The sequence below is a fragment of the Martes martes genome (assembly GCF_963455335.1).
Source record: "Martes martes genome assembly, chromosome: 10".
Classification (NCBI taxonomy): domain Eukaryota; kingdom Metazoa; phylum Chordata; class Mammalia; order Carnivora; family Mustelidae; genus Martes; species Martes martes.
The window spans coordinates 77,585,787-77,707,239 of record NC_137898.1 but is presented as its reverse complement, the minus strand read 5'-3'; the positions used below and the strand labels follow the sequence as shown (position 1 = coordinate 77,707,239).

Genomic DNA, 121,453 nt, shown 5'->3' with positions numbered 1-121,453 from the left:
CCGTGCGGGGTCCCTGGGATCCGCCTCCGCAGAGGCATCTTCGCACTGAGCACTACGTCCGAATTGCTCGCGCCCCCCTCGGCCTCAGCCTCCCCCGTTCCTAGCCTAGGATTTTTGGAAATCATTTCTGAAAGCGGCTTTTCACCCTGTGGACAGGACGGTCCCCCTTGACGCTCCGCTAACAACTCTACACGGTGGAACCAGCTTAAAAGGAGCTGCAAACGCTTCAAAGGGCAATGGCCGCCATAAAAGCCAGCCCAAGGGTGTAGAAGAGGGGACTCTGGACCCTTCCGGGGAGCTTGTGCGAGTGGACGCGCGAGGTCTGTGGGGAGCTCTGCGTGCGCCAGAGTCTCACACTTCTATGATCGCCGCCCCGGTCCGCGCTTTTCCTCCGGCGCTGGTGGGCCGAGCCTTGATGCGGGAGCGGGCCCCCGGCTGTCCGCCGGTGGGTGGGATTAGGGGCTGCAGGCAGCTGCTTCTGAACCCCGTACAGGAAGTGGAGAGACAGGAGGAGATGCTCTAGCCCACAATCTTTGCAGCTGACGGGACCTTTAAACAGGAGGCTGCTTGGGCTGGGCTGCCTACTCTGCCCTTTGTTGCTGGGCGGGCCCAGGCTAACCTCCTCGTCTGCCCTCGAGTCCCTCAGGCGTATCTCCATCTTGACCTGTCCTTTGAACGCTCATCCAGCAGTTTACACAGCTTTGCACTGGGGTGGCTCACAGGACTTTGGACTCACTTTGGCTGGGACTGCAGTCGTCCTCACCTCCAGCTGAACTCCTGTCTTCCGTATCTATCTGGCTGAATGCACTACCATCCACCCATCCACCCAACCCAGAAGCCTCCAGCACTATCTTTACCGCTTCCATTTCTCCCAGCTGCCACAACCAATTTCCAAATTCGCTTGCTCCTCTCTCCTAATATACAAAATCTGATGGTTGATCAAATTACATTAATAATACAGTAATAATAATAATGAAAATCTAGTTTATTCGTATCTCCTCAATGTTTACCTTGTATCCTTTTTTGTTGTTGTTGTTCTAGGATCCCATCGAAGGATGCCACACTGTGTTTAGTTGTCACATCTCCTTAGTTCCTCCTAGCTGTGACAATTTCTTAGACTTATTTTTGATGACATTGCTTTTTTAAAAATTAATTGTAAAGTGCATTTAGGGATTGAATAATACATGCTCTTCCCCGACCTTGTTCCAGTGTCATTTATTAGAAGGAAGCCAAAGCAGCTGCGGACCTCACAGCAAGCATCCCAGAATCTGTTTTGTTTTAGATCCTTGACATTTGAATATGAGACTTTTTGCAACCGAAATAGTCAAAATCAGACTAGTCCAGCCCACTACACCATCTGTTCTGCTTATACATTCAATCAAGTAATATTTGCTGAACAACTATTATGTATCTGCACTGAGGTCTGGGCTGGGGATGCAGCAATGAGCAAAAAAAAAAAAAGTCAGGGGTGGGGCGCCTGGGTGGCTCGGTGGGTTAAGCCACTGCCTTTGGCTCAGGTCATGATCTCAGGGTCCTGGGATCGAGTCCTGCATCGGGCTCTCTGCTCAGCAGGGAGCCTGCTTCCCTCTCTCTCTCTCTTTGTCTGCCTATCTGCCTACTTGTGATCTCTCTCTCTGTCAAATAAATAAATGAATAAATCTTTAAAAAAAAAAAAAGTCCGGGGTCTTTGCTTCCATGAAGCCTACATTGCAGCCAAAGAGGCAGAAGAAAATCAAACTAACAGAAAGATAAAATGGTCATGTCTTGTGATAAGCACTAAAAAGGAAAACAGTGACTCTGGGAAATAACAGAGGAAAGTCTGGGGAGCTCAAAGATGGCCAGGAAAGGTAGGAAGAGGGATGAGAGTGCTGGAGAGGAAGAGTACTCCAGGCACAGAAGGCAGCGTGTGCAAAGGTCCTGAGGCAGAAAAGAACTAGCAGGACACAAGAACTGATCAAAGCTCGAGCAGGGAAGAGTTGGAGATCAAGTTGGAGAGGTGTGCATTGGCCAAATCAGGCTGGGTCCCAGACCAAGGTAAACAATTTGGATATAATTAAAAGTGAAATGGATGAAATAACATATGGAGAAGGCTGTAAAAAATGACCACAAACTTGATGGCTCCCATGTATTCTCTAACAGTTCCAGAGCTCTTAAATCCAAAATCATATTCACTGGAATACAAGATGCTGGCAGGGCCAAGCTCCCTCTGAAGGCTCTGGAGGAGAATCTGTTCCCTTGCCTTTCCCAGGTTTTACAGCAGCATTCCTTGGCTTGTGGCCCCTTCCTCCAACTCCAAAGCCGTGGCACAGTGTCCTTCTTCAGTTGTCACATGGCCTTCTTCCGTAGACAAACCTCCCTCTGCCTCTCTTAGAAGGGCGCTGTGACTTTTATTTATGGACAACCTGAGTAGTCTGTCTCAGGATCCTTCACTTCACTGCATAGTCCTTTTTGCCATATAAAATAACACAGGTTCAGGGATGAGGACACAAAATCTTTGGGGACATTATTAAAGCCTACCCCTGAGGGCAAAAGAGAGAAGAGGGCCCAGTGGCAAGCCCTGAGGCATGCCAACACTTAAGTTAGATGGGAGAGAAGGAACTAGCAAGAGACTGAGAAGGAAGAGCTGAAGGAAGAAGGAAGGCTGGCAAGGGGTCATGGTGATGAGCCAGGGGACCATGGGGTATTTTGAAAGAAGGAGCCATCAGTTGTTATGGACAGGTTGAGTGAGATCAAGGTGAGGAAGCCATTAGAAATGGCTTCGTGGTTGTTGATTTTGACAACAGCAGACTGGGAGGTGGGAGCAAGGCACACTGAGTTGGAAGTCGCTGGAATGGGTTGAAGAATTCATGAGGTGAGGTGGTACAGGCAAAAAGTTCTGCTATGAAGGGAACAGAGAAACTGGGTTAGAGAGGGATATGAAATTAAGGAGAGCAGCGCTCTGTCTTTTAATAGTGGGTGCTGCCGATGACTTCATGCAGTAGAAAAAGCTGAACACTGAGGGAATGAAGTTCTTGAGAGAGCAAGAAGGTATAAGTCAAGAGCTAAGGAAGACACCTGCTCTGGTAGGAGCAGAGATACTTCTTCATTGTAACAGGAGATGTATCTAATTGTAATTGATTTTTTCAAGGACTGAGGCAGAGGAAGAAGTATAGTACATTTGAGGAAACAATGTTTGAGGATAGTCATATTCTTTGGGAGACATATTGTTATTCTGTTTCATTTTCCTTAGCAGGTATAACAAGGATAATTGCTGAATATCTAAAAGACTATTCTCCTTTAACCAACCCTGCCCTAGGTCTAGTGATCAGGTAATAGTAAAAAAAAAAAAAAATGCAAGTAGCCATCTCATAATCTGTGAAACTTTATTAAAAAGAGAAATGGTGTGTAATCAAACTACATTATGGTTTCATTTTCATTAAAAAAAATAGACTAAGAGAAAAGGAAAAAAAACTAAATAATTTGTTATCTAGGTGAGTTATAAATAAGGCATTTAACATAATCATCACTATGAAATTATACAGCCTACACATGTATGAAAACCATAGAACACATACTACAAAATCACATTGTCAGTGGTTAGCAGGCTGGAATTCAGAATCCTTTGGGTACACTGTTGGATATGACGTTCAAGCCAACTAAGAACAGAACTATTAGCATCTGCATCCTGTTTCATGTAAGACTATAACTTCTATCAAATTACCCATTTTCCCTCACCAAGATGAAGATGAGAAAGTAGGAAAGGTCCCTCCACCAGAGTATTTTTTTAGGTTCTACTTGTTCATCTGGACAGCCAAATGATCTGCTAAGGCAGATGTACCGATATCACTCATCTGGCATTGACATTGGCATCGCAGGGCATCTGGCCCTGAGTTAAGGGCAATTTCTCAGTCTAGTAATAAGCAAAGTTGCTTTTATCAATCTTAACCTAATGTTTAGGCATGTATACAGAGAGTGTGGATCACCTTGTAATGGGTTGAGTTTAATTGTCTGATAATTTATTTTTGCATTTGAACCTTGAAAACTGTAATGCATGTCTTCAAAACCAATTTAATGATTTAAAAGCTTACAACTGGGACTCTCTTTTTGCTAGCCTTTTCTTTTCTGTTTTTTTTTTTTCTCCTCCCCCAAAGGGCTGTCTTTAAGAGGCATGGAATTAAGAATTTTGTGAGAGTTGTTCTCCCCACTAGTCAGCTGCACTGATGACTTCCTCCTGGTGTTGCTCACATGATGAGACTGTTTTTATTTCCTAGAGGATGCAGACTTTGAAAGATCCGCTAGGTGAATAAAAAATCAGACTCAAGTCTCAAGTCCAGATTCGCCTTCTGTAAAGCTTCCCTCCCACGCAGGAGCTCCCACTAAACTTTTAGGAAGTCGCTGCTTCACGGTGGGAGATCATATCCTTCTCTTGTAGAACTTCCGGCCCTCCACATTCTAAAATACAATACAAATTCTCTGGATGATTTTTTGGAGGGCAAAAAAACCTGTTGCCATGGAAACTTTGTAAAAACATATAATATGACGTGAGTTGTAAACATCAAAGTATCTCTGCAGGTTTGCATAAAAACAGCAGCAATTTTTTTTTTTAAATGCTGATAACTTTGCCTTCTGTAGCAAACAGAGCACAGGCTATTTATATTAAAGTTGAAAAGCCCAGGAGATCTGGCTAAGGCCTCCAAAAGCTTCATTTGGTCAAATTCTATCAGCAGATAGTGGTTTAGACATTTTCATGAACTCCTCGAGAAGTTATTTTCCCTGAAATGACTAAGGGAAACATCTTAGGTAACATAATATAGTGTTGAAAAATCAGTGCCATTCCACTTAGGTGCCCGAAGCAGTATAACTCCCAAAGTCGTCCATCTAGAAACTTGGATGGTTAGCTGAGGAAGCACAGTCTAATCTAAGAATTTAAAAAAAAAAAAGGAAAATAGAGATATCTTTCAGAGGGTTGTCCCACTTCAGCAAACTCTTTCAGAGAACAGACGGTGTTTTCTCAGTCACACCTGTTCTTCTTCCTGTATTTTATACCTGAGGATTATTCACAGCCCAGTAAAAAAAATAAATAAGTAAAAGCAAATTGCTATGATTGTGTTCAGGAGGATCAAAGCCTGATCCAAGATATAATGTAAACCTGTCTTGATGAACGATGCCTTGTCCAGTTTCCCTGCTGAGGACGACCAGCTGGTTCACAGAGCATCCGTGGGGAGTGCGCAGGACTGGACTTCCCGGTATGCGACCTGTTTCCTTGCCGACCGCAGTCTGAGGGAGAGAATCACTGTGGAGATCAGGAGGAGGAGTCCAAGGAGGAAGAGGATGACCAGGGCTGCTTTGGCTCCCCGAGGACCCAGATTCTTGCCAAAGAAATAGAGCTGCTCCTTGCCAGGTTCTTCTGTGAAAAGAAAAGTGAGGTGTCAGTCCTCTGCCCTTCCCCAGGGAGTGAATGCTGACCATTTGCATGAGGGATTCAGGGAGAGTATCATTACCATTGGGGGGCACTGTGGCTGGGTGGGATGCTCCTCCGGATGGAGATTTCGTGGAGTAAGGGATCCTGTTGTCTGGATGAAGATGACAAAATTGATTGTTTTATAAACAACAAAAATAGATTCTTTTCATGACATGAGTTATTTCAAGGGTTATGCCATTTTACCAAGGAGGACTTTATCCTGTTTGTATCTGCAGGGCTTTCTTAAGTTCTTACTGTTTTACATACCTATACATGTGCTGTCCTTACCCCATCTACCTTTCAAGCTTCTGCTCACCCATTAAGATCCATCTGAAGCATTATAGCTTCTAGAATGTTTGTTTATGTCCCTACATTATTAACCATTATCTCCATTATCTCCACAGAGCCTGTACTCTGCATTCTATGTTGGCACGTATCATATTCTATAATAGTTACTGTTTATATGTCTGTCTCTGTTACTTGACTCTGAGCCCTTGGGGGCTCTTAAGTCCCCTATTTTCAGGGCCTACAGGAAACCCGGTGCTATCACCCATCATCCCTGACAGAAAGCAGTACCTATGTTCCGAAGGACTGTGTAGGTTGTTTCCATGCCAGCATGGATGTGGTCAGACACGTGACAGTGCAACAACCATGTTCCTGGGTGATCAGCAAACAGCTCAATGGTTTGGAATGTCCCAGGAAAGAGATCATAAACATCTCCTCGGTAAGATTTATCTATCTGCAGAAAGAAGGTAATAAAGATAAGAGCAGAAATCAATAAAATGGAGAATAGAAAAATAATAGAGATAAATCAAAGAAAACAAAAACTGATTCTTTGAACAGGTCATTAAGATGTGATACCATCCTCCACGATGCCCCCCAGTGATCCCTGCCTCCTGCTATTCATAACCTTTGTAGTCCCCTTCTATATTGTATGAAAGTTGGTCTGTGAGATCAATAGCATGTGGAAGAAGTGATGGCATTCTACTTCTAAAAGACTTGGATTGGGATGCCTGGGTGGCTTAGTTGGTTAAGCTGCTGCCTTTGGCTCAGGTCATGATCCCGGGGTCCTGGGATCGAGTCCCTCATCGGGCTCCTTGCTTGGCGGGGAGCCTGCTTCTCTGGCTGCCTCTGCCTGTCTCTCTGCCTGCTTGTGTGTACTCTCTCTCTCTCTCTCTCTCTGGCAAATAAATAAAATCTTAAAAAAAAAAAAAATAAAAGACTTGGACTCTCTCTCTTGCTCTCTTCTCTTGGATCACTCACCCCGGGGGGAAGTCCGCTCCCATGGCATACCCATGTGGTGAAGAAATGAAGCTTTCAGTCAATAGCTCCATGAGTGAGTTTTGGTGTGGATCCTCCGGTCCCAGTCAAACCTGACGACTAGTGCTCCAGCTGACATCTTGATTATAGCCTTATGAGAAATGCTGGGTCAGAACTGACTAGCTAAACTACTCCCAGATTTCTGACCCAGAAAAACTGTGAGTTAGCATCTGTTGTTTTAGGACACTAAGTTTTGGGGTAATTTGTTATAAAACAATAACTAATACAAACCCGTAGAAGAACCGACCAAGAAAAAAAAGACACAAATTACAAATATTAGGAATGAAAGAGGGGACATCACTAAGACCTTCCATGCATTGGAAAGGATAATAAAGGAATATTATGAATAACTGTCTGTGAATTCTACAACTTGGATGGTATGGGCAAATTCCTTAAGATGAAAATTACCTAGGTTCACTATGCAGATTATCTATTAAAGAAACTGGAATTATGTTAAGACTTTCTAATAAATTAAAACTCCGGGTCCAGATGGCTTCATTGGCAAATTCTACCAACATTTAAAGAAGAAATAATGCCAGTACTAAACAAATCCTACTGGAAAAATAGAAGAGGACAGAGCACTTCCAACTCATGAGCTAACATTACCCTGACACCATAATACTTTTTATCTATACATTACCCTAATACTATATGAGAAGAGAAAGCTACAACCAATGTTTTTCATGAACATAAATGTGAAATCCTTAAAAAATACTAGCATGAATCCAACAATATATACAAAAGCTAATGCATTGTGACAAAGTATGATTGACCCTGAGATAGAAAACTGGTTCAATATTTGAAAATTAATCTATGTCAATGACAAATATACTAAAGAAAATCATCCAGAAACTAAAGAAGAAAAATGTGATCATCTCAATAGATGCAGAAAACACATTTGATAGAATTTAACATCTGTTTATGATAAAAAACCATCAGCAAACTAAGAATAGAAAAAAAACTCCTTCCACTTACTAATAGGAACTACAAAAACCCTAAAGCAAACTTTATATTCAGTGATGAGTAACTGAGTACTTCCCCCCACCCCCCATCAAGACTAAGGTGAGGATATTCCCTTTCACCACTCAGATACAACATTAGAGGTCCTAGCCAGTGCAATAAGGCAAGACAGGAAATAAAAGGCATACAGATTGAATAAAGAAATAAAACCATCCCAATTCACAGAAAAGAAGATTGTCTATGTAGGAAACCATCACCCCAAAATCTACAAAAAAGCTACTAGAACTATTTAGCAAAGTTGTAGGATACATGATCAATTATACAAAAATCAATTATACTTCTATATATTGGTAATTAAAAATTAGAAATTGAAATAGAGACAATGCAACTTATACTATCACCAAAACCCATGTTATTACTTAGGTAATAACCCAACAAAATGTATTCAAGATCTGTATGCTGAGATGGAAAAAAATTCCATGCTCATGGATTGGAAGAATAAACATTGTTAAAATATCTATACTGCCCAGAGCAATCTACACATTCAAAGCAATCATATCAAAATACCATCAACATTTTTCACATGGCTGAAACAAACAATCCTAAAATTTGTATGGAACCAGAAAAGACTCTGAATATCCAGGGGTATGTTGAAAAAGAAAACCAAAGCTGGGGGCCCACACAGTGCTTGACTTCAAGCAATATTACAAGGCTGTGATCATCAAGACAGCATGGTACTGGCACAAAAACAGACACATAGATCAATAGAACAGAATAGGGATTCCAGAAATGGACTCTCAACTCTATGGTCAACTAGTCTTCGACAAAGTAGGAAAGAATATCTGATGGAAAAAAGACAGTCTCTTCAATAAATGGTGCTGGGAAAATTGGACAGCCACATGCAGAAGAATGAGACTGGGCCATTCTTTTACACCATACACAAAGATAAACTCAAAATGGGTGAAAGACCTAAATGTGAGACAGGAATCAATCAAAATCCTAGAGGAGAACATAGGCAGTAACCTCTTCGACCTTGGTCACAGCAACTTCTTGCAAGACACATCTCTAAAGGCAAGGGAAACAAAGGCAAAAAATGAACTATTGGGACTTCATAAAGATAAAAACCTGCAAGGCAAAGGAAACAGTCATCAAAACTAAAAGGCAACCTAGAGAATGGGAGAAGATATTTGCAAATGACATAACAAACAAAGGGCTGGTATCCAAGATCTATAAAGAACTCAAACTCAACACCCAAAAGTAAATAATCCAGTCAAAAAATTGGCAGAATACATGAACAGACACTTCTCCAAAGAAGAAATACAAATGGGCAACAGACACAAGAAAAATTGTTCCACATTACTTATCATCAGGGAAATACAAATCAAAACCACAATGAGATACCACCTTATACCAGTTAGAAGGGCTAAAATTAACAAGACAGGAAAAACAAATGTTGGCAAGGATGTGGAGGAAGGGGAACACTCTTTCATTGTTGGTGGGAATGCAAGCTGGTACAGCCACTCTGGAAAACAGTATGAAGGTTCCTCAAGAAGTTGAAAATAGAGCCATCCTATGACCCAGCAATTGCACTACTGGGTATTTACCCTAAAGGTACAGATGTAGTGAAAAGAAGGGGCAGCTGCACCCCAATGTTCATTGTAGCAATGTCCACAAGAGCCAAACTGTGGAAGGAGCTGAGATGTCTTTCAGCAGATGAATGGTTAAAGAAGATGTGTTTTGTATATACAGTATAATATTACCCAGCCATCAGAAAGGATGACTACCTACCATTAACATCGACTTGGTTGGAGCTGGAGGGTATTATGGTAAGTGAAATAAGTCAATCAGAGAAAGACAATTATCTTGTGGTTTCACTCATATGTGGAATATAAGAAATAGTACAGAGGATCATAGGGAAAGGGAGGGGAAACAATGACTTTATTTGTGATAACTAAAACCCAGAAAGAACCCAAATGCCCCTCAATGGGAAAGTGGATTAACAAACTGCAATATGTTCACACATTGGAATACTGCTCAACAATCGAACAGGACAAAGTACTGATAACACACAAGATGGATGAAGTTCAAACCTCTTTCCTAAGTGAAACAAGCCAGTTTCAAAATGCTATAGATGGTGTGATTCCATTGATTTGACATTTCAGGAAAGGCAAAACTACAGAGACAGAAAGTAGATCAGTGGTTGCCAAAGGTTAAGCATGAGAAATTACCTTCCTCTAGAAAGTGCAACAAGGACATTTAAGGGGGTAATGGGGATGTTAATCAGTATTGATTACGCTATCGTATGTGCTGCCCCAAATAGAACTGTACACTAAATAAAGGGGCTTTTGCTCAATGGCAATTGTACTTAAATTTTTGAAGTTTATATGTGTACAAAATAACTGTATAGGCATATAGAATGATTTTTATAGTTTTATTAAATTTTATACATTTTTAATATATTTTTAAAGATGTGAGTTGAAAAAGGCAAGTTCTGAAAAGCAGCAAAGCCTTTTAATATGTAAATTGTAGTCATTGTAGGCTAATATTTGGTGTCTTAACTATGTTAAATAAATATACAGAGGGGAAAAATTAGGCGTTTGTTAAAGTTACTATTTATTGCGGTTTAACCATAAAAGGACCAATGCAGGTTCTTCCACAGATCAGATGTGATCATTCTTTTCTATTCTTTCTCCCTATAGACTTCACTAAGCTCTTGGGACCGTGGCCTATTTATTTATTTATTTATTTATTTTTAAAGATTTGACTTATTTATTTTCAAGAGTGAGAGAATGAGCAGTGGGAGGTGCAGAGGGAGAAGGGGAGGGACAAGCAGACTCCCCACGGAGCACAGAGCCAGAAGCAGGGCTTGATAGCAGGACCCCAATATCATGACCTGAGCTGAAGTCAAACGCTTAACTGACTAAGCCACCCAAGCACCCCAGGATGATGGCCGATTTAGATCTTATTCCTGGCATGCTGATTCCTCAGGACAGGGGTGGGGCCTGGCAATCTCTTCCTTAAACAGCCCTCCTGGGGTGATTCTGTATAGTCAGTGTCACCAAGATGGGACAGCTTGATGCTAGGCAGGCACACCACACATGGGCCAGCCCAGCTCAGTTGCAAGGGGAAAAAAAAAAAAGACAAGATAAAGTTTTGGAGCCAGCTTGAAGTATCTACTGAATAGGGCTTTTCTGTTAGCAAATGACATAGAAAACAAAGGAAATTAAAAAAAGTAAAAAGAAAAGGGGGGAGGGAGGTTAAGGATAAGGAACAGACTACTACAGGGGCTTTTATATGTAGTATTAACAGCATCTTCCAGAGTGGTAAAAATTATCCCCGTACAACTGATGGGAAAACTCCCCTCTGAAGCTCGGAAAGTTTCTCTCAAGCACAACAAAATATATACACATATTAAGAAATATCTACCGGGGGAGGGTATAATCACGTTATTCTCTTCCATTTTCTAATATGAACCTCACAAGTCATCTTTATTCACAGTGAACATACATTGACTCTTTGAGTTCAAAAAGTCTTCCCCAAAGTGTATTCCTAATACTTACTTTGAAAAGAAAGCTCTCGGCGTGATAATGGATGGTATGTATGTCCACTTCACTTCCCATTCCCAACAGATACCAGTTTGTCATCGTATCTTCATTCATGATAAGGCCATGGAGATTCCCAAAAATCTTTCCATTGATAGCTAAGAAGATGAAAAGAAAACAGTCTTTGATTAGTGGTCATTACTTAATCTGGTTTTAGAAGTGGTTCAAGATCTTCAAGTTACCCATATTTTCATCTACCTAATAAACACATAACCATCTTACTCACACCAATGTTCCCACCATTCTCGACCCAAAATCCAGGTTATGAAGAAATCCTTACAAAAGAGAGCCGGAAAAGAGAAGTCACAGTTTATTTTCAAAAGCTACGTCTTGGGTAGCAGGTTGTTGTCCGTGTGCTTGCTGGTTTGGCACATTCTCTTTATGGAGTGGATTACAGGCTTATTTCTGAAGCAGCCCTTATTTATACCATTCTACAGACGAGTGAACTAAAGCACAGAGAATCAAGGTCCTATAAGTCAAAACTGAATGACTTAGAAGCTATTTCCTTAACTCTTTGCTTTCTGAGAACTAGTTTGAGGCAAGTTTCTAAGCATGACTGAATTGCCAAAAGGAGGAAAGCTTCACACGGACTGAGCCCATGCCCTCACAATGACCAAAGCAAACTCCAGCTGGGTTGACATGATAGGGACTCTCCCCCTGCTTTCTACTAACTTTTTATTCTGTGCATTGTGCCACAGCTAAATGAGTTACATTTATTAAAAATAGCATACTCAGAAACTTTGGGGAAGGAAAGCAAAATTGTAGGGGAAGGAGTAGCTGAATCAGAAATCAGCCTATGTATTCTAATCAGTGTTAGCAATAATAAGCTTTGTGACCTTGGGAAAGGCCTATCTTTTCGTATATTTTGCTCAGAAGTAGATCTTGGTATGATAGTACAAATGTGTCAATTAGAACATATTACTCTCACTTTAAAAAAAAAACTACCTTAAAGTACATAGAATTAAATAAATAGCATATTAAAAATAAATAAATAAATAAATAAATAGCATAGACACATTAAAAGAGAAATTTGGTGATGGAATTTCATGTCCCCGAGTTAGTTAAACCAGGTCCTTAAATTTGATTAGCTTGATGTTATGATGTATTTTTATAGAAATATACCCATAAGTGATAATTCATTTTTTAAGAATTACTTTACAATCTTAATAGTTTAGGGATCCCAGACTTCTGAGATAGAGCTCCCTACATAATTGATCCAAAGTTGCACTGGACCTTGCTGGCAGCCAATCAATGGCTTAGTTCATTCCCTCTGAAGGAAAGGTATAGAGGACTTTCTCTAGTCCAGGTGCCCCTGGGAATGGGGAAGGGTTCAGAGAAGGAGGTTGGGGACCTACTACAGTTATAGGAATTTCTATAAGCTTATATCAACAAGGGTCTTCTTTTTAAACCTCTGATATACCATGCATTCTGTTGCTCTCTTCAAAATCATCAGTGCGCTTAAAATGTCGTGGATCTTTATTGAGATACTTCTTAATATTGTCATCCAGATACCAGGATTCATTCTCATTAAATACCAAAAACAAGAGAACGAATTCATAGTCAACATCACTTCTTCTTCCCTTTTCATTCAACACTCCTTCTCTGCAAATAATCAGAGGACCCATCAAACCGCTATATGTATCCTGAAAGAAAAATAAACTGAATTAGAGGAGCCTTTAAATAATTTAACAAGACAGATTAAGTTAGCAGGAAGGCCACTGGGAAAAGACTGTTGACTGCAAAATAATTATTTTTTTGAAGATTTATTTATTAAGTTGTGAAGGGAGAGGCAGAGGAAGAGGGAGAGAGAGAACCTCAAGCAGACTCCATGCTGGGTGTGGAGCCACATATGGGGCTCGATCTCACGAATCTGAGATCACAACCTGAGTGGAAACCAAGAGTCAGCCACCTAACCTACTGTGTCACCCAGTCCCCTACCACAAAATAATTAAGGAGCCCTGAAGATGTGGGAGTGTTCCTAAAAATGAGCTACAGCAACCTCTTTGAGGGCTGAGTTGGTGTCCCTCCCTCATCACTGAGTCACCAGAGCACAGCCCAGTGATTAGTACCTAAAAGATGCTCAATAAATATTTGTTGAATAATTGAATGCTTATTTCTATTTCCCTGTTCACTTTCCAAGTGAGAGTATATAACTATATACGGGTCTTATATTCCACTTTCTATGGGTAATTAGAAGATGATTTGGGACCATGGATGACTGCCATGTCAAATTGTTCAGCCCTACACTTTCTTTGGGAGGAAAACTCCCACATTTCCAATTGCCTATTTAGATATTCCATCTGGATGTGCTTCCAGCAACAGTTCAATCCACTGAGCATTTTTAAAGTGGGTTTTATTATTTCCCTCAAAACACTTCCTTCTCCTGAACTCTCTATTTCTGTTGATAGTACTATGCTGTTTCCTGTCATTTAGGTCAGGAAACGATTTCAGTGTTTAATTCTTTTTTCTTCCTCACTTCGTCCCATCTTGTTTACTGTCAAATCTTACATTTCTTTTCCCTTCATAATACCTCTCCATTCTGTGACTTTTTTCCCATTCCATCCACCATGGTTCTAGTGTTGGATCTTAATCCCTCACCCTGGACTAGAAATTGGGTCCTCTCTGGTCTCTGGCTCACCTCACATCCAGCCTATCCTTTTGACTACCATCAGGTCAATCTCATCACTCCCATATCTAGCAGTCTTCAGCGTTTTTCCAGTGATATTCCTGTTGGATAAATACAAACTCTCGACAGGTCCTTAAGCTCCTCATGTGCTCCCCCAGTGGATTTTTCTACCTTAAGTTCCTTCAAACTACTTTCCTTTTGTACCTTAGATGGTGGCCAGTAGGATGCTGAACATTTCCCAAACACAACTTCTATTTTCCTATTTTCAGCTTTACTCATAATGTTCTTTCTTCTTGGACTCTCTTTCTAATGCTCCCTCTATAGCCCTGTATTCCTACTGAACTCACCAGACTACAAGTTGTATTATAATTATTGGTGTGCACATGTATTATTTTCCCCAAAGATGATAAATTCTTTCAAGACAGGAATATTTGCATCCTTCATAGAGCTTGGTAGGACCATTTGCATATCACAAGTGCTCAATAAATATTTATTGGGAGGCACAAAGGAATAAACAAATGTGGGTTTCCCATAATTCCAATATGTAATTTTATTTTTTCGGGTGTCTTGTATTTCTCTCCTGAACTCGTGCACTGTCCAGTACAACTCAGGGATGTTAATACAGCATCTAAAATATAAGTTTAGATAATCCTTTATCTTTTTAAAAATAATGGACAATGCTTACATTATATATCAGATATGACTTTAGTTTGGATTTTGATTATGACATGTAATTAGACACCAGTTGTTTTATATACACATATCTGACTTGAATTCAGTATTGAATCTTTAATTGCTAAGTAAAGTTAATCTACTTATTATTCAAATAGTTTGCAGTTTCAGTTATGTTTGGAGTGTGCTTTCTTTCCCAAGTCCAATGGCAATGGCAATACCTTTACAAATGATAGATTTCTCACATCAAAAGCCATGATATAAATTACATTAAAATATATTTTTATTTTATGATTACCTATTTACATATCCTCTTTTGCTTCCAGCTACCTTGTAAGTTATTTTATTATTATTATTATGTTCAATTAGCCAATATGTAGTAGATCATTAATTTTTGATGTAGTGTAAGTTCTAAATTTGGTAACTGACACACGGGGATCTTATTTGTTGTTTTTTTTTAACCCATACTTTAGATCGAGGTTTGGCAAACTTTTTTTGGTAAAGCACCAGATAGTAAATATTTTTTTTACTTTGCTGGCCATACTGTTTCTGTAATAACTACTGTTTACAAAGAAATGATAGACTCCAAATGGAGTCACTTATGCAAAGCCCACAACACTAAACTGAGATTTAATACCTGACTTAATTACCATTTCAACCTCTCCCCGGAGTGGAGTCTTAATCTGGAGTTACCTGGTCATGACCAATGAGGTAATCTGCTTCTTAGACCTCTGCCATCCCCTAAAGGAAGGTGACCTTGCCACAAATAATCCATTTTTCACTAGTAACTTCCTTATCCCATCCCTTTCTGCCTATGAAAGTCTTTCATTCTGTGCAGCTCTTTGGAGCTCTGATCTACCTGCTAGGTGGGATGCTCCTTGGTTCATAAGTTATTGAATAAAGCCTGTAGGACTCTAGAGTGTACTCAGTTGAGTTTTATTTTTTAAGAGAATTGGTAGCAGTGATGGAATCCAAAGAACACTCCTGATGGCTTTCAGGAACAGTGAGAAACAGGCATGATACCTGCAGACCCTCTGAATTCTCTTTCTTACCATTTCTGAGGGCTGTGGATAAGTTCTCCTTGGTTCTGAGCTCCATTCTCTTTGCGTCAAGCTCCCACTCTAATTAGCTTTCCACAGTTCTCCATTGGACTGGACTCCCCAGCCCTTGGTTCAGTCCCCAAATTCTACATTGGGAACTGCTGGTCGTTACTGGTTGGAGTTGGACTGGATCTAACTTGAAAGCTGGGCTGAGTCCAAAATAGAATTTTGTTTTACTTGTTTTGTGTAGATAAAGGCTATTGCTAATGGAATCTTGGAAGCCAAAACCTACAAAATTGGTGGGCATGGATTGAGCACTTAAAAGTTGCTAAAGCATCTGCTACTAAACTCTAAGACTCTCTTGGTAGAATAAGTTGGTCACAGAACAGGTTAGATTGACTCTCGGTCATTCATAAACCTCAAGAAAATGTCCGAATAACAAGGCACAGTGTAAAACACCACATAATCCCCAACCCAGTGGCACAGCCCCCTTGGGTATTAGTTTGACTCCAAGAGACCCAAAGGCTTAGCTGAAAAAAAAAAAAAAAAAGAGAGAGAGAGAGATCCTCAAATTTCAAAGAGTTGAGCATACCACCTTCTGGGACATCTACTTATTTTATGTCTTGGAACTACAGCCCCAGAAGCTATAAATACTACTAAAATGGCAAAATCTAACTAAAGACAACCTAGAATTACAATGGCCATCATGGGGAACATTCCAATGAGACAAGATCATTGATTTAAGAAGTACACTTACAAACAAGGGTTTCCAAATCAAGCAAACAGAATGGGATACCTATTTTAATTGGTATGTAAAAGCTTCCAAAAGGCTTTAAGATTCCAAAATAACTTCATGCAAAGTGTCTTTGCAAAAGTCTAATGAAAAATTAAAGATGCAAAATGTATCTGAAACAATACTTAGGACTTCTTCATTACATGCTCCCTGGAGTCCATCATCAAAACACTGGCCCAGAAATTGATGTCTCATTTGTAATCAACTGAGACATAAGGAGAAAGACATAAGGAGAAATACAAAACCGTCCTCACAGGTTTTGTGCAAATTCTTCAATAGCCACTCAAATGCCCCATATTTACCTACAAAAGAGAGCCCCTCATAACGCCCCCCACCCCCAGAGTTGATAAGACCCTGACAGATTTTTTTGTAAACTGTTACGTTATTCCCTTAAAAAGCTCAGGGGAAACTAAAATTAAAATGAATGAAAAACCTTGCCAAATCCTAATAGACAGTGGAGTCTGCAGTGGCGATCCTGAGAAAACTGGCAAAAGTCAGAAAAGGGTAAGAATTCTTACCAAGAGTCAGGTCTCCTGAACATCTGTCTGTAGTGTCCAGTTAAGAAAGGAAAATAAAACTTCACATTGTCCTTTCCTTTCCAAATCCACACCTGTTGGTTATTGATCATTTCTCTCCCAGGGACAACTATTGCCTTCCTGTTTCTTTTATGTCCTAAGAACTTGACTTGGCTTTCTCCCTGCCTGGGACATGCAGGTTGCCATTTCTTTCTCTTGCCTATCTTTGCATGTGACTTTGGATCTTGGGAAATTAGTATCTTTTACCCTCTTCAGGGACTGCTTTTCTATACAAGGAGTATTCAGTACTGCCAGAAATATTTTCCTGGCTGAAAGGTGACAAGATATTTACAAGAATTTTTTAAATAGTTCTGTGGCAAGAAGTTGACCAGATTGGAAGCTGATAATGAGACCCTGAGAGAAATTTTTTTAGATCTCCTGGCAAAAATGAAATGATGTAGCCAGAGGGAAAGAAAAACATCTCAAGCATTTGTAGAAGGATTTACTAAAACATTCCAGAGACAAACAGTTCTAAATCCATAGAAATTTTTTGATTTTCATCTTAGCTGGAAATCCTCTTCTGACATATATTTTTAAAAAGCCAAATTGAAAATAATGAGGTTAGATGGGTACATCATCCCTTTGATATCATTTAGGCTGCAACCCAATTCTTTGAGGAATTAAAGCAACTACCCTTATTTCACAAATCTTGACAAAACCAAAAATGCAGCTCTAGAAACAATTCAAAATCCACCTATTACCAATTTACCAATCCCGCAAACCTCATCGACTTATTACAAAAAGCTTTCAAATACTGTAAAAATTCTGACCTCAGGAAATAGTTCTGCCCAGTTCTTTTGGAAAAACTGGCATTCTTTCCCTGTGCCTTTGAGACTGGAAATATTCTACCTGGTGTTCTCCAGGAACTCTTATCTAGTCATCTCTTTGAAATACAAACTTCATGGAGGTAATTCTTATCAGAAGAAAAACAAGGAGGTGGGGAGTTTCTTTGGAACTTGGGCAAATGAAAAATCGTGTCTTCTCCACAAATAGTAATAAAAAGCTTTGACCATCTTAATGGGTAACCTTAACTTCTTCCATCTATCAGTAACACAATTTAGATCTAACTTCTTTTATAACTATTGGATTTTGTATTATTGTGCTTGATTCATGGCAACATTTTAGAACAGAATCTATAAGATCTGTTTATATCTGTGTGTGTGTGTGTGTTTTGTGTGTGTGTGTGTGTTTTAGATAGTATTGCCAAAATGAATTTGTAAAAGAGCTCTATTTAATTGACTTAAAGAAAATTAAATACTTAAATGAATTAAGTATTTATAAAATTCTGAAAAATATAATAGAAATTAACCCAAATGCTTTCTGGGTTCATGTGATCTGGGAAAAGTATTCAGTATTAAAGCTAATTAAGTCTGATAGCTTAATTAAAATGTACATGTCTTTAGAATTATTAACATTCAATAATGCAGACCTGCAACTTTTATTCTACATGGGTTTATTAATTAAGTCCACATTACCTCTGTTAAGAATTTTGTTAACAAGAAAAATAATTTGTATGATGAAATTTTCATAAGTATTCTAAACATGATTGTTAAAAAACAAGTGAATTTAATAGATGTAACTAGAATTAGAGTTTTTGGGTGAACTTTTTTAATGTTTGAAGTTTTTATTTAAATTCTAGTTAGTTAACATATAGTGTAATATTGTTTTGGGAGCAGAATTCAGGGATTCATCACTTATATATAACACCCAGTACTCATCATGACAAGTGCCCTCCTTCATACCCATCACCTATTTGACCGTTTCCTTTGCTCCCCTCCATCAACTTTCAGTTTGTTCTCTATCATTAAGAGTCTCTTATGGTTTGCTTCCCTCTCTCTCTTTCCCCCCTTCCCTTATGCTCATCTGTTTTGTTTCTTAAGTTCCACATCTGAGTGAAATCATAGGTATTTTTCTTTCTCCGACTGACTTATTTCCCTTAGCATAATACTCTCTAGCTCCAGCCATGTCATTATAAATGACAAGGTTTCATTCTTTTTGATGGTCAAGTAATATTCCATCACACACACACACACACACACACACACACACACATATCACGTCTTCTTTATCCATTCATTAATCAAATGGACATTTGGGCTTTTTCCTTAGTTTGGCTATTGTTGATCATGCTCCTATAAACATTGGATGGCATGCACTCCTTTGAATCTGTATTTTTATATCCTTTAGATAAATAACTAGCAGTGCAATTGCTGGATCATAAAGTAGTTCTATTTTTAAGTTTTTGAGGAACCTCCATACTGTTTTCCAGAATGACTGTACCAGCTTGTATTCCCACCTACAGTGCAAGAGGGTTTCCCTTTTCCACGTCCCTGCCAAAATCTGGGGTTTCCTGTGTTGTTGATTTTAGCCATTCTGACAGGTGAGGGGTGGTATCTCATCCTGGTTTTGATTTGTATTTCCCTGATGACGAGTGATATGGAGTATCTTTCCATGTGTCTGTTGGCCGTCTGTATGTCTTCTGTGAAAGAATGTCTGTTCATGTTTTCTGACCATTTCTTAACTGGATTATTTGGTTTTTGGGTGTTGGTTTGGGTAAGTTTTTATATATTTTGGATACTAACCCTTTATCAGAGATGTGAATTTGCATTTTCTCCCATTCCGTAGGTTGTCTTTTAGTTCTGTTGTTTCCTTTGCCTTTTTTTAAAACAAAGATTTTATTTATTTATTTATTTATTTAGGATAGTAGGAGGACGGGTGGATGGAGAGAAAGAGAGAGAGAGAAAGAATCTCAAGCAGATTCTACACTGAGCATGGAGACTAATGGGGGGACTCAATCTCACAATACTGAGATCATGACCTGAGCCAAAATCAAGAGTCAGATGTTTAACCAACTAAGCCACCCAGGTACCCCCAAAAGCTTTTTATCTTGGTGAAATCCCAGCCTTTGTTTCCCTTGCCTCCAGAGACCTGTCTAGTAAGCAGTTGCTACGGATGATGTCAAAGAGGTTGCTGCCTGTGTTCTCTGGGATTTTGATGGTTCCTTGTCTCACATTTAGGTCTTTCATCCATTTTTGAATTTAATTTTGTGTATGATGTAAAAAAGTGGTCAAGTTTCATTCTTTTGCATGTGGCTGTCCAGTTTTCCCAACACCATTTGTTGAAGAGATTGTCTTTTTTCCACTGGATACTCTTTCCTTTTCTGTCAAAGATTAGTTGACCTTATAGTTCTGGATCCATTTCTGGGTTTTTTATTCTGTTCCATGGATCTATGTGTCTGTTTTTTGTGCCAGTACCATGGTGTCTTGATGACTACAGCTTTGTAATAGTGTTCAAAGTCCAGAATTGTGGTACTGGCAGCTTTGTTTTTCTTTTTCAAGATTCTTTGGCTACTTAGGGTCTTTTGTGTTTCCATACACATTTTAGGACTGTTTGTTTTAATTCTGTGAAAAATGCTGGTGATATTTAGGTGAACCTTTAAGCAATAGTGGTATTTTATGGTATGTCTACTTAAATAGTCTTCTCACATCTTTTTGATAACTTAAAACTTTAGAGTTTTGCTAAGTGAAATGAAATGATGAATAATAACTTAATATCTAGATCATTTCCAGATAAAATACAGAAATGCTAATTACTGAACGTGGGTTTACTTACTTTTTTTTACTTCTTATGAGCAAGAAACTTAAGATATTTGGGTTTATTAATAAACAAGTTGTATGCCCCATTGAAAAGTTTACTATGAGGTAGAATATATTTCTATAAATTTTGAAATGCATTTATAAATTTGTCAAACCACAGAATGCTAGTGTAAAAGACAGTTAACAATTGTTTACTTTTTTATTTTCACTAGAAATTATGGTGATTAATGGTTAAAAATTCAATATATTCAAGCTACTAGAAACAATAAGGGAAATGACTCTGTTTGTAAGGAAACTAGCCTGTGTGTTTTTGGTAAAAGAAGGTATGAGAAATGGAGATGCATTTTTGTTGAGGGAAAAGAAAGTAATTTTGTCCTAGAGTGAGGCTGATTATTTCAGAATAAGGAAGAGGAAAAGCAAAGGACAAAATTTGGATGTAAAAAAGGAAGTTGTAGATGGCTTGTAGAAGGTAATCTGAGGAAAGACATTTTATGTGAGTCAAGCTGGCTTAGACTATAATAAATTTAAGTAAAAAAAAATTTAATATCAAAACAAAACAAAACAAAACAAAATTTTAATATCAAAAGTACACAATATATGGGTAATGCTGACCTTGTAGAGTGAGTTTGGAAGTTTCCCTTCCTCTTCTATTTTTGGAATAGTTTGAGAAGAATAGATATTAATTTTCATTTAAATGTATCATAGAATTCACATGTGAAGTCACAGACTTTCGTTTGTTGGGAGTATTTTGATTACAGATTCAATTTCATTACCAGTAATTGGTCTGTTAAAATTTCCTATTTTTCTGATTCAGTTTTGGAAGATTATATGTTTCCAGGAATTTATCCATTTCTTCTAGGTTGTCCAATTTTTCCAGTAATTTTTCATAATATTCTCCTATAATCTTTTATATTTCTGTGATGTCAGTTGTTATGTCTCTTTTTTCATTTCTGATTTTATTTGAGTCCTCTCTCTTTTTCTCTTAATGTGTCTGGCTAAAGGTTTATCAATTTTGTCAATCTTTTCAAAGAACCAGCTCCAGGGTTCATTGATCTTTTCTATTTATTTATTTATTTATTTAAGTCTCTAATTCACTTATTTCTACTCTGATCTGTATTATTTCCTTTCTTCTACTAGTGTTGGTCATTGTTCTTTTTCTAGTTTCTTTAGGGGTAAGGATAAATTATTTGAGATTTTTCTTGCTTCTTGAGGTATTGCTATAAACTTCCCTCTTAAAATTGCTATGGCTGCATCACAAAGATTTTGGGCCATTGTATCTTCATTTTCATTTGTCTCCATTTATTTTTTGTATTTCCTCTTTGACTTCTTGATTGACTCATTTATTGTTTGGTATCATATTTTTAGCTTCCATGTAATTGCATTCTTTTCAGGATTTTTTTCTTGTACTTGACTTCTAGTTTCATATAGTTGTGGTCAGAAAGGATGCTTGATATGATTTCAATCTTCTTAAATTTATTGAGACATGTTTTGTGTCCTAATATGTGATCTGTCCTGGAGAATATTCCATGTGCACTTAAAAAGAATGTGTATTCTGCTGTTTGGGTTTAAAATGTTCTGTACATATCTGTTAGTTCTAGCTGGTCTAATGTGTTGTTCAAAGCCAACATTTCCTTGTTGATTTTCTGTTTGGGTGATCTATCCACTGATGTAAGTGGGGTACTAGAGTCCCCTTCTCTTATTGTATTATGTCAATTTCTCTTTTTATGTCTGTTGCTTTATTTATTTAGGTACTCTATGTTCAGTGCATAAATATTTACATTATTTTATCCTCTTGTTGGATTGTTTCCTCTATCATTGTGTAATGACCTTCTTTGCCTCTTACTACAGTCTTTCTTTTGAAGTCTATATATCTGTCCAAAGAAAAAAAAGTATATATATCTGATATAAGTATTGCCTGTCCTTTTTTTGTTGTTGTTCACTTCTATTTGCTTGTTATGCTTTTCTAGCTCTTTGCTTTCAGTTTCTGTATGTCTTTAGGTGTGAAGTGAATCTCTTGTAAGCAGCATATGGATGGGTCTTTTTTTTTTTTATCCATTCAGGCATCCTATGTCTTTAATTGGAACATTTATCATCTATATTTTAAGAAATTATTGATAGGTGTGTACTTATTACCCTTTTGTTAACTGTTTTCTGGCTGTTTTTTAGTTCTTTTGCATTCTTTCTTCTCTTCCTTTCTTCCCTTATAGTTTGATGGCTTTCTTTAGTGTTGTTTGGATTCCTTTCTCTTCATTTTTTAAATCGATTATAGGTTTTTTATTTGTGGTTACCATTAGAGTTATATATGATATCTTATGTACATAGCAGTTTATGTTGTTGATGGTTGCTTAAATTCAAACATATTCTAAAAGCAATATATTTCTACTGCCTTCCACATATAATGTATATGATTTCATATTTTGCATCTTTTTAGTTTGTGTTTCTTTTGACTAATTTTTGTAGATATAATCAATTTTGCTACTTCTCTGTTTTAACCTTCACAATGACTTTGTAAGTGATTAATCTACTACCTATAATATATGTTTGCTATTACCTGTGAAAGTCTTTCCTTTCAGAGTTTTCCTCTGGTTATGCCTTTTCTTTTCATTCAAAGAATTTCCTTCAACATTTCTCCTAAAGCTGGTTTAATGGTGATAAACTTCTTAACTTTTGTTTGTCTGGGAAACACTTTATCTCTCCTTCTACTGTGAATGATAACTTTTCTGGGTAGTGTATTCTTAGTTGCAGGTTTTTTTCCTTTTAGCACTTTGACTATATCATGCCATTCTCTTCTGGCCTGGGAAGTTTCTGCTGAAAAACCAGGTGAGAGCCTTATGGAATTTCCCTTGTATGTAACTATTTTCTTTTCTCTTGATGCTTTTAAAATCTCCTTTTTATCATTACTTTTGCCATTTTAATTATTGTGTGTCTTGCTGTGGACTTCCTTGGGTTAATCTTACTAGAAGCATCTGTGCTTTTTAGTTCAGGATGTCCATTTTCTTCCCCAGATTTGGGAAGTTTTCAGCTATTATTTCTTCAATTAATTTTTCAGCTCCCCTTTCTCTTTTTTCTCTGAGATCCTTATAATGTGAGTAGTATCATGTTTGATGTTGTCGTTGGGTTTCCATAACATATCCTCATTTTTACTATTCTTTTTATTCTTTTTAAAATTTTTCTGCTTGGTTGCTTTCCATTCTCTGTCCTCCAGATCACTGACCCATTTTTCTGCATCCTGTAATCTGTTGTTGATTCCCTGTAGTGTATAGATATATATTTTTAATTTCAGTTATTGAATTCTTCATTGCTGACTGTTTCCTTTTTGTATTTTCTATCTCTTTTTTGAAGTGTTCATTGAGTTCATCTGCTCTTAAATCCAGTATCTTTATGACCATTAGTTTGAATTCTTTATTAGGCATATTGCTTATCTCATTTCATTTAGCTCTTTTGCTGTGATTGTGTCTTATTCTTTCATTTGGCCCATATTTCTCTCTCTCTTCATTTTGTCTAACACTCTGTGTTTGTTTCTATGTAGTAGGGAAGCCAACCACATCCCTGCTCTTGAAGTAGTGGCCTTTGTAGAAGAGGTCCTGTAGCACACCCTGGTGATACAGGTGATACAGGGGTGTCTCCTATGTGGGTTGTGTGCTGTACTGTTGTGGCAGAAATGTGTGTGCCCTCAGAGAAGTGAGCTGCAAGGATCTGCTTTGCCTGCTATGGATGCACAGGGGAGGGTTTGTCCCTGTAAAGTTGAGGGGCCTGCCTGAGGCTGCCATGGGTTCATAAGTGGACAAGATCTGTATGTTATCCTGATGCCAAAACTAGACGAAGACACTATAAAACAAAGCAAAACAAAACAAAAACCTACACCCCAGTATCTCTGATGAACATGGTTATAAAAATCCTTAACAACATGTTAGCAAACAGAATTCAACATTAAAGTTAAAATCATTCCCCACAGTCAAGCGGAATTTACTCCAGGAATGCAAGGATGGTTCAATATTTGCAAATCAATCAATGTGATATATCATATTATAAGAGAAAGGATAAAAACCATATAATCATCTCAATAGATGCAGAAAAAGCATTTGACAAGATTCAACATTCATTTATGATAAAAACTCTGAACAAAGTTCAGAGTTAGTTCATGAACCTAACATCATGAACAAGACAAAAAAAAATCCATTCTCACCATTTCTACTCAACATAGTACCAGAAGCCCTGGCCATAGCAATGAGATGAGAAGAAGAAATAAAAAGCATCCAAATTGATAAGGAAGAAGTACAATTGTCACTATTTACAGATCCCATGATGTTACATATAGGAAACCCTAAAGGCTCCACCAAAGAACTATTAGAACTGATAAACGAATTCAGCAAAGTTGCAGAAAGCAAAGTTAATATACAGGAAACTGGTGCATATCTATACACTAATAATGAAGTAGCAGAAAGAGAAATTAAGAAAATAATCCCATTTACAATTGTACCAAAAAAGAGCAAAATATTTAGGAATAAATTTAACCAAGGATGTGTGAGACCAGTACTCTGAAAACTATAAAGCATCGATGAAGGAACCCAAGGATGACACAACTGGAAAGGTATTCCATGCCCATGGATTAGAAGAATAAATATTGTTAAAATGTCTATACTACCCAAAGCAATCTACATATTCAATGCAATCTCTATCAAAATACTAATAGCATTTTTTACAGAACTAGTACAAATGAACTAAAATCTGTATGTAACCACAAAGTACTACAAATCAAAGCAATGTTGAGAAAGAACAAAACTTTAGATATCACAATCCCAGATTTCACGCTATATTACAAAGCTGTAGTAATCAAAGTAGTATGATATTGGCACAGAAATAGAGACATAGACCAATAGAACAGAACAGAGAGACAGAAATAAACTTATGATTATATGATCAATTAATCTAGGATAAAGGAGGGAAAAATATACAATGAGGAAAAGACAGTCTCTTCAATAAATGGTGTTGGGAAAACCAAACAGCTACATGCAAAAGAATGAAACTGGGACACATTCTTATACCACACAGAAAAATGAACTGAAATGGATTAAAGACCTAAATGTGAGATGAACCCATAAGAATCCTTAAAGAGAGCACAGGCAGTAAAATCTCTGACATCAGCCATAGCACATTTTTCTAGGTATATCTCTCAGGTAAGGGGAACAAAAGCAAAAAATTAAAAAATTGGAATTACACCAAAATAAAAAGCTTTCGTACAATCAATGAAACCAATAACAAAATGAAAAGGCAACCTATTAAATGGGAGAAGATATTTGCAAATCATCTTTAATAAGGAGTTAATATTAAAAATATATAAGGAACTTAACTCAACACCAAAAAGCAAATAATCAAATTTAAAGATGTGCAGAGGATTTGAGTAGACATTTTTTCAAAGAAGATATACAGATGGACTACAGACACATGAAAGATGCTCAAAATCACTAGTCATCAAGGAAATGCAAATCAAAACAATGATGAGATATCACCTTACAACTGTCAGAAGGGCTAGAATCAAAAAGCTAAGAAATAACAAGTGTTGGTGAGGATGTGGAGAAGTAGGAACCCTCTTGCACCATTGGTGGGAATGTAAATTGGTGCAGCCACTGTGGAAAACGGTAAGGAGGTTCCTCATAATTAAAACCAGAAATGCTGTATGTTCCAGTAATTCCACTACTGGGTATCAAAAAGATACATACACCCCTATGTTTATTGCATCATATTCACGATAGTCAAGATTTGAAAGCAACCCAAGTGCCTATTTATAGATGAACGGGTAAAGAAGATTTTATATATATATACACACACACACACACACACACACACACACACATATCTAGGCCTGTAAAAAAGATTTGTGAGACCTTGTCATTTATGACAACATGGATGAAACTGGAGGGTAATATGCTAAGAAAAATATGTCAGAGAAATTAAAATACCATATGATTTCACTTCTAGAAAGTAAGAAAAAATATCTAAAAAACAAAACAAATGAACAGAGAAAGAAAGAACAAATAAGCAAATAAACAAAAACTGAGACCCTTAAATACAGAAAATAAACTGGTAGTTGTCAGAGAGACAATGGGGGGGGTTGGGTGAACTAGATGAAGGAGATTATGAGGAACAAAATTCCAGTTATAGAATAAATAAATCTAGGAGATGAAGAATACAGCATAGGAAATGTTACATACATTTTATCACAAACATTATTACAATAGTATTGGAATAATGTTGTAGGGTGACAGGTGGTGACTAATACTTATTGTGGTGAGCACTGAGTGATACATAGAATTGTTGAGTCAATATATTGTACCCTATAACTAATAGTATGTTAATCACACTTTTAAAAAAAATACACTGGTATGAAGTTAGAATTTGGTTTCCTCTCTGTTAAAAAGACAAAGTTTTCTTGGATAACTGGTTTGCTCTTGATAAACAATAGTATGGTTGTGTGCGTATGTGTTTTACCTTTGAAGTAATCTGCCTAGAAAACAGAGATTCTGTCTTACCAAAATAATATTCCGTATTTAATGTTGTCTTTATCAAGTCTTTGATTATGTAAGAGAACTGAGTGTTCTCTACTAAAAGAGCTAAGATTTTCTTAGAACTATTTAGCATTCTGTATTTGCCTCATGAAGACTTATGACTCTGGTTAAATGGATAACTACTCATTGTTTCACAGCAAACTATGATCCTATTTAGCCAAGTATTTTTTTTAAGGTTTTATTTATTTATTTGACAGAGAGAGAGACACTGAGAGAGGAGACACAAGCAGGGGGAGTGGAGGGAGAAGCAGGCTTCCTGTCTAGCAGGGAGCCTGACACAGGGCTCGATCCTGAGACCCTGAGATCATGACCTGAGCTGAGGGCAGACGCTGAACAACCGAGCCACCCAGGAGCCCCTGGCCAAGTATTTTTTAACCTTTTGATATTTTTGAGAAACTTTCCCTGAATCAAATTTTAAATGGAGTCTTTTTGGCCATGAACCAACTTTTAAGATATTTTGAGAGGGTCCCTGGAACATTTCAAAAGATTTGTTCTTGGGACACCTGGGTGGCTCAGTCAGTTGAGCATCCGACTCTTGGTTTTGGCTCACGTTGTGATCTCAGGGTCATGAGACTGAGCCATGCATCAGGCTCTGCACTCAGTGGGGAGTCTGCTTGGGGTTCTCCCTCTGCCCCTCCCCTTTCACCCTCTCTCGCTCTCAAGTAAATAAATAGATCTTTAAAAAAAAAAAAAGATTTGTTCTCTCTCCTTATTAGAAGAGAGATGTTGCACTAATTTGATACATTAAATCACATGGGAAACATAACAAAATAAGAAGTAATGCTAAGACTTCTTTATATTATATTTGTACAAATACATATTATAAATGTTCTAGAAATTGTGTAAAATTCCTAGAAATTTGATACATCCTAATATCATGTTATCAGTATAATTCCAGTTATTATTTTTAAAATGTTGTATGTTACAGAAATAACCAAATTTCCTTGTGAATTCCATGATAATGAACTCTCATTATACCTTTAACCATGGATAATGTTAAAGTCTTTTATTATTCACAGAGAGTTATTATTGTACTCTGATATTTTTGTAAGACTGAGGCTCAAGGGAAGTGCTTATCAAGTGCTCCTGACTACTGAGCTGAAGAAGGATCTACCTGTCATCTGATTCTGTACAAAGGTTGGAGATTTCCAAATCAAATTGACTAGGAAAAGAAATAACCAATGTTGAGGTAGACTGTTCCCATTGAAGATACCACATCAAAGCTTCATACTTTAACTAAACATGAAACTCTTCCTTCTCTTTCTTTCCTTTGCTCTGGCATTGGTCTGGAAAGATAACACCATCATCTATATCTTCCAGGCCCTTGTTAAGGTGGGGTTAAGGTTCCAGACTGCTGGATTTGTCATCAAAGACTATGATGCTAAAGACCCTGTGGTACACCCTCTGACCAGTTTTTCTTCTATTCCTAATTGACCACCACCACCACCACTTTGGAATCACTTACAAAGTCCAACTTTTATGGTCAGAATATCCATGTCTTATTTTTCCTTTCTCCAGTTATGACCGTACTTTGTTCAGTTACACACAAATGCATATACAAATCATAGCACATTTGCCCCCCTACATTCTTCTGATTATCTGAATCATATCAGCCCCAATCACAAAAAGATCTCATGAGCAGTCCCCATCTTTGCAAGGTCAAAGTTGTCCTGGATCATAGGATAGCCTTTTATTACCTTTTAGCTGAACAAGGAGGTGTTTGTGCTGTGGCCACCGCCACTTGCACCTGGATAGCATTTCTTGGGAAGTTGAAACTCAGATACACAAAACCACTGAATAAGCCACTTGGTTTTAGAAAGTGACTCCTTCAACCTGGTCTTTCTTTGACTTATTTGATTTTGATTGGTTTGCCTTGGGGATCCTGGCTCCAAAGTGCACACCAGAAAGTGGGGATTGTTCTGCTTATAATCATCACAGTAGTCTCCCTGGTGCACTGTATTCCTTCAAAAGCTTGAAATGCATGTTCATAGCTGCTAAATGAGCAAATGGTCTCGCGAAGACTGGAACATTGAAAAAAGAATGAAGAGAATGACCAACTTAAGAAATGTAAACCTGAATCTGTGACCTATGAATACCACAGAGATTCAACAAAAAGCATGACGACAGGGGCACCTGGGTGGCTCAGTGGGTTAAAGCCTCTGCCCTTGGCTCAGGTCATGATCCCAGGGTCCTGGGATCGAGCCCCGCATCGGGCTCTCAGCTCAGGAGGGAGCCTGCTTCCTCCTCTCTCTCTGCCAGCCTCTGCCTACTTGTGATCTCTGTCTGTCAAATAAATAAATAAAATCTTAAAAAAAAAAAGACAACAGGTACATAATGGAGTCACTTGTGCTAAGCCCATATCACCAAACCAAGACTTACTTCCTAGGTTAATTCCAGTTTCAATCTCTCCCAGGAACAGAATCTTAAACTAGTCGATCACTAGCACTAGGTAATCTGCTTGACAGACCCCTGCTATCCCTTAAAGGAAGGTGACCTTGCCATAAACAATCCACTCTTTGCTAGTAACTTCCTTGTTTTGCCCCCTTCTGCCTATACAAGTCTTTCATTTTGTACAGTTCTTCAGAGATCCTTTCTATGTGTAGAAGGGAAGCTGCCCAAATCATGAATTGTTGAATAAAGCCAATGAAATCTCTAAAATTTACTCATTTGAATTTTGTTTTCTTAATACCACTCAACTCAACCATAGACAATGTTAACAAATGTGCATGGCCATCATTTGAAATTCCTGCTCTCGACCATTACACCCTTACATATACCCATCCAAGTTGTGATAACTTGAATATTTGGTTTAAAGCCATATTACTTAAGGCATTTTGGTTTATTTCTCAGTCTTACCTTTACAAAGTTTACTGTTGAATAGTAAACTGATGGAATACAATTTGGGTCATTTGGTCCTGGACCAGATCTTTTAGGAACATTCCACCTGTAGGTGTTTATTTCTCCTGAAACAAATGAGAAGAAATAGAAAGAATTTATTAGTGTTACCTTTGTTTCAGATGTTTTACCTGAAGAAATAACAAACAGATTTTTATACATTTTGGTTAATGTTCATTGCTAGGGAAGAATTACTCATCCATTAGAAATGTTCCAATTAAGCCTACAGCTTGATTTTCTGAATTTGCAAAATGGCAGATTTTTCATTCCAGACTACAAATTTCTTTCCAATTTGACCTTTCTGTTATCAACGGATGTTTACTCAAGACATGAAAACTTATTGTATTCCTCACTGTTTTTTCTCCTCAAATTTCATATCTCCCTCCCAAGAGCTAGGCTTGAGCACACTTGAGTTACTGTGGGACCCAGCCTTGATTTCTGATTGACTCACCAAGGAGCTTTATAAACTCTTGCTGCTGAGGTCTCATTGCAAACCCATGAAATTAAAGTATCTAGAGTCTAGGAATAGGGCATCAGTATTTTTTTTAAAAGCTTCTCAGTTGATTCTATTGTGCAGACCTGTGACATCTAGTTAGAACCAGAGAGAATCAGAGACTTAGTTCCAAATCTCAACCCTATCACTTCCTATTTATCTAACTTTTTTTTTTATTTGACAGAGAGAGAGAGAGAATCACAAGTAGGCAGAGCAGCAGGCAGAGAGAGAGGGAGAAGCAGGCTCCCCACTGAGCAGAGAGCCCAATGTGGGGCTCGATCCCAGGACCCTGAGATCATGACCTGAGCTGAAGGCAGAGGCTTAACCCACTGAGCCACCCAGGCGCCCCCTATTTATCTAACTTTTGACAAACTACTTAACTTCGCTGACCTTTAGTCTCCTCACTTGTAAACGGGATTAGTCATCCCACTTTTCAGATTGCTGTTAAGATTAAATAAAATAAAATACCTAGGTTAGTGCCTCACATCGAAGGCAGTTAATAAATGTTCATTCATACGTATGCTACAACAAATGAATGCCAGGCACCACATCTATGCATCCCCTGTGGCTGACCCAGAACCTTGCAGTGGAGTCACAAATAAACTCACATACTCACATAAATTAGCAAGATAATCACATTGTAAAAGTCTCAAATGAAAGTCACATTTAAAGTGCTATCTCCTTGTGGTGTGTATATATGTGTATATATATATATATATATATATATATATATATATATACACATATATACAATGGAATACTATGCAGCCATCAAAAGAAATGAAATCTTGCCATTTGCAACAACGTGGATGGAGCTAGAGGATATTATGCTGACTGAAATAAGTCAGTCAGAGAAAGACAATTATCATATGATCTCCCTGATAGAGGAATTTGAGAGGCAGAGTGGGGCGTTTGCGGGGTAGGGAAGGAAAAAATGAAACAAGATGAGATCAGGAGAGAGACAAACAATCAGAGACTCTTTTTTTTTTAAAATATTTTATTTATTTGACAGACAGAGATCACAAGTAGGCAGAGAGGCAGGCAGAGAGAGAGAGGGGGAAGCAAGCTCCCTGCTGAGCAGAGAGCCCGATGCAGGGCTCAATCCCAGGGCCCTGAGATCATGACCTGAGCTGAAGGCAGAGGCTTAACCCACTGAGCCACCCAGGCGCCCCCATAAGAAACTCTTAATCTCACAAAACAAACTGAGGGTTACTTGGGGAAGGGAGTTATGGAGAGGATGTTTGGGTTATGGACATTGCGGAGGGTATGTGTTATGGTGAGTGCTGTGTCGTGTGTAAACCTGACGATTCACAGACCTGTACCCCTGGGGCAAATAATACATTATATGTTAATAAAAACAATTAATAAAAAATAAATAAAAATTGCTATCTCTTTTTGAAGTGTCTAGGTCCCATCCCTCGCCATCCGGACATACAGCCTATAGCTGAGTGCAAGCCATAAGGCAAAACAAAAATGATGCTTGTATGTCACTCCTCCGTATTTGCTGATCCACCAGTAGGTTAGCAATATAACCTTGGGTCTAATTTCCATTACCTTTCATAATAGCCCCTCTGCCTTGTTAATTGCAAGATAAACCACTGATATTTAGCTTCCTCAATGCGAGTGGCTAAGGGGAGGTATTATTAAAGTTGGAATGATCCATTATTCACCCCACTGGAGAGCCCAGTTCTAAACAAAAGAAGATGCTCAGGACATGCATGTTGAGTGGCGGCATGAAAAAGGAGAAGAAGACATTTGAGAGGGATTGCTTTGCTTATCTCATGCATGCCTGAATTAACCATTCTCCAACCTGTCTGGATTTTGTGCAAGAAATTAATTTCTTTCTCCTACCCACCCCCCGGGCTCTCCCGAGCCTTTCAACCTTGTCAGACAGAGACCCTTGTGGGGATTCTCTCCCTCCGAGTTCCAGTGAGGAAAAGGCTCCTTTGCTATGTTCTAATCATTCTTCCCTCTACCCCCATAACTCCATTAAGGACGCCTAGAAGGCCAGTCAGCACAGAAGAACTATGTCCCTTGCCAGTTCTCACCATCAGGGCATAGCAGCCTGTGAGGGTTCACCCCAGTTGGCCCACAGCCCTGTTGGACCCTTCCCCATGCCTGATTGGCACCTTCTTCCTCCCTCCTGAGTTACTTTTTGCCGTCAAAAATGAATAATTTTAGTTGCTCTTTTGACCCAACTAAAACCGGTTCCGTCTTCATAAAAGCGAGACATCCAATACAGAAAATGTAGAAAGTACAAACAAGGTCAAGATGTAGAAAGGAGCTTCACCCTATTACTTAAAATACTATCTCAAAGATGCAACCATTATGGACATTTTGGTTTATTTCCTGTTTAACCTTTGTTCTATACCTGTATTTTGCTTAACATGATACCACAAGTTTTCCCCATGTCATTAAAACCTTCTTAAACATCATTTAATGGCTGTGTAACAGTTCATCAGAGGGATAGTCCAAAATGTGTTTAAGTATCTCCCTATAGATAGACATTTAGAATGTTCATGAGAGATTTCTTGAAGCAGCAAAAGACACATTTCTGAATTGGGGGAAGTGTGGGGTGTGGAGCAGCAAGAGAGGTTGGAATTGTGGCCAGTGAAGATTTCTTTTCCTCAACCCCATCCTTGTAGGAATATCTTGCTAATTTTTTCTCATGATGCATTAGATTGTTTTCTTTTCTTCCTTCTATGCATCTTTAACATTTTACAGGTTTATATGACCTTTATTGCAATAACTATAGTATTTAGTAGTATATATATGTATGTATGTATATATACATATATATATGAGAAGTAAAATAGAATGTAATTCCCCTCTAATTATTCTTATGATTGCTCTCAATTTTGTAACTGAAGGTCACAGAGGATCTTGACATTTACTACAACCATGTCTCAACTGTGTAAATGTTATGAGAAGCTCTTTAAATTATGAGACCTTCTCTCCCTTCAGTATATATTTTATTTTATTTTTTTAAGATTTTATTTATTTATTTGACAGACAGAGATCACAAGTAGGCAGAGAGGCAGGCAGAGAGAGAGAGAGGGGGAAGCAGGCTCCGCGCTGAGCAGAGAGCCTGATGCGAAGCTCGATCCCAGGACCCTGGGATCATGACCTGAGGTCCTGGGATCATGACCTGAGCCGAAGGCAGAGGCTTAACCCACTGAGCCACCCAGGCACCCCTTCAGTACAAATTTTAAAACGCAGCTAGAGTTCTGCCTCTTTTAGAAAGCTTTCCCTAATTACTACTTTCTTTATTTGCTCTGAATCAATCAATCAATCAATCAATCTTTATGGATTTTCCTTCTCTGAAACTTTTGTAAACATTCCCAGATACATTCTTGAAACTCTTCACCACTTAGGCATAATCTGCATTACTACCGAAATGATTCATCTTGTTTGTCTTTTTTTCTTCCAAATTCATTTTAAGCAACTCAAAAGAAACATATGGCTAAGAGCAGAGGTTCTAAGTCCAACAAATTGAGGTTTCACTGTTACTAATGGATGACCCGGTCAAGTTCTTTATCCCTCTGTTCTTCAGTCATCTGTTAAATGGACATAACAATATCGTATTTCCCTCAATTGTAGGATGTGCATTTTTTACATTTTAACATAACTCAAATCAAGATGCATCTTTCTTTTTCTTTTTAATTAATTTATTTATTTTAATAAACATATAATGTATTTTTATCCCCAGGGGTACAGGTCTGTGAATCGCCAGGTTTACACATTTCACAGCACTCATCATAGCCCATACCCTCCCCAATGTCCATTTCCCCACCACCCTCTCCCGTCACCCCTACCCCCAGCAACCCTCAGTCTGTTTTTTGAGATTGAGTCTTTTATGGTTTGTCTCCCTCCCGATCCCATCTTCTTTCATTTTTTCTTTTCCTACCTGCCCCCAACGCCCCCCACATTGCATCTCCACTTCCTCATATCAAAGAGATCATAATATAGTTGTCTTTCTCCGATTGACTTATTTCGCTAAGCATGATACCCTCTAGTTCCATCCACATCATCGCAAATGGCAAGATTTCATTTCTTTTGATGGTTGCATAGTATTCCATTGTGTATATATACCACATCTTCATTATCCATTCATCTGTTGATGGACATGTAGGTTCTTTCCATAGTTTGGCTATTGTGGACATTGCTGCTATAAACATTCGGGTGCACGTGCCCCTTTGGAGCACCATGTTTGTATCTTTAGGATATATACCCAGTAGTGCAATTGCTGGGTCATAGGGTAGCTCTATTTTCAGTTTTTTGAGGAACCTCCACACTGTTTTCCAGAGTGGTTGCACCAGCTTGCATTCCCACCAACAATGTAGGAGGGTTCCCCTCTCTCCGCATTCTTGCCAGCATCTGTCATTTCTTGACTTGTTAATTTTAGCCATTCTGATTGGTGTGAGGTGGTATCTCATTGTGGTTTTGATTTGTATTTCCCTGATGCCGAGTGATGTGGAGCATTTTTTCATGTGTCTGTTGGCCATCTGGATGTCTTCTTTGCAGAAATGTCTGTTCATGTCCTCTGCCCATTTCTTGATTGGATTATTTGTTCTTTGGGTGTTGAGTTTGATAAGCTCTTTATAGATTTTGGATACTAGCCCTTTATCTGATATGTCGTTTGCAAATATCTTCTCCCATTCTGTCAGTTGTCTTTTGGTTTTGTTAACTGTTTCCTTTGCTGTGCAAAAGCTTTTGATCTTGATGAAATCCCAATAGTTCATTTTTGCCCTTGCTTCTGTTGCCTTTGGCGATGTTCCTAGGAAGAAGTTGCTGCGCTTGAGGTCAAAGAGGTTGCTGCCTGCGTTCTCCTCAAGGATTTTGATAGATTCCTTTCTCACATTGAGGTCCTTCATCCATTTTGAGTCTATTTTCGTGTGTGGTGTAAGGAAAGAGTCCAATTTCATTTTTCTGCATGTGGCTGTCCAATTTTCCCAGCACCATTTGTTGAAGAGGCTGTCTTTTTTCCATTGGATATTCTTCCCTGCTTTGTTGAAGATTAGTTGACCATAGAGTTGAGGGTCTATTTCTGGGCTCTCTATTCTGTTCCATTGGTCTATATGTCTGTTTTTGTGCCAGTACCATACTGTCTTGATGATGACAGCTTTGTAATAGAGCTTAAGTCTGGAATTGTGATGCCACCGACTTCGGCTTTCTTTTTCAATATTCCTTTGGCTATTCGAGGTCTTTTCTGGTTCCATATAAATTTTAGGATTATTTGTTCTATTTCTTTAAAAAAAATGGATGGGATTTTGATAGGGATTGCATTAAATGTGTAGATTGCTTTAGGTAGAATAGACATTTTCACAATGTTTGTTCTTCCAATCCATGAGCATGGAATATTTTTCCATTTCTTTGTGTCTTCCTCAATTTCTTTCATGAGTATTTTATAGTTTTCTGAGTATAGATTCTTTGCCTCTTTGGTTAGATTTATTCCTAGGTATCTTATGGTTTTGGGTGCGATTATAAGTGGGACTGACTCCTCAATTTCTCTTTCTTCTGTCTTGTTGTTAGTGTAAAGAAATGCGAGTGATTTCTGTGCATTGACTTTATATCCTGACACTTTACTTAATTCCTGTACAAGTTCTAGCAGTTTTAGAGTGGAGTCTTTTGGGTTTTCCACATATAGAATCATATCATCTGCAAAGAGTGATAGTTCGACTTCTTCTTTGCCAATTTGGATGCCTTTAATTTCTTTTTGTTGTCTGATTGCTGAGGCTAGGACTTCTAGTACTATGTTGAACAGCAGTGGTGATAACAGACATCCCTGCCGTGTTCCTGACCTTAGCGGAAAAGCTTTCAGTTTTTCTCCATTGGGAATGATATTTGCAGTGGGTTTTTCATAGACGGCTTTGATAATATTGAGGTATGTGCCCTCTATCCCTACACTTTGAAGAGTTTTAATCAGGAAGGGATGCTGCACTTTGTCAAATGCATTTTCAGCATCTATTGAGAGTATCATATGGTTCTTACTCTTTCTTTTATTAATGTATTGTATCACATTGATGGATTTGTGGATGTTGAACCAACTTTGCAGCCCTGGAATAAATCCCACTTGGTCGTGGTCAATAATCCTTTTAATGTACTGTTGGATCCTATTGGCCAATATTTTGGTGAGAATTTTCGCATCTGTGTTCATCAAGGATATTGGTCTGTAATTCTCTTTTTTGATGGGATCCTTGTCTGGTTTGGGGATCAAGGTGATGCTGGCCTCATAAAATGAGTTTGGAAGTTTTCCTTCCATTTCTGTTTTTTGGAACAGTTTCAGGAGAATAGGAATTAATTCTTCTTTAAATGTTTGGTAGAATTCCCCTGGGAAGCTGTCTGGTCCTGGACTTTTGTTTGTTTGGAGATTTTTGATGACTGTTTCAATCTCCTTACTGGTTATGGGTCTGTTCAGGTTTTCTATTTCTTCCTGGTTCAGTGTGGTAGTTTATATGTCTCTAGAAATGTATCCATTTCTTCCAGGTTGTCAAATTTGTTGGCGTAGAGTTGCTCGTAGTATGTTCTTATAATTGTTTGTATTTCTTTGGTGCTGGTTGTGATCTCTCCTCTTTCATTCATGATTTTATTTATTTGGGTCCTTTCTCTTTTCTTTTTGATAAGTCTGGCCAGGGGTTTGTCAATCTTATTAATTCTTTCAAAGAACCAGCTCCTAGTTTCGTTGATTTGTTCTATTGTTTTTTTAGTTTCTATTTCATTGATTTCTGCTCTGATCTTTATGATTTCTCTTCTTCTGCTGGGTTTAGGCTTTCTTTGTTGTTCTTTCTCCAGCTCCTTTAGGTGTAGGGTTAGGTTGTGTGTTTGAGACCTTTCTTGTTTCTTTTTTTTTTTTTTTTTAAGATTTTATTTATTTGTCTCAGAGAGAGAGAGAGAGAGAGAGAGAGCACAGGCAGACAGAGTGGCAGAGGGAGAAGCAGGCTCCCTGTGGAGCAAGGAGCCCGATGTGGGACTCGATCCCAGGACGCTGGGATCATGACCTGAGTTGGAGGCAGCCACTTAACCAACTGTGCCACCCAGGTGTCCCACCTTTCTTGTTTCTTGAGAAAGGCTTGTACCGCTATATATTTTCCTCTCAGGACTGCCTTTGTTGTGTCCCACAGATTTTGAACCGTTGTGTTTTCATTATCATTTGTTTCCATGAATTTTTTCAACTCTTCTTTAATTTCCTGGTTGACCCATTCATTTTTTAGAAGGATGCTGTTTAGTCTCCATGTATTTGCATTCTTTCCAAATTTCCTCTTGTGATTGAGTTCTAGCTTCAGAGCATTGTGGTCTGTAAATATGCAGGGAATGATCCCAATCTTTTGATACCGGTTGAGACCTGATTTATGACCCAGGATGTGGTCTATTCTGGAGAATGTTCCATATGCACTAGAGAAGAATGTATATTCTGTTGCTTTGGGATGGAATGTTCTGAATATATCTGTGATGTCCATCTGGCCCGGTGTGTCATTTAAGGTCTTTATTTCCTTGTTGGTCTTTTGCTTAGATGATCTGTCCATTTCAGTGAGGGGAGTGTTAAAGTCCCCTGCTATTATTGTATTACTGTAGATGTATTTCTTTGATTTTGTTATTAACTGGTTTATATAGTTGGCTGCTCCCATGTTAGGGGCATAGATATTTAAGATTGTTAGATCTTCTTGTTGGACAGACCCTTTGAGTATGACATAGTGTCCTTCCTCATCTCTTATTATAGTCTTTGGCTTAAAATCTAATTGATCTGATATAAGGATTGCCACCCCAGCTTTCTTCTGATGTCCATTAGCATGGTACATTGTTTTCCATCCCCTCACTTTAAATCTGGAGGTGTCTTCGGGTCTAAAATGGGTTTCTTGTAGGCAGCATATTGATGGGTTTTGTTTTTTTATCCATTCTGATACCCTGTGTCTTTTGATTGGGGCATTTAGCCCATTAACATTCAGGGTAACTATTGAGAGATATGAATTTAGTGCCATTGTATTGCCTGTAAGGTGACTGTTACTGTATATTGTCTCTGTTTCTTTCTGATCTACTACTTTTAGGGTCTCTCTTTGCTTAGAGGGCCCCTTTCAGTATTTCCTGTAGAGCTGGTTTGGTATTTGCAAATTCTTTCAGCTTTTGTTTGTCCTGGAAGCTCTTTATCTCTCCTTCTATTTTCAATGATAGCCCAGCCAGATATAGTATTCTTGGCTGCATGTTTTTCTCGTTCAGTGCTCTGAATATATCATGCCAGTTCTTTCTGGCCTGCCAGGTCTCTGTGGATAGGTCTGCTGCCAATCTAATGTTTTTACCCTTGTATGTAACAGACTTCTTTTCCCGGGCTGCTTTCAGGATTTTCTCTTTGTCGCTAAGACTTGTAAATTTTACTATCAGGTGACGAGGTGCGGACCTATTTTTATTGATTTTGAGGGGCGTTCTTAGCATCTCCTGGATTTTGATGTTTGTTCCCTTTGCCATATTAGGGAAATTCTCTCCAATAATTGTCTCCAATATACCTTCTGCTCCCCTCTCTCTTTCTTCTTCTTCTGGAATCCCAATTATTCTAATGTTGTGTCATCTTATGGTGTCATTTATCTCTCGAATTCTCTCCTCATGGTCCAGTATTTGTTTGTCTCTCTTTTGCTCACTTCTTTATTCTCTGTCATTTGGTCTTCTATGTCACTAATTCTTTCTTCTGTCTCATTTATTCTAGCAGTGAGAGCTTCCATTTTTGATTGCACCTCATTAATAGCTTTTTTGATTTCAACTTGGTTAGATTTTAGTTCTTTTATTTCTCCAGAAAGGGCTTTTATCTCTCCGGTGAGGGTTTCTCTAATATCTTCTACGCCTTTTTTGAGCCCGGCTAGAATCTTGAGAATTGTCATTCTGAACTCTAGATCTGTCATGTTACCAATGTCCGTATTGATTAGGTCCCCAGCCTTCGGTACTGCCTCTTGTTCTTTTTTTTGTGGTGAGTTTTTTTGCCTTGTCATTTTGTCCAGGTAAGATTTGCTTTCTCCTCCTCTAGAATTCTGCTGTTCTTGGTGAGTGAAGTTGGTCTTGGCTGGGTTTCTTGTTGATCTTCTGGGGGAGGGGCCTGTTATAGTGATTCTCAAGTGTCTTTGCCGCAGGCGGAATTGCACCGCCCTTGCAAGGGGCCAGGCTAAGTAATCCACTCGGGTTTGCTTTCGGGAGCTTTTGTTCCCTGAGCGCTTTCCGTAGAGTTCCGGAGGACAGGAATGAAGTTGGCGGCCTCCCAATCTCTCTGCCACTCAGTGCACCCTCAGAGAAAAGCGCCCAACCGCCCCGCCTCCCTGGCCTGTGGTCGTGCCGGTAGGAAAGCAGTCAATTGCTGGCACTTGGAGAAATGCACCCGGTCGCTTCTGTCTCCATGGCCTCCGGCCACGCTCCGAGCCCACCCAGCCTGCGACCGACACAAGGTAACCCCGGGCTGAGAGCTCACTCCTTGGCTTTGTCGCTGTAGCTGGCTTCCCCACTCTAATACCTGCGAGCTCTGTGGCACTCAGACACCCCCTATCCTTCTGTGACCCTGCAGGACCTGGGGTTATGCTGACCCCGCCTGGGCTGCCCCCCGGTTTAGCCTCTGTAGCGATGTCCCTCCATGGAGCAGACTTTTAAAAGTCCTGATGTTGTGCTCCGTTGCTCAGCCGCTTGCCGGGAGCCGGCCCCTCCCCCCACAGTCTGTCTTCCCGTCGCTTTGGATTCACTTCTCCGCAGGTCCTACCTTTCAGAAAGTGGTCAATTTTCTGTTTCTAGAATTGTTGCTCTTCTTCTCTTTGATTTCCCGTTGGATTTGTAGGTTTTCACAATGGTTAGATAAACTATCTAGCTGATTTCCTGCTACCCGATGTTGTCTCAGCCTGCTACTTCTCCGCCATCTTGACTCCTCCCCAAGATGCATCTTTCAATCAGCAGCATACTAAGGTCTAATTGGCCATGTGTTCTTTTTTTTTTTTTTTTTTTAGTAACAGATAAAAATAATGACGGATAGTCTAATCAATGGTATCAGAGTCAATGACATATGTTAGTGTCTACCTTGTTGGGCTATTGTAAGGAAAATGAAAATTTTTTTTTGTTTTTTAAAAAATATAAAGCATAGCACCTGGCAAAATATGACATTCAATAGGTATCAGCTATTATTATGTCTTACTACGCATTTAGGTCCCTAATGGATGCCTAGAAACAGCATAACTACTTGGTCATTCGATGAATGATGATCCTATATTAAGAGTGACTATGTGATGGCTGAAACATTTTGATATTAAGATGAGCTTTCCAAGAGCCTTCAAAGATCAGAAAAGTTCAGAAGGGAGTTGAGTCCAGTGTCCTTATCAGCATGGAGCAGATCTCCCATATAACTTACCTGGCTTTGTGACAGATGCTTGGAGCTGCTTTCCACTCTCCATGTCTGCAATACCTTGGGCTGAGATGGAGTAGGGCCGGTTGGCTTTGTTCTTAAATATGATCAGGATGGAGTCGCCCACCTCAGCATGAACCATTGGGCCTAAAGGCAAAGCACAAGCCTGTGAGCATTATCGTTGCTCTTTTCAACACTGAAGTAATATATATGCAGTTAGTTTTTAGCAAAATAAAGCTAACCGTAGCTTCTTCCTTTAGAGGGCAATATATGTCATATGAAATACTCATGTAGGGTTTGGCAGTTGGGCCAACCTGGGTTCGAATCCTGCTTCATTCACTTATTTGAGAGACCTTGCATAAGTAACCTGCCTGACTCAATTTCCTCATCCATGAAAGGGGTTTAATATCACCTTTCCCATAAGGATATAGTAAGGATTAAATAAAATAATGTATGTAAGGTGCTTATTTCAGGGCATTGAAACACAGTAAGTACTCAATAATAAAACCTATAATGAGAATCCAATGAAATATTGTATATAAAAGGGATTTGAAGGTAAGACCAAAATTGAAACACCTATGTACTGATTTATGATCAATACAGTGATTTCACTCATGCATGTCCAATGCCACTTGGATACCTTGATGAGACGTGCTCTCCCCAGCAATCCCACGTGCACACTTCTTTTGGAAGCAGCCAGCCTGCGTGCCAGCAGAAATTGGCCCGCACTCTTGCCAGAAAGGCATGTGCCTTCGATGCCCCTTGCCTACACTAGGTGGCATCGCTTCAAAGATGATGTTAACAGAATCCCATTTTGGAATCACCTCAGACCTGATCCTATGGCCCTTGGGGATTTCTTGCATCCTTGGGTGTTCACAGGATTCTACGTTCATAGAGAGCTACGCTCACTGTAGGGGGTCTGTCTGCACCCATCCATTCTTCACCAATTCAACCCATCGTTTTAGTTGCTTTTCTGAGAAGACCACTAGAGTCCTAAATAAATCTGGAATTTTGTTGGACTATTTTTATCTTTGGGAGAAAATATTTAGTATGAATCAGGAAAGATCTGAAAAAAAATGCTATTTTGTTTTTCATGCCAAAGCTAGAGAAGAATGCATGTTTTTTAAACTGCAAAGTTGGGTATAGTTCCAGAGAGGGGAAACTGTATGCATGTATTAAAATCAGTATTTGTCATTAATTACTGCTTTCATTCCACATGGCCTGCTGTACTGGCAAGAGTGAATGTCTTCTGATTTGAGATCTGATAGGTCACCAGGAGCATAAAGAACAAAGGGCTGCCTGCCCTGTGCCCTTTGGAACTTCAGGGGCACAGGCCTGTCCCTGAGCTGCAGAAAATGAGCGGCTGGGCCTCATGCTCTTCTGGGGGAAGCACTGCTGGGCTTGCCCCTGATGGTGTCACTGCTTTGTGTCATTTTACTGAGCAGACCCAAACTCAGACTTTCTGAGAGGCAACCCACTCTTGTTGGCAGGACCAGTGAGCTTGTTTCCTGGAGCTCATTCGACATGCACAGCTCCAAGGAAGAAATGTTATCATTGTAGCTGACTCTTCAGTGTCACAAACAAGCTTGCATGCCAATGTTAATAGACAGGGTGTAGGAAAGATGGGTGGGGCATGTAATAATTTATCAAGCTAGCTATCTCGGTGCCTTTTTTTAAATATTAAGAAGTACTATGTAAAGCCATACTATTTATATAAGTCACCTTGTGCATTTAAAAATGAGAACAGAAAAAAAAGGGAGACTGGATTTCAGAAAGTCATCTAGATTAGCCCTCAGCCTAAAGATCTCATCTTTGTGATGGGGTCAGGTTTGGTGACTCCCAGGTGAAAGCAGGGAAGGAGAACTGGAAGAGCTTATCTGATCACCAGGTCAGGCAGCCCAGGATTTCAGACAGGCCCAGGAGTTCCTGAGAAGGCCAAGTTCAGGGCCTTCTGAGCTCAAACCAGGCCTTCCACCCTTAGCGCTCCTCTCATGTAAGGGGTTTCTCTTTGGGTTGAATTATTTTTATGGTGTATTCTTATGGCTCTGTGCACGGAGAATCCAGGACCTTGAAGAAATTATGCAAATACTCTGCCTGCTCTTCTGAGGCATCAAATTATTCCAAGTTAAAATGTCCTGGCTTAGCAGAGGGGTGAGAAAGGGGCTTGAGGGCGACAGATGTTGGTTAGACAACCCTGGTGATATGGATGGCTGTTTGCGTGTTATCTGGTCATCTGGTTGACTATTCTTTGAATGAGTGTGCTCCCTGACAATGGGAAGACAGGAAGATGTCGCGCTTGGATCAATGCAGTCAGGCTGCTCTGTCCCTGCTGTGCCTTCTCAGGCCACTCTTGGGGCTGGCAGTGCACGCCTGCAATCTATGCCATACCCAGGAGTTCCAGGTGTTTCTCTCGTGGTGGTCGGGCTTTGATCTCCACAAATTCTCCATCAGTGTATTCTCTGTAAACCACTTTCCTGTACTGAGAGCCAATCCAGTTTTCAGTGTGGTTCATAAATATATCTCCATGTCTGTAAAGTAGAAACATCCGAAATTAAAGTTGCCAGGAGGTAGAAAACCCTTGAGTGCTTCTGAGTGACTCAGGGGTACTCTGGAGCAGGGTTTCCCAAACCCAGCTGCCATCAGGATCTCCCTGTGGAGTTTGACTTTTGCACCAGGCTCTCTGGAAGTGGGGCCAGGGATCTGCACTTGAAAGCACCTCAGGGGGTTTTGATAGGAGTAGGCCAGCACTGGCCCTGGTCTTATTTCTTGCGAACCATCGAACCATCGTTGCAAAGCCCTGCTGGTTGCTCCATGGGGCCAACCTTAGTTAGAGACTCCCATAAGATGGCACGTTGCTTTTTGGGACTAACTAACCTCACACACACACACATGCTTGTACACATGTGCACACTCACACTCTATCACCCTGAATTCCTTCAGATTTCATGTGTATCACTCTGCACTGTGTTCTACTTTTCCACTTTAAAGACCTCAAGCCAGACTCTGGGTTGTATATTGTGCATATACACACATACAAATATAGGCATAGTTGATTCTTGTTATTCACAGGAATCGTATTCTAGAAAGTGACCTCAAACACTGAGATAATGAATGCTGAACCGTGGCTCCTAGAGGAAATCCCAGGTTAGGTTTTGTAGGTGTTCACAAAGAATGTCCCTAAGAGATGCCATTTTGGCGTGTGGATTATTTTAAGCTGAAAACAATCAAAACCCAAAAGGTCCTGGGGAAAAACTTTGACCTTCCCCCTAACTGCCTATGAGTATTTAGGTAGAGGACCCAATCCCATTATAACTACATTATAATATGAATTAGGGGTGGGAGACAGTGAGGAATTTAGCAAAGTCTGTTTGTTAAAATTCTCTCTGTCTCCTTGTTTCTGAGTTGCCCAGCCAACATTTGTTTACCTAACATTTACTCTTTCATCTTCTTATGAATTGCTCTCCTTTTCTTTGAAGTCCTAGACTCCTTCCCCCTTCTCCTTATATATCGAGTTTTGCCTGTCTTTGGAATCTCTCATGTTTATGTGGATTCTCCCTGTGTACGTAAATTTGATTTTTTCATGTCAATTTAATTCTTTGACCAGCCAAAAGAATCTGAAGGGTAGAGGAAAAGCCACCTCCCCAACCTTCCAAAAAAAAGCCAACAACCCAGTTTCTTCAAACCTCTTGTCACAATATTTTCATTGGCTGATTAATAAATATCCTTATTTTATGTGTGTTGCTGTTTAAAGACATCTTATTCAGGGACGCCTGGGTGGCTCAGTGGGTTAAGCCTCTGCCTTCAGCTCAGGTCATGATCTCAGGGTCCTGGGATCAAGCCCCACATCAGGCTCTCTGCTCAGAAGGGAGCCTGTCTCCCCCCTTCTCTCTCTGCCTGCCTCTCTGCCTACTTGTGATCTCTATCAAATAAATAAAATCTTAAAAAAAAATAAAGACATCTTATTCATTATGTATTGCTGATACATTGACTTTAAACTCATGGCCAATAGCACTGTAACTCCTGCCTGAATAAAGCTTATCTAACACACATTTCCACTGTAAGGCACATCACAGCCTTTTCATACTTGAGAACACTAGGCAGTGCTACTCTGGGGGGCCATTTTAAACAGCTAAGTCACCCAAAAAAGCGCACACACACAAAAGTAGCACTAAAGGGACCACAAAGAGGATGTCTGTTTACACTGAAAGTTGAAACAAGAAGGCAGAGGGATGCCTCGTTTGTCTGACCTCAGCTGGGAATGCGTGCATCGGGTGACGCAAATCCTTTGCTGCTTTATACATCCCTGTAAATGACCCCAAAAGCACCGCAAAAATTGATTTTGGCATTACAAACAAATTTCAGCAAGAAGGCAAATTCACAAACATGGAGTCTGCAATAGTGAGGGTCAACTATGTATTTAAGCCACCACCAAGATAGATGGTCACAAGCGATGGGGAAAAAAAAACCTATCAGTTTTACCTATAAAACATGGTATGTCCCTTACCCTCCCTTAAAGTACCTGCACTCCAACCTAAGCCACCTACCTCACTTACCTGTGTGAACTGGGTTGTTCCCGGTCATTCTACGTGCTTCCCACACTCCTCCCTTCCCTCGATCCTCTACACTATAGGCAGAGTGATCCTAACCTATACATTCAACCAAGTGAGTCCTTGTGGAAAACCTGTTGTTGGCTTCCCACTGCCCAGTTCCCCAAATTCCTCACAACCCTTCACTATCTGCCTCCGCCAACCTCCCAAGCCTCCTTTCCCCTCACTGGCACCCACACGCTCTATGTTTTGGCCATTCTGAACATTCTCTCTCAAGCTCCACGTGTGCTTCCCACCTCTAGGCCTTCCAAGTGTTAGTCCCTGGGCCAAGAACACGTTTGCCACCTCTTCAACTAGCCTATTCAAGTCCCAGGACGAAGACTGCTTCCTCAAAGAAGCTCTCCCAGGCCACCTGCTTTCTCCCTAGCTCTCCCCGACACAGGACCATGCACACGTGCTGTGGGCTCCCTCTGTGCCCAGCACTTCGCCTCTCAGTGATGACCTCGCTCAGTATGCTTGGTCTCAGGTCTTCCCCATGAACCATGAATTCTGTGTGGGAAAGAAACTCGCCTGTCCTTGTTAGCACCATTTGCCAACACTGGGTACAGTGCCTCGCATACAGTAAATGCTTAACAAACAAACACATGGACGTCTTCAATCTGGACCACCTTCTTTCCAAGGGAAGAGAATTTTTCTTCTACTTTAATTTTCCGAGAGTCCTAGTAACATTGCAGGAGTGACCCAGATGCCTGTGGAGCCATGCTTTACTGTTTGTCAGCTTTCCTGGTCTGCAAAGTGGGGTGATGACAATGCATTGGCCTCCCAGGACAGGTGTCGGGAGCCTGTGGGTTAAGATCTGTAAAGACCTGCACCAGACACACACTGAGCACCATGTAAGCGCTTGCTCATCTGCTGTCTTGTTGGGATGTCAGCTGAGATGCTGGGCTGAGGCTGACCAAGGGGGTCAAGGACATTGTGAGGGTCACTAGGAGATAGGACTTGTAAAAACCCTAGCAAAATGCCTGGCACATGGTGGGCACTCCATACATGGCCGTTATTGTCTGAAATCTCAAGCTGATGAAATTAAATGTTATCAGTCCACAAGTTCAGGAGTCCGAGGAATACAGCTTTATTTCCCTAGAGCAACTCTGTCTCAGATTTTGAATTCTCTCCCGCAGCACAAACCCTGGCATTGTGCTGATGGGTCCGCTGGTTGCTTTTCTGGGATCCCAAGGCCTTCTCAGTGTGTTCTGAGAAAGCTCTTAGGGAAAACTATCTGGGTCCCCAAGGTGAGGCAGAGAGTCTGTGCGAACCAGGATGAAGGAATGTCAGGTGGTGTGGAAACCAGATGTGCTTCCTCCCAAGGCTTTGGCTCAAAGGCAGAGGCATAAGGGTTGGGGGGCAGAAGGGGGATTTGTCCCTGGGCTCCCAGCTGCAGAGGTGCCCCAGATGTGCCTCTAGGAGGCCCGGTCATCTCCATCTGTACTGTTATTCTCTATGGATCCACTGTACTTTGAATATGTGAACAGGCTCTCATTTCCCTTTGTTTTCATTTATTTATGGGCAATATTCTGAGTGGCAGGGCAGAGGGCAAACACAGCCAGCAACCTCTATCTCTCTATGTCTCCTGGGAGACAATCCCAGAAGACTGAGGCTGCTGCCTCCTGCCAGTCCAGAGAGCAGGTGGTCGGAAAACCGAAATTACCCTAAGTTTCGAGAAAATCATGATGGCTATGTCTCTTACACTCTCATGGGCTAAGAATATACATACCACAAAGTTGTTATGCCATTATTTCTTTAGTTCTAGCAACCTTTTAGTAAACATCATCATTTTAGAAAAGGCTGGATCACTCCTCGTTTCATTTTCCACTGCCCCAGCATCAGTCAGGAGCTGGTATCGGCAACACTGGTTTTGCAAGACAGGAGCGTCTGGTTTAATAAATGGGTTGGTGAGTTATGGGAACAAATTTTAAATCGTCCTGTCCCTGAGGCAAATCTTTTTAGAAGGGAAGAGTCATTTCATTTCTTCATTTATCCGTAAGGTGGCGCTGTTCTACTCTCTTTTCCAGGAGTCTATACCCTCAAAACAGGTCAACAAGTAAGAACAGGAAAAAAGACGGGTTAAGATCGGAACAGCTGGGTATAGAGGATTTGTGTGTGGCATGGCAAAAAAGAATTAGTGGGGCCAGGGGGGCGGGGAGCTGATAATACAGAACAAAGAGGAACAAATACATGCAAATTAACATGGCTTGGTGGTGAGAACAAAGATCTGTCCTTCAAAAGGTCTATGTTCAATTCCGGGGCCCATGACTAGCGGTTAGCCTTAACCTTCTGCACTGAATCTCCTGGTCTGTATATGGGGCAGGAAATACCCAAGCAGCAGGTTGTTTCTGAGTGGAGCGTATGAACTTGGGGGAGGAGGTCTACAGGTCCAAGCTGGCAGATGCCTCTATACCCTGTTTGACTCTACCCCAGTGCACATGGGTGGGAGGGGAAGTGTGTGCAGGGGACCAGAGCTCACACACCCACTCCATGCTCCAGCCCTGCAGACACTTTGGTGTTAGTGCTGGCTTACAGTACTCTCCCAGGAGGGTCAGTTTTGGGAACTCTCTGGGTACAGCCTGCTCATCTTAATTTGGGGATCTTTGCCAAGGCAATGCCTCCTACCTGCTCCTAGGCTGTTCCCCATCCCATGAAGGCGGTCAATCTACCCACCCGCTCACCTCGCCTCTGCCTCCTTCTGTACCATTTTGTCTTCACAGTCCCCCTGTCACTGGGATCTGCCTCTTTCCCTAACCCTCTCAAGCTCGGCGCTCACTCAAAAGCACACACATGCTTGGGACAGCCACACTTGCAACCAGCCACTGCGAGAAGGGGATGCCCTGAGCCTGTGGGGTATGCCCCCAAATGACTTCAGACGCCCCTCCCGGGAGGCAGACTGGCAGCTTGCCTCCTCTTTTGTGCTCACAATAACAGCCTCTGTCCACCAGAGTTGTGCAGACAAAACCAGGGCAATATTAGGTGTCCCCACTTGAGAAACATCTACGGAGCATGTGCAACCCCACCCAAGAGACTTGGCGGCTTCGCCCGTGGTACCTTTCCCCTCCTGCGTCCAAGTGCTGCTTTTCGAACTCCCAGTTTTTGTTAGGGGCATAATCCCATTCTACCTCTTCAGCGGCGATGTAAAAGGTTCTTATCATCCCGTATGGCTGCTCTGAAGGGTCCTTGTTGCCACAGCTGTTGACCTCATAGATCTGATTCATGCCTCTCACGAAGTGGTGCATGGTGGAACAAAATAGCCTGAAAATACCTGAAACAGAAATGGCTTGGCGTTGTGCAGGGGACTAGACTGTTCCAGTTGTGACTTTGGTCTGCTAGCGATCTACAACATTCCGTTCCCCAAGAAAATAACTTGTAAGACGGATCTTTAAAATACCAATTTTATGGGACGCCTGGGTGGCTCAGTTGGTTAAGCAGCTGCCTTCGGCTCAGGCCATGATCCCAGCGTCCTGGGATCGAGTCCCACATCGGGCTCCTTGCTCGGCAGGGAGCCTGCTTCTCCCTCTGCCTGCCACTCTGTCTGCTTGTGCTCACTCTCGCTCCTCTCTCTCTCTCTGACAAATAAATAAATAAATAAATCTTTAAAAAAAAAAAAAATAAAATAAAATACCAATTTTATATTGTATTTTCCAGCCAGACTCCAAGGGAAATAAGTCACTGTGAATATATTTACTTACCGGGGGGTGGGGTGGGAAATACCATCTGAAATTCATCTGGAATTGAAAATGAAAACTTGCAAGGTTGCTACCAAGAAATAATTTCTCTGGGTCTTCCCTACTGTACACACCTGTTAGAAGAGAGTTGCTCCTGGAAAGTCACCAATAGGTATGATTATCTTAGCCCAGCCCAGTTTAAAATGAACTAATTACCTGTAGGATTAATATTCTAAATTAAATTAGGGCACATTTCTGAAATCATGTATTTTGCCCTAAAGGATTTCATAAACTATATACAGTGAAATACACATGTAAAATGTTACTATTAAATTATTATTATTGCTGGGCGCCTGGGTGGCTCAGTGGGTTAGGGCCTCTGCCTTTGGCTCGGGTCATGATCCCAGGGTCCTGGGATCGAGGCCCGTATCGGGCTCTCTGCTCGGCAGGGAGCCTGCTTCCCTTCCTCCCTCTCTCCCTGCCTCTGCCTACTTTTAATCTCTGTCTGTCAAATAAATAAATAAAATCTTTTTTAAAAATTATTATTATTGCCATTATTATTATTCATTAATCCTTTGAACAAAGGAGGTTCTCATTACCGTGGTAGGTCAACATTATGCCAAGTGTAAAAAAAAGAAAATCAACTAGATTTTCCCTACATAATGCCTACAATCATGTCTGAGAATTACGTAATTTTATAAACTGATTCAATTTTCTAGATTGGCATCAGGTAGATATATCTTAATGGAACCCCCATAAAATTATATAAAACAAAATTATTGGAAGATATTAACTGTCAGTGGAGTTATTGGATCAATGAATCTTCCCTTCCTTTCATAGAGACTCTGTTCTTAGAGGCAAGGGATCAGTGATTAGTCTCATTACCAATGTCCAACGCACAGTGATAGCTTTTATCATGCTGTACATATCAAAGTATTGCAGTTTACCCCTTGAGAATGAGAAGAACCCATTGTTTCAGTGGGTGCTCTAGCCCCCTCAGCACTAAGCAGGACCCTCATGAGGAAGGGTCTTTGTGAAACCAGAAGACGCTCCGAAGGCAGACATTGGAAGAGCTCCCATTTAGCAGCAATGTCCGCAATTGCCAAACTGTGGAAAGAGCCAAGATGCCCTTCAAGGACGAGTGGATAAAGAAGATATGGTCCATATATACTATGGAGTATAATGTCTCCATCAGAAAGGACGAATACCCAACTTTTGTATCAACATGGACAGGACTGGAAGAGATTATGCTGAGTGAAATAAGTCAAGCAGAGAGAGTCAATTACCATATGGTTTACTTACTTGTGGAGCATAAGGAATAACACAGAGGACACTGAGAGATGGAGAGGAGAAATAAGATGGGGGAAATCGGAGGGGAAGAAAAACCATGAGAGACTGTGGACTCTGAGAAACAAACTGAGGGTTTTAGAGGGGAGAAGGGTGAGGGGTTGGGTGAGCCTGGTGGTGGGTATTATGGAGGGCACGTAATGCATGGAGCACTGGGTGTGGTGCATAAACAATGAATCTTGGAACATTGAAAAAATTTAAAAAGGTCACATAAATAAACAAACAAATAAATAAATAAATAAAAAGGAAGAGCTCCCACTGGGTGTGTTGTTTGCCAGAAAGCCCATTATTCACATGTTCTTCGCTAGCCAAGGAATTATCTTCTCTAAGAACAAAGAGGAGTTTAAGGCTTTGTGGTGACAGCTTCACAGATGTATACTTACTTCCAAACTCATCAATTTGTTCTTTTTTTAGATGCATAAATAGCTGTTTGTTTTTTCCTATTATTTTATTTTTTTTTCATCCCCGCTGGTAACCACCATTTTGTTCTCTGTAGTTAAGGGTTGATTTCTTGGTTTGTCTCTTTCTCTCCTTCCCTTTTATCCTTTGCTCCTTTGTTTTGTTTCTTATATTCCACATATGAGTGAAAGCATATGGTATCTGTCTTTTTCTGACTTATTTCACTTCTCTATAACTCTGTCCATGTTGTTGCCAGTGGCAAGATTTCATTCTTTTTATGGCTGAATAATATTCCATTGTATATATTACCACATCCTCCTTAACCATATTTGGGCTTCTTCCATAGTTTGGCTATTGTAAACAATGCTGCTATAAATATAGGGGAGAATGTATCCCTTTGAATTAGTGTTTTTGTATTTGGGGTTAATTCCCAGTAGTGTGATTCCTGGATCTTAGGGTAGTTCTATTTTTAATTTTCTGAAGAAGTTCCATACTGTTTTCCACAGTGGCTGTACCAGTTTGCATTCCCACCAACAGCGCATGAGGGTTCCTTTTTCTCCATATCTTTGACAATACTTCTTGTTTCTTATGTTTTTTATTTTAGCCATTCTGACAGGTATGACAGGTACAATTACTCATTGCAATTTTGATTTGCAAACCCTAAGACTCCTCCAAAAAACTATGTGAACTGATAAATGAATTCAGTAATGTACCAAATCAATGTACAGAAATTTGTTGCATTCCTATACACTAACAATAAAGCAGCAGAAAGGGAAATTAAGAAAACAATCCCATTTACAAATGCACCAAAACCAGTAAACTATCTAGGAATAAACTTAATCAAAGAGGTGAAAGATTTGTACTCTGAAAACTATAAAACACTGATAAAAGAAATTCAAGATAACACAAGAAAGAGAAAGACATTCCATGCTTATGGGTTAGAAAAACAAATATCATTAAGAGGTCTATACCACCCAATGCAAGCTACAGATTTAATACAATCTTTATCAAAATACCAATGGTATTTTTCACAGAACTGGTACAAACAATCCTAAAATTTATATGAAACCACAAACACTCAGAAAGCCAAGGCAATCTTGAAAAAGAAAAAAATTGGAGGTATCTCAATTCCAGATTTCAAGTTACATAACAAAGCCTTAGTAATCAAAACAGGATGGTGCTAGCATAAAAATAGACACAGAGATCAATGGAACATAGTACAAAACCCAGATATTAACCCACAACCGTATGGTCAATCAATCTTCAAGAAAGTAAGAATGACTATGCAATGAGAAAAGATAGTCTCTTCCACAAATAATGTTACAAAAACTAGACAGCAACATGCAAAAGAATGAAACTGGACTACTTTCTTACACCGTACAGAAAATAAACTCACAATGCATTAAAGACCTACATGTGGGACCTGATCCCATAAAAATCCTTGAAGAGAGCACTGATAGTAACTCTCTGCATCAGCCATAGCAACATTTTTCTAGATATGTCTCCTGAGGCAAGAGAAACAAAAGCAAAAATAAACTACCGGACTACATCAAAATAAAAGTTTTCTGCACAGTGAAGAAAACAGTAAAACTAAAAGGCAACCTATTGAATGGGAGAGGATATTTGCAAATGACATATCCAATAAAGGATTAGTATCTAAAATATATAAAGAAATGATACAACTCAATATCTCCCAAACACATAATCCAATTAAAGAATGGGCAGAACACATGAACAGACATTTCTCCAAAGAAGACATATATGGCCAGCAGGCACCTGAAAAGATGTTCAACATCACTCATTGATTTGTATATATTAAATACCTATAGGTTTTTGTGTATCAGTCATATCTCAATAAAGTGGTTAAAAAACAAGAACAAAGGAAAAATATTTGAGTTGCAGCCTAGGGTCTACTCATATTTGGGGCACTATTTTTGGTCTGTAGATATGGGATAGGAATTGGTGAAATGACCAAGCTATTAAGCAGTTGCAGATTTCTACTCACTACCAGATTTAAACTGGAAAACTTTGTCATAAGCTCTTTATAACCTTGGAGGGCACATGTGTAATACGCAAGGCACTGGAATAATTAACCAAGTCCCTAAAACTATTCCAGCCAGCTGTAGCTTTGAATGCCAGTTTCTATAGATTAAAACCGTTTCCCTTCTCTCCCATCTTTGATCTTGAAGAGCTTATTTTAAAAAATAATTGTGTCCAATCCATCCCTTGGCTTGGGTGATTCATAACTGATTAATTATACTAATGTTTAAAGGTTAAATCCTCAAAGTCTATAAGGGAGGGATTGTGGAGCTCCTAGTTTCAGGCAGCTCTTGGACAAAAGTTTTGAAGCACAAGCCATAAATTTTTAACCAATGACACTGAGGTGCATCGAAACTGCACTTCTAGTGTGAAGTAAGGAAGTAGACATCAATTCATAGAGGACACAGAGTCAGCAAGTACTCATCTTGGGTAGCATATTGGTTTTTTTTTTTTTAGATTTATTTATTTATTTGGGGGGACAGAGGGGAAGAGGGAGAGGGAGAGACACCTCAAGCAGACTCCCTGCTGAGCAGGAGCCCGAAAAGTTCTCAATCTCACAACCCTGAAATCAAGACCAGAGTCAAGATCAAGAGTCAGTTTCTTTTAAAGACTAATGAAAAAGTTGGCTTGGAGAAATATTGTGAGTGCCCATAGCATCTGCTATCTTTATGTTTCATGTGACAGGTAGGATATGTTGCCATATGTTGCCCTGTATCTTTTATAAAAATGCCCTAATTATGTAATTAGCTTGGGAATCTCTAAGAGAAGGTATGAGTGCTGGCACTTCAATGGGCCCTCTACAGACTTCAGACCCAATGTACCCTCCCCTCTGGGGCAACCAAGTGTGTTCAACAGAATGAAAATGGAGAAGTCTCCAAGTTACTTATCAAAAGGCTATTATCAATCTCTAGACAAGGGAAACCAGGTCATGCCCATAACTTGGAAGCATCCAGGGGGCTGTCCATGCCTGGTACATTCTTCAGAGCAGCAAATAAAATGTTTGTGCCTTAAAGAACAAGAAATACCCTTTTTCTTGGGGCCAGATCATTCCCAGGAATGAATCAAGAGCACTCTCCCGGGATTTGCGTGGCAAGGTTGTTTGGAGGACTTGACTTCTGCTTTGTGTCATTCTAGATACATCTCCTCTATTCTTTATATTGTGTGTTTAGAATAAAATAGTTAGGATTGTCCAACTGTAACCAAGGCTATTTGCCTTGAAGTGCCCAAATTCAACAAATTTCTTCTAGAATGTGTGACTGAAGATAGGAATTTGGTCACCGGAGATGATCCTGCCAAGTTTACCTGCATGGTCCGGCTGCATGAAAACCGTGGTGGAGGTATGGGGAAACAGGGCTAGGGTGTCGCGGTGAGTCCCTCGTACGTGGATGGTGTTCCCTTGAAAATAAACTCCATGCATATCTGTGTCGGTGCCCATTCCAATCATATGCCAGGAAACTCTATCTTTTTTGCACATGGTTAGGCCCGGTTGGTTGCCAAACATAAAGCCATTAATAGCTAAATGAAAGGAAAAACATAATCAGAGTCAAATGATCTTGTAGGTACAGAAAACACGCCATTTTAGTTGAGGATTATTAGTGTGTGGTGGCAGTCTGTTCCAGTGCTTAAGTTTAAACTATTTACAGAAGATCCTTACTACCAAAGAGTAGATAAGACTAGAGAAAAGTTACACAGGGAATCAATCCAAATTGGAGACTAAACTGAACAATGAAGATTGAAAATATAGGAAAATTGTGAAAATAGTATATTTAACCATGTATACACAAGGACACAAGTCCTAAGAATCAATAAAAAATAAATCAAGTTTTCTCTGGCATAATTTTTTTCTGACAAAATTGTTTGATAGTGTAATATGATATCCTGCAATTCACATTTTCGTTTGGCAGTTTATGAAAAGCATCATCCTTCTAAATATATTTATGAACTTCATCAATTTCCCCAAAGCCTGCTCTAGAACTCTTGTTATGAAAATCATTTTCTTTTGAGGTTCTTATCCTATTATCTCCTTTAAGTGTCCCTTTTTTCTCACCTTGCTAATTCATTTCATTTTGTTTTTCATTTCATCTGCCAACAGATTTGCATTTGATTCCAAGAGTTGCCAGACATCCCTTTACTGATTTTTGGATCCTGCACCATTGGAAAAATTCACAATTGATTGGTATTGAACTTGCATGTCTGGTCAGAGGCGAGAGATTTTTTTTTGCAGGGGAGTGGGAGTTGAGTTTATAAGAGGCTAGTCTTTGAGAAAATACTTTTACCTTTTGAATACTTTCATTTCCCTACCTCAATAAAATAAAGGGCCTTTGAATAACGATGACTTAGGTCATGAAGACCTTCTGTATCTCCCACAATGAGAATTGTTTTCCTCTTTTATATCAGCTACAGTCCACGGATAGTGACTACCTGGAGAAACATCTTGAAAAGAATTTAGAAACCACATTCCAACTCTGTGAGGTATGAATATATTAACTGAATAGCACTTTTTGAGGGGAGATTACATGTAATTATGTCTCACGCTTGATGTCCCTGAGAGAGATCAAGATTCTATCCCCACCCTACTCGTTATTAATGTCCATAGTAGGAAAGAACAACTATCACATTTATGAGTGCTCTTCGTTTATAGTCCCATTATTAGAAAAAATTACTTTTTATTTCTGTGTCTCTTTTTATTTCTGTGTCTGCAGAACCAGTGATACTTGGTAATTTTACTGGAATGTCTGGGATTATTAATAGAAAGTCTAAGAAGCCTGGAGGCTTCTGAGAAGAACATCGCCTTTTCTGAAAAAAAAATCTTTGGTAATGCTTTTGTAAATAAATTATGTTAATTTTGTCCATTGAATGTTAAAGAGATTTTTGTAATTTGGAGTGCTAATAATTTCAGCCTTGGATGGCTGGTAGAGAATCTTCTCTTGCCTTGGAATTCTAGTTTAAATCCTCTCTTTCCGGAACATCCATTCATACATTCAACAAATACTTTTGTTTTCTATTTTGTTTTTTGTTTTGTTCTAGTACTCTAAACATTTCCTGAAAGAATGATGTCATTGCTGGTTATAGTCTCAGATAAAGGTAGCCAAAGCCCATGAGAAGGTCTGGTAAAGAAGTTACACTGTTCTCTTTTCTTGTGTAGCCTTGTCGCCTAACCCAGTTGATATTTGTTGACTAAACCAAGAACTACTGGAGGCATGGCCCTTTTTTTTGTCATAAAAGACCCCCAAGGACAGCTCACAAGTCACTGAGGATGATCTCGAGGGAAGGAGGTCAACAAACACCTTTGAATATCGACTATATAACAGGTGTAATGCAAAGTACCATCTACCATGTGAGGTACTTTCTCTTTGGTACTGTTGCCATCATTCATCCTTCTACTCCATGCAAGTAAGCCTGGGGATAGAATTCAATTTATAATTAATGTAAAATTTAAATTAAAATACATTGTTTTCTTTGCACTTTCAAGGTGGCATATTCTACATGTCCAATATATGAGAGTGTATTTCACATGGTCAAACCAGGGCAGGGCTGGATGTGACACAGTCCACTGGGGCTTAATGCTTTCTCTTTACAGGCCTGTCTTACAATACATTTCTTTTGCAACTTAGTTTTTCCATGAAGGAATTTCTATGTTTCCTCATTTCCACTTCATTCCACCCTCTCTTTTTTTTGGTTACTAGGAAGGTTGGAAATAAATTTCATTATTCAGGTATAGCAACAATTTTGTAGACGATGGTATTGAAAGTGAGTTACTCAGTGCTTTTCACTGGCCCAAGAAGAGACTGTTGGTGTGGAGCACCCAGGACCATAGGAGTCTGTGAGCTGCCTGCTGTGGGTCACTTGGAACCTTGGACGTTTTTGGACCTCCTTGTGGGGAAGGGAGATTAGGGACTATTTTGTTATTCTCCTGTGATATTTCAAAGGCAATACATAGTTGTTATCCTTGGTCCTAAAATGAGCAATTTGGCACCTGTTCTCTTAGAGTGCTTGCTTCAGGCCCCTTTGTTGAGCACGCCCTCTAGTAGTTGTTTGAGTTTGGACTCTCGCTCATTATTCTATCACCTTAGGTAATGTGCCCAAGACTAATGAGAATCCTGTGTAATTCACAGCAATTACAAGTTGGCTTGCCACTGTTACAACTGATATAAGAGACACAGAGAAGGGGAATTAAGCAATTCCTTCTAAATAAGATCTGGGATAGGAATGGGTAGCGTTTTACAAATTAGCACTTTGGACAGGCCTTCATGTACTTGATAAGAGATGCTTTAATGTTGAATGTTTATCGCTAATGATCGCTTGGATTATCAGACTTAATGATGTGATTACAAACCCAAGGGAGGGCATTTTGTCAGTAATTTTGTACTTTTGTAATGTACTGTGATCTTCACTAGTTCATATTCTGTGTGGCTTTATCTCAAGCTGATGAAGTATTTCGGAAGTATTAATTAAGTTTCACAATATTGCTGGGAGGTAGGGAGGTTTCACCATACCTTCTGAGATGAAGTCAGGAAATAATTGACTCATGACTGAGAACAATATCCAAGAAACCAAAATTAGGATAGTTTAAAACATTCAAAACATTTTCACTTCAAATGCAATTATCCTTTCCCTTATAGAAGGGAAAGTCATGTTTCGTACCATGCATTCGGTTGGACTTCACAAAATCCTTGTCTTCTTTGTCAACACTGAAGGGGCGCCATGTAAACCTCTGAATGTTTTCGTCAAGATACCTGCTCAAGTTCTCATCAAAGACTGTGAATAGTAGGTAAAATTCCTTGTCTATGCCTTTCTACAAGAAGAAAGAAATGAATGTATAAAAAGTACAGCTTGGAGGGAATTGTTCTCTTTACTTCACTTTCAAAGTTAACACCAAGTCAATGAGGACCGACATCAGCCATAGATTTTTTGGCTCATTTTGCAAATCGGAATTCCAAGCATGATTCTGATAAGTTCATTTTATACCCTAAAATTTCATCTTCTTCAATACATCCTTCTCCCTCCCCATTAGACTTGCTAAGAGGAAATAAGTCCTTATTCAGAAGCTTTTCTACACTGTGGGACTCCTGTTTTCGGGCTGGTCATCACCCTTTTATTTTCCATGCCTACGCCTCTCTCTGCAGCTGTCTTCTTGTCCTCACCCCTTGCTGACTCCAGCTACCCTGATCTTTTGTTCTGTGATCGTCCAGCTTCACTCCTGCCTCAGCAACTTTTCATGTGCTGTTCCCATTGCCTAGAAGTTTCTCCCCAGTCTTGCCTGGCTCACTCCTTTACTCTGTTCTGTTCTCTGCACAAATCTCACCTCCTTGAGGACCCTTCCCTGACTACCCCATGTAAAAGAGTCATCTGGCTTCTACCCTGCCTGCAAACTCACCATTCACCCCCATTCTACTCTTCTTCACAGCACTTGTCTCCACAATAATATTTTGTTTATGAATTTATGTTTATGATCATTGTCCCACTGCATTGTAGCTTTTTGAGGGTAGGGACATTTTGGGTTCCTCTCTATGTCCCCAGTTTAAGAAAAAAATGCCTGGAAAAGAAGGCACTCTACATGTTTTTGAGTGAAATAATGAATTCACATAACCCATGAGATTTTGCTAAATTATGTTAACATGAGTTGAAATTGAGGGGACCATGGATTACTTCCCACTGTGTATATTCTTTTTTTTTTTTTTAAGATTTTATTTATTCATCTGACAGAGAGAGATCACAAGTAGGCAGAGAGGCAGGCAGAGAGAGAGGGGGGGAAGCAGGCTCCCTGCTAAGCAGAGAGCCCGGTCCAAGGCTTGATCCCAGGACCCTGAGATCACGACCTGAGCCAAATGCAGAGGCTTCATCCACTGAGCCACCCAGGTGCCCCAGGTCAAATATATTTTTAAAAGAGTATGGAGTTCTAGACAAACCATAAGAGACTCTTAATCTCACAAAATAAACTGAGGATTGCTGGAGGGTGGGGGGTTAGGGATCGGGTGGCTGGGTTATGGACACTGGGGAGGGTGTGTGCTATAGTGAGTGCCGTGAAATGTGTAAGCCTGATGATTCAAAGACCTGTACCCCTGGGGCAAATAATACATTATATGTTAATTTTTTAAAAAAGAGAGTATGGGGTTCTAATGTCATTCTGCTTATCCACTGTGGAAACTGGGGCAAGTGATGTACCCTCTCTAAGTCCTAAATCCCTCATTTGCAAAAGGAGAATAAAAGTAGTCACCACTTCCCTTTTTTTGGTGAAAGTCAAATTAGATAATATAGGTAAAGTACTCAACACAGCATCTGGCAAATCCTAAGTGCTCAATATTAATTGTGATTATTATCTGTGATTGCAACTGTCCATAAAACAAGAAGGAACCACTGAAAGGTGTTGAGTTGAAGAACCTCATCACCTGCAAGTCATTTGGAAGGTACCTGGGTCTATGAGGGTGGGAAATAAACCCATGAAAAGGTTAGAAAGTGGGTGATAGGACCCTGTGTGATAGTTAATTTAATGTGTCAACTTGACTGAGCTGCAATGCCCAAATATTAGGTCAAGCATTACTCTGGGTGTTTCTATGAAGATGTTTTTGGATGAGATTAACTTTTGAATTTGGTAGATGGAATAAAGCAGATTGCTCTCACCAATGTGGGTGGGCTATATCCAATCAGTTGAAGGACTCAATAGAACAAAAAGTCTAACCGTCCCACAGGTAAAAGGGAATTCCTCCTGCCTTTGAAGTGGAACATTGACTTTTTTCTGCCTTCAGACTCAACCTCAAACATAGGTTCTTCCTGGATCTTAACCCTGCTGGACTTTTGTGTCTCCTGGGGTTCTTGCTTGCTGATTCTCTCTGCAGATTCTGAAACTTCTCAGCCTCCATAATAATGTGAGCCAGTTCCTTATGTCTATTTCTGTTTACTTATATGTCCTTATGATTCTGTTTCTCTGGAGAACTTGGATTAATCCACCCTACCACCTGTGCATGGAATGCATCTGAGTGATGGCGAGTGTCCACAGCACAAAGATCTTTTGTGAAGAGTACTTACATCAGTATGATTTAGGATCCCAGAGCAGCAGGGAAACTGGGAGGTCTGAATCATGATCCATCATACAACTTTGAGTGTTGAAATGTGGAAACGGGAAGTGAGTTTTGCAAATAAGATTGTCTTGGAATTTTTAGGGTCTACTTGCAGGCCACACGTTTAATGTTTAAGTGTTTGTAACATGTTTTTTTTCTGCTACCTAAACTTCTTAATATGAATTTGAAGATGGAGTACTTATCTTGTATTTCATTTATTCAACCACAAGTATCAGTTGAGTGTCAACAGTACATCAGACATCATTCTGGGAAATGAAGATAAGACAGACAACTTTCCTGCTCCCTGCTACTTGTATTCTCATTAGAGGAAACATACTAGACACATAAAAAATAAAAAAAGAAAGTGTCCTATGAAAGTGGGGATGTGATAGAGTATGACTTTAACCTGGGTTTCAGGGAAGGAAGGCTTTTCTAAGGAGGTGACATGAAGAGCCACCCATGCAAAGGTCAGGGGAAGGCATTCCAGGCAGAGGGAACCTAGGAAAGAGGCACTAAGCCAAGGATAAGGTTGGCCTATTCAAGGAACAGCAAGGCTTATATGGGTGGAGTAGAAACAGGCATGAGGGAGTAAGGGAGATATATCAAAGAAGGGGTCAGAGGTTGGGCACATAGGTCTAGGCTAAGGAATATAGATTTTTTATTCTAAGTGTGATAGGGAGTCACTAGAGGGTGGGTTGTGTGTGTGTGTGTGTGTGTGTGTGTTAGTGGAGGGTGTTTAACATGGATAATGACTTGATATTATTTGCATTTTAGAAAAGTCACACTTGCTTCCCTGTGAAGAAACAGATCACAGGAGAAACAGGGACATGAAGAGGGGATGATACATGATCTAGATGAGACCTTGGATGAGGCAAAATATATTTTTCTTTTGTTTTGAATGACATTGGGAAGACAGCAAAATTTTCAAGGGTGCTCAGATTTGATAATAGTACTGTATCTAGACTAATTTCCTGACCTGCATAATTATGTTGTATTTAAGTCAGAGAGTGACCTCACTTTTCAGAAACACGCTGAGGAGACAGCAAGTCAATAACCTACCTCAAAGAGGTCCGGGGAAAAAAAACAACTGAAAAATGAAGAGAAAGCTAATAAAGCAAATGAGGTAAAATGTTTATATTTGGGGAATCTGGGTGAAGGATATATGGGGATTCTTCTTGGAGGTTTTTTTTTTTGCAACTTTTTCATGAGTCTGAAATTATTCAAAATAAAAACTATTCAAAATAAGATAGGCATAGATGGCTGGAGAGAAAGAGAGTCGAAGTAGGGAGTCTGATTAAGTGGCCATTGTAGAAGGCATGGGCATTAGCGATGGGCTCTATTAGCACCTGGTTAGATTCTGTGACATCGATTCACCCCTGGGAGAATTTCCTGGAAAAAGATACAAATACATCTTTTTGTGTTCTCGATCTGCCTGATGAGAAGAGACCTAAGCTTTGACCTATTGAAGGCCTGCTTTAGCATGTGTTTCATAAGTACTTTTCATATTGAAAAAAACTTTGGCCAAATGGATTTCTCTCTCAGCCAAGTCCCAGGTGTGGGGTATTTCAGGGTGCTATTAATTTTTCATGAACTTCATGTAAATGGACTGACCATGAGTGGTGTTTGACTCAGGCAACAACCTTCACATGCTACGAGGTGCTTCTAGCAAGCATCCAAAATACCATCAAATGGATGTAATAGGGACAAAATCAGAACTACCTCACAGAAGTTTTCTGGCACTCAATTTCCTGGGCTCCAGTATTTAGCTATAGGAAGAAGGGTATTGTATGGGGAAAATAAACAAAGTTGGAAATTCAAAGCCCTCTGTTACCATTGAGTTTCACTACTTACTACTTGGGATATCACTCAATGTCTTTGGACTTCAGTTTCTTTAACTTTAAAATAGGGATGGTCATTCTGCTTTGCCTTATGTAACTGATGGGGTAAAGTGTAACTGTTCAATCTTATTACACATGCATTATTGAGGGCCCACCTGGAGGGCCAGTGACACACTGAGCCTCTAATAGATATTTCCACAATTGGCACTTTGTGCAGGGAAATGAAAATCTGAGGTGGGCCAAGACACTTTGTGTCTTCTACCTAGAAATCCCTGGAGCCTAGAAGTGGGTGCTTATAATGCCAAACATTATAAAATATACCATGTAAATAAATAGTCTTGCTATGTCTGATTGTGAAATAAATCAAAATGGTTATGTGATCAGATTTTCCTCCTTTCATCAATGTGTTTAATATCATGTAGTCATAGCTTGAAATACTATGCTTTGCCACACTAGTCAATGCAGCTAGTAATGCCTCCAAGTTGGGGCTTCCAAGAAATTATCTACATGTTTTCTTGTGCCCTTGACTCTAGTGATTCACTTGCAGCTTACAGTGGTGAGTTACGGTGGTTCTCTACCCTGGCTACACACTGGAAAGCACCTGGAGATTGTGGTTTAATTGGTTTGGAGCACTGGAATGAAAGATGTTTAAAAGGTCCCCTTTGTGATTCTAACATGTGACCAAGTTTGAGAAACCTTGTCCAAGAAGAAAGGGTCCCAATTCACAGTTCACATAGATCTCTGAAGATTCTAGAATTAAAGCAACGCACAGGGACAGGGACCTACCAAATTCCAGCCACAACAAACAGAAATCCTGGGTTTCTGGGTGGGCATCTATAACTTTCAGACCTTAAATTTACCTTAAGTTTAAATTCAGATCTTAAATTTACAAAAAATAAAATATTCTGTATTTTAAGTCAGTTTTAAGAAGAAGGAGGAAAAATCAAACATTTTTTTTCATATCTGACACCTTATTATACTCTAATCCCTAGCCATATTACTGCCCTCTCCCATATACAACCCTGAGGAGAATTTGTGACCTTTGATGGCCTACCTGTGTCCCATCGGCATTGAGAGCACCCTTCTTACAGACTAGCAAGGGCCCCAAAAGGCCAGCACTGGTGTCCTGGATAGGATCCACCGTTGAGAAGTAAAGATAGGTCAGACAGGGGGGATCACCTGCTGTCGGGCTTACGCTCTCAGGCACCGTCCACTTGTATGTGAAGGTTTCACCTGGCTTCACATGAGCCCCTGGCTTCAGAAATCCTGAGCAGATGAAAGATGAAAGATGAAAGTCACTCTCAAAGAAAGAGCCAAGGACATTAAATTTGTCAGACTGGGTCTTCCAGCCCTGGGGTCTCTCTCTGATGTATTTTGTAGAAGGGCAGTTGTTTCCAGTTGTGTATCTTACCAGGGAGCTCACCGCCATAGTCCACAGTTATGAAATGGAAGAAGCCTATATCCAAGGGTTATCTTCTTCCGAGATTACATTTAGTGTCTCTGCAGATACTCTTTCTTACCCAAATACTAGGGTTAGCAAATATGAAAAGAGTGATAATTGCCTCTCTACCAATTAAATGTAAATCCACAAACTCTCAGTCTTCGTATGTGAAATACATTGTACTCAGAGGATACCCCAATACATTGTACTGCAGAGGATACCCCAAAAAGTTAAGCAAGAGCCCTATCCTTAAACAGTTTGAAATCTAGGTTGAACTGGGAAATAAGCCAAATAACCGTGAGATAGAGGAGGTAGGGGAAGACACAGGGGGACAAAGTTGGTAAGTGGCAGGTCTGGGATTCAAACTCAGGGCTGTCTGATTCTAAAGACTTGGCACTCAACCCACACATTGGAGTGCCAAATGAACACGTTGAGTGTCTCCAGCCATGTTGAGGCCAGAAACTCTCCGCACCTTGTCCAGAGCTTTGCAAAAGTGTACCCAGTAAATTTGCTAAGGTAAATGATAGAAAATACAGACATTTGGGCTGTTACTGGTGATCTTCCTACACACACACACACACACACGCACACACAGAGTGACTATGAGCACTCTGACCAAGGAGAAAGTACAGGTAGGAGAGAGGTTGCTGCAGGAGCAGGGAATGATGATGGGTCTGGGGAGGGGGGATTCTCCCTCCAGTCCTCCCTTCTCTCTTCTCTTACCATCACCTCAAAGCCTTCTCTGGACTGGGCCTAGCCCCATCCTTGGGCATGAAGTATCCCAGACATTTGTGATGTCTGCTGCAGGGATGGGGAAGACTTCCAAGGAGACTAGGAGGTTCCCAAGAGCAGTATCATGAGTGGAAGCCTAGTTCCTGTGGCCACTGGGCAGAAGCTCCCTTTCTTACATGTAGGGAGTCTCTGCTTCCTACTCTGTGATGGGGAGGGCTGAATATGATGGTAAGCACATAAGACTGATTATAGATAAATATTTGTCAACAGAGACAGAGTGAAGACCATGTGTAGGATTTTGATGTCAACCAAACCCTGGAAATCAGATTTCACCCTCAGCTGTCACCCACAGAATCCTGTGTAACCTGTGGCTGAAAAACTTTCCATCTTAGGGAAGTGGAGGTGACTATGAACGTAGCTCACTTTGAGACTTATTACATTACTGAGGGAAAAGGAAAGAAATGAACATTTCCTAAGTGCCTATTGTGGAGCAGACCCCGCCCTGAATTCTCTCGCGCTCCTTTCGAAGCCCTGTGAGGTGAGTGTCACCATCTGCGTTGGTAAGGAAAGAGTAAGGTACAAGCTCAAACAAGCTCTCAGGGCTGGTAAGAAAAGCATTTGAACCAAATCTACCCAGTTCTAAGTCCTCTGTTCCCTCATCCTCTTTCCTCCACGAGGTCAGGCTGAGACTCACCATCTACGTTTGGGGCTGCATCAGAGGCCTTGTCATAGATCACGCCATGGGGCAAAATACTGTAGACTTTGTCGGCTTTGTTGGCAAAGGTCACTAGCAGGGTATCGCCCACCTCTGCCCGAATGACGGGGCCTGAAAGATATCAAGAGGAGGAGGGAGAAGAGGATGAAAAGGGGCAGAGGGAAGTGAATATAGGCAGGAGAAGAAGAGTCATTCCATGTACATATATGCCCCACTAGACCTCTCCCCCCATTCAAAACATGACAGATGGTTTTATTCTACCAAGAATTCCAAGATGGGCTTCTGCCTCAGAGAGTCTCTTTCTTCGAGTAAAAGTTGCATCAACATACTCCATATACTGAGCCTTCCAATATTTTCCTCCAATTCTGTTGTCCCCTTGTGTGAAGTAGAGCTCGGAGTCACTGTGTAAAGAACAGGAACCTGACTGAGACCACATCTCTACATATCCACCAGATGCCTTAATCATGGAGCTTCCTTTCATTATCTTAGCTCATTCACCCACCCATCTCCCCGGGAAAGATGGCCCAGTCTTCAACCAAGTTCCCAGGAATAGTCAGGCAGCTTTGAAAGTCTCCAGAGGGCTGGATGGTGGTCAAGCTCATTCCTCTCTTAGCCACCGTACTTTCTTCCCCAGAGGTCTAGCGACAGAAGAAAACACAGGTGAACTCCATACTTACCGGCCCTGGAGTCCCAGAATGGCGTTCTACAAAGTAAAGAGCTAACCGGTTTCTTTCCAGAGTAAGAAATATCCCTCTCTCTCTTGCTGATGTCAGTATGAATATTCTCTGCTTCTAGTAAGCTCTTTCATATCTGACACGATTAAGGTATGGAGTGTCTAGTTAACCAAATGGTTTAGTCAATGGAGAGTCATCATATAAACTGTATACATGACATACCAAATTCCCAAGTTATAACTACAGTGGTGTGGATCCTGACTAGCACTGTCTCTCGAGGCCTTAGTTTTGCTGATGGTACGACCACTCTTGGAGTCACACAGTCTGACTTTGTCTTCTTTCTCTGCCTTATCTCCTTATCTTGTTCATCCTTCCTTCTCTGTACCCTTTTGGCCTCTTTTCCTTGCCTTTCTCTCCACTGCCACAATCCCCGTACCTGCCCCCTTCACCTTGTGTTTGCAACATTTTATGAAGCTCCAGCTACACACTCTATGCCCTCCCTCTTGCCTCGCGCTACTACAACACTAACCTCCAAGATGGTAATTTTCACTGCCATTTCCTGCTCCAACATCTTCACCTGCTTACATCCTCCAATCAGATAAAGTTCAAAAGGATTACAGGACCTCTGGGATTGAGATCCAGTTTACCCAATCCTCTCCCTATGGTTCTAGGCAAACCTCCACTCCCCTGTGCAAATTCCCCATCCAGTCATTTTGATTTCGCTGACCCCTGCATCTAAAATTTCCCTCCTAATGATTCGCTTATATAAACTCCACTGTTCTTCAAGATTCTGCTCAAGTCCCGTTTCCTCTGTGAAGTGTTCCTTGGCTATCTTAGCTCTCTCTGAACACCCAGAGAACTCACTTGTCTGGACAACTCGTCTTGATCTTATTTATAACTTGCCAAGTTATTTTCCTCTGCGCATACAGCCTCTTTCTGATCCAAGGGTGGGAACACTGCCTTACACCTCTCTGCAACCCTCATGTCAATTTTTATGTTGTGTTTTCATATATCACATTAATTATCAGTTAAATATGCTTTAATATTTCCTTTTTTCTTTTCGACACAGCGAGAGAGATAGTGAGAGAGGGAACAAAAGCAGGGGGAGTGGGAGAGGGAGAAGAAGGCTTCGCACTGAGCAGGGAGTCCGATGCAGGGCTCTATTCCAGGACCCTGGGATCACGACCTGAGCTGAAGGCAGACGCTTAATGACTGAGCCACCCAGGCACCCTTAATATTTCATTTTTATAAGGTGCTTCAGAATTCTGGAAGGGTTCTAAGACAAAATTCCCAATGCCAATCTCATTATTCTGTTTATAGAGAAATACTAGTCAATCTAGAGTGTTGATATCAAACAGGTTCATATATGGTTCATATGGATTCTTTAGGTTAGGTTCAAGGGCATCAATAAATAAATAAATAAATAAATTTATGATGAAATGAATGAAGGGTATCTTATCCATCACAAAGAGAATTTTTTTCTTTTTTTTTAAGATTTTATTTATTCATCTGACATAGAGAGAGATCACAAGCATGCAGAGAGGCAGGCAGAGACAGAGGGGGAAGCAGGCTCCCCGCCGAGCAGAGAGCCTGACGCCGGGCTCAATCCCAGGACCCCGGGACAATGACCCGAGCCGAAGGCAGAGGCTTCAACCCATTGAGCCACCCAGGCGCCCCCACAAAGAGAGTTTTAAAAACATTCCCTCAAACACAAAAGGGATCATAGGGTAATAATGACCATTCTTGGTATCATACTGTACATTTTAAAATGATTTCACAGACATCATTGCACAGGATTCCATAATAACAACTCACAGGGGTCCACATCCACTTACTTAATGGATTGTTAGATTTAATTTGAAAAATACTACATGCTATGAGAGAGAAAATGATTAACGACTTGGGAGTCAGGGGTGGCATCACTTAAGAGGTAACATTAGAATTAGACTTTGAAGGAAAAATAACATTTTGCTGGACAGATAGGAAAAGGACACTCTGGGTAGAGGGGGCATAACTTAGCAGGCTGTCCTTGAACCACAAAGGGCAAATTTCCTTGGCCAGTTCACCTCCACTGAAAGAGAGCCCTGTCTTATTCTCTCTTCAAAACAGTCATCTCCACGTGTGCAAAGGCCTTATTCTATTCTCTGGCAGCTTAGTATTTCTCGTGGCACTTAGCATTGCAATTTGCACCCAATAGGTGCTCAAGAAACGTTTCGTGAATGAATGAATGAACGTAGTGCTTTGATATAACCAGCCAATCATGACACAATAAATGCTCCACCAATTCTCAGCCATATGTACATTATGGGGCTCAGAACCCTTTAAGTGGTGTCGTTACGTCATCTATGGAGAACGGCTGGGGACACCAGTGAGGTCTAAAGGTCTAACAGAGTTCTCTCTTATGAGAAGTTTAGAACGGCCAGCAAAGAGTACTTACCTGCCAGAAGCATTTAGGGGAAGACCATTGAATTTGTTATAGCCTTGAGGAGCATAATCCCAAAGGATTTTTTCAGCTGCTATAAAGTAGTGCCTCTGTTGACCCTTCATTTTGGGGTGAGGAATATCACCTTTGCAGTTACCAACATTATATTGTCCCAGCATGCCAGCTGCAGAACAGAGGAAAACCACAAGCCAGAGCATAAATGCTCACAAAAGACATCTGACAGGAGAAGACGGCTAGATTTGAATTTGTAAACATTGATGGCAAAACTTTTTCATTAAAATTTTCAAGAATATATTTCAAATAGAAAATCAATGAAATACATTAAAAAATAACCTAGACTAAAAAGTAAACAAACAAACAAACAAAACTTTTGTACAGAAAACAGGACCTTAATGAAGTTAAAAGGGAATGATAAATGGTGAGTGGGGGTATATTTTAACCCATAGGACAAAAGATTAATGTGTAAAAATATTTGGCAAATAAGAAAGAGGAAAGTAAATCTCTCAGTGGAAAATGGGCAAGGGACATCAATAGATTATTCACAAATCTTTCTAAATACCATTGACCTATAAACACATGAAAAAAAAAAAGTTCGATGTCAATAGTAACCAAGCGACACTGTTGTCTGTTTATCAGATTGGTAAAGATTGAAAACACTAACAATTCTCAGTGTTGGCAGATAATGGGGAATGCTCACACACTAAGGGCAAAGAGTAAAAGGGAATTTGGCAATGTGTATCCGTCCATAGCTTTAAGAGCAAAAACAAACTCTTTGACCCAAGAATTCTAAATCTAAGAGTTTTCCTAAAGAAATATCGGACAAAATTGCAACATATCAGTGAACTGGGGATTTTAGTATGGTTTATCATAGCCCCACCAAAATGGGGGGAAAATACAAGTGTTAAGCCAAGAGTTTTGGTTAGTTAATTCGTCATCTCCTTTGAAAAGACACCGGGAGGGTTAATAATGACAAAGTAGCTCTATATTCACTGACATGGAAATATATTTCTAATATATTAATAAGTGGGAAAAGTAAGATAAAGGTCAGTATTAATAGATTCATTTCATTTTATAAGTAACATGCATTTGTGTATAGAAAATAGAGGGAGAATGTTCCTCAAAATGTAACACCATTATCCTCAGACAGGTTTATTGATTTTTAAAATTAAGTGTATTTTCTAATTTTTTATGATAATTTTTTTCTGAGGGTATGGACAATTTAGGAAAAACTATATTTCAGTAATGTACAAACACCAGCTTATGTCCACAACCACTGGCCCTGCTTTGCAATCTTACTAGTCTCAAATAGCTGCAAATGCCTTGATTTTAGAACTAGTTTCTTCCTACATATAACAGCATGAGGCCCTGTAAGAATAGGAATCTTGCAGTAAGAACGCTTAATATCCACCCTCTTAGGAAATTTCGAGTACACACTACAGTATTGACCATAGTCACTATGCTGTACGCAGGCCTCCAGAATGTATTCATCTTGCATAACTGAAACTTTGTAGTCTTTGAGATCTCAAGTGTTCTTAGCATGGATGTGCACATACACACAGTTAACCATGCGAGGTTACGGATATGTTAATTAGTTTGAGTGTGGTGATGAGTTCACAGTATGCGTATATCAAAACATCAGGGGTTCCTGGGTGGCTCAGAGGGTTGGGCATCTGCCTTGGGCTCAGGTCATGATTCCAGGGTCCTGGGATGGAGTCCCGCATTGGGATCTCTGCTCAGTGGGGAGCCTGCTTCTCCTTCTGGCTCTTTCTCTGCCTCTCATGAATGAATGAATCAATCAATCAAGTTTTACATCTTAAATATATGCAATTCCTATGTGTCAATTATACCTCAATAAAACTGGGGGTGGGGGCAAATAAGAATGGGAATCTTGTCTTGATCACTTTGTCTTCCCAGAAGACAATATGTATCTGGTATATATTTACTGATCCACTCAACATTTATTGAATTGAATTGAATTGGAATAACCCAGCTGACTAATGTTAATACTAGATGCTTAAGGTTGACAAGAACAAGAATGTGTTATCAAAGCTGCCCTGGAGAGTTGCATCCCTGTACCTGCTGGTGACTGTGGGTGGTGATCACACATTATTTGTGTGTAATCACACAATGTGTACAATACAATAATGTGTAATCACACATTATTTCTTCTGTATCTATTCCATTGATACCTTTTTAAAAATCTATTTTGTTTTCACTGTCTTAGGCCAGACTTTTTCTATGTCTAACTCTAATGTTGACAATGCTTCTTCACTAGCATCCAATGGCCAGAATCTCTCCATCAAATCCTTTCTGCACACAGATATCAAACTTATCTTCCTAAATTGTTCACTGATTATGTCACTGATGTGCCTAAGGATGTGGAAGAACCCACTTGGCTTTCCAGACACAGTCCTGACTTCTTAGTCTTGCCTTATAAATCTCCTCTCGCTAGGCTCTACTTCTGTAGGCTTCTCTCTTATCACTCTCCTGGCATAAGCCTGTGGTCCAGCTGAGTAGAGACCCTTTCTGTGTGGTCCCAAGGGACCAAGACTAAGTCATTCAATAGGCATTTAAGTAAAAAAGAAATGTTTATCATGTAAATAATAGGATTTTGCAACTATCATTGGATCTTGTCTCAATATAAGGAAGAGCATTCTAACAGAGCAGCCCAGGGTTGAAACGGGTTGCTACAATTACTTGAAAGAGATGTCCAAAAGGAAATTCAAGAATTGGATGGTGGGTTGGTCCAGATTATGTGTAAATTTCTCTCCAATGCTAAAATGTTATTTTTCTATTTACAGTTGCTCATATAGAATATGTCTTTTTCCTGGTTCATGGTACTAACTCTGCCTGGGAAGTCTTTCTTCCCTTCTGCATCTGTTCAATTCCTACCCATATTTCAAGACTCAGATTAGGAGCTAATTCCTCAGGAAGTCCCTCTGCTTGTTCTAGAGAAATAATTCTAACGAACAAAGACCATTTATCTTTCTGCCTAAAATTTTATTCCTTTGTGAATGTCTAACTAATTCTAACTACTAGACCGTAGGCTCCTTGAAGGTCTTACCATTTCTTTCATTCACCCACCCACTTTTTTTTATAGGGACTTGATGAATAAATATCTGTTGATAGGATGACAAATAAATGATCATTGTACATTTTCCTTTATATTCAAATTAAATATGATACAGGAACCTATCTAACAACAGACACTGAATGAGCATCATTGACTGTGTGGTATAATCATCTCCCTCGAAACCTCCACACACTACACTGGTCTTCGTTCTTTTTACCTCGTAGGTGATCACTAACTTGGCAAGTTATCATCCACTTCCCAGGATTCTCAACTACCATTTCTGTTGTCAGTAAGGTGGCTGGGAACAGGTTGATGACATCAGTCCGATGCCCTCTGCTGATGAATGTGTTGCCATAAAAATAGATGGAATGGATGTCTATTTCGTTCCCCATCCCATAGAGGTGCCAGGACACCGATTCACCAACACACATCTCAGGCTCTGGGAGGTTTCCAAAGAGGTATCCATTGAGGGCTGAAAAACAGAAACACACTGGTGGAAGAGTCTTCCCCATAGAGGTGGTAACACACACTCTAACACGGCTGAAAAATTAGCCCTGATCGTTTTTTGTCATGTTTTTGTGCAGAAAAGCATGGCTCCTTTTATAAGCTATGGTCCCAGAAAGGAATGAAAGGTACTGGGTTTTTTAAGAGAAAAACACTCAATAAAAGTAGAGATGAGGGGTGCCTGGGTGGCTCAGTGGGTTAAAGCCTCTGCCTTCGGCTTGGGTCATGATCCCAGGGTCCTGGGATCGAGCCCCACATCAGGCTCTCTGCTCAGCAGGGAGCCTGCTTCCTCCTCTCTCTCTGCCTGCCTCTCTGCCTACTTGTGATCTCTCTCTGTCAAATAAATAAATAAAATCTTAAAAATAAATAAAAATAAAAGTAGAGATGAGCATGTAGGAAAAACAGCCTTGGAGCTGCTGTGTGAACACAATAATGAGATCAGAAGTGAACAGAACACTGCTCAGACTTTCAGGATGGTTCAGCCACTTCCTCTAAGGATCCTTCATTTTCATACCTGACTTCCCTACAGGACTCTGTTCCCTGACTTTGGAAACCCTGTGTCACTCATTCCTCAGCTGTCAGGACCCAGCAGAAAAGCAGGCACATAGGAGCTACTTAATTTAAGTAACAAAAGTGAGCAGGAAAAAGGAAAGCAGGGAGAAAGCAGGGACTTGTTATTAGGTCTTGCTGGGGCAACATTTAATTGATTCAACTTAGGCTGGAAGTCCAAGACCTCGTCTTTTGAATCATCTGAACAGCAGCAGGACTTGACCAAGTGCAGAAGAAAACTTGATTCAGGGTTGGTTTTTTGTTGTTGTTTTTTTTTTTGTTTGTTTTGGGGGGTTTTATTTTATTTTATTTTTTCAGTGTTCCAAGATTCATTGTTTATGCACCACACCCAGTGCTCCATGAATACATGCCCTCCTTAGTACCCACCAAGAGTCATAATATCACTTCTTAGATTCAAACTGAGTGAAAAAGCAATTGTTACTAAGATAACAATGACTAAGGCAGCACAACTGATCCTAAATAATTTTTGTAAGTTTAAAGAAAATTACCAATAAATCTTACATTGACTGAGCATCTTCTATGGACTAGTTTTTGTTGTTTTTTATTTTTTAAAGTTGATGTTTTTCTATTCTTGGTTAGGTCTCTTTTACTGGTAGATTGATAAAGAAGATTGCTTTTTTGTTTTGTTCTGTTTTTTAGGTTTTGTTTTTTTATTTCTTTTCAGTGTTCCAGAATTCATTGTTTATGCGCCACACCCAGTGCCCCATGCAATACGTTCAAGATTGGTTGTTTGCAAACATCTACTTCTGCATACAGGCTGATTTTTATTTTTTATTTTTATTTATTTATTTTTAAAGATTGTATTTATTTATCCATCTTAGAGAGAGTGCAAGAGAGACAATATTCACCAGACTCCAAGTTGAGTGTGGAGCCAGACAAAGGGCTTGACGCTACAACCACAAGATGATGACCTGAGTTGAAACCAAGAGTTGGTTGCTTAACCACCTTAGCTACCCAGATGCCCTTATTTTTTATTTTTTTAAGAGTTTATTTTTAAGTCGTCTCTATACCCAGTGTGGGGCTCAAACCTACAACCCTGAGATCAAGAGTCCCATGATCTACAACTAAGCCAGCCAGATACCCCCAGACTCATTTTTATTTTAAATACAGTCTGTATTTGCTTTATGTAATTGATTCCTTTTTGTTGGACATTTTCATTTGGAAGAGCGACAGGAATTATGTAGGCAGCTGAGTTGTAAACCATCCCAGTAGTTTTCAGCAAGATTTGAGATCATTGCCACCATTTTATAAAGCATGTGGATAAAAGTTGATTGGACACAGCAATGTTTCAAATTTAGGTCTTTATTCCATCCTTCACTTCCTTCCCTGCCTCCCTCCCTTCTCTCCTTTACTTCTTCCCTCCTAAAATATTGTCCAAACACTCCCCTCACACAAGGTTGCTGAAATACCACTAGAAAGAACAGAGAGTGTGTGCGACGCCATAGAAATCGTCAGTTACTGACACTTAACACCTTGACGCACTTTGGAATCAAACACAACCAAATTAACATTTATTTGCTGTGGGGCTCCTCCTCGAAGGAGTTGCTTCTGAGCTTCTCTCAGGCAACTCTGGCCCTAATTATCACTTTGACCTTAGGCAAGTCATTGATAGTCTCTCTCTCTTTTTTTTTTAAGATTTTATTTATTTATTTGACAGAGAGAGATCACAAGTAGGCAGAGAGGCAGGCAGAGAGAGGGGGAAGCAGGCTCCCTGCTGAGCAGAGAACCCAATGCGATGCGGGGCTCTATCCCATATCAGATCATGACCTGAGCCGAAGGCAGAGGCTTAACCCACTGAGCCACTCAGGTGCCCCAAGTCATTGATGGTCTCTTGACTTTCAGTTTCTGTAAAATGGGGGGGATCAGGTGATCTTCAGCTCCTTCCCTCTCTCTTATGATTTTGTAACTAAATCTTGGTTAGGGTGGGTTCTGGGAGGTAGAGAAGCAAATATAGAGGAAATTTATCAATGAATGACATGGGGTGTTTGTTTACATTGAAGATGTTCCTTATGTTCATTAGAACTCTATGAGAAAACAGAAGAATGAGACTACTTAATAATCCCCACATCCTAAAATTCTGTATTGAACCACTCTTCTGCAAAACAGATGTGGGTAAGTGGTATGTCTCGATGAAGAAGATAACTATAGAAATTCACTATTTTCAAATATGGGGTCTGGCACATAATGAATGCTCAATAAATGTTGATTGAAAGATTGTCTGGGAGGGACACCTGGGACTCAGTCAGTTCAGCATTCAACTGTTGATTTAGCTCAGATCATGGTCTCAGGGTCGTGAGATTGAGCCGTGTTGGGCTCCATGCTGGGTGTGGAGTCTGCTTAAGATTCTCTCTCTCGGGGCACCTGGGTGGCTCAGTTGGTTAAGCCGCTGCCTTCAGCTCAGGTCATGATCCCAGGGTCCTCAGATCGAGTCCCACATTGGGGTCCTTGCTCAGCAGGGAGTCTGCTTCTCTCTCTGCCTCTGCCTGCTTGTGTGCGCTCTCTCTCTCTCTCTCTCTCTCTGACAAATAAATAAATAAGTAAAATCTTAAAAAAAAAAAAAAACATTTTCTCTCTCTCTCTCTCAAAAAAAAAAAAAAAACCCAGAATGGCTGGGAAATATAACAAATTCACAAGCATGTATTTAAATACAGCATACAGTATAATTTTTGAAATTTAGCACTCAGGAAATGGTTACTGGAATAATGCAAAAGGTTGCAAACCACAGAATTGTTACATGATGGTGATTCATTTTCCTTTCTCCTGTCAACATAGACCTACCCATCCTCTCTAGGATCACCTCCTGATTCTTTCCTGATTATAACTAACCCTTCCATTTTCCATACCATAGCTTGTCATACTCAATTCAGGGGATATCTATTGCCTCATCTCTTCTCAGATTGTTTTATGTTCTCACATGGACTGTGTTTTATCACTTCCTAACCATCCTTATCACTAAGTTATCAATCCTAGAAAACCAGGTTAGACTTTCTGTGTTTCTTCATCCCTCATAGTATCAGATCCACAAAAAGCATTCAGTATATATTTGATAATACAGGAGACACTCACCATGCATTTTGTTACTTCTCTGGAAAACAGCATCTTTTTTGTCAACTGAATCAGGGTCGGTGCAGAAATGTCTGATATTTTCATCAAGGTACCAGCTTTGATTCTCATCCACCAGAGTAAACATTATAACGAACTCTCGGTCCACATCTGTCCTTGCCCCTGAATATTTATTCAGGATACCTATCAGGGGGGACATCCAAAAAAGTGGAGAAAAAAGTTCAAAATGAATTAAATCAAGATGAGTTTTGCCTTTTGCCAATGGTATCAGGTAAGTTTGAAGTTGGCCAAAGACTTATAGGAACAAGAGTGACCACAACATGAAAGCAACAAAGGATTTTAATAGAAATGACAGAATCATAGAAAAGTCATAGAACAGAGGCCCTCACAACCAGAGACTTGAAAACCTTGCTCCTGGAGGGAGCCAGTGTTACTGACAGAGCACAGACACACTAAGGCAATTAATGGGGAAAAATCACAAAGTGATCATGCATGTGAAATATCAAAGCAAAACCAAATCTGGCCATTTGGCTACATTCCTCACTTTCTTGTGTGTAGTGTTGGTCTGGCATGAATGGCTATCAGTATGGTATGTCCCTGGCTTGTTTTCTTTTTTAAAGCATTTAAGTTCCAGAACACTATGATGTTTCCTTGACAGAAGTCTGAATTATTGCTCCTACTGTTAGAAGAATCTAACCTTCTATGTTAGAAGTATCTCTGTAGAAGAAAAGGTACCTTCGAATGGAGCAAGAAAGGGAGGCAAAACACATTTGGGAATAGGCTTCTGTATGTGTTTGTGTCTGTGTGTGTGTTGGGGGTGGAGGAGCTCCTTACCTTCCTTGCACACCAGTAGCGGGCCAATTAACCCAGAGCAGATGTCCTTAGGAGCGTCAATGTGTGAATGGTACACCCAGGTCAGACAGTTGGCGTCCGCTGGAGCAGGGGCATATTCTTCTCTCACTGGCCAGACATAGGTGTAATTTCTGCCAGGAGGAACCATATCATCATTCTTATTTCTTCCAGAAGTTCCATCTGGATATAGGGCTCCTTCCGAGAAAAGATAAAACATAGTTAATCTATAGAGATCGCTTGCTACAGTGAGCAGGGCTCAGTGAGCTTTGGAATCAAAGGCTTATGAATTAAAATTTATTTCCTGTGGGATTGGGGCAAGATACTTAAATTCTCAATACCTTGGTTTTCTATCAGTGAAGCTAGAATGTTGAAACCTACCCCACAGGAACATGAGAACTAGCTGACATGATGTGTATCAAGTGTCCTGCACAAAACCAGATGCTTAGTAAATGTTCATAAGGACCCCTTCGGATGGGCCTCTTGTGCCAATCAGGAAGATTTGAATCCACCTCACTTAACATCAACTCAAAAGGGAAAGGAGAGGGGTGCTTAGATGGCTCAATCAGTTAAACATCTGACTTTGGCTCAGATCATGATCTTGGGGTCTTGGGATCAAGTCCTGTGTTGGGCTCCCTGCTCAGTGGGGAGTCTGCCTCTCCCTCTATCCCTCTGCCTCTCCCCTCCATCGTGCTCTCTCTCTAATAATAAATAATAAATAAGAAGAAATAATGAAATTATTGGGCACTTGTTACTGATTCAGCACCTGTTTGAGTTCTCACGAAAGATAGGAAGGAAGAGTAAGACATTCATCCTTCCTCTAGGGATCTTCCGTTCTGTTGAGCCGACCAGAATAGGAATTGTTATTATTATTTTTAAACTTTTATTTATTTGACAGAGAGCGAGATCCCAAGAAGGCAGAGAGAGAGGAGGAAGCAGGCTCCCCACTGAGCAGAGAGCCCAATGAGGGGCTCGATCCCAGGACCCTGGGATCATGACCTGAGCCGAAGGCAGAGGCTTAACCCACTGAGCCACCCAGGTGCCCCCAGAATAGGAATTATTAGCACATGGGACAAATGGAGAGTAAAATAGGGTGATGTGTTGAACACTATTTGGGGTTTTGCTGGGGGGGGTCTACCACAGAGTGGGTAGGGGTGCGTAGGCATGGCATTCCCTTTCTCTGTTTTGTAAACGAAGATTGCACAAGAGTTTTCAATTAAGGAAAGTCCACTGCTAAAACTAGTTTGATAACCACCTGGATAGAAGGTAGGGGCGGGGAAGAACTGGGAGGAGCTGGATGGCACTGGGGAGAAAGCTGGAGGGTGAGGGGCCGAGGAGATGGATGTGGACACACCCAAGTTCATTCTCCATTCTTTCACTTCCTCACCATCCATTCACAAACCTGCAATCCTGAACTCCCTGAACTAGGTCAGTTTTCTAAAATGCATTCACACAGAGAGAAGGGCAGTAGAGCCAATGGTTAAGTTCAGAGCTATTGAAGTTAGACTAGTGGAATCAAATCCTATCTCTCCATCTCTTGTTAGCTATAACTTGGGCAATTTCCTTCTCTTCTAGGAGCCTTGGGTTCTTATCTGGAAAAGGGTGGTAGTTATCAGACCTATCTCAGAGTTGTTGAGGCTTACATGACATAAGATCTGCAATACATTTATCACAACACCTGGCATATAATAAGATTTCAATAAATCACTTTTTCATTCATAGCACTTGCCCAAGGTTTTAATTACATATGTATAATATTGTGTGTATAATTGTTTAATTAATGTCTGTCTCTCAATTTAGACTACAATTCCACATACAAAAAAAACACACCCAGGGTTTTTTGCTCATAATTTTATATGCAAGGTCTACCTCAGTGCTTAGTACAATGGGTGCTCAGTACATATCTGTTGAATAAAATAATGAATGAGTGGCATGACTGTACACCATACACCAAAGCCTTGTGAATAATATGCATAGCTTTGCAGCTTCTGAATTTATATATGGAGGGACTGAGGGTCAGTAGCTGGGGGAGGGTGGATGGGTAGTGGACTTGTCTAGAGGCTTCAACTGAGATCACTCATTTTGCTTTGATTATATGATACAAATCAATACAAGTAATAATTTTTCTTGAGACTCTTTTTTGCACAATTTATTTATGTGCTTTCTTTTTGTTCTTTATTATTGGGAAGTATTGATGGCTATTATTGAAAAGTATTAATGGCTATTATTGAAAGGTATTATTGAAAGGTATCAGTGGCTATTATTGAAAGATATTATGGAAAGGCTGGAGTCCCCAAACAAATCCTTGGTGTCACCACTCAAAATGAGGAAGATCATTTAGAATCCAAAATATACCATGAATATAAAGTAAAAAATGATTTAGGGTGGGGTAGCTTATTAAATTGTTCTGTAAGTTATTCCCAGGAAGGAATTTTTATTTCTCAAATCAAAATCAAATTTTTATTTGATTTGTCAATGGAATTTAGATTTGTCAAAGGTTTTGAGCAATATAACATAAACAATATAAGAATATTTTTAAAACATTCATTTGGTTTTATGTATTCTAGAATGTGTGGGCTTTTAGAAATTAAAATATACAAGTTTTCACCCCATCAGGTTTGAGAATATTGAGGATTGGTGAAGTTGTAGGAGAAACAGGCCAACTCATAAACAAATAGCAGGAGAGTGTACAATTTTTTGGAGGACAATTTGCTGATTCGTTTTGAAAGAAAGAAGAAAGAGTATTTGAATATAACCAGCAATTTTATTTTTAAGAATTTACTCCAGAAACATCTTTGAAAATGGTTTTCAAAATACATGAACTGGTGTATTTGTTTTAGAATTGCCAGTATCAACCCCAAACTGAAAGCAACCTAAATAATCATCATCAGTCATCAATAATCATCAATGTACCAGACTGATAAATTCATACAATGGGATATTGCATAACTTAAAAGGAGGTCTTTCTATGTGTGTTGATATGAGAAAATCTCCAAGATGAAGACATTTTTAAAGGTGATTGCTTTTCAGATAAGAGCCAACCAAGTAAGAAGAATTTTTACTTTTCTTATTATACTTCTTTGTACTCTTAAAATTTTCTTCTTTTTTAAGATTTTATATATTTGACAGACAGAGAGAGCACAAGAAGGAGGAGCAGCAGGGAGAGGGAGAGGGAGAGGAAGAAGTAGGCTTCCCACTAAGCAGGGAGCCTAATGCAGGACTTGATCCCAGGACCCTGGGATCACGACCAGAGCCGAAGGCAGGTGCTCAACCAACTGAGCCACCCAGGCACCCCTAAAATTTTCTAACCATGTTCATATGCTACTTCTTGTTTAATCTTTTGTTTTAAGCTTATTTTAGTGGATAAGTAGGAAATGAGGATGTGAGATATTTACCCCTTCTTTATGTTTTTCTGAATTTTAAAAAAAACAATAAAATTTATTTTTAAGTAGTCCTAATACTTAACTGTATTTCATATGAGATCAAGAAAGCACTAGCTAATTCCATTAGTAAGTGAGACATTGTATGGGTGCCTGGGTGGCTCAGTGGGTTGGGCCTCTGCCTACAGCTCAGGTCATGATCCCAGGGTCCTGGGATAGAGCCCTGCAATGGGCTCTCTGCTCAGCAGGGAGCCTGCTTCCTCCCTCTCTCTCTGCCTGCCTCTCTGCCTACTTGTGATCTCTGTCTGTCAAATAAATAAATAAAATCTTTAAAAAAAATAAGTGAGACATTGTATGTAAGAGTTCTAGCATAGGCATTGGCATACTAGGAACTGCTTAATCAATGTTAATCCCACCCACTGACTTCTGAGTTCATTCCAGACCATTCCCCAGATGAACTTGGAAGGAACAACTATGTATTTATTCATTTTTGCAGCCCCAGTATCCAGCATTGGGTCTAGTGCACAGTAAACACTAAATTGAACTAGCGGGGACTTTCAGACTAGCAAGCTTGCAATGGTAGCCAAGAGAAAAATTCATCAAAAGAGAGTGAGGAGGTGGGTGCCTGGGTGGCTCAGTTGTTTGAGCATCTGCCTTTGGCTCAGGTCTTGATCCCAGGGTCCTGGGGTCAAGTCCTGCATTGGGCTCCCTGCTCAGCAGGGGAGCCTTCTTCTACCTCTCCCTTTGCCTGCCACTCCCCCTGCTTGTGCTATCTCTCTCACTCTCTCTGTCAAATAAATAAATAAGACCTTCAAAAAGAGAGAGAGAGAGAGTGAGGAAATCAGCAAATCCTCTCCCCCAAAAGTAATGTAAAGTGGAATGAAATTGAGAAAAACAACCATTTCATTGCTGCGGAAATCAAATAAAGGCATCCAGCAATGTTTATGCTTGAACAACTGCTGAATGTCAGTTATTTACCTACTTCCAGCTGACTCTAATGCTGTGTGCTTGCAAAGAGGAGAAGCAAAGGGCCCAGCAAAAACTAAAATCCGAGGAACCGTGAAAGACTACGGACTCTGGGAAACAAACTGCGGGTTTTGGAGGGGAGGGGGATGGAAGAATGGGTGAGCCCAGTGATGGGGATTAAGGAGGGCATGGATTGCATGGAGCACTGGGTGTTATACGCAGACAATGAATCATGGAACACTACATCAAAAACTAGTCATGTACTGTATGGTGACTAACATAATTTAAAAAAAAACAAAACAACCCTAAGATCCAAGGCAGACAAAAACCACCGAAACTCTGAATGTGTTCTCTATCCACCCACAATTCCAGCTGCAGAGAATTGAGGATTTACTGATGCTTAAGAACATCTCTGTCCCAGCATCTGCCGACTTCAAAGCTAAGCAGATTTAGAGGTGACCCCTTAGAAGCCAGCCTTAAAAATGAACACAAGAAAAAAGACAGAAAGACTGGGGTGTCTGGATGGCTCATTCATTAAGCATCTGCCTTCAGATCGGGTCATGATCCCAGGGTCCTGGGATCGAGCTCCACATCGGGCTCCCTGCTCAGCGGGAAGCCTGCTTCTCCCTCTCCCACTCCCCCTACTTGTGTTTCCTCTCTCACTGTGTCTCTACCAAATAAATAAATAAATGAAATCTTAAAAAAAAAAAAAACTAAAGTAAAGTAAAGAAAGAAAGACAGAAAGAGCAGAAACCTTGGTGGCCGCACACTATAAAACCAATAGCAAAAATAACCTTGGATGAGGAAAGGATTTGAATCCAGAGTTGCTCCAATATATGCTCAAAAATTTCCAGTTTCCAACAACAACAAAATGAAACATACAAAAAAATAAGAATGTGTGACCTTGTCTCAGAGAAAAAAAAGCAGCCAATAGAAATTATCTCTAAGTGTCTCCAGATGTAAAATTGAGCAGATACAAACTTTAAAGCAGCTATTACAAAAATGTTCAAGCAATTAACAGAAGCTATGTTCAAATAATTAAAGAAAAGTAGGACATCATGATTCAACAAATGGAAAAATTTCAACAAGGAGGTAGAAATTATTAAAAGAACAGAGTTGGAGTTTTGGCATTGAAAAGTACAATGAATTATTTAAAACATTCACTAGAGGGTCTTGACAACAGATTCAAGATGGCAAAAGAATCAGTGAACTTGGGCGCCTGGGTGGCTCAGTGGGTTAAAGCCTCTGCCTTCGGCTCAGGTCATGATCCCAGGGTCCTGGGATCAAGTCCCGCATCGGGCTCTCTGCTCAGCAGGGAGCCTGCTTCCCTTCCTCTCTCTCTGCCTGCCTCTCTGCCTACTTGTGATCTCTGCCTGTCAAATAAATAAACAAAATCTTTAAAAAAAAAAAAAAAGAATCAGTGAACTTGAATATAGTAGAATTATCCTATCTGAAAAACAGGGGGCGGGAAGATCAAAGAAATAAAACATCAAAGAAAATAAACAGAACCTCAGAGGCCTGTGGGTCAACACCAAGTATATTAACATGTGTAATAATAGCCTGCCAAAGGAAAAATGAAAGAAAGAAAAAGGGACAGAAAAAAAATGTAAAAATAATGACCCAAAGTTTTTCAATTTGGTGAAAAACATTAATCTACACATTAAAGAAGCATAATGAACCACAAGTAGGATAAATACAAAGAACCTATACACAGACACATTGTTGTCAAATTGTTAGGAAAAAACATCAAAGAGGTAATATTGGAAGTGAGAGAAAAATGACTCATCACATACACGGGAGTATTGACATGATTAACAAATGACTTCCCATCTGAATACTGGAGACAAGAAGACAGCAGGATGACATACTCAATGTGCTGGGGCTGGGGAGCGATGCAAATGGAGAATACCATATCCAGCAAACTACCCCTCAAAAAAGGATGGTAAAGTAAAGATGTTCTATAAACAAAGACTGAGTTTACTGCTAGCAGACCTGTCTAGCATTGGATAGAATCTTCAGGACAATATTTCATAATAGCAGTGAAAGCAGACATTTTTGCCTTATGCCCAATCTTATGAAGAAAGTATTCGGTCTCCCTTCCATGAAGCATGCTGTTAGCTGTGGGTTTTTCTTAGATAACTTTTATCAGGATGAGGAAGTACCTGCTATTCCTAGTTCGTTGGAAATTTTAATTTGATAAGTACTAGATCCTGTTAAATGCCTTTCCGTACCTCTTGAGATGATCATGTGGTTTCTGTCCTTTATTCTATTAATATGTTGTATTACATTCATTTATTTTTTTCTTAAATTTTTTTTTAGAGAGAGAGCATGAGTGCATGAATGGGGTTGGGAGAGGGGCAAAGGGCGAGGAAGAGAGAATCTTAAGCAGGTTCTACCTTCAACATAGAGCCTGACCCAGGGCTCGATTGGACAACCCTGAGATCATGACCTGAGCCAAAATCAGGAGTCTGATACTTAACCAACTGAGCTACCCAGGTGTCCCAACATTCATTTGCTTTCGAGCGTTAAACTAACCTTCCAATCATAGGATAAATTCCATTTGGTCAAGATGTATAATTCTCCTTATATGTTGCTGAAGTCAACATATTTTAATATTCTAATATTTTGTTAAGAATTTTTGTGTCTACATTCGTGAGGAATATTGGTCTGTAGTTTTCTTGTGATGTCTTTATCTGGCTTTGGTATCAAGATGATGTTTGCCTCATAGGATGAATTTGGAAGTATTCCTCTATTTCCTAAAAGATTTTGTTAAGAATTGGCATTATTATTATTTTAGTAGTTGGTAGAATTTATAAATGAAACCATCTGAGCTTGGGTTTTTGTCTGAGGAAAGATTTTTAATTGCTAATTCCATTTTTTTACATTTTATAGGTGTACTCAAATTTTTATCTATTCTTAAGTCAGTTTGGGTAATTTTTGTCTGAGAATTTGTCAGTTTCATTTAAGTTGTCTCATATTTTGGCATAAAACTGCTTATAATCCTCCCTTATAATCTTTTTAATTTTTGTATGGTCAAAGTGATGTTCCATCTTCCATTCCTGATTTTGGTAATTTGTGCCCTCTGTCTTCCTCAGACTAGATAAAGCTTTCTCAATTTTGTTAATCTTTTTCAAAGAGCCAACTTCTGGCTTAAACAATTTTATATTATTTTTCTGTTTTCTCCTTTGAATTTCTGCTCCAGTCCTTATTATTTCCTTCTTTCTGCTTTCTTTAGATTTTGTTTTCTCTTTGTTTTCTAGTTTCTTAAGGTGGAAGCTTATGTTATTGATTTGAGACTTTTCTTCTCTCTTGACATAAGTGTCTAAAGCTCTAAATTTCCTTTTAAGTACTTCTTAGATATTTACCATAAATTTTGGTTATTTATCTCCATTTTTATTCAGTTCAATTTACAATTACAATTTATCTTGTGATTTCTTTTACCTATGGATTATTTAGAAATATACTGTGTATTTCCAAAAGTTTTCAAGAATTAGCAAGATTTCTTTCATTGATGATATCAAATTTAATTCCATTGTTATTGGAGAATACACCTTGCAACCTACCTGTTCTTCTAAATTTATTTCGATTTATTTTATGCACAGCCTACTGTCTATCCTGAGGAGTTTTCATATACCCTTTTGAAATACACCTCTCGAAAAGAAGATATATTCTTTAGTCATTGGACAGAACGTTCTGTAGATGTCAATTAGGTCAAGTTGGTTGATAGTGTTTTTGAAGTTTTCTCTATCAGGAGGAGCAGATGGAGATGGGAGAGAAGGAGATGGGGAAAAGACAAATCGACACGTGCCATCACTGTCTCTTCGATCCCTTTAACTGTAGCTGACAATTGCCTTCCTTATGAAATAGAGACAAGACACCAATAATACAGGATTGATATTTACCTTCTGAATCTTTGTTGTAGAAAACGCCATGTGGATGCAAAGAGTATGGTCGGGAAGCGAAGTTCTTTAAATGGATGACAATCACATCACCCACTTCAGCCCTCAAGATAGGACCCAGGAATCCAAGCCAGGGAGGTTTGGGGATCTCCGTGGAATAGGTCTCATCTGTGTAATGTCTGTAAACAGCCTTTTTGTAAAGACCACCTATCCTGTTGGGCCCTCTTTCAAGAAATAAGGTTGCAAGTCTAAAAGTAAGAAGGAAAATATTTTATGATTATATGACATTAAGAGAAAATCCTAATAGTTTATCTTAACAGTTCATAAAGTACTTGCATGTATGATTTCTTATCTGGTGTTGGACATAACCCTGTAACCTGTGTAGAGCTGGTAAGATTATCTTCAATTTACTGATAAGGAAACTGAGGCTAAGAGAGTTAAATGACAAAACAAGAGTCACAAATGGTATCCACAACCAAACTACAACTAAACAGAATACGTTAACGTCTGGCTGTCCGTTTGCCCCTTTTCATTCAACATGTTCCCCCTTCACTTTTTCACTTAACAAACCCTTAGTGTGTGTTTACCATGTTCCCAGCACTTTGCCATGTGCTGTACAGGGATACAAAAGAGTTTATGACCTAATGGGAAAATTAAGTAATGACATTCAGCAATACGTGATTAAGTGCCGGTTGAGTTTGTGGAGTCACATAGGTCTCTGAGGTCTGAGGTCACAGATCTTTGGTGGAGTCTCACAGAGAGGTCGGAGAGGCTCTGTATTGACTAATGGATTTATGTTTGCTTCATGAAGTTTGGGGAAAGCACTATAGATCAAAAAGCCAAAGACAAGCTATTTTCATGGCTTCATCCTCTTTTCCTCAACGAGATCCTCCAGTGCTTGTATACCAGCGACTCAGATACAAGCTCCTAAGCAGTTCCTACTACAAGGCTCCCCAGCAGTCTCTAGTATGAATGGAAGCTTTGCCCACCCTGCAGACTTCCCAGGATGATAGAGCCAGAGAGCAGCGTGTCAAGTGGCCAGGCATGCAGCCCACCATGAAGCAGAAGACAGAAGTGCAGGCAGATGGAGGAAAGCGTGCCTGGGTCAACAAGGGGACGGGGATCCTGTAGCTCAAGTTAAAGCAGGAGTGATCCCCTTTGGTGCATCCAGCCCAGCTTTGGTGCATCTTTCCAGGCTCATTTCCTCTTTGCCTACCTCCCATGACCTCACCCTTCCACCAGACCTCATGCTCAGTCTTCCCAGGATGCACCATGTCTTTTCAGCATTCCAAGACTTGCACACATTCTTTTCCTACATCTGGGTGGTATCCCTCATTCTCTACCTGCCAAGAACCCTTCCAGGTCAGTTCAAACTCTTCTTTCTTCTTCTGTACACACACAGTTCAAGCACTAATAACACACTTGCCAAGACGTGTCACAGTAAGATATGTACATCTCTGGTTAGTGAGCTAATAGAAGACAAATCTTTCAAATATCTTTTTTTATTATAGTGCTGAGTAAATGCCTGGACGTATTGGTGCTTAGTGACTTTGGAATAAAGAAAAAGAAAAAGCCTCGAATTTGCCCTCAGATTGACAAGTGAAAGCTGGGATAATTTGCCAAACTACATTTGCAGAAAAGTGTTTGTTGCCACACTTGATTTTGAATATTCTCTAGGCCCAGGATGGCAAATAGGTTTTAACTTGTGCACTAGGTCTGATTGGTTGGTAGTGACTGCTTAGGAAAAAAAAAAAGTCAAGGTTGAGTTCAGTCAGGGGAAAGAAGGAACCACTCGGGATGTCTACTGTGGATGTGGGGTTGGAGGCATACTTGATAACAATCGTTACTCTCTTTGCTCTGCACAGGCAGCCAGGTTACACAATAGTCTGGAGTCTTTGGGTGTGGCCTTGTCTACAACTAGATGATCTAATACTATCACTACCGGCAGAACATACTTTGAGTTGTTCTATCATAACAGCAAGAGTGATGGGATGAGCTCCTCATGCTCATTTGTCAGGTCTCCTTTGTAACCAAAATACACAAGGCATTATATCCGATGATGGCTGGGTCTGGGGCAGAGTTTGTGGACACCAGAGAATATCCAGTGATCATCTCTGAAATCCAAACTGTCATCTTACGATATTCAGTTTGCTGGACCTTCCAAAGGCTCTCCTCTTGTTCTCAGGGACCTGCTGACAAACAGGGCTTGCAGCCATCTTCCCTTTTAATAATTTATAAACAGAAGCTTATAGAATGACAAAATTTTAAGAGAGAAGCATTTAAACAGAACATAGCATGGTTTTAAAATCAAATTGAAAAGTGATTTCTTAAGTCAATCAGAGAAAGACAACTATCATGTGATCTCCCTGATATGAGGAAGTGGAGATGCAACATGGGGGGTTTGGAGGGTTGGAAAAGAATAAATGAAACAAGATGGGATCGGGAGGGAGACAAACCATAAGAGACTCTTAATCTCACAAAACAAACTGAGGGTGGCCGGGGGGGAGGGGGGTAGGGAGAGGGTGGTTGGGTTATAGACATTGGGGAGGGTATGTGCTATGGTGAGTGCTGTGAAGTGTGTAAACCTGGAGATTCACAGACCTGTACCCCTGGGGATAAAAATACATTATATGTTTATAAAAAAATTAAAAAATTATTAAAAAAAGAAAAGTGATATATTCACACGGTCATTACTTCCTTGTTCTAACCAGCTGGGGCATCCAGCCTACTCCAGACCACCTAATACGGTCACAGGCCATGGGCAAACCTGTAGCAATAAAGCCCCTTTTGAAGAGACTGGCCTTGGTCTTGGAGGCAGGGGAAATTCCAGGGGTCCTCAGCTGAGCCAAATTAAGGGATGGAGCCACTAGGCCTTAGCTCTAACGGGCATGGAAACATCACTGGGGAGCTCGATGGCATTGGGGATTAAATTAACTGGAAATGACATTGGGACTGGAGAAAATGGCAACTTCCAGAACTTCTCTGGGGATGAGTATTGTTATATGGTCAGAAAGAATCAAGGGCTTCGGATGGAGTTTGGGAGGTGGAAGGAGGAGACGCCCGGAGATGTGCACAAGTAGTCCCTGAAATCCCTTCCAAGGATTGCTCCAGTAAGCTATAGAGTGGGTTCCTTCTTCTTGTGACCAAGAGGACAGTGAGAACTGCCACCACCAGGCCACCTTCTTCTCTCCTCAGCACTCAGCCTTGCCTCCAAATAAGAGCTGAACAAGTATTTTTCCAAATATCAGTTGAAGGAGCCCCAATATTATTTATTTTTCCCAGAGCACCAGATTACTAGCCTGCCCAGCCACCCACGTGTGTCAGCCCTGCCCTGCCCTTGGAGTGGAGTCAGTATGTAGGAGGTTCCTGGGAAAAAGGGGGAAACCATGGGTTGAGGCTCTCCTCAGAGGACCCAGGGACCATAGGTCTAGTCTTCCCAGAGGCAGCAAAGCTTTTCTCCCCAACCTGCCAGATTCAATGCCCAGATAATGGGACTCACAAGACAGGAATCCTGACAAAAGGGTTGGAGTATTACAACAATGATTTTGGTAGCAAAAAGCCTGGAAAGACCACAGTGTTTTTCAACTGGTGACTGGATAAATAAATTCAGGCACCTTCATACCACACAGCCACACAACAAAATGAGGGGGTTCTACAGGTGGCAATACGGCGCGAGCACCAAGAAACTACATGGAAAAATCAAATTGTAGGTAAGCATGTAAAGTGTGATCCCATTTCTGTTTTTTAAACAATGTACATATATACACAGATGCAAAGAAAACATTTAGAAACTGGCCATGGAAACCACCAAGGTGTAAACTCTGGGCCATGGGATTGAGGACAGAGGCAGGAGCCAGAAGGAATGAGAACTTTACTCACCCTCTTCTGTACATGGGAGTGCTTTACTCTGATTTTCTATTTACTTTCATAATAAAAACAAGCTCACGTTTTATTTAGAAAAGATGGGCAACTGAGGAGTCAAATTTCTCTTCTTGTCTTCCTTCTCCCTCTGAAAACATAGCTGTCACCCCAAAGTGTGTTGTTGGGTGAGTTCTCCTCCACGGGGGCATTGGTGCCCTGAGAGGGAGCATAGTGCCTGCGGCTTGAGTTGGTGGGAAGAAAATCACTGCTCAACCTCTGGCTTGACAAGGCCACTCTCGGGCATCAGGACTGAGGACTTGGAAAGGTCAGGTGTGGGCACACTCGACCCTCTGCCTCTGTGTATCCACTGAGCTTGCGAGTGTCCGCCTGGGAGCAAGAGTCGGCCCCCTTCTGCTCCGTGAGGGAGAACCCTATATTTCCCTGTGCAGGGGAATGGGATAAAAAGTCTGAGTCCCTGACACTGGGGCTTTGTGATGGAAGCTCTTACGTTTCCTAGCCTCACTCGAGGCTTGGATGGTCATGGGACACACTTCTAGTCAATGAGATGTACGCATGTGTCATTCCATGGTACTTCTCTGGACTCAGCTGGCAGACACCCTTGTAGTTTTTTGCTCTTCCTCAATTTATGCCTGAAATGGAAATAGGATGACAAGCTTCAGCAGTCATCTTGAGAGAAGGGGGAAGAGGGGCGTACCCTATGAATGGGTGGTCAGCTGGAAAGCCAAAGGAATCTGGGCCCCTGAAGATTGCCAACTTCTGGCTTTCTTTTGCAGAAGCCAAAAAATACATTTGAGCCAGTGTTTTCTAGGCTTCTGCTAACCAGCAGTTGAATACAAGTCCTAATTGAACAGGCTCTTTAGGAGAAGGAGGAGGAAGAAGCAGAGGAAGAACTGAGTCATCCCTAGGCTGGCTAATTAACCCCAGAGTAGGCAGAGTTACCTGGCTTTATAGCTGATGCCGGGCCACCCAGTAAGGCAACAACAGAGGAAGGATTAGATTCAGAATCACTGGTGTCCTCTCTAGACTCATCCCAATGGGTAAAAAGCTAGAATGAGGTTATTCATAGGGAGGGCTCTGTCATTCCAACAGGGTCTGCAGGGAAACATGGACCTCTGACTCTCTGCACTGCTCTACTCTGAGCTCCCAGCATGCACAGGCACACACACACACACACACACACACACACACACACGCACATGCACATGCACATGCACACTCATGCAAATACATGCTGAGCAAGAGCTCCTTATCATGCATGACTTGTCTGGCAGAGCCACCCAAGCAAGAGGCAAGCATATCAGGAGGAGGGGAAGTGTATGTTGCCTTTCCACAGCACTTACTACACATGCTGCATATTTTAGCACTGAGTTACATACATAGTGACTTGTTTTGCACAATCCTGGACGAGTGTCAGTCTTATCCCAGAGACAGCCAATAGTCACCCCGAGAGGGGACCAGGTTTTCTAAAGCAGTAGTTCCCAAATGCCCATCCACGTATCAACTGGATCAGAGTTATTTGGTACAATTATCAAAAATTGAGGTCCCCAGGCCCCATCTCAGAGCAACTGAATCAGACTTTCTGGTGTGGCCTCTATATTTTCCCGAAGTTCACCAAACAGTTTTTAGAGCAGAGCTGTCCAGTGCTTACCCGAGCTGATTCTTCCCTCCCAGCAGAATGGCAGAACAAAGAGCTTTTGCAGATAGATGGAGCCGTGGGATTTTGGCAAATGGGCTGTGAGTGGAAGTGACATGTGTCACTTCCAGGCCAGGACATTTCATTGCCATTGCAAGATCTCCCCCCGCCCCAACCTCTGCTGCAGGGAAAGGGTCCAGTGAAGATTGTTGAGCCTCACGATCCCAGCAGCCTGGCTTACTAGTTGTCCCAGGAGGACAGTTGTCCTGGAGCCACATGGTCCTCTATAAACCCCGAAATACGCCTCTGTGGTGTTAAGCCCCTGAGATCTGGGGATTGTTTGTCGCTATAGCACAATCTGACCTGCTCTAACTAACACAATGCTGAATGCACGTACAAGCTGGGAAATCACCTCTATAGCGTTCAGTATGAAACAAAACCACAGTAGCTGTTTGAAACTAGAACATAGTGACTATTTGGAAACCATAGGGACTATCCAAAGTGGAAAAGATAGGGACAGAGGAAAGTAAGCGAAATCAGTCTCTTGAATCTCTTGAGTCTCTTGAGTCTCTGTGGCAAATCGCTCCTAAGAACATATTATACATTTGTGACAGTGGGACAGAAGCTCTGTGTCCTACAAGTCCTAGAAGATGCAACCCTTGCCCAAGAGACAAAACAGGTGGGTGACTTCGAGGAAGGTGTCCACAGAAACCAGCCTCTGACATGGCTGGAGAGTACTCAGTGGTGGGAGCACACAAGTTGGTGGGCTTCATGTTATTTATAACATAGCCACAGGACGGCCCCACTGTGAGGGACTAAGCAATCACTACCCCTCAGGCTCATCCCCAACCAACATTCTCACATTTCCACTCAAACTGAGGAGTGTCTATTTTATGCTGGGAAGATATCCAGTTGGACTGGAAAGTTCCATATAAGCAACTGCTTTAAAGACACAATAAGGATGTAGAACGTTTACATTGCCAAGGCCAAGGGCAATACATGAAGGAAGATGCCTTCTAAGAGCAGGAGAGGTTAATCATTGCTAGAAGGAAACTGTCTGCGAGAATCACCTAACCAGAGCAGAGATGGGCTTCTAGATCAGATTCTGAGGAGCTGGTAGCTCACGGGGGCAGGGGGGCAGTGTGTGCACCTCACCAGCACCACTGTCCCCCAGGACCTGGATCTTTCAGTCAGATTTTCCCCCATCCCTTCAACCAATGAACAGTTGTTAAACCTCTACACTATACGGGACATTAAACTAGGAACTAGGGCCAAGAACTATGAATGTTCGTCCATGCAATCAAGAGATTTACCATCTGGCTGGGAAGACAAAACACACACAGTGGAGGATAAATAGCAGCAGCCAGTTTTCCATATTAAGTGACAAGTGCACCGTATAGATCCTGCAGGTCTGAGTGTGTGGAGGGGAGGTGGGTGAAAGTGAGACGCGGCAGAGCAAACGTGTGAGACCATCATGGTCACAGGAGAGACCCGCAACATTGGTTGCTTGAGCTTGAGAAGGGGCACTGAGAAAACAGGACTAGACTGGGGCAAGGGCTACATGGCCAAAAGGAGGGTGGAGTTGGTGATGGCCTGTTGCACTTAGATGTAGCCACACCCTCCCTAATTACATTACTACATTTTAAGCCATCCAAGTGATGCATTCCTCTACACAGTCTCTCCTTCTGGGTCCCCTGGCCCCCCACAAGTCTTGAGTTCTTCTTTCTCCCACTTCCTGTCCACAGAAGCCCCTCAGAACCCACACAGGTGGCTTAAAAAACAAGTGCATGCAGTAAAGGGAAAAGAGAATAAACTCAAATCCCAGTTTCCCTACTTCCCTACTTGATGCCGGCTGAAAACCGGTGACCATGACTGAGCCCTCCTGAGGAGTCAATGAGACGGTGTGGAGACCCACACACAGCATCTTGGAGAGTGGGTGTTCAGTCAGTGGGAGTTATGGCAAAGCTCTAATTAGAAAAAGAGAAATGTGACCATTTGCAGTCTGTTTCCTGCAGAGCTCCTGCTCTGCAGAGACCCCTCGAGATAAGAAAGCTATCACGATGACTAACATCTCTGGCACGCTTACCTGGTGCCAGGCGTGCGTCTGAGCCCCTTTACCGATCTGGTGTCATCTGAGCCTCCTAATCCCCGCTTTGGGTGGGTTGATAATGACTTCCAAAGACAAGTCCCAGTCCGAATCCTCTTATTTGGAAAAGGACTCTGCAGACGGGATTAAGTTAAGGATTCTGAGATGAGGAGAAAGATCTGACACACACAGAGTAGGTGATAGGAAAATGCAGGCAAACAAAGGCCAGAGCATGCCACCACATCCAGCAGCTTCTAACCGAAGCTGAGTCAGTAAACAGATTCCCTCTTAAAGCCTCCAGAGGGAGTGTGGTCCTGCTGACATCTTCTTTGCAGACTTCTGCCTCCAGAACGGGGAGAGAATAAATTCCTGCTGTTTTAAGCCACCCGGTTTCTGGTAATTTGTTCCGGCAGCCACAGGAAACACCTATAGCCCCAAAGCGAGTACTATCATTATCCCACTTACTGATGAGCATATCGAGGCAAAGAGAGATTCAATTACTTACTCAGTTGGTAGAACAAGAATTGTAAGCTTGTTGGTGGATGCAAGAGCCCACACACTTCCCCCAGCAAGTCAGGCTGCCTTAGCATCTCTATTAGACCACTGCTTGGCTACACTTGGCTAGGGAAACCCACCTTGGGCCTTCCGGTCCCCCTACCTGAGACAGGACCTCTGTCACCCCCCTGCTTGGCATGGAAAACCTTTATGACAATGCCTGGAACAGAGTAAGGACGCAAGGATGGTTAGCTATTATGCTGTCTGTGAGTTCTCCCAAATGCCACTAACTGGGACTTGGGACCCCACTGGAGGTGGGAAAAAAAAAGAGGGGGACTAAGAGGGTGTTTGTGAAGGATGAGAAACAGGGAGGACTGAGGTAGGGGAAGGTGGCAGGGTCTGCTTGCTGCCTTGCAATATTCATGTTCCCTTCTTTCTTAGTAACAGAATCAAATCCTGCTTTTACTCAGAAACAAAAGCACAAAACTAAAAGACTATATTTTTAACCCCCTCTCCCCCCCCCCCCACTTTGTGGCTTCGAGTATCCAGTGAGATGTATGTAGAATTGGTTGTATGGGGTTTCCATGAGATCCCATTAAAGGGCTAATGGTCTAATGCAGCAGGAATTGTACCCTTTCTACCTTTTCCCTTCCTCTCTTCTTCCTGGAATATAGACATGAGGGCTGGAGTTCCAGCAGCCATACTGTGACCATGAAATTCCTTGAGGAGTAAAGTCACATGATAAGGATCATGGGCCAAAAGTATAGAAGGCCCCCAAAATCCTATCATACCACCTGTTCCACCAGTCTTGGACTGCCCACCTCTGGGATTCTTTTGTAAGAGCATACAGAAGCTTAATTTGTTTAAAGCATTCTATTCTGGTCTCCACTGGCAGGCCAAATCAATCACTATCTGACATAGGGAATAACAGCAGCCCCAAGATATTCATATGGCATCAGACCCAGCACATGATTTTTTCTGCTGATCCAACAGAAGTTGAGATTTGAACATCACCCTCTAAGATCAAGCCCAGATGAGATGGTCCCCTTCCCTTTATTTCAAAACTTACAAAAGATCCTCTCTTCCCCCACCTGCTTCCCTTCAATTAACTGGCTCTTCTTTCAGATAGTTATGTAGTTCTTATAGTTATATAGGTCTCCCTTATGCCCATCCTAGGGCCTGCCCCCAGATCCTTTACCATCAACTGGGCTGTCACAGTGATACGGTTACGTAAACTCCTTAACAGACCCTACACGTTGGGGTTTGAGCAGTGGTCACTCATGTCCAGGGGTAGTTCTGCCTGTGAGTTAGCACCCGTGAAAACCCCACGTTCTACTGGGAAGAAAAATCCTGCATGTGTGTTGGTTGCCTAATGAGGTCTTTGGTGAGAATTGTAGCTTTAAATAAGGTGACCCCACTCTGGTTCCATTAAAGACTTGGCTTTACCACTGAAGCACAGGAACACCTTAATTAAGCCCTTTATGAGCCAGAACAGGACAAGCATGAATGGATCAAATGCTGACACCATCCCCAGGCAAATCAAAGGAGCCCAGTGTCCCCATTAGGCCCAAGGGGGAACAGGAGGAATATATTCATCTGGATAATCTACTTCTAAATAGAATATGACTCCCAAATTTTATGCTTTCTAGGAAATATGAGTGCTTACAGTCTCGATTATATTTCTGAAATCTATGATTAAGCAAAGGTACCCAGATGGAAAATTAAATTATACCATCTGACTGCTATGGAGCCTTGGCAAATGATCTCAATTTATTTCCTATCCCATCCTTGTGAATCAGGATTTATTAGGCTCTCAGGACTGCCTAATTTTGGTTTCCAAGCCTTTTTACATCACAGACATTTTGGCACTCACCATTCTGTTCCCCTCATTTTTGCCATTCCCATAGTCAAAGATTAAGCAACTGGAATAACGATATTGACATAGTGATTAGTTTTTAATAATTCCAAATGAATAGCCTTGTGCTCAGTCCTTCATGGATTATTGTCACCACCAAAGCTTGGGAGAAGGGGGGACAATATTAAATATACTCTGGGCCTCCCTCTCTGCCATGATGGTGCTTATCTTTCAGCTGCCAGAGTGACCAGTGGGTACATCAAACACCCACAAGGCAATGCAGGGAGAGGGAAATGCTGTGTCTAAGGCTTAAGGAAGACACCAAGTTCCTTGATTGGTGAGGAAGGAAACAGATCAGAATAAGACAGGGTTGTGGGGAAATTCTTTGTGCATGAAGAATTAGAGATAGTTCTTAAAGAACAGGGGGGGAATGGATAAGCAAGGAAAAATATGGAATACTTCAACATTTGTCCCATATTCCCACTCTCGGATCTTCTCCAGCTCTGACTCCTAGACTGAATGTTTGCAAAATCATCTGTCTCTCTCACCATTGTAAAAATCTTTCTAGAACTGGAGAATCGGGTAAGATGTTCTTCATTCAGTTTCAAAAATTATTTTTGATTCCTTGGAATTATACTTCTCAAGTGACATTAAGGATTATATTTCAACTCCCTGGTCATACCAATTAAGGAACTTGATGGTCAGGAGATTACGTGAGATGTTCAAGGTTTCGCAGCAAGTTGGGGGCTTCTAAGTCAGGTCTTCCTATTCCTACTCCAGGCTCTTCCCACTGCTGGTAGGATACTAGGCACCTGTCCCTCCAAATATTGGGCATTTGTCTGGGTCTGAATATCGTCAACAGTAGACCATCCTCAGAAGTGCCGGAGGCCGAGTGAGAAGCATGGTCACGTTATCCAAGATGACTCTTTGCTTCTGGGGAAATGGCACGAACTAGAGTATACACACTGAGCTCCATATGTCCCACAATTGTGACATCTTCCCCTGTGACACCTCTTGTAGCTGTGACACCTGGAAATCATGACATGTGTGCCATATGCTTCAAGCCTGAGTCAGCAGTGCCTTCTTAGGGACTTGCCCTGAGCCGCCTGCCACACGAGTATCACGGCTAATAAAAGCCACTATGCACCATGTAACCCAGGCTCCCCCTTTCAAAGGCAGGAGGCAGCCCTGTGTAGACGCCAGTCCTTCACACACTTGAGGACTTGGGCGTTGTGGGCATGACATCTAGAATGCCAGCTGTGCTCAAAGGGCAAGAGTCCTCTCAACTGAGACCACACCGTTTGTTAAAATACCCCACCCTAAGCTGACACCGAACTGTCTTAGTCATGCCTATTCTTTTTTTTTTTCTTTTTCACGTAACTATTTTCAAACACTTTATTGTATGTTCTTCAAAGCACCATCTTCTGGCTGAAATGATTAACAGGGAGCCCCTAATGTCTTCCTGCACTCAGCTTTGTGAAAAGAGCATTGTAGCATTTGAGTATTTAAAGTACGTTGGATTTTTGAATGAACCCAAATAGGTAACCAGTTTGGCCACTGACACCAGTGATCATTTTCAACGTCTCTCTGGGAAGAGTGACCTGTGAGACTACACCTCCCTTTGGTAAGAATTGGGAATTTCTAGAAAGTTCTTTTTGTTGGAATCCCTGGCTGCCATCACAGCTGAGTTTAATTAAGTGGGAAAGGATTACCTCTACCAAGAAATGGGTTGCATGGCGGAAAAATTACTTCGGTTCCGCCTTTACTCTGTAAACTCCAACAAGTACTTAATCTCAGGGTCTCAGTTCTTGGTTTGAAAAGTGGAAATAATACCTTCTGCAAACAATAATGAATTGGAAGTCTCTGGTGGAACTCCTGGGTCATAACAAATGCTCACGAATAGCCACACTGACTTTTAGGAGAAAGATAGACTTCTAAGCTCTTTACTCAACCACAGGGAAAGGCAATCCAATGTCTCATTGTGCTTAAAGACTGTATTCACTGTGCTCAGCATACAAATCTTGAACAGTCTCATTCATGTTCAATAGCTGCCCACAATGACTGTTTTCCATGGAGCCCTTTATAAGGACATCAGAGCTCTATTCTAGGGAAGGTCAATCAATGGCAGTTAGGGTAGCCTCTCAATCCCATGTCCATTTGTCACAATAAAGATGACCACAACCAATGCTCAGCACATATGAGATTGAAAGAAGTCAAGAGCTTTCTTTGGAAACAGGCCTCTGGACATTAAGCTTCCTGGAACAAAGCTTAAGGAAGAGTCTTTCTTAGTAGCCTGGTTGGCATGAGTTTCATCCTTCTTTAACCAAACATGACTATGCCACCTTTGTATTGTCAGAAAACCCGGCAGCAATGTGTCTAAGCAACTGGATATTTGGTCTTCTCCTGGGGCAGGGGGGCCTGGTTCTTAAAGACTTGTTGGAAGACTCCATGGTATTCCTGAATTTTAGCAACTAACTTCATCGTTAGAAAATGGAACTTGGATGTTGAATGAATTGGGTTCTTCCTATCAGAAAGAAGCCAGAATATCTGGATATCCAACAGAAGTTTCCAGAACATCTCAAAAGATGTTCGAAAAACCACAATATTGAAAGTATACATTATAGCTCCTGGGGGTAGAAGATGACTTAAGAGGGAGCTCCAGGGAACAAATAAGAGATTTAAGACACTGGACCCTGAGAGAGAAAGGAAGAGAAAGGGCTATTTTCTGCAAAAAATAAAAAAAATCAGGGACATACAACACTCTGACACCATCTCACTCAGCTATGCCATGGACCCGGGAACTAGAATATTGCCCTCAGATTGAATGAGTTGGAGCTAAAACAAACCTCTCACCAGTGAAGAAGTTATTTCTAAGAAGACTTGGGGAAACTCTTAAAATACCAGCCAAATCCATTATAATTGCCCCTCTTTTAAACATCACAAAACAAAGCAAAACAAAACTTAACTACTTATGGCATACGTATCTCCAATTATGATGTTTCATTCCAAAAATAAAAACTCAGAAAACAGTGTGTGTTTTAACAGTAAAGAATTCTTGAAAATTCTCAAATGTTTATCCAAAGGGTTGCCGTTATTTTTTTTTAACAAACTGAGTCCAGAACCCACTGGAAGTCCCTAATAGTGCCCAGTGAAAATTGTCCTTCTATAGAGTAAGCCATTGTTCAAAACACGTGGTTTTGTGTGTAGCGCTTCATGGACAAGGCTCAACAAATAGGGCCAAGAATATCTCTTCCACATTCCATGCCCACCCTTGTGAGGGCTCTGCAAACAAATACAAAACCCCTCCACTGGGCTTACATCAGCTGACCCCCACTGTAACAACCCAAGGACTATAACCTTCTCCACGCAGAGTCAAAAAAAAGCGAACCCCGGAGTCTGTGAGAACCCCAACTTTACTCACTTGTCTTCTGAAAAACTTCCTCCAGTAACAACGTTCTTCCCTTGGGGTACATAGTTCCAGTATTCTTCCACAATCCCAATGTGGTATGTTCTGGTAACTGCACCAACCAGCCCAGACAGACCCAGGAATGTGAAGAGAACGATGCAGTCAGCCTGCTGCTTCCGAGGCATTTGTGGATGTAATTCAGGCAAGCAGCCTGAGCAGGAGGCAACCCTGCCTGTCCCTCCCCCTCACTAGAAGCTAATTATAAATAAGGAATGAACAAGACCTGGCTCCTCCTTCTTAGGTAGCTTGGGGGTTGGGACAGAGGCTGATAACTTGTGTAAGCAGAGCAAACGATGGGGGGAGTTGCTATGACGACGAAACTTTTGCCAGCCATCCAAGAGAAGGTGTAACTGGCTTATTCATTTACTATCCAAGCCAAGCAGGCCTGTTTCTGTAAGTTTTGGTGCTCCGCTGTGACATTAATCATTCATCTTTGCCAGGAATGGCAATGCCACCAGCTGGGCCGATGGGTTTCCTCCCTTCTTCCTCATTTTTTTCTCCACACCTACTACAGGAACATATTAAAATCTGAAAACCGGGCTGGCTGGAGTGGGGCATCAGGAAAGCTCTTGCATGCTAAGGAAGGCTTCATCTCTATTGGGAAGGCAGGGGGAGTGAGGTAATCACCCTCCGCCATCTCTGACTTGTTTTATGAGGCTACATGAAACAATCAACTCACATCATAAAAGTTTGTAACAACATTGTAAAACCTCACTAATTCTCCATTTGCTCATGTACCATCTCCCCCAAAGTCTCTCAAATCCTACCAGCAAAAATGAGGAGCTCGGTCACCCAGTTCAGCCAAAATTTTAGAGGTCATCACCCTCAGTGAGTTACCTTTGTAAGAAAGAATGACAATGACATGGGAGGAGTATCCTTCGAGCACATGAAGATAAAATTTAGTAGGTCTTTGAGTCAAAAAGGCAAAAGAAGTGCCTGTTCTTCTCTGTGCTCTAATCTGTGACCTAGAATCTCAGTGTTGACAGAGACCTTGTCCGACCGTGGACAAGAGCCAATCTGATAGCCATTGAGAGTTGCTCTTGAGGCAGCAGCCACAGAGTAAGGAGAGAGCCTCCTGGCTTGGCTTTGAAGTTGGACAGGCCTGTGTTTGAATCCAGTCCCACTACTTGCTATTTTAGTGGCATTGAGGAACCACTCACCCTCTCTAAGCCCACGTCTGTAAAACAGGGTTGGAGGGATTGTTAAAATTTGAAGGATCACACAGGAACAAATACAGGTGACCTTGGGTTTGACGATGACTTTTTCATTACAACACCAAAGACACAATCCATGAAAGAAATAGCTGCAAAGCTGAATTCAAAAAATTAAGAATTCCTGCTCTATGAAAGATGCTGTCAAGTGAATGAGAACAGAAACTACAGACTGGGAAATATTTTTGCAAAAGACATATCTGATGAAGGATCTAAAACATATATTATCCAAAACATACAAAGAAATTTTAAAACTCAACAATAAGAAAACAAACATCCTGATTAAAAAATGGGCAAAAGGGATGCCTGGGTGGCTCAGTTGGTTAAGCAGCTGCCTTCAGCTCAGGTCATGATCCCAGCGTCCTGGGATCGAGTCCCACATCAGGCTCCTTGCTCTGCAGGAAGCCCGCTTCTCCCTCTGCCTCTGTCTGCCAGTGCTTGCTCTCGCTCTCTCTCTCTCTGACAAATAAATAAATAAAATCTTTTTAAAAAAAAAAGATGTTTAAAAAAAATGGGCAAAATATCTCAATAGACATCTCTTCAAGAAGATATACAGGTGGAAAATAAGCACATGAAAAGATGCTTCACATCATACATCATCAGGGAAATGTAAATTAAAACAATGAGATACCACTACCACTATGGCCAAAGTCCGGAATGCTGACTACACCAAATGCTGACTGTGAAGCAACGGGGACTCTCATTCATTGCTGGTGGGGATGCAAAACGACATAGCCACTCCGGGAAGATGGTTTGGCAGCGCAGATGGAACATTCTCCAGAACTGATTACGTGTTAGGCCACAAAACAAATCTCAATAAATTCAAAAAGATTTTTTTTAAACCTAAACATATGGCACACATTACATATATTACAATTGTATTTGTCAATTATACCTCAACAAAACTAAAAAAAAAAAATACTCTTACCATATGATACAGCAATTATGCTCTTAGGTATTTACCTAAAGGACTTGAAAACTTACAAAAATCTGCAGGTGAATGTTAAACTTTGAAGCAACCAAAATGTCCTTCAACAGTTCAGTGAGTAAATAAACTATGTTCAGTGAGTGAATAGTAGTTTGGTGAGTAAATAAAGTACGGTACAATGAAACAATGAGATATTGTTTAGCATTAAAAGGAAATGAGCTAGCAATCAATGAAAAGATATGGAGGAAATTTAAATGCATAGCACTTAATGAAAGAAGCCAATCTGAAAATGTTCTATGATTCCAACAAGATGAATTGCTGGAAAAGACAAAGCTATGGGGATTAAAAAAAAAAAGATCAGGGGTTATGAGGTGTTAGTGAGGAGGCAGGGGTGAATAGGCAGAGCACAGAGGATTTTTAGGTCAGTGAAACTACTCTATGATATATACATATACATCATACAGAATGAACAAATGAAATGATGCGTATCTCCTATTATAGTATATGTATAGTATGTATACTGTATATATATGATATATCAGACATATCATATATTTCATATATACTTTAATAGTAAATACGCATCATTTCATTTGTTCAAAGATGTAGAAGGTACAACACTGACAGTGAACCCTAATGCAAACTATAGCCTTTGGGTGATGATACTTCAGTGTAGGCTCATCAGTTGTAACAACTGTACCACGATAGTGGGGGGTGTTGTTGATAGGGAAGGCTAAGCATGTGTCGGGGCGGGAGACATGTAGGAAAAATCCATACCTCCTGCTCAATATTGCCTACAACCATTCTAAACAATGAAGTCTATGTTAAAAAAAGATTTAAAAAGATGTCTGCAAAGTGCCTACCATGGCCCCCAGCACAGCATAGGTGAGCAATAAATGTTAAATTTGTTCTTCCCGGGGCACCTGCATGGCTCAGTTGTTAAGCGGTTGCCTTCGGCTCGGGTCATGATCCCAGGTTCCCAGGATGGAGCCCCGCATCGGGCTCCCTGCTCAGCAGGAAGCCTGCTTCTTCCTCTCCCACTCCCCCTGCTTGTGTTCTCTCTCTCTCTCTCACTGTTTCTCTGTGTGTATGTGTGTTAAATAAATAAAATCTTTAAAAAAAAGTTTGTTCTTCCCCACTCACACCCTCTGAGAGAGACTCCCACAGTCTCTGTGATGGACGCCGGCATTTCCAACCTTCTGCTCTCTTTCCCAAAGTCCCACCCAGACTCTCACCAGCCTCAAGTAAAAGAGTTCTTTTCCTTTACATTACACTTTATAGATGTGCTATAGCATGTGTTTTGAATTATCATCTATCTTAGCTAATAAAATACATGCTGAGTATTCCGTTTCACAACCAGGCTCTTCACACCTTTGATTTATTGATTTGTTTTTATGTCAAGACACTTGTAAGTAATTACCATAGCACATTTCCCTTTAACTAAGGTCTACTCTTCAGTACTAGTTTGAAAGCGCTTTGTGTGAGCTTGTCCCTTGAACAGCTACTAGAGAGGAAGGACTCACAAGGTGAACCTGAACTTGGCCTCAGAAGCAGCAGGGTTTCTGGAGTTCTTGGAATCTGGATGTCTCGGGCCAAACGGCTTTGTGTCTGTACCCTGGAGAAGCAGATTATTTTAAGTCAAACAAGCTCAGTATAGTATCAGAAACTTCACCAGGATATATTCCACCCCAATTTTTTTAGACAAAAGAAATGGACGTAAAAACAGTACAGATCAAAAACGCAGAAGAGTTAACTTTCCTACCTGGAATACTGAATGCGTGTGATTGAGTCCCTGAGGATGGCATCCCCTAACTTCTGATTCGAACCAAGGTTTATGAAAGGATAGAAGAGGCATGGAGAGCCAGAGTTGCTGGAAGAGATCAGTGCATTCAACCTGTCTCAAGCCAGGAGTGTAGTTACTGAGGGGCAAAAGAGTCAAGGAAAGAGTTTATTGGAAACCATGAAATAGTGTCTGGAAAACACTCTGAAATTCTTCCTTACCCTCGAACAATACAGATGGTCAGAAAACATCCAAATTACATGAGAGCTAAAAAAAAGGAAAGGGAAGGAGAGGGGAAGGGAGGTGAGGGAAAGGGAAAGAAAGGGAAAAGGAAAGGAGAAGAGAAGAGAAAAGAAAGAAAACTGGTGTAAGTGATTGCAGTGTTCCTGTAACACTCATTTTTGAGAATGCACAGTAAAATACAAGATGTGATCAACAATGCCTAGCATTCGACTCGGAAACCTGTGAGTGGTAATGTTAACAAATATGTTTAGCTCCTTTGGATGCAATTCAGACATAAATAAAGCAGAGGAACCCAGCATTTCTAGAGTACCTACTGTGTGAGATCGCCAGTCCATTATTTCCTCAATACTCTCCTCAGGTTGGAGATATGGTAACTTTGAGGCCATGCATTGATAGAAGAGAAAGATAACCTTGGATCAAACCATATTTCACTGAAACGTAGCACAGGGTAATCAAACAACAAAACTTTTTGTGGGAGACACCAGTATAGAGAAATAGTATTTTAGCTAGCATTAGCTGAGGTGTCATTTTCAATAATACAGTGTGAATGACGAAGTTGGCTATCCCATTCTGCAGACTTTTGCATGTTTTTGAGATACAGTAAATATTCCTTAAGTGATTCTTCAAATCCTAGACTCTGATCGAAAATTCCCATCAGTTTTGTCCTCTTACTGCTACAGTAGATCATGGCTCTTGGGCCTCATTAGGACCCTCAGTTCCTTGATTGTAGCTCATTCTTCCTCACTTAGAATTCTACAGCTTCCTAACTAGTCTACCTGGGACCAAAGTGACCTTCCCGAATGCAGAGTTCCCTCCGTTGCTTCTGATTTTTCAGTTGTTCCCGTGACCTTCAGGATAAGGCTGACATCTTTGACTTCAGTTTCGAGGCTGGTCTTGATCTGACTCCTGGGCACTGGGCCATCTCCTCAACATTTCACCCACATTCTGATGATGATTGTCATCATCACGGCAACCAGTGTGCCCTTCATGGGTGCTCCCGTCAACACTCTGCGTGCGACTTCACCACAGCACCCATCACACTCGCGGTAATCACCTGTTTACTTGCCTGTACTCCCACACAAATACTCAGCACAGGCTTCTTATGGGCAGGGACTGGGCCTTGTTCATACCTGTGTTCCCCATGTCTGATGTTAAATGGTGAACTAATGCATGTGTGAATGAACGACGTTTACCATTCTGTACCAAGCTTATGTATTGGTTTCAATACTAAGCCCTTTATGCACATTATCTCATTTGATTATTACATCAACCCTGTCGAGTGTGCAACATTTTTTTATCCCTGTTCTACAGATGAAGAAACTCTAAGTTTAGAAAGGTGAGGCAGTTTTCTCAGTTAACTGATAAATGGCATGGTTCTATGAGACTCCAAAGCCAGTATACCTACCCAGCCCCCTGAGACTGAGAACAGGAGAGGGGTTGCCTCAGGGATCATGGGGACCTTCTTTAACCCAAGTGGGACCCACTCTCAGTAAAGAAACATGAGTCTAACCTGTCCATTGGAAAAGGAATCCCAAAATGCTCTGCCAGCCTAGTCCACAACTGATAAATGGCATGGTTCTATGAGACTCCAAAGCCAGTATACCTACCCAGCCCCCCGAGACTGAGAACAGGAGAGGGGTTGCCTCAGGGATCATGGGGACCTTCTTTAACCCAAGTGGGACCCACTCTCAGTAAAGAAACATGAGTCTAACCTGTCCATTGGAAAAGGAATCCCAAAATGCTCTGCCAGCCTAGTCCACGCACCCCTGAGAGTCCAGATAAAGCCCTAATCATGAAAGAACCTTGAAAACGCCCAAACATACCATTCTGCTTCATTCCTCCATTTTAGGTCCCAACCCTCCACCCACTCCATCCCTCACCCCCACTAAAATCTTTCTCATTGTCCAAATCCTCCTAGGCTGTTCCTCTCTGAAGCCTTCCTCGGCTCCTGCCACACCCACCACACAGTCCCTCCCATGCCCTGGCAGTAATCACTCCCTCCTCTGTGCTTCCTCTAGACTTTGTGTGCACCCTTACCCTTGTTTATAATATTGTTTGCTTACACTTCAGTTTTCTTTATAGACTCTAAACTCCTTGACAACAGCATCTGGCCAGCCCTTAACACCTCTCTCTATACCTGAGACTACACCTGATGTCTCAAAGATTTATTTAAAAAAAAACCTGCAGCTCAGGGACTGCCTCGGCCTCCACTTGCCACCCCTGGGCCTGTCCTCTCTACACTCTTCTTTTTTTCTTTTTAAAGAATTATTTATTTACTTGTTTGACAGAAAGAGAGAGAGAGAGAGAGCACAAGTATGCAAAGTAGCAGGCAGAGGGAAAGGGAGAAGCAGGCTCCCCGCTGAGCAAGGAGCCTGATGTGGGACTCGATGGATCATGACCCAACCCAAAGGCAGTCACCCAACCTACTGAGCCACCCAGGTGCCCCATCTACAAAGTCTCATCCCGCCCATCCTTTTTGGACCATTAACTCACCTGGTGAGACATTTTGACCTCTCCCCTCCCACAGTTCTTTCATTCGCATCTCTGCTCCAAGCTCTGAGACCTGAGAACCAGTCCTGCCTCACCCCCACACCCAGGTCTGGTGCTCAGGCCACTTCTGTCTTGATTAGGAGATTTAAAAGTCATCTTGTTCATCTCTGTACCGCCAGTGGTTAACACAGCCAGTGGTTAGCAGTAGGCACTGAGCAAAAAGCAGTATTTGCTGTAGAATTTATGGCACATCAGGCAGTGTGCCCACGTACTGAGCAGTAAGACGTATCACAGCATAATACTCTATGAGGTAGATATTTTTGTCCTTGTTACTTCGGATGGAGAAACTAAAGTTTGGTAAGGTGAATAACTTGCCCAAGGTCCCATAAATAGAAAATAGCAGAGCCAGGATTCAGTCTCTCCCCAGTTGCACATCTCAGAGACCTGTACCCCAGACCACCAAACTTGAGAGATGTTAATGGGACTGGACTAAACTGAAAGGCAAGGCAATGGCAGAAGACCATTTCAAGGAAAGAACCATTAGCAATACACAAGAAGTTCCTTCAAACATAAACAGGACCTAAGAATTTAAAAGGAACAGAATGTAGAATGCACATGGGCAATTAGTCCACCAAACCAAAGCCCAGTGATAAAATCATTCATTTAACCATTGGAAAATATGTGCTGGGCATCTACCCTGTTAACTGATCTTGTCAACTGGGAATGAGACATGCATCATCCCTGGCCTCACCAAGTTTATATTCTAGTGAGGAAGACAGATTATAAAAAAAGTTTTAAAATATTAATTAAAGGGGCGCCTGGGTAGCTCACTTGGTTAAAGATCTGACTCTTGATTTCAACTCAGGTCATGATCCCAGGGTCGTGAGATCAAGTTCCCTGTTGGGCTCCCCACTCAGTGGGAAGTCTGCTTGAAATTCTCTCACTTTCCCTCTCCCTCTGCCTCTCCTTGCCATGCTCTCTCTCTCTCTTGCGCTCTCTCTCTCTCTCAAATAAATAAATAAATAAATCTTTAAAAAAAGATAATAATTAAAATAGTAACTAAAAGTATTGTGTTGAGTTCAGTGAATTTTAAGTTAAATTTGCTACAAATGGTGTGGGGAGAATGCCAGGACAGAACCCAGAAGGTGTCTGAGGTACTTGGGGAGGTGGCCCAGCAGCTTGTTCTGAAGCACACTTCTATTTTATAGGGTGGAATAGAGCATATTGAGGCCCCATCCGTAGAAGTTGTCATAAAAGAACCAAAAAACAAACCAAAAAATCCAAAGTTCAGATCTAAGAGACACTTCGGTTGAGTTCTGGAAGGAGAGTTAATGGTCCACATCTTTGCCCAGTGGGAATTTTCACTTTCAAGCACTCATTTTTTCCTCCAATAGGCAAGTGCCTGATGATGTCTCACTTTCCAGAAGCCTGAGGCAAACCCTGGTGCCAGAGAGTCAAGACAGGCAGCCTTCTACAACAGATATACTAAAAGGAAGAGCAGAGGAAATGAGCTCCCCTTCAATCCCAGACTCCTCCGTCTTCCTCTTTTCCCACACAAACCAACACAGGTGCTGAAGATGATTCAATCCCCCATTACGTCTTTGATGTATGGATGGGTTCAGGCAGGGCTGCCCCTCGGGTGTCTGTGGTAGAGTATTAGCACCCTTTTGGCAGCCAATCTTACACAATCCCACAAAAAGAATCCCACAAAAGAAATGTCACACCTGCTACCAAGAGCAATTTGCCCTGCAGGCTCCCCTCCAGGAATTGGAATTGACTCTAGATCCCTGGGAACACCATATAAGAACAAGTCCTAGAGCCTGTGGAGACATCTGGTCAACCCCATGCACAAGCTAGAGGGTGGAGAATACCCAAAGAGGTGGGATGAGACCACAGACCAAGGCTCATGTAGGTTCCTATCTGGGCTTAAGGGACCCTGTCCAGATGACACTGCTAGACACAGTCTCAGACACCAGAGGAAAACCACCTTTGAGGAAGTCTCTCGAAAACAAGGAACCTCCTAAGGGCCGGAGAGCAGAGCAGGGGGTTCCATTGCTAGGTCTAAGGACAGTAGTAGGTTCGGCTCTCTTCCCAGCTCCTCTGTGTGTGTGTGAGAGAGAGAGAGTGTGTGTGTGTGTGTGTGTTTGGAGGAGAGGGGAACAATCTGGCCAATGTGGTCTAGACATAGGGTCTCCCCATAGTATCTCTTCAGTGACACTTCTAGGCCCTTTAGGGTGACTCATTCAAAGAGAAAAACCAAAGCAAAGAGCTAGAGGAGACCCACTCCTTTTCTCTTTCCATATCAGGGATTACTTTGCATCATCTCTGTGACATTCTCACTATGCCTTGCTGTCCTCCATTGCTCAAATTTCATGGCCACCTCTGTTGTAACTTGGACACATGGCATGTGATCATAACTCCTAAACCCAGTCTCCAAATGTTCTTGAGACTCCCTGTGTGTGCACAATTCATAAACAAAGAAGGCAATGGTCTGACAATTATTTGAAGGGTGAGGAACAGTCAGATTCCATTGCAACAAAACTCTAAGGATTCCTTTGTGGGACCTAGAATTTTTTGTGTGTATCCAATACTCTCTTAAAATAGCTGGGTCCTCCCTGATCCTTGAAGCTTGTTTTGTAATAATCTTGATTGTAATAGCCTTGATTTATACTAGTGGAGAAAGCTGCATTTCCCTTAATATTAGTGACCAAAGAAGAAGTCTTAGAGGCCTAGAACTCTCTTATCTGAGACCCCAGGATTTGAGAGTAATATCTGCATGAAGGCATTTGGCAAATCAAGATGGTATATAGGATTGGTTAGTTGAAGGTCAATCCAGACTCTAGATCCGCCATTTTTAGGAGACCAAAAAGCCCCTCTACCTTCACCTACCTTTCTATGATTCTTCTAGTAATGGCTCAGTAAGGGCTCTCCTTAGTACATCCCTAGTGCCCTGGCCCTATGGAGTGTGGAGGAGAAGGGCAAGGCACTCAGAAAGGGATTTATCGGCTTTCCAACATGTTTTCTGGGAAGATAGCAGACTGCCCATCTCAACATTTCTGAAAAATCCCACCTGAGGAGCAGAGCTCTTCAGGAAGCCCTGATATATGGCATCAAAGACGCTGGTTAACTGGAGCAAATTCCTGTGGGTGTCTGTAGAAAGTGAATTCCTATTAGAAAGGAGGGCCCTGGCTCCAGGTGGGGGCATCCAATACCTGAGACCTCCTCAGGACATAGATTCCCAGGAGAAATGCCTCTGACGATCAAAGCACCTAGTGATTCTCTGGAGAAGATCTTTATAGGCAGAGCTTCAACTCCCAGATTTGGGCACGTAGGCACATGTAGCTTGGATTCTGGGGCACAGCCAAGGCTCTCTGCTCTGGTCTCATCACTGATTCTCAACCTCCAGCATCAGAGTTTCTCGATATTGGCTTAAGACTAACACTGTAAAAGTGCAAATGTCCCATGGTATTGGTCTCATTGGTTGAAGTTGGCTTCAATGAATGAGTTTATTAGATCCCTTCCCATGAATAGGTTTAGGTTGGGGGGAAGAAGAGAGGGGCATGAGGCACCTGGTCTTCCAGGAGGAGGTCCAGTAAATCAGAAGGAATTCAAGTGACCATCTGGTTCAAAAATTCCAGCTCAAAGCCCACAGGCCAAACCAGCCTATGAAGTTGGTCTAGAATAGTGCCTAAAACAAACTTCAAATTTTCTTTCCTTTAATTAGGATATGAGCCCTCCACTTCCTCATGGATCCCACCGTTTCTCATTGTCTTACATCTGTTTACTTCATCTGTTGAGGACACCTAGCCCCAAAATAGGTGTGTCTGTGACCCTGAATTCTGGTACAAGTTTTCACTCAATGCAAAGCCTTTTCAGTAACACCCTGAAGTCTGTCTTTATTCATTTTTCACACACTCATTCAAAATATACGTACCGAGCACCTACTAATGCATAGTAATTTAAAGCATGAAGAATCCTGCGAGATATTCTAGTTTTACCACTTCATTTCATAGGTGGTGCAACCAAGGCCCAGAGAGCTGTGTGACTCATGAAATGCCACAAAGCCGTGTGGAGGCCGAGCTAAATTTAAGAAGAACCTGGGTGGGCAGGGGTGGCTGCTGTCTCTCTTGAGACTGTTAAGCACCTCAGTGAAACCCAACTATACTTTGACTATAATGATCCCCTAATGTGCTTAGTTCAAGGATTCTCAAAGTGTAGCCCAGGAGGAGCCTCTGCAGTCCCCAAGAGACTTTCAGGGCATCTGTGAGGTTAAAACTACTTCCGTAATGAAACAAAACTATCATTTGCTTTTGTTATTCCCATTCTTTCACGTACTTACGGAAGTTTCCAGAGGTGTGTGATGTGTAATATAGCAACAGATTGAGGACAGAAGCATATATGAGAATATCAACCTGTTACTGAGCAGGTTACCCTAACTGTATAACTATGCCACTACTCTCACTAAATATTTGTTTGGAAAATATATTTTTACTTAGGAATATGTTATTTATATCGACATTTAACAGGTTTTATGTTAACATGTATTGTGAGGCATTTAAAATATAGTAATAAACAGTTTTTAAATTGCTCAGTTTTAATTTCTAATGTGGTAAATAGCAATAGACATAATTCACATCAACTATAGCTTTGGGGGGGTCTTCAATAATTTTTAAGATTATAAAGAAATCCTGAATTCAGAAAGTTTGAGGACTGCTAATTTATTCTGCTAAACCTAGTAAAGGAAAATTACAACACTTGAACTTTTCCAACAGTCATAGGGTCATGTGAAAGTTGTATAATTAATTTTTAAAAGGGAAAAAAGCTGAACAGGATCCATTTTTGCTTCTTAGAAATGAAAAATGGTGCACTGCGACTCCCTCAGTGACCTCAAGGATTGGTCTGACTTGAGCTATTCCATCACCAAAAACTGGATGGAATAACCTTGGTTCTATGGTGATTAAAGTATGAAAGTGTTGGGTCCGTTACCAAAGGAACGAGACTGAGACAAAGTGAAAGTTATGTAAAGCTTTATTCTATGCCAAGCATTAGAAGTCAGACTGACCGGCCAGGGCCGCCTCTGAAGAGAGTGACCCCCCTTGGTCTTACAGGCTAGTTTTTATAGGGCACAACTGCAGACCTCTACGTATGTGGCTTTGGCTGATTGGATGTCTTTTACCTGTCTGGCCTTATTTTAGGTGTGTGTTTTAGCAACAGTTACCTGGAACCGATATCACTAACTGCTGAGGAGTTTATTAAACAACAAAATGGCTATCTAGGCAACATGGAGTCACTCTGGCTAAGCAGGACCAGGCAGGCCCTAGGGGTTTAACAGGTTTTAACGTGGAATTGGCCCCAACAAAAGGACTTATGTCTCAACCCCCACAACCTCCTCCTGCTTTCATCTTACCTACAAGTACCAAGACCACAAGGGGCCTGGGTCAAAAACTTGGGTTCCTCTTCCACTCTCCTCTCACTTTCCACCACATTGACTACTGCTGTCTCCCTCAACAGCTCTGGTGCATTTTCTCTTCACCGCATCAGCTGCAGTTGAGACAGCTAATTTTTTTAAATATTTTTATTTATTTAATTTTATTTATTTATTTATTTATTTTATTTAATTGACACAGCAAGAGAGGGAACACAAGCAGGGGGAGTGGGAGAGGGAGAAGCAGGCTTCCCACCAAGCAGAGAGCCGATGTGGGGTTCGATCCCAGGACTCTGGGATCATGACCTGAGCTAAAGGCAGCGACTTAACGACTGAGCAACCCAGGCATCCCAGTTGAAACAGCTATTATGTCATGCCCAGAGATGGCTTCTATCTTGCTGATCCCCACCCTTCTTGTCCCCTCCATGGTGGCTCTGCTCTGCCTCCAGAGTAAGCTTTTGATTACGTGAATCTAATCATGATCCATCCCATTTCACCTTCTTTGAGGCCCTTGGGAATCTGGCCCCTGAGGACCAAGCAGCCTCACCGTCTCACACACCTCTTGCCAACTCTATCTTCCATCACAGAGAACCCTTTATATGTCTGCAAACCCACCATGCTCAGTAGGGCTTTAGAGCCTTTCCACCTGGGGTTGGGAGTCCTCCCAACCTGAAGTACACTTCCTTCCCACTTGTCTACCTGACCAACTCCACACCTCAAGTCTCAGCTCAAGTGCTCCCTTCTGGGAGACCTGGATGGATCAGTTGGTCAAGCGTCTGCCTCAGCTCAGATCATGATCTCAGGGTTGTGAGATCGAGGACCCAACTCCTAGAAAGGCCCCACACAAAGTTAATAACACAGTAAGCATTTGCTAAAATGAGTGAATCCTTCATTTGAAAAAAATATTCTATTCTGTTCAATTTTCCTGTCTTATTAAGTATAGCATAATGAACTGAGCTGATAATTGCTATCCTGAAGGGTCAGTGGTCATTGCTCTGGATGCCAGGCCTCATTCCGCATGCCACAGGGTAGAGGCAGTGAGATGCAATGAACGTTCATCGACCTTAGGACTTGACCCGGAAGTTGGCTTACTCTTAATATATTTTAATATCAACGCTTTTCTTGTCTTCTGTTTATTTCTCCTTAAAATTGAATCACAGGGTGAGATCAAGATGGTTTGTGTTTCTAAGTTAGGTGATGGGATTAAAGAGTACACTTAACCATGATGAGCACCGAGTAATGTATAGAATTCTTGAGTCACTATATCATACACTTAAAATAATATACCACGGTAGGTTAACTATACTGGAATTAAAATTGAAAACTTAATAAAATCATCAAAAGAAAAAATACCTTTCAAAAAAGAGGATTTGTAGTTCTAACAAATTGGTTTCTGGTTAATTGATTCTGTCACTTGAAGGTTAATAATATAATACTTAATGAAGCTTTTATCTAGGGTAAATAATTCGTGGATATTATTCTTATCACTTTCTCATTTAAAACAGTACTTTGTAACATTAATTCAGGCAGCATTTTTTTAAATATTTTATTTATTTAACACAGAGAGATCACAAGTAGGCAGAGATGCAGGCGGGGGGGGTGGGAAGCAGGCTCCCTGCTAAGCAGAGAGCCCAACACGGGGCTCGATCCCAGGACCCTGAGATCATGACCTGAGCCGAAGGCAGAGGCTTAACCCACTGAGCCACCCAGGTGTCCCAGGCAGCATCTTTCTTACAAGGATGAAATGGGATAGGTTGTCGCAGAGACTTTTATCTGATTAAAATAACCTGTGGTCTCTATTTCTTTTTACTAGAGAAAACTTTCTAGAAAAAATATAATCTGTTGAAATAACCCTTTTCAAGCACATAAAACTCCTGTCACATGTTGGTGAACAATAAGTGTTAGTTCTTCTCCCTTCCACCATTAAGGTCAAATTTGACAAAACCAAGTCCAAGTTTTCAGCGTGGCCTGTAAAGCCCTACTGATTCGACCTCCTCCCACATCTGCCACTCTCCCCACGCAGCTTCGTGTTCCAGCAACCTGCCTTATGTCTGGTCCCTGTATACACCGTGCCATACTGCCTCTCCTCTCTGCCTGCATTCACTCAGTTTCTCTGCTGGGAATGACCTTGCCCCCATCTGTCTCCCTCCTGTCCTGCCAGACTCAGAGCAGGTTATCACCCTCTCGGGGGAGACACTTCCGGCCCTCCCCAGGTGGGTTAGCTGCTCCATCTTGAAGCTCCAGCCCAACCTGAGCCTGACCTCTCAGAGCCCCATGACCTTGGGCACAGGACCTGACCTCTCTTATCACGGCTTCCTCATCTGTAAAATAGAGTGATAATGGTTTCCACCTCACAGCGTTATCAGGATAATTATTTAAGAGTTATGTGAAGTGCTTAGAATAGTACTTGGGCCTATTAATTACCCCCTAAGTTCTAGCTGTTATATTTGTTTTGGTATCACTTACCATAATGAAAATATCTGCAGTCATCTGGGTGTCTTTGAATTTTTTTTCTGTTTCTGAGAAGCTAGCGTACCTCCTAGCAAGTGCTCTGTAAATTGAAGTAATACTAGTTCTATTATCTATCAATGTATATATAAAGCTTTATACCATAGTAGCCAGCAGAGAACAATAGTCCACATTCTCATCTTTCACTTTACATCGAACAGCTTTGCCATTTTTTTTAAGGTAGGCTTCATGCCCCCCACAGAGCCCAATGCAGGATTTGAACTCACAACCCTGAGATCAAGACCTGAGCTGAGATCATGAATAGGATGTTTAACCAACTGAGCCACCAAGGCACCCATGTTTTTGCCATTTTTAACAGGCACATGTCTATTTATTTCCCTTTATGTTTTTATAGTTCATATGGTTATAAACATCTTTAGCATTAAACAATAAGTGTTTCCCTGTGGTGGCAAGCAGTTATTTTGTAAAAACTTATAAATACCTTTACAACACTTGAGGGGGATCGCCACACTGATCTCTAAAGAGACCGCGCTAATACACAATTTCTCATGAAACTATTTCTTCCCAGACTTGTCATCATGGGATTTTATCACTAGTTTTTTTTACTTTAATGGGGATATAATAGTATCTCTGAGTTGTTTTTATTTGTCTGTTTTTAATCACTAACAAGGATGGACGTTTAGCACGTGATAAGATGCTGTCTTTTCCATCAGCAACAAAGCATCTATTCATTTTTTACTACATTCAAAGTGGAATCCAAATTGTAACCATATATATATACATACACACACATATACACACATATATATTTACATTTAAATATATATAAAATATATAAAATTTATATATACATATTTTACATATATTTAAAGATTTTATTTATTTATTTGAAAGAGAGAGAGCATGAGCAGGGGGAGGGACAGAGGAAGAGGGAGAAGCACACTCCTTGCTGAATGGGGATCCGGCCCTGAGGCTCCATCCCAGGACAATGAGATCATGACCTGAGCCGAAGGCTGACACTTAACTGACTGAGCCACCCAGGTGCTCAGTGATATATTTCTATAAAATTTTTATACTTCTTCAGATATAAAATTCCCCAACCTATGTTTTTTCTTTTTAACATGTATTTACAACGTCTTCTGCTACCATAGAATTTTGTATGTGAACAATCCCCCAGAGTCAGGCAATACTGACATTCGAGCTGCCCCATCAGAGTCTTGGGTAGTATTCAATTATGCTAATTTTTTACTTCAATCTCCTTTGTTTGACAGGTTGTCTTTAAATAGTTTATTCTTTGGCTTATTGAAGGTCCATTCTATGGTATAGCTCCAAGTTTATTCTTCTCTCTACTGAGATCCAATTTCTACAAAGCAGATTGACTAGCAATTCTTTTTCCTGCTGTGATACTGTTTCTAGCATGCTATAAATTCTATACAATTTTGAATTTCTGAAATTTCTTTTCTATTGCACTAATGTATTTCTTGAATTGCACATTATATGGTTTCAATCAGTTACTGTTTTTATTAATGTTTTAATTTTAAATCCAGTAGAGCTAACATACAGTGATACATTAATTTCAGGTGTACAATACAGTGATTCAACAGGCCTATACATTACTCAGTGCTCATCACAATAAGTGCATTCTTAATCCCCTTCACCTCTTTCACCCATCCCCCACCCACCTCCCCTCTGGTAACCATCCATTCTCCATGGTTGAGAGTCTGTTTCTTAGTTTGACTCTTTCTTTTTTCCCCTTTGCTTATTTGTTTTGTTTCTTAAACTTCATACATATGAGTGAAATTATATGGTATTTGTCTTTCTCTGACTGGCTTATTTTGCTTAGCATTTTACTCTCTAGCTCCAACCATGTCATTGCAAATGGTGAGATTTCATTCTTTTCATGGCCGAGTAATATTCCTCTCTCTATATATATACACCACATCTTCTTCATCCATTCGTCAATTGATGGACCCGTGGGCTGCTTCCATATCTTGGCTATTGTAACTAATACTGCAATAAGCATTGGGGTGCATGTATTCCTTTGAATTAGTGTTTTTGTACTCCTTAGGTAAATATCCAGTAGTGTGGTTACTAGATCACTGGGGAGTTCTATCATTAACCTTTTGAGGAAACTCCATACTCTTTTCCACAGTGGCTGTATCAGTTGGTACTCCTACCAATAGTGTACAAGGGTTCCTATTTCTCCACATCCTCTCCAACACCTATTGTTGATTTTAACCATTCTGACAGGCATGAGGTGATATCTCATTGTAGTTTTGATTTGCATTCCCCAAATTACGAGTGATGAGCATCTTTTCATGTGTCTGTTGGCCACCTATAGATCTTCTTTGGGAAAATGTCTGTTCATGTCTACTGCCCATTTTTAAATTAGATTATTTTGTTTTGGGCTGTCGAGTTGTATCAGTTCTTTATGTATTTTGGATACTAACCCTTTATCAGAAATGTCAGTTTGCAAATATCTTCTCCTATTCAGTAGTAGGCTGTCTTTTAGTTCTGTTGATTGTTTCCTTTGCTGTGCAGAAGATTTTTATTTTGATGTAGTCCCAATAGTTTATTTTTGCCTTTGTTTCCCTTGCCTCAGGAGATATACGTAGAAAAAAAGTGTTGCTATGGCTAATGCCAGAGAAATTACTGCCTGTGTTCTCTTCTAGCATTTTGATGGTTTCTTGTCTCACATTTCGATCTTTCATCCATTTTGAGTTTATTTTTGTGCATGGTGAAAGAATGTGGTCCAGTTTCATTCTTTTGCATGTAGCTGTCCAGTTTTCCCAGAACCAGAAACTGTCTTTTTCCCATTGCAGATTCTCTCCTGCTTTGTTGATGATCAATTGACCATATAGTTATGGGTTCATTTCTGGGTTTTCTATTCTCTTCCATTGATCTATGTGCCAATTTTTGTGCCAGTACCATACTGTTTTGATTACTAAAGCTTTGTCATTCAACTTGAAATCTGGAATTGTGATGCCTCCAGCTTTGCTTTCCTTTCTCAAGATTGTTTTGGATATTTGGAGTCTTCTGTGGTTCCCTACAAATTTTAGGATTGTTTGTTCTACTTATTTGAAAAATGTTGGAATTTTGATAGGGATTATATTACATCTGTAGATTGCTTTGGATACTATGGGCATTTTAGCAATATTTGTTCTTCCCATCCATGAACAGGGACTATCTTTCCACTTGTTTGTGGCATCGTCAATATCTTTCATCAATGTTTAATAATTTTCAGAGTACAGGTCTTTCACCTCTTGGGTTATGTTTATCCCTAAGTAGTTTATTATCTTTGGTGCAATTGTAAATGGGATTGCTTTCTTAATTCTCTTTCTGTTGTTTCATTATTAGTATATAAAAATGCCACAGATTTTTGTGTCCTGCAACTTACTGAATTCATTTATTGGTTCTAGCAGTTTTTTGGTGGAGACTTCAGAATTTTCTATATATAGTATCTGTTAACCGCAAATGGTGAAAGTTTTATTTCTTCCTTACCAATATGGATCCCTTTTATTCCTTCCACTTGTCTGATTGCTATGGCTTAGACTTCCAGTACATTGTTAAATAATAGTAGTGAGAGTGGACATCCCTGTCTTGTTTCTGATTGTTGGAGAAATGCTCTCATTTTTTCCCCAATGAGTGGGATGTTATCTGTGGGGTTTTTTATATAAGGCCTTTATTATGTTGAGGTATGTTCCCTCTAATCCTACCTTGTTGAGAGTTCTTATAATGAATGGATGTTATACTTTGTCAAATGTTTTTTCTGCATCTATGAAACAATCATATGGTTTTTATCCCTTCTTTTATTGATGTGATATATCATATTGATTGACTTGCAAATATTGAACCACCCTTGCATCCCAGGGATAAATCCCAGTTGACTGTGATGAATGATTTTTTTAATGTATTGTGGGATTCAGTTAGCTAATATTTTGTTGAGGGTTTCTGAATCTATGTTCATCGGAGATATTGGCCTATAGTTCCCTTTTTTGTAGTGCCTTTATCTGGTTTTAATATCAGGCTAATACTGGCTTCATAGAATGAATTAGGAAGTTTCCCTTCCTTTTCTATTTTGTGGACTATATTGAGAAGAATAGATATTAACTCTTCTTTGAATGTTTGGTAGAATTCACCTGTGAAGCCACCTAGCCATGGACTTTTATTTTCTGGGATTTTTTGATTTCTGATTCGATTTCATTGCTGGTAATTGATCTGTTCAAGTTTTCTATTTCTTCCTGTTTCAGTTTTGTGTGGTTAGATGATTCTAGGAAATTACCTATTCCTTCTAGATTGCCAAATTTGTTGGCATATAATTTTTCATAATATTCTTTTATAATCCTTTGTATTTCTGTAGTGTTGGTTGTCGTTTCTCCTCTTTCATTTCTGATTTTATTTGAGTTCTCTTTCTCTCTCTCATTTTTATTTAGTTTTTTTTAATGAGTCAGACTAAAGGTTTATTGATTTTATTGATCCTTTCAAAGAACCAGACATTGGTTTCATTGATCTGTTCTATTGTTGTTTTGGTTTCTATTTGTTTCTTTCCAATCACTGTTACTTTGTAACATGCATCAGGATAAGAGGAATGTTATTACCTATCTAAAATAGTTTTGATGTTTTTGCCCTCACTTCTTCTTCAGGATTGGAGAAGTGAGGGCAAGGAGAACCAAAATGGTCAGGGAACCTTATCTTTCTTTCCCATCTGCAGAATTTGGATGCCTGTGATGGTGTACAACAGACCTCAGCAACTGACTGCCGTACCTGACCTACAGTCTTGTTTTGTTAAGAGGATGGAGCTAGCGTGTCAGTGTATCACAGAGTTTCAGCTTGGGAAGATGAAAACATTCTGGAAATGGACAATGGTGAGGATTGTACAACAATGTGAGTATAGTTAATACTACCTAGTTGTACAGTTAAGAATGCAAAAATGATGGGGTGCCTGGGTGGCTCAGTCAGTTAAGCATCTGACTCTTGATTTCAGCTCAGGTCATGATCTCAGGGGAACTCTATGGGGAGCCTGCTTCTCTCCCTCTTCCTCTGTCCCTCCCTCCCCTCTCACTCAGGTGCACAGGCACACATGCACACACACACACATACTCTCTCAAAAATAAATCTTTTAAAAAATAAATACGATCTTTTAAAAAATAAACAAGATCTTCTAAAAAACACTAAAATGGCAAGTTGTATGTTATATATATTCTACCAAAACAAAAAACTTTTTAAAGGGATTATAAACAAAAGGAGTAAGGGATGACATGAAAAAAATTTTTTTTTAAGATTTTATTTATTTATTTGACAGACAGAAATCACAAGTAGGCAGAGAGGCAGGCACAGAGAGGGGGGAGGCAGGCTCCCTGACAAGCAGAGAGCCCGATTCGGGGCCCGATCCCAGGACCCTGGGATCATGACCTGAGCCGAAGGCAGAGGCTTTAACCCACTGAACCTCCCAGGTGCCCCAACATGTAAAATATTTCTTATATAAAAAAGCATAATGTAAAATTATTTCTATACTATCATTGAGAGAATGTAAAATTTAAGCAAATGAAAAAGAATTAGAAAGGATCATGAATAATTAAAGGTACAATATTTTAGGACCATGGGATTATGTATGAATATCTTCTTTCTTTAATTTAAAATTTTAATAATGTTGGCACAATGTTTTTTATTTCATTTAACATAAAAGTGACTATCCTCTTACTCCTCTCCCCTAAATGCTGAATTTGAATAAAGGAATGTATAACAATAAGCTTAAAAGTACTCAGAAACACCTCCTTCTGCCATGAGGGCTCAAGTCAGTCTGGAACAAGTCTGGAAATGCTTGAAGAGGAGCAGAAAAAAATTCTCACTTGGGCAAGTCCCTTGTCTATTCTCACTGTTGAGTTCTGCCTAATAGAATGGCTTTCTATAACTCTTCTTTACTTGGTACTTGCCAGAGTGTACTAAAAATCACCTTGGCAAATTACTGCCTGTATCAGGAGCAGAATCAATCAGAATGAATGCCTCCAGAGGTCCTGGTATTTATGACCCTAGATCCTTCCTTGGGTTTCTTGTGCAGAGTAGGGTGGGAAGTAGCTATAGCACATTATATACAGTTCAAGGAAAGAAATGAACCTTATTTGACCACTTAGTACTGACCACATGCCAGATTCTGGACCAGGCATTTAGGTGAGTATTTTAGCTTACTCTCAGAGCAAAGATAGGCATCTTTATTTCTATTTCAAAGGTGAGAGACTTGAGGTTTAAAGGATTAAGGAACTTGCTGGTGGCTTACAATTCCACAGCAGACAACAAAGAGAAATAAAAGGTATCCAAACTGGCAATGAAGAAGTCAAACTCTCTCTCTTTGCAGATGACATGATTCTTTATATGGAAAACCCGAAAGACTCCACCCCCAAACTTCTAGAACTCATACAGCAATTCAGTAACATGGAAGGATACAAAGTCAATGTACAGAAATCAGTGGTTTTCTTATACACTAACAATGAAAATACAGAAAGGGAAATTAGAGAATCGATTCCATTTACTATAGCACCAAGAACCATAAGATACCTCGGAATAAACCTAACCAAAGAGGTGAAGGATCTGTACTCGAGGAACTACAGAACACTCATAAAAGAAATTGAAGAAGACATAAAAAGATGGAAGACCATTCCATGCTCTTGGATCGGAAGAATAAACATTGTTAAAATGTCTATACTGCCTAGAGCAATCTATACTTTTAATGCCATTCCGATCAAAATTCCACCGGTATTTTTCAAAGAGCTGGAGCAAATAATCCAAAAATTGTATGGAATCAGAAGAGACCCCGAATTGCTAAGGAAATGTTGAAAAACAAAAATAACACTGGCGGCATCACGTTACCTGATTTGAAGCTTTACTACAAAGCTGTGATCACCAAGACAGCCTGGTACTGGCATAAAAACAGACACATAGACCAGTGGAACAGAGTAGAGAGCCCAGATATGGACCCTCAACTCTATGGTCAAATAATCTTCGGCAAAACAGGAAAAAATATCCAGTGGAAAAAAGACAGTCTCTTCAATAAATGGTGCTGGGAAAACTGGTCAGCTATATGTAGAAGAATGAAACTCGACCATTCTCTTACACCGTACACAAAGATAAACTTGAAATGGATAAAAGACCTCAACGTGAGACAGGAATCCATCAGAATCCTAGAGGAGAACATAGGCAGTAACCTCTTCGATATCAGCCACAGCAACTTCTTTCAAGATATGTCTCCAAAGGCGATGGAAACAAAAGCGAAAATGAACTTTTGGGACTTCATCAAGATCAAAAGCTTCTGCACAGCGAAGGAAACAGCCAAAAAAACAAAGAGGCAACCCACGGAATGGGAGAAGATATTTGCAAGTGACAGTACAGAAAAAAGGTTGATATCCAGGATCTATAAAGAACTCCTCAAACTCAACACACACAAAACAGACAATCATATTAAAAAATGGGCAGGAGATATGAACAGACACTTCTCCAATGAAGACATACAAATGGCTATCAGACACATGAAAAAATGTTCATCATCACTAGCCATCAGGGAGATTCAAATTAAAACCACATTGAGGGGCACCTGGGTGGCTCAGTGGGTTAAGCCTCTGCCTTCGGCTCAGGTCATGATCCCAGCGTCCTGGGATCGAGTCCCACATCGGGCTCCTTGCTCGGCGGGGAACCTGCTTCTCCCTCGGCCTCTGCCTGCTACTCTGCCTGTGCTCGCTCTCTCTCTCTGACAAATAAATAAATAAAATCTTAAAAAAAAAAAAACACATTGAGATACCACCTTACACCAGTTAGAATGGCCAAAATTAGCAAGACAGGAAACAATGTGTGTTGGAGAGGATGTGGAGAAGGGGGAACCATCTTACACTGTTGGTGGGAATGCAAGTTGGTGCAGCCGCTTTGGAGAACAGTGTGGAGATTCCTCAAGAAGTTAAAAATAGAGCTTCCCTATGAACCTGCAATTGCACTACTGGGTATTTACCCCAAAGATACAGATGTAGTGAAAAGAAGGGCCATCTGTACCCCAATGTTTATAGCAACAATGGCCACGGTCGCCAAACTGTGGAAAGAACCAAGATGCCCTTCAACGGATGAATAGATAAGGAAGATGTGGTCCATATATACTATGGAGTATTATGCCTCCATCAGAAAGGACGAATACCCAACTTTTGTAGCAACATGGACGGGACTGGAAGAGATTATGCTGAGTGAAATAAGTCAAGCAGAGAGAGTCAAGTATCATATGGTTTCACTTATTTGTGGAGCATAACAAATAATATGGAGGACAAGGGTAGATGGAGAGGAGAAGGGAGTTGAGGGAAATTGGAAGGGGAGATGAACCACGAGAGACTATGGACTCTGAAAAACAACCTGAGGGTTTTGAAGGGGCGGGGGGTGGGAGGTTGGGGGAACCAGGTGGTGGGTATTAGGGAGGGCACAGATTGCATGGAGCACTAGGTGTGGTGAAAAAACAATGAATACTGTTATGCTGAAAAGAAATAAAAAAATTTAAAAAAAAGAAAGAAAGAAAGAAAGAGAAAGAAAGAAAGACGTAAACTACCTGAAAGTCCTCCACTCTCATATCCTGGAAATGTTATATATATTTATGACCAAAAAGATAACATTTTAAAAGCATAGATGAATTCACAAGAAAAGGGAAGAAATATACAAACATCAGCAACAAGAGAAAGTATGAAGGAGAGTAGTGAGAAGAGTAAGTAGTGAGAACAGAGTCTGTGGCTTACTGAGGAAAATGCTAGAACCCAGTAACTTGGGCATTAGGATTTTACCACCTTGTGAGAACTGAAAATGAGTTCTTGGTCCTGCAAATAACAGAAGTTAGAACTGAGGCCCATACACACAGCCAGGGTCATCTACAAGCAGAAGCTCAGTAAAAGGGTGAACTAGGAAAAAATAATAATAATCCATCCACCAGCACCGAATGACAACAAAGAATGTCCCTGTTTTTGCTTGGAATCTAAGTAAGGAAAAAAAAAAAAGAAAATAGTTTCAGTTGAGAATATGAAAACCTGGAGCTTTATTTCATGAGGACATGCATTTCATTTTCTCTTGGTTACTTCATTTTGGTTACTCTCATGGTCTCAGAACCTCCAGGCCAAGGAACTCTTCTAATAATTGATCCCAAGCCAGTGATACCTCACTTAATTCTGAGAGAATTAAATGGAAAACTTCTCTGGCAGGAGGCCAATCCAGGCCACAGGGATTTCTCTCAGGAAAAACAAGCAAGTCTCATCAGTGATGAGCTCACAATCACAATTTTAAAAGTACATAA

General features: G+C 40.6%; 1 protein-coding gene across 1 annotated transcript; it reads right to left on the bottom strand.

Annotated features, from left to right (window-relative positions):
- Positions 1 to 3,344: 3,344 nt before the first annotated feature.
- HEPHL1 (hephaestin like 1) lies at positions 3,345 to 97,787 on the bottom strand. Its single transcript, XM_080816833.1, has 20 exons — positions 97,559 to 97,787; positions 84,190 to 84,434; positions 75,927 to 76,139; positions 75,096 to 75,275; positions 71,173 to 71,427; positions 67,877 to 68,045; positions 65,027 to 65,166; positions 64,745 to 64,876; positions 62,932 to 63,143; positions 57,626 to 57,776; positions 54,284 to 54,496; positions 48,579 to 48,792; positions 43,324 to 43,463; positions 40,942 to 41,082; positions 30,047 to 30,153; positions 12,743 to 12,965; positions 11,281 to 11,420; positions 6,017 to 6,179; positions 5,481 to 5,552; positions 3,345 to 5,386 (listed from the first exon to the last, which is right to left on the bottom strand). The coding sequence occupies exons 1-20, from the start codon at positions 97,726 to 97,728 to the stop codon at positions 5,184 to 5,186; spliced, it is 3,483 nt and encodes a 1,160-aa protein (XP_080672959.1). The 5' UTR covers positions 97,729 to 97,787; the 3' UTR covers positions 3,345 to 5,183.
- Between the last annotated feature and the right edge of the window lie 23,666 nt (positions 97,788 to 121,453).

Bases quoted from the DNA above. Each gene is read 5' to 3' on its own strand.
- HEPHL1 (XM_080816833.1), bottom strand. From the start codon at position 97,728: ATGCCTCGGAAGCAGCAGGCTGACTGCATCGTTCTCTTCACATTCCTG. The intron at 76,140-84,189 runs GTAAATATCAAT...TTTTCTCGGAAG, and splicing joins CTACAACAAAGATTCAGAAG to GAGCCCTATATCCAGATGGA. The intron at 12,966-30,046 runs GTAAGACTGAGA...TTTTTCTTTCAG, and splicing joins CAACAGTAAACTTTGTAAAG to GATACATATAGCGGTTTGAT.